Source organism: Xiphias gladius, chromosome 23 (assembly GCF_016859285.1).
Source record: "Xiphias gladius isolate SHS-SW01 ecotype Sanya breed wild chromosome 23, ASM1685928v1, whole genome shotgun sequence".
In the NCBI taxonomy this organism is placed as follows: Eukaryota; Metazoa; Chordata; class Actinopteri; order Istiophoriformes; family Xiphiidae; genus Xiphias; species Xiphias gladius.
This window is the reverse complement of record NC_053422.1, coordinates 30172572-30316750: the sequence shown is the minus strand read 5'-3', so window position 1 is coordinate 30316750 and position 144179 is coordinate 30172572. Positions and strand designations below refer to the sequence as shown.

General features: G+C 38.4%; 4 protein-coding genes, 1 non-coding gene and 1 pseudogene across 9 annotated transcripts; 2 read left to right on the top strand and 4 right to left on the bottom strand.

The window, feature by feature from the left end:
- Window positions 1–43013: 43013 nt before the first annotated feature.
- On the bottom strand, window positions 43014–68868 carry mmp17b (matrix metallopeptidase 17b). Its single transcript, XM_040120298.1, is given in 12 exon segments — window positions 43014–44901; window positions 46357–46620; window positions 46870–47019; window positions 47154–47227; window positions 49874–49969; window positions 58621–58798; window positions 60207–60231; window positions 61677–61826; window positions 62010–62118; window positions 62314–62464; window positions 62614–62746; window positions 68756–68868. Coding segments are annotated over 12 exon segments (1752 nt in total). The 5' UTR covers window positions 68777–68868; the 3' UTR covers window positions 43014–44500.
- Window positions 68869–80745: 11877 nt separating this feature from the next.
- Window positions 80746–80817, bottom strand: trnaa-ugc. Its single transcript has one exon. It is a non-coding gene; the product is annotated as a tRNA-Ala (tRNA).
- A 503-nt stretch (window positions 80818–81320) lies between these two features.
- Window positions 81321–97421, top strand: LOC120785079 (annotated as a pseudogene).
- Window positions 97422–101628: 4207 nt separating this feature from the next.
- Window positions 101629–108972, bottom strand: LOC120784943 (short coiled-coil protein B-like). Of its 3 annotated transcripts, XM_040119097.1 has the most exons (4): window positions 108842–108972; window positions 108177–108245; window positions 108016–108096; window positions 101629–104034 (listed from the first exon to the last, which is right to left on the bottom strand). In XM_040119097.1, exons 2-4 carry the CDS (start codon window positions 108190–108192, stop codon window positions 103892–103894), a joined length of 240 nt encoding a protein of 79 aa, XP_039975031.1. In that variant the 5' UTR covers window positions 108193–108245; window positions 108842–108972; the 3' UTR covers window positions 101629–103891. The 3 variants fall into 3 exon arrangements, 2 of the variants coding, with proteins under 2 accessions (XP_039975031.1, XP_039975030.1); XR_005706523.1 differs by lacking the exons at window positions 108177–108245; window positions 108842–108972 and having other exon boundaries at window positions 101629–102312; window positions 102950–104034; window positions 108016–108121; XM_040119096.1 differs by lacking the exons at window positions 108177–108245; window positions 108842–108972 and having other exon boundaries at window positions 108016–108121.
- Window positions 108037–134285, top strand: LOC120784942 (histone-lysine N-methyltransferase SETD7-like). Of its 2 annotated transcripts, none has more exons than XM_040119095.1 (15): window positions 108037–108140; window positions 113656–113733; window positions 114861–114990; window positions 116680–116881; window positions 117407–117596; window positions 120042–120123; window positions 120239–120356; window positions 120773–120930; window positions 127030–127183; window positions 129560–129661; window positions 130116–130175; window positions 130943–131074; window positions 131691–131837; window positions 133673–133730; window positions 133805–134285. In XM_040119095.1, the coding sequence occupies exons 2-15, from the start codon at window positions 113694–113696 to the stop codon at window positions 133912–133914; spliced, it is 1683 nt and encodes a 560-aa protein (XP_039975029.1). In that variant the 5' UTR covers window positions 108037–108140; window positions 113656–113693; the 3' UTR covers window positions 133915–134285. The 2 variants fall into 2 exon arrangements, with proteins under 2 accessions (XP_039975029.1, XP_039975028.1); XM_040119094.1 differs by lacking the exon at window positions 108037–108140 and adding an exon at window positions 113817–113900.
- A 2959-nt stretch (window positions 134286–137244) lies between these two features.
- Window positions 137245–142758, bottom strand: rab33ba (RAB33B, member RAS oncogene family a). 2 transcript variants are annotated; one of them, XM_040120426.1, is made up of 3 exons: window positions 142640–142758; window positions 142021–142363; window positions 137245–139636 (listed from the first exon to the last, which is right to left on the bottom strand). In XM_040120426.1, exons 2-3 carry the CDS (start codon window positions 142246–142248, stop codon window positions 139136–139138), a joined length of 729 nt encoding a protein of 242 aa, XP_039976360.1. In that variant the 5' UTR covers window positions 142249–142363; window positions 142640–142758; the 3' UTR covers window positions 137245–139135. The 2 variants fall into 2 exon arrangements, with proteins under 2 accessions (XP_039976360.1, XP_039976359.1); XM_040120425.1 differs by lacking the exon at window positions 142640–142758 and having other exon boundaries at window positions 142021–142542.
- Window positions 142759–144179: the final 1421 nt, after the last annotated feature.

The window sequence follows — 144179 nt, the reverse complement described above, 5'->3', positions numbered from 1 at the left end:
TTGAATTGAACATTACTTGTATTTATATATTGCTTATCCTAAATACTGCATCACTAAAATTGCATGTGGGGTGTTTTACCTCAGCAGCCTCAGACTTTGACACCTCTTTGATTGCAGGTAATGCACCCTCAGTGTAACTCTGAACAGGATAAATTAATTTAATTCTGAGTTGTATCATCTTGTACTCTGTTTACTGCGACTGCTTTATTCAGAATTCTTTAAACAAGAAAAAATGATATTTCAAGTTTTGTGAAAGTTGAGTGTGTGTGTGTGTGTGTGTGTGTGTGTGTGTGTGTGTGTGTGTGTGTGTGTGTGTGTGTGTGTGTGTGTGTGTTTGTGTGTGGTCGCATGCGTGCATTATATCATGTACTCACCGGTGAGCCTGGCTCCTGTTTGTTTTCCTAACCTGTTTGGCAGTGTATGGAATCCTTCCAAAGCCACTTCAAATACAAAAAGGCCACGTAAATTTCTTGAAAGAATTAGTGATTTATATGCGCTATTTGGATTGTGTAGTAATATGGATGCCAAACGTCCAAACCTAGAAGCATTAATTATTAATATCCACTTTTGGAATTAATATAGCAATTTCAAGGCAAAAATTGGAAGTATTTGATTCTCTTTTTGTAGTTAGATCTTTCCAGCTTTAGACAACTACCCTGTCCAGCTCGTTAAGGAAGATACACTTCCTGGAAGGCTTATTAAAACTCTAAACCAGATCATTTTCATTGGATCATGGACAATCAATTGGGAATGTGACTGGCATATGCTCTTTTTGGAATTAATGTAGTATGAAAGATCACTGTTTTGGAATACCAATTTTGTATATTCTCCTTTTGGAATTATGGTAGCACCAAAAATAATGTGTTTGGAATATCAAATTCTATTAGTTAAAGTTATTTGTTAATATAGTTAATTTGCATATTCCCCTTTAATGATGAGTTGGTCAACCCATAACCCACTAGTCAGTCGGGTGGGTCGGGTCAAAAAGTGACAAAGCAGTGTTAGGACTAAATTATAAATAACTTAGAGAAACATTGTGTGCAATAGCCCAGACTAGTCCACCTTCTCTTCCCCTCTCTCTGTCACTTTTTATCTCCCTCTCTCTCAAACACGCACGCACCGGAGGGTTTAGGTCCTTTATGCCCTGTCTGTCAATAATCTGCATTATCAAACTATAAAGTGTATCATACTGTGATGTTTGATTTTGATACCCGTGTGGAGGCTTGATGTGGTCATTATCTGATTATAATATATCAGATGTGCTGACATAGGCCTACATGCTTGCAGATATTAATGTTTCTTTGCAACAAGAGTCAGTCACAGTCAGTTCTCTCCCAGAGGTACACAGAAGTGACTTGGTTTTCCTTCTTGCCTTTGTAAAACAGAAAATAAAATAGTTAACAAATGTATGAACTATAGCACTCAGGAATACGAAGGTGTACTTATTCCACACAGGAGGGTGGATTAGGAAAATGGTCTCCTTCTCTCTCTCAGCTATAAAGTGTAATACTTTTATTATTGAAATAAACAGCGTCTCTCTCTCTTTCTCCTCGCCGCTCTCCACGCCTCCGTGGTGCTGACTTTCCATCTGTTTTCTTACATTCATATTCTTATTTATAGGAAAGATAATAAATAAAAGCTAAATCAAGAGCTTTATCAAGGTTTGATCTGCCGATTAAGACAACGAAAAAGTGAAAGAGAGTGAGATAGAGCTAAAACTTGGCGGTTTGCGGTCAGGTTAAAGCATTTTATTTGTGGCACTTATAATGGGTCGGATGGGTGCGGGTATTAAAAAACCCTGACCCGCGCATCACTATTCTCCTTTAGTAGTATATAGTTAGTGTGTACCAAAGTTCACTGTTATGGAATATCAAGGTTATACCTGCGGGCACCAAGGTCAATCCCCGGATCAGGTCATAAAAATGATCATTAGTATCTTCGAAATATACCAAGTTGGATATTCTAGACCATTCAACAGATTCCAAAAAAGTTAGCCCTTCCCTAGCCCTAACCTCTGCCCCTGTTCCCTTTCCCTAACCCTAACCCTCTTCTCCCCCCCTTAGCTTCTCACCGTAATCCTAACCCCTGACTCCTAACCCCTAACCCCTAAGCCCTAACACCAAACCCCTAACACCAAACCCTAGCCTTGGATATCCAACTCAAGCAACAACCTGACAGCGTACTCGGGACCAAACCTGACTTTAACCTCTGAGAGAGAACTTGAGGTCAGATATCTAAAATCGTTATCTGAAGAACAGTCGACAACTTAGTCTGGGTCAGGCCTGAAAGGGAGCATGAGGGTTGGAGGAATGCTTTGGTATATGGGTGGTATGGGAATGGAGAGCTACGGATGACATGCGTCGGCCATTGCGTTGCCTTTGGCTCCCAAGTTCAACCTAACCCTAACCTAACCCTAACCTAAACCCATAACCCTAACCTTAACCATCCAACTCCAAGCAACAAGCCAACCTGCAGTATGAGTTAAGGCAGAAGCATGGCTAAAGTTTTCCCAGAGCTGTCTCGCAGTGTGCCAGGGGCTGTAATAAGTATATTTAAACTCAATTACCCTTCCTAAGAATGTGGACAAATATATAACAACAAAGTGATTATCTAATGGATGTTTCTCACCTTATCCTGGATTGGATAAACACAAGAGCAAAGCATCATGGGAAAACAGAACTTTTTACAACCGTGAGTGAGAAGAGCAGGACAACAATAGACTAAAGGAGGGCCCATGCTCTACATGATGACAAGGTAATAGGATTTGATTGGTTCAATACAAGAGCAAAACATCATTTGAAACAAATAATTTTCACAACCACGAGTCAGAATAGTAGGAGCCAACATCCAATCCATCTATAATCCATTTTCAATTACTTAGCTATCACAAAATCTGCAGTCAAAACCAGGGTTTTGAGGAGGCTACACTGACTAAGGAAAAACAAACAAAATATTACTCCTCTTATCACAATATACTCCAAACACAGTCTGAGTTTGACTCAGATTTTGAGAAAAAGCTATGCTGAATTTTTGGCCAATACCACGACCCTCAAAAAAATAAAATTATTTTGGCAAACTGTAGAAATTGGAATTTGCAAGATCTGCAAGCAGAGTAAAACCAATTAGGAACATAATACGGGACCCATGTATGGAATATAAGCACATTTCTTTTGTGACCAATTTTTTCAGTCTAAATTGATAATTCAACTTTGGCTTCCCTTTGGTCCTACTACAACAAACTGCAATTACTTGATTCATTGTTCCAAGTGTCATATCAAATATGTTGGAGAAAACAAAAGTTCAACCAAAATGAGATTAATTCAACACAAATATAGTATCAGACACCAAAAACGACCAGATACATTGTTAGTGCAACATTTTATTGCACACAAGATTGAGTCACTTGGGGTCATTTAAGTTGGAGTCCTTTTTGCAATGGCAGATTTCAGCTCTCTCCAAAGGATTTCAATAGGATTTAAATCAGGACTTTATAAAACAGTCAGTCAGGCCAGTTTGAAACAGTCCATCTTATCCTTTCCAACGATTTTTTTGTGCTGCTGGATGTGTGCTTTGGGTCATTGTCCTGCTGAAAGACCCAAGACCTTTGCCTGAAACGTAGTTTTCTGACACAAAACATTTTGCTCTAAAATGCCTTGGTAATCTTCTGATTTCATCATTCCTTTGATACATTGAGCTTCTTCTTGGCACCACATCCTGAAAGCTTCTTAGCAGTTATATGATTGTGAAGCTTCTTGATAACACTATGAACTATTAAAACAGGGATTTCAAGATCTTTGGTGATTGCCTTGTAACCTTTGGAATTGTTGTTTTTTGATAAAAGCATTTCTGATGTCATATTTTTTTTAATTTGGTTTGAGGAACTAATTTAAATTCATCCAAAGGTTGCCATAAATGTGTGTGCATTTTATGTCTTTTTTTGTTATTTCACTATATTAAAGCATTTTTTTTTCAATAATTTTGGGCATTTTACTAAATATTATGATTATACAAAAATGTTTAATTTGCATTTTTTTCTGAAGACATTCTAAATTCTGTACTTAAAATTCGGGGGTGACAATAATTTCAAACAGGACTGTATAACAAGGAAGTAATCTTCTAATGGATGTTTGCCACCTATTTGTTGGATTGGATGAACACAAGAGCAAAGCATCATGGGAAAACAGTACTTTTTACAACTGTTAGTGAGAGGACTAGTACCCAAATGGACTACAGGAGGGCTGAAAATCCTACAATAAGAACAGTATTGGGATATAGGATACTGCTTCTTGACAATGGCATCTGGATCCTCAGTATAAGGAACTCAAGTGGTCCTGGAGCTTCAGCCCTGACTGGCCAGACTATGGGCACTCATCCAATCAGACTTATGCCATCTCCTGAGGTAGGGTACTTGCTCTGCCTTGAGGATCAGAAAACAATTTAAAAAATTACAAAACAAGAATTGCATCCCAGAATTAGACTTGCAGAACTCCATCTCTATCTTTTCTGTAGACTCAGACAGAGGGGAAATTTCGATTCCTCAGATCCATAAAATGCAGCTCCCATTTAGGCTCTTGGGCAGCAGCATCATGAAAGAAACAGCACTGTGAGCGAAGAAAAAACTAGTCCCTGTGGTCACTATCAGCTCCAAACAATATTTGCATCTACAAAATCAATTGAAGATAATTTTTTCAAAAGATAATGGTCAAGCATGATAGACTAACTGAATATAAATTTATCTCTCAATTAGAAAAAATAAAAAATTTAAAAGTTGCACTGGTCAGAGCTAAATTTTGTAGACAGAGAGGTACAGTACAGGGGGACATTCCCTGGGCTTTTAAACTCATGAAGTTCTTATTCAACCCACAAGGGGGAGTAGGTGCTCCAGCTGTGGGGAAGTTCACGCTTCAAAGCCAGAACCTAGTGTAAAGTATTGTATGTCAGTCCTGTGGGTTGTTGTATCCTGGAGAAACAGGGAAGACGTTGCTGTCGAGGCTCCAGCAGCACTACTACAATATTAGGGAGGGCAGACTAACCGCCCCACTGGTCCAGCATTTTCAGGTTCATCCTGTCCAGTATCTTGCCATCACTGGTTAGCAGATGTGTGCCACTTGGACAGGAGGCCAATGAAGGAGACAGGAAGGGATACGGATGGAAAATTGAAAACCAAAGCACCTCTACAGCTTAATTTAATGTAGGATTTTTATTAGGATTTTAACAAGATGATATTGGATGCCCATTGAGAGAAAACTAAAAGGTTTAACATGGCCATGGTGTGTGATTTGTAACCCTAACTTGTTAATACTTACCTCCTCCTGAAGAATGACTGGAGAGTAAAAGTCACTCCACCAAACCACAGTGTGAGACTTGACCTCTTGAACTTTGGACTTCAGGCCCACTGGGGCTAAGCTGAAACTTGCAAAATATGTGAGAATTAATGCCTGGAAATAAAACATCATCCTTGTACTTCTATTTGTTTGTGGTCCTTTATGAAATATTGACCAAACTGACAACACAGCTGACAGCCAACTGCATCTGGGAGCTACCTGTCTTCAGTAAGTGAAAAGAATGCTGAGTTGGGTTGAGGTCAGGTGACTGACTTGGCCCTTGAAGAATTTTCTATTTCTTTGCCTTGAGAAGATTTTGGGTTGCTTTTGCATTATGTTTTTGGTTATTATCCATCTGTACTGTGAAGCACCGTCCTATCATTTTTGCAGCATTTGGCTGAATCTGATCAGACAGAATAGCCCTGTAAACTTCATTCATCCTGCTAATTCAATCAGCAGTCACATCATCATTAAATACTAGTGACCCAGTTCCAGCAGCCATACATGCCATAACACTGGCTCCATAATGTTTGACAGATGATGCTGTATGCTTTGGATCAGGAGCCAATCCTTTCCTTCTCCATACTCTTCTCTTCCCATCATTCTGGTACAAGTTAATCTCTGGTTTAATCTGTCCAAAGAATCTTGTTCCAGAACTGGAACAGGTATTTTTAGATGTTTTCTGGCAATGTGGAGTCTGGCCTTTCTGACCTTGAGTGTTACCAGTGGTTTGCACTGTGTGGTAAAGCCTCTGTATTTATATTCATGAAGGCATCTCTTACGCCTAACTCCTCATGAGTGCTCCTGACCTGGCTAGATTTTGTGAAGGAGTTTTTCTTTTCTTTTTTTCTGTTCCACGCCTTTGGTGTTGCTGTGTTCCTTCTTTTTAAGAATGAACCAAATTGTTGATTTGGCCAGACCTGCTATTTGTAGTTTCTGCTATTTGTTTGAAAGCTTTGTTTTGTCTTTTCAGCCTAATGATAGCCTCATTCATTTGCATCAACACCTCTTTGGACCGCATATTGAGAGTTCATATGAACAGCAACGAAATGCAAATTCAAAACTTGGAACCCCCCCTCACTTTAATTAAAGCTGAAAGTCTACACTTCAATCACATCATAATGGCTTTGTTTCAAATCCATTGTGGTGGTATATATATATATAGTTTTATGGAACTTACCTGCGACTTGCTCACCGACTGCAGGAATCACAGTTGACTATTTTCTTGATTGTTGATAACAGCAGGGTGAATTTTGAGAAATTGACTACAGAACGGAATGTGGGAAGTGACACCAATATGCAGACCTCTTTGTAGCCAGTGTACTGGACCCACAACTGTGGCAATCCAGGAACCATCTCCCCTAACCTAACTCTGCCGGAAGTAGCAAGCTATTTACTGTGTCTGCATGACCAGCCATTGTGCTAAGAACTAGCTAGTATTTTTATGCATTTACAATTATGTGAATGTAAAAGTGGTCTAAAGCATAGCACCCAAAAGTCAAAAGCGAAAAACAATTATACCAATCTTTAAAGCAATTTACTGAACTGTAAATTACAGATTGAATGTCAGAATTTGCTCTCATATTTTGACTTTATATCACACAGTAACAACACAAGTGACAGATAGCAGTGCACACCAGCCGGCCCCACCCAGGTATGCCATCAGAGTAATAATTAATAATAATAATATTAATAATTAAATTGTGAAATTATGTCTGAATGTCAAAGCTTTTTAATTTATAGTCCAGCTAGCAGCAGGGCTCATTGAATAGCAATGTTGCTCTGTCTTTCAGTCCACCACGATGGTCTATACTGAACTATTGGATGGACTGCCTTGAAATTTGGTTAATTCTAAGAATGAATCCTACTTACTTTGTGTGATTCCCTGACATTCCCTATGGGGCCACAACGAGGCTGACATTTTTGTTTTAAGTGAAATGTCTGGACAACTATGGGATAGATTGCCATAAAACTTGACAGCAACATTCATGTCCCTGAGATGATTTTAAAAACTTTAATTCCCTGACCTTTCATCAAGTGCCATCATCAGTTTCAAATTTATTTGTCCAATGCTTTAGTTTTTGACCAAATACCTGCAAAACTGCTTTGTGTTTACCGGCAACTGAAAAATATTAGCATGCTAATACACTCACGTAAGCTGGTACAGTAAACATTTTACCTGCTAAACGTCAGCATGCTCACATTATCTTTGTAAGTACAGCCTCAAAGAGCTGCTAGCATGACTAGAGACTCAGTCTTGTTTTCTCACATGGCTTTAACAGTGTTCCCCATGCATCTAAACACACACATATAGACATGCATGTTCTTGCACACAGAGACTTTTACTCTGATTCTGTTTTTTATTAGTTTTGGAACTAGTAATTAGTTTGATTTGCTTGATTGGTTGTTGTTTGTTTGACATTGCTAATCTATATTTTTTGTTATGACCTGTTCTCCTTTTCATTTTGTGTTTATACTAAAGTTGTATTGCTTAAAAAGACTTTTTTTTGCCTTTTTCTTGAAGTAAATATATATGCGTCGAAATTGACCCGTAACACCATAGATGTTATTATAGTTAATAATATTAAAATGAAAAAAATAAATAAAACAAATTTATTTAAGAGATGTGTTCTAATACCCCTCAGTAATAGTCAGGTAACACCAGAACCTTTTATTTATTTGTATGATTCTCTTGAGGTTCATTTTACCATTTTTTAAATTGAAATCGAGGGGTATACTGACAAAAAAAGGCCCAGAGGCCCACACCAAAAATATTAAAACCAATATTGTCATGGATAAGGAAGCCTAAATAGGTAACCAAGAGATGAGAAACAAATTGGATGATAGCTAATTGTTTTTTTTGTTGTTGTTGTTGTTGTATTTTACAGCTGATTTAAGACACGGGTCAAAACCGACCCGTTAACATAAGAGATGGTAACAGAAAGCTAACACAAGAGGAAGGTTAAGATAAATTGCTGTGTATGTCAAGAAGTGATTATATCAACAAACCAACATACTTGACTACTGACAATATTAATTTTATTTTGTGATTCATTACAAACATTCAACATTGAAAAAAGAAATAAAGTTACAGAAGAGTCCGGAAGAATGAAAAGAGACATGATTATTTGGGTTGGATAATATCTGAACCCACAGTCTTGCAGAATATGATAAAACTCCAGGTGAATCTGTATGCATTAGAGCTCAGTCTTTTTGCAATATAATTATTATTGCTCAACGGGACATTGTACATTATATAGTTTCAAATGTATCAAGTGTTTTTCCACACCCATCCCCTATGGAGGCAAATAATAATGAATAGTTAAATCAGTTGACATGTATCCTTGACACAATTATAAATTAATAATAAATAAAATAAATAATATGTCAAAAACAATACATTTGCAAACATACATCATTTCTCATGTTCAGCAGGGAGGATGTCCCCAGCATTATTAGATTACTGCAGAAAGAGGTCCACAGTCCACTTTAATTGACTGAGATTGTTGAGTTAACTTGCTATTGCTGTTGATATACTCTTTCAAGTGTTCCAGTTTCTTATGGAGGCATTTTGGTGACATGACAGGCTCATACTTCACAGGCAGCAAACAGAAGTTGATATTTTTCTGCAGAGAGAAACACATAGACATGAATGTTGGTTATACAACTGCACTTATCGATATTTGTTCTATTGATAATGAATCCAATGTACAGTAGAGTGGTCCAAAAAAATTCAAGTGAATGGGAAAAGACTTTTGGACCCCACTGTATATTTGTAATGTGAAATGGATCACTCACAGTGATGAACCCACAAAAAATTGATTTGTTTTTAGTGGACATTTACAATATGGTAAAGTGTTTGCCAACACATTAGCCTAGCTATAACAACAGCTAGAGGTCACAGTATGTCAAGGCTATGAGTTTGTTTTGAGAGTCATGTAATACTGCTCTTTGCAGAGTTATATTCTAATGTGAGGGTTCTAAATACAAGTTGTATCTTGTTCAGTCGTTTGTAAATGGAAATCATAAAGTTGATCTTGTTTTTTAAGAGATAAAATAGAACTATTTGAAGGCACAAAAAAATGGACTTGAGAGATCAATTGGATGCCTCAGTTGAATTTTAAAAAACAGTCAACCCCCAAATATGTGAGGACCCTGACATCTACTGGTGTATGTACTGAGTACTGAACTGAACCATTTGCCACCAGAGTGAAAACGTTGCCACGGCATTGTCAAGCAATTGCTACAGTTTTGTTTATAATATTAACCTATAAATAAAATATATAGGTTAACATGTCTAAAACTGCCTCTTGCTAATAAATAACTAGTCTTTTCTTGGTTATACATACAAAATGAGCTGAAAGAAATTAATGGGAGCTGCAGTTCAACGCTAACAACAAAGTTGTTTCAATATCTGTGTATTATATTTTTCTCATACATAAATGATCAATCATGATCCCTTACCAGAATTGGCTGACCCATTTCCTCCAGTATATCGATCAGATGTTGGATGGTTTCCTGACTGGAAATATTGGGGTGCAGGGACTTCAGGCCTTTGATAAAATAACCAGGAAAACCACATTCCTTTCCAGAGGATGGAACACAGAAACATTAGTACACACTAAAGCCCTAAAATATATTCTTTGCAGGTGTGAGGCTGGGGCTTCTACTTAATGACCTTAGTATATCAAAAATTCCTTTTGCTGCCCTGTGTGTTCTTGGAAACAGAGAAATAGTGAGAAAACAATCTCATTACACGGTCCATTTTGTAGCTGTTCTGGGCTTTTGATCATACCACATGATCTTAATCAGCAGGAGCCAGTTGCATCATCTCTTTGTAAGTTAAAATTTAGCCAAGTTACTAAGTGATTGTAGGGGGTGTTTACTAAGTGGAGTTTTCCACAGATCTGTTTCGGATCTAGTCCAATTTCTGACCTCTAGTTGTCAGACAATAACGGAATGCGGACAGGTCTTTTGAAATGATGCATGCAGTTCAGGAAGTGGCTCTAATGTCTAACTGTACCCTAAAACCATAAGTTAAATAAAAAATAAAAAAAACATAAAATCATAACTTAAAGCATTAACAAAAATAAGACAGCTTTAGAGTTGTTGGAAAATGTAGACTTGCAGTTTCTATCTATCTATCTTTGTGCTAAACTAGGCTAAGCATGTCCAATGACCTTTCTCTGTACTCAATGCTCAGTATGAAGATGAAAATAATCAGTTCTCTCATCTGACTCTGGGTAAGTTTTTCCAAAATGTCAATACAGTTAACACATGGAGGAAAAAAATTTGTCAGAATAGCACCCATTTTAAATGTGGTGGAATATTTACATACCAAGTGTTGGGATAAATTTCTATCCCTGATATTCTTTATAGTACATAAATTATCTCCCATTACGTTATTAATGATAGTTTTTGCATTACTACTCACACACAAGAACACAAGCCACTTACCCGTTGTGACACACTGAAGTTAAAACACCGGCATCTTTCATCCTGAGGAGATAACATGAAAAGATTACATAAAAATGTTATCCAACATTAAGCTGAGTTCATTGAACCAGCCCCTACATCTGAGGAGTCTTGTTTGTTGTAAACAATATCACCCACAATTTAACTATTGTTACCTTCTTTTAAAACTTTTAAACTATGATTTTTTTTTATACACTGCAAATGAAAAGAATTAAATTAATGTTAAAGTAGATATATTTTATAAGGATGGTGGATCAAAACAGATGAAGGAGAATCATCATTTGCCTCTGTAAGGAATGAAGACAAAAAAATTATGCATCTACCAGTCAACCAAGCTATGCATGAATAACTGAAATTGGTTCAGATGAGATAACAGCAAAGCAAAGAGGAAGTGGTAAAGATGTGGTGCTGAAGCTGTGTGTGCACACTGCAGAAAAAAGCAACAAAGTCATGATACAGAGTGCAATTGTGAGCATTTCTGCATTTTTCAGTGTCACAGTGAAATTGTGAAAAGAAAATTTTATGCTTGTTAACTAATTCTTTATAACATTCTCCCTATTTAAAAACATTACACCTTTCTTGTGTTTTTACATATAAATTACATAAGATGTCTTGTATTTTGGTTTCTTCAAGATCTACTTGTAGGCATACACAAAATTTAAATCAATAAAACTATCTCTGCGTGCTTCCCTCTTCCTCCCCTCCCATTATGTAACATCTGCAATAACGGTTTCAACTGTTAGAATTAATTTGTTGTGAACAATTGGAATTTATGACGATTAAAGATACAAAAACTTAAGGAAACATTTTCTCAGATGATAAATTGATAAAATAATGAGAAATGCAGGCCAGGAAAATATCCTTTTTGATAATTACTGTATTTGTTACCTTTATGTGCTAACAGAAAAAATTAGACGGGTAAAAATTAGAAGTGCACAGGTTCTGCTCAAAGTCTGACAAGAGTCTTAGAGTTTTTCTGATTTTTGATTGACAATACTCACTCAAGTAATGATACAAGCCCTTGATTCCGATATCAGACTTCTGACTTAAGATTAGTTGGTAACCAGCAGTCATTTAAGTAAGTCATTTTAACTCATGAAACAATTTAGATAGTTGGAGTATTAAGTCAGAGGTGAAAAAGCAAAATCTAGTAAATGAGAAGGACATAAAGCAGAGGAGGTGCTGAGATAAAGTCACAGTTACAGCAACAGAAGCTGTCAAATGGAAAAATAAAGAATATCAATGTAGACTTACAATAATGTGAACTGAGCTGCAGTTCTCAGGACAGTTCTGTCAATCCAAACAAGAAACAATGTTTAATACATCACACCGGTACCATCAGCATCAGCAAGTCAAAAGACACACAAAATGCCAAATGAAGTCCCAGCACTGACAACCAGGCCGCTTGCGAATGTTTAATCACTTATCTCTTACGCACTTCACCCACACAGTATTGACAGTTTTCTTTGTTGCTTATATGATAATAAGAAGGGTTTATCTAAAATGTCTGGGAACAGTCCTCAGTGTTTGTCAGTGATATTAAAAAGAGCTCTTTTTCTATTGACACATTGCTTTTGATTGTTTTATTCTGGATTCACCAATAATGACCATGGACAAACACACACACACACACCAGACTAAGCTTTACCTTGGGAATACTTAAACACTGCCTATTATTATTATCAAATAAACAACAAGGAAGATGGGAAATATATAAATGATTACTTCTAAGCTACAACTGTAAATGGTAAAAGACACAAGATTACTGAAAACTACAGACTGCTAATTTTCTAATTCATCAATTATAAATAGCTGATAACTTTGTCAGCCTTTATAAAGGAGCTGAAGGTCACGATAACTGGAACCTGGCATAATCAAGAAAAGAGTCACTGAAACATTTGGCTTTGTCTCCTACTAAAAAGGAAATGTGAAAACATCCCCCTCCAAAAAGAAACTGTGGTAAAAACAGAAATGAGTAAATCCGGTGACTTTGTTTACAGTGTAAAAAGAAAGTACCCATACATTTAATGCCTCACTATACTATTTTCCAGCCTGCAACACACTGTCTGTGATGTAACATATGTAACATACAATATCTGATCAGAAGTATGCCACCTTACCATCACACTCTGTCCAAAGCCGTCCACATTGATGTTGAACTCATGCATATCTATGGGAATGACTGGCAATGACTGATGAAAAGTGATGAAAAGAGGCAGCAGCAGCAGAGGCAGCATCCATGTAGAGGGGGTGGTAGAGGACCCGGTCATGGCTAATAGATAGGTTAGGTTTGCTATAGAAGTCCTAATTCACAATTTCTTTTAAGATTCCAGAATTTGTGTGTGTGTGTGTGTGTGTGTGTGTGTGTGTGTGTGTGTGTGTGTGTGTGTGTGTGTGTGTGTGTGTGTGTGTGTGTGTGTGTGTGTGTGTTTGTGTGTGTGTGTGTGTGTGTGTGTGTGTGTGTGTGTGTCTATGTAAATCAGTTTCACAGTCTATTTTAATTTCAATTTTGTCTGGGCTCTTTTTCTGGGTCTAGCCAATTATTTATGCCTACACCTGTACTAGTGTCTAAATCTTGTACTGTCTTGTTGTCTGTTCTACACGCCTGAACCTTCATCTGACGCTTTGTCAATGAATAGGCGACAGGTTTGCAGCTTTTAACACACCAGGATGTGACATTTCCAAACTATTGGGGAATCCCTGCATTTTTTGTCCATGGTTTGATGGTTTTTTTCTGTCAAAATGCTCCCACACAGGACATCCTTACTCAACAGGACCCTGACATGGTGGCAAGAGTGATACAGCATGTCTATGCTGATGCTAGCCACATATCAGTGAGATCTGATTGCTTATGACTGTCACGGCATTTCCTCACCTCTGTGAAGACCTGGCCGTCACTGCACAAAGGAAAACAAGTCTGATACTTCTTCTGCAGTCTAAAGGCTGTGGATTGAACTGAAGTTGTGTTTTCAACCGACTAGTATATCCATGGCTGGGTATCAAAATTTACCTCAAGTGCACCTGAGTACTGCACGTGGGCTAAAAAAGAACAATTTGTGTGTGCCCAATAAGTGCTAGAACTGGGTGCACTATGTGAGACCCTTATGTTGGGCGGCACATGTCAAATCCTAATTCACTATTTTGGTCCTAGGTTTATTCTGGGGTCTTTCTTCTGGGCATCATGAAATAAGCCAAATTAGGCCCTTTTTACAGTCAATACTTTAAGATATGTATTCAACAGCCTGAAACTTAAAACATTTTATTTATGATGAGGAATTGACCACATATACAGTAGCCATGGATGGATTATGAGACAACAGGCCCCCTGGGCACAGACATGTAAAAGGCCCCCCACCCCTTTTACACAGGGACAAGAGCTCCAGACTGATGACACAAATCTTGTCTTTACATGTACAGCACTGTACATGAGACACACAGTTTTGTGTCTCTTTGTGTCTGTTTTGCATCTCTTTTTAGTCATTTTGTGTCTCCTTTTAGTTGTTTTGCATTTAATTGTAGCAATTTTCCATCTTTTTGGGGTCATTTTGCATCTCTATGATTGTTTGATTGGCTTTCATACAAGAAATGTTAACAGTCACTACAAACAGAGGCCCGCTCAGCAATCCATCCATGCTTAAAGGAAATAGTCATACAGTTAGATTTGCTCTTTGAAGGAGCTCTCAAAGAATTTGAGCAGCAGGAACTCAGTTGTGAGAACTGAGCCCTAAACAAACAAATATATGATCATAAATTTTATAAAAATATAGTGCACAAGGTGGAGGTTGGGGTGGAGGGGGATGTGGGATCAAAACACCAGTAGAGGTGTTCAGTACATGTACAAATCTTTAAAGTTATAATCCCTAAGATTATCATGACATCAAACCCCATTTTTAATACTGCTTACGATCTTCATTTTTTCTGCAATATCCATCTAATGTATTTATATTCAGTAATTACCCCTCCATTCGTGCGCTGGATTCAAACTGCCTTCACACACAAGCGGGGCAATGCATGCATCTAATCCAGCACATTTTTATCTCATTGATATCAGCCTCACTGTTTACTGTTGACTCTCTAACAACCATGTCAGAGCTGTATTAAATTACTGTTAATGGAAACCAACATTTCCCATTGCTGCTTCATATTAAAAGTCTGCAACTGGTGAAACAAATTCTGGCTTCTGTTGTGAAACAGCTAATGTTTCACAATGTGAGCTGTAAAATGAAGAGCAACAGGCTGCACACCTCCGACTTCTCAGCGAGGTAACCAGGTTTTTTTACTGTGTGCTTACTGTATGGGGAAAAGTGCTGGCACCGTGTGCAGCATGAAATCAGATGGAGGTTGTAATTATTATTGACTGACCTATTAACTGGCTGCAGTAATACACAGCAAAAATCAATAAAACAATCATGATTTATGTGATCAGCTGGCTGCGGCATTGCTAACCTTATCAAAAGTGCTTGTAAGCCTACTTTTGTACTGAATAGAACCAGCAACCATCATTTGGACCAGCAACAGATTAAAAGTATAACTGAACTGAAGACCATCAGGAACACCATCACTGCATTGTGAGTTGTGATGCAATGGCTTAGCCAAGGAAAAAAGTGAACAAACAACATACAGTAGTTAGTGACTAGAAATTGTTGAACTGAACAGTATGTAACAATTTGAATCAGAAAAGTGATTTGTTCTTTCCACCTCTAGCACACTGAATGAATAGAGCAAAACCCCAGTCACATGAGAAAGTGGCACAGCAAAGTTCATATGTGGGTCCTCACAAAATTGGCAATGCTAGAAGCTTCATGGTATAGGGAGTACTTGAAGGGCTACAGAATGAACTACTGTAGCAGGCAAGCTAATGGGTAACATTTATGCCAGCCAGGAACATGATAGCTAGATAGATAGAGGCCATGAGTGACAAAGGAGCACCAGCTCAGAAAACATTAATATTAACGTGTAGTTCTGAAAGGTCATAACAATCTATTTTGTCATTTCCTTTGAAGAAGTTTTTGTAATAGTATGAGTTCAAAATTAAATGACACCTTCTGGCCCTCAATCACACTAAAACTCAAACTGTGAAAGAAACACATGAGTTCATCAACTCCTTCTAGGCCTAATGTGTGTAGGACTTCTTCGTGCGCTGGCCTACTTCATGCGCTATTACAAGTTTGCACTTGTAATTGGACCAATGTGGGTTACATGTGGTTCTCAGGTGAGCAGTCAGTTTCATGTCTCACATTTGCCTATTTCCCTTTACACATGTGATGATACATATGCCAAGTCAGACTAAATGTGACATCCATGTGGTCAGAACTGGAGCACAAATGGGATATCTTGGTTATGGTTGCTTGGTAATAAGTCATGTTATTTAACACAAATGACACCACTCTGTTAGATTATTCCATTACATTCTCCAGGAATTACAAACTAATGCAAAATGTAACTGTAGGTAACCGTGTGGGTTAAAACCTCATATAGAATTCCACTGATAATTCAAATCAACAAAAAACTACTTTTCCACTGTAACCTTTGTTCATTCAGATAAAAAGAAAAATGGAAATACATAACCTAATTTTACCCTTAAGTTGTGCCAGTTGCCATGTGAAAGATATAACAAGACTAAAACTCAAAAGGTCACTTTATTACTCAAGCAGATTATATTATTGACAAAAATAGCAAATCATACTAGTTTCCATATCAAACACTATAAACAAAGTTTTTCCCACACACTGTTAATAGGTAACACCCAGTAGTGATCACTGCAGTCTGCGGGATGCTCAAAAAACGATGAGTAACTGTGGTGGTTTCATTAGAAAGTAAAACCACCCAGCCACATCTGAAACTCACTGCACTGTTAGTGGACACAGTGGGGCTACTGAAAGGCTAATTTCCAGCTCAGGAGCTTGGTATGGACAAAAGCACTGGTGAGGGGATATCTTTAGATACGCTGTAACTTACACCTCAAAATGTACACTTTTCTCATAAGATTGTGTCTGAAGTTAAAAAGTGCATGTCTCTAACAGTGTGGATGTTCACAGTTTGTATTAAATCCCCCGTACACAAAGAGAGTATGGCCTCCATAGAAAAAATGTGATCTCAGTATGATTGATGTAGACGGACTGGTTTGAGTATTTCTGAAACTGCTGATCTCCTGGGACTTTTACACACAGTCTCTAGAGCTTACTCAGAATGGTACAAAAAACAAAAACATCCAATGAGCAGCAGTTATGTGGACAGAAACGCTGTGTTGTTGAAAGAGGTCAGAAGAGAATGGCCAGACTGGTTGGAGCTGACAGAAAGGCTACGGTAACTCAGATAACCTCGCTTTACAACTGTGGTGAGCAGAAAAGCATCAACACATCCAACTTTGAGACGAATGGGCTACAACAGCAGAAGGCCATGTCAGGTTCCACTTCTGTCAGCTAAGATCAGAAATCTGAGGCTGCAGTGGGCACAGGCTCACCAAATCTGGACGAGTGTACCTGATCTGATAAATCTGGATTTTTGTTGAGGCACAAAGATGGTAGGGTCAGAATTTGGCATCAACAGTATGATTCCATGGACCCAACTTGCCTTCTGTTAACAGTCCAGGGGAATGCTTTCTTGGGAAACTTTGGGCCCCTTAATGCCATTCAGTCACTGTTTCAATGTCACAGCCTATCTGAGTATTGTTGCTGACCATTTGCATCCCTTTTTTGCCACAATTTACCATCTTCTAATGGCTACTTCCAGCATGATAATGCACCATATCACAAAGCAAAAGTCATCCCAAACTGGTTTCATCAGTGACCTCCCCAGTAACCAGATCTGAATCCAATAAAACACCTTTGGGATGTGGTAAAACAGGAGATTGGCAGAATGAATGTGCAGTTGACAAATCTGCAGAAATTATGTGATGTAATCATGTCAACATGGACCAGAATCTCAAAGAAATGTTTCCAACATCTTTTGGAATCAATGCCACAAAGAACTGAGGCTGTTTTGAGAGCAAAGGGAGGCCCTACCTAGTATTAGTATGGTTTTCCTAATAAAATACTTGGGGTTTGTTTGTATACAGGTGTTAGAGTAAGTGTAAGAGAAAGCACTCATAATTTTAGCAGTTGTGGATAATAGGAAGAATCATCCAGTGGTCACTGCCTTAATCACCTTAAAATGTATATTCTGGTGTGCATTTCAATCTGCACTTGATAAAACATGTAAATTGAGAGATGCAAATCACAACATACATGAAGGTAGGGCCGGGTGTTAATAACATAATTTATCAACTTCTACTGGGTTTTGTTATCAAAATTCTGTTGACCAAGTATTTCCATGCATTGATTGATGCCCTGATTTTTTTGTTGAAACAAATTTGTCTGATGTACGTTACACTGGAACACAAAACATCAATTTGATTATGTATTTATTATTTGTTATGAGATTTTGCATATATATTTTTAATATCAGAAAAATATTCATAACGTGATATTAAATTCAACCAAAGTATCACTTGTCTCCATAAGAGAGAGGCTTATGATTCTGGACAGGCATGCTTCTCTGTGGTAGAGGTGGGTGGATTGATACCTAAAGTGACAATACTACTGATACTAAGTTTTGATTTGAGTATTGATGCTAAATTCCACAGGAAGATACCAAAAAACTGGATCCATTTGATATTAAATCACATTCTAGAAATAAGAATGCTCTCCTTGGTGCATCAACTGTATGCCCCTCTGCTGCTGTTTTGTGCATATGTGCAGCATTTACCTCATAAGTTCAGAGAATTCATGTAATAAACATTTGTTATTTACTAAAAACTGTCTTGTGTTTTAACATGCATGTGATTCTATTTATGATACATTTACCTCATAAATCATGACACATGGCTTTCTGCATAATAGTAAATTAGCCCCTTTTAGTAACAAAACAACTTAGTATGGAAATTGGTATTTCTGCCCTAGGTATTAGTCAGAATCACAATGAAAACAAAATTTGTTGAATCACCCACACCTGCCTCACAGTCAAAAAAAATTCTCTTTGCACTTGTGTTTTTGATTTTGTACTGTTCCTTCATTCCAATAGGAACAATACTCTGTTCCTCCATACTAAGTTGTTCATGCCAGTGAAGGAAAGATAAAGTGATGATTTTAGTTTTCTCAGATCCTTACATAACAAAAGCTGGCCTAAAAATGTAATGTTTTGTCATGAAAGGGGATGGAGGCAAAGCCATGGAGTCTTAAATATCAAAACGTTTTCTCCTGAATATGCTCAGTCAACATTGTGGCAGTATGACAGTCAGAGTTAAATTTCTTGTATGCAGGTGGAAATTTTGGCCATGTGTTGGTGGGTCACTAAAAACATCAGGATTATGCTGTCAGGATTATGAAGTTTCATAGAAAATTTTATGGAAATTTGTTTTTTAAGCCACCTTGTCAGGTTGATCAATATTATTCTTCAATGTGAAGAAATTTATCAATTTTCTTAATGAGGCCTATCAATAACTGACACTTAACATTTATCAGTTCACTGAAGTTAACCTCTGCTTCCAGCAAGCATAAAAATGTTATTACTAAATAAATACAAGGGAATGTGAAATGAGTAATAAGGTAAAAAATATTTCTCTGCTCTGACATTTGGGGACACACATTTTTCTTACTTCTCGCCCAGAATCAGAAGATAAGATCATAGTCAGTCTCATCTCTGTGTGTCCAGGGAGACACAAGAGGCAGAAACACTGATGTTTAACAAAGTTAAACATGCCATTACATTTTTTAAAATTGTGTGGCTGCAGAAATGTAAGGTAATAAGCCTGTGGCTCAGCTCACCCCTAATTGTGATTACTGTTAATAAAATGTATGTGTTTATCTAAGTATGCATTTTACATTTTAGTATTATCATACAAATTAACAGCGAGATGTGTCATTTTTAAGCTTACTTAAACCATCATCTATAGTTGTACCTGTGGCACTACTTTAAAGTTACATTGAGCAAGAGCAATAACTGAAATGTAATGTGAGAGCCAAAATGGATCAAGTATAAAGATAATATACAGTATACAGTCTTCAATTTAATATCTGATTTATGATGAAGTTAAAATAATGTAGAATGGGCTAATGATCATCACAGACTTTAAGGGAAAGAGCAGCGTGGGGGAAGTGCCTGCTTCTCTTCCAGAGGCCATGAACTCCTTCTACGTTTGCTTTGAGAACCATACCAGGCGGGAATTTCTGCTAGAGCAGGACAACTGCCCACTTTAAATATCTCAGACAGACGTGTGTAAATCCTTTAAAAAGATAAGCACACACAAAGCTCCTGGACCAGTCAATATCCCAGGCCATGCTCTCAAAGCATGTGCCTACAAACCAGCAGATGCCTCCACAGACATATTCAACTTTGTCAGGGGCAGATCAAGAGTAATATTCATGCGGTGGCAAGAGGATGGCATGGAGACTTTAAGAGGTGGTAGAAATATACATATGCTGATTTAATCATAAACAATAATATATATCAATATTTGCTTGCAAAATTACCCAAATGAAGATATTTTAACTTAAAAACATCACATTATGGGGGGATATGAGTAAAGCATTGAACAAAATTATGTTTTATTTCCAAATCTTCAGACATTTTTCCAAATATTTGTGTTTTTTTTATTGAAGATACATCTATCACTTAGTCTAAAATGTGTCAGTAACAGATCATTAAATGTGTTAATTTACCGTTTTTAATGCCTTATTTTTAACAATTAATCTAAATTAATGCCTTAAATATATATATATATATATATATATATATATATATATATATACAGTGGGGTCCAAAAGTCTGAGACCACTTTCCCAGTCACTTGAGCTCTCTTGCTGAGAGTTTCTCCTTGTAGATTTTTTTAGGGGTGGCAGCTGCCACCCCATGCCACCCTGGTAGATCCACCCATGAACCTTGCCCTGCTTCAGTCTGTGGTCCCCGTATGTAAGACCACCATCATCCCAGTCCTGTAGAAACCAATTATGAGTTGCCTAAATGACTACCACCCAATAGCACTCACCCCCTTGTCACAAAATGGTTTGAATGGATAGTCACAGCTCACATTATATTCTCCCTGCCCACCACACTAGACCCACTCCAGTTTGCCTAGAGGCCAAACAGATCCACAGACGATGCGATAGCATTCACACTGCATTCTGCCCTCTCCCACCTTGGACCAGAAAAACTCTTACGTTAGAATGTTGTTCATAGACTGTTTCTCAACTTTTACCAACGTATTGCCATCCAGACTCATCATGAAGCTCTGAGACCTGCACATCAGTTCCTCCCTGTGCAACTGGATCCTAGACTTCCTGACAGACAGACCAAGGGTGGTGCAGTTTGGCAATGCCACATACTCAGCACCAGTGACCCCCAAAGATGCATGCCCAGCACCCTGCTGTTCTACTGGCTCACCCACGACTGCACAGCCACACACGGCTCCAACGTTGTCAACAATTCAATTCAATTCAATTCAATTTTATTGATTTAGCGCCAAATCATAACAGAGATTATCTCAGGGCACTTTTCATATAGAGCAGGTTTAGACCATATAGAGTCTAGATAGTTTTATTTACAAAGGCCCAACATTCCCACATGAGCAAGCACTTGGCGACAAAGAAAAACTCCCTTTTAACTGGAAGAAACCTTGAACAGATCCCAGCAGATCTCCAACAGATTCCTCCCTCTGGGATCTGGGAGAGAACATAGCACAGTACAGGTACAACATAAAGATGTACAACAATAATGAGACTAATAATAAAACTAATATTTTACTAATAGGGTGAATAATAATACTAATAAAACTAAATATAATAATAGTAATGATAATCATAATAATTGAAGCAGTTGGTGTGGAGCAGGATCATGGGGGCAGTAGGTGGTCTGCAGTCACAGATCCAGACTCTGCAGCACCAGGGGCAGAAATACCTGCAGAATGTGACAGGAGGAGAGAGGAGAGAGATGAGTCTATAGTTGACTAAAACATTTGGATCAAGAGTATGGTTTTTAAGAAGAGGTTTAATTACAGCTGGTTTAAAGGACTGTGGTACATAGCCCGTTAATAAAGACATATTGATTATATCTAGTAAAGAGGTTCTAACTAAGGGTAAAACGTCCTTAAGCAGCCTAGTTGGGATGGGGTCTAAGAGACAAGTTGACAATTTAGATGAGGACATTATTGAAGTTAGTTGGGTGAAGGTCGATAGGAGAAAAAGTGTGTAAGTATATATCAGGTTTTATAGCTGTATTTAAGTTTGCTGACGACATCGCCATCATCAACCACATCACAGATGGGGACGAGACTGCCTACAGAGCAGAATGGAGAGCACTGCCATCAATCAGTCAGGAGAACAAACTCCTGCTCAACGTCAGCAAGACCAAGGAGCTGATCGTGGACTGCACTCAGCTGCAGGGAATGGAGCTTGCCCACATCCACATTGAGGGGACAGCAGTGCAGAGGGTCAGCTGCTTAAGATTCATGGGGATTAACAGAGAAGACATGAGCTGGTCACACCATACAGGTGTGGTCATGAACGCGGGGAGCAGCTCTTCTTCCTCCAATGGCTGAGGAGGCTCAGCTTGGACATGGCAGCTGCTCTGCCCTTGCCCCTCTAACAAAGAAGATAACAAAACAAAGGAGGTTAGTTCCATGGTTTAACTCCCAAACCCGTATCTTAAAGCAAACTACACAAAAACTTGAAAGGATCTGGTGTTCTACCAAAATGGAAGAATGCCGCTTAGCCTGGTATGACAGATAGGAAGGCCATCTGTAATGCCATAGCAGCCTATTAATGATATCTAATAGAGGCTGACAGAAAGTCATAGCTCTATTGATCAATGTATTCCTATAGCTCTCAGTAGTGACGACTTCATGAGCTTCTTTAATGATAAAATTCCTACTACTAGAGACAAAAAATCACCACCTCCTGCCCTCAACCGGCACCAACTTTTCTTCAAACACAGGCACCTTAGAAACAGCTGTGCCTTTTTACTAGATATAATCAATATGTCTATTAACAGGCTATGTACCGCAATCCTTTAACATAGCTGTAATTAAACCTCTTCTTAAAAACCATGCTCTTGATCCATATGTTTGAGCCAACTATAGACCCATATCTAACCTTCCCTTTCTGTCTAAGATCCTTGAAAAAGCTGTCGCCAACCAGTTGTTTTGACTTTTTACATGACAATAATTTATTTGAGGATTTTCAGTCAGGATTTAGAGTGCATCATAGCACAGAGACACCACTGGTGAAAGTTACAAATTACCTTCTTACTGCGTCAGACAAAGGACTTGTCTCTGAACTTGTCTTGTTAGACCTTAGGGCAGAGAATGGAACCTTTAATTGGCTTTAATGGAACAAGTCTAAACTGGTTTAGATCCTATTTATTAGATCTAATTCAGTTTGTGCACGTTAACGATAAATCCTCCATATTCTCAAAAGTTAGTCACGGAGTTCCACAAGTTCCTGTGATTGGACCAGCTCTAGTCACCTTATAGATGCTTCACTTAGGCAGTATTATTAGAAAACACTCCATAAACTTCAATTGCTATGCTTATGATACCCAATTATATTTGTCAATGAAGCCTGGTGAGACCAATCAGTTAGCTAAACTTCGAGTTTGCCTTAAGGACATAAAGACCTGTATGACCAGCAACTTTCTGCTGTTAAGTGCAGAAAAAACTGAAGTTATTCTGCTTGGCCCCCAACACATCAGAAACACCTTAACTAATGATAAAGTTACTCTGGATGGCATTGCCCTGGCCTCCAGCACCACTGTTGGGAATCTCTGAGTTCGCTTTGATCAGGATATGTCCTTTAACTCTCACATAACAGACTTTAAGGACTGCCTTTAGTCACCTGAGTAACATTGCAAAAATCAGGCACATCCTTGCTCAAAAAGACACTAGTCCAAAAACTAGTCCATGCTGTTGTTACCTCTAGGCTGGATTATTGTAATTCCTTATTATCAGGCTGTCCCAACAAATCTTTAAATAATCTCCAGCTCATCCAGAATGCTGCAGCGCGAGTACTGACAGGTACTAGGAAAAGAGATCACATTTCTCCTGTGACAGCTTCTCTGCATTAAAATTGAGAATAGAATTTAAAATCCTCCTCCTCACCTACAAAACACTTAACGGTCAGGCACCATCATGCTTTAAAGAGCTCATAGTACCCTATTACACCAGTAGAACACTGTACTCCCAGAATGCAGGCTTACTTGTGGTTCCTAGAGATTCCAAAAGTACAACAGGAGGCAGAGCCTTCAGTTATTAGGCTCCTCTACTGTGGAACCCTCTTCCAGTTTTGGTCCGGGAGGCAGACAACCTCTCCACATTTAAGAGTAGGCTTAAGACCTTCCTTTTTGATAAAGCTTACAGCTAGGGCTGGCTTAGGCTTGTCTTGAACCATCCCCTAGTTATGCTGCTATAGGCCTAGACTGCTGGATGACTTCCCATGATGCACCGAGCTCCTCTCTTCTCCTCTTCCTCTCCATCTGTACGCATTCATATGTCATCAGTGCTCGCTACTAACTTGACTTCTTCTCTCTCCCGTAGTTTTGTGCTTTATCGTCTCTCTCCTCTCTCTTGCTGTCGCTTTCTGCAGGTATTTCTGCCCCTGGTGATAGAGAGTCTGGATCTGTGACTGCAAACCACCTACTGCCCCCATGATCCTGCTCAACACCCACTGCTTCAAATACTATGATTATCACCTATTATTATATTTATTAGTATTATTTGTGCTATTATTCACCCTATTATTATAATTACTAGTTTTATTATTAGTCTCATTATTGTTACACATCTTTATGTTATACGTCTACTGTGCTATGCCCCCCCCCCCTTTTTTCCCTCTCTCTCTCTCTATCTCTCACTCTCAACCCAGCCGGTTGGGGCAGATGGCCGCCCACCATGAGCTGGGTTCTGTTCAAGGTTTCCACCTGTTAAAAGGGAGTTTTTCCTTGCCGCTGTCACCAAGTGCTTGTTCATGTGGGAATGTTGGGTCTCTGTAAATATAACTATAAAGAGTACTGTCTAGACCTGCTCTACAAGAAAAGTGCCCTGAGATAACCTCTGTTATGATTTGGTGCTATATAAATAAAATTGAATTGAATTGAACTGAATTGACCGCAAAGCTCTACAGACGATGGTCAAATAAGCCCAGTTATCAATGACCTCTACAGCCAGCACTGCAGGAGGAAGCCACAGCAGATCCTCTCTGACCCCAGCCATCCCATCCACAGACTCTTCATGCTCCTGCCATCTGGCAGCCAATACAGGAGCATCTGGACCCGAACCAGCAGGATCAGAGACAGCTTTTACCCACAAGACATGTACTGAACCGCTGACATTTACACTTGCACACATGCCATACACACTTATTACAATGACACAGTGGCAGAAACATACCACAATGATCATACCCTTAAGAAAAACTGTTACATTGTTTACACTAGCCACTCTAATTTTCTATCACTATTATTATTCTTATGCCCTTATTTTATTTAACATGCAAAGCTGAGTTGGCTCTGAGACCAAGAATGATAATGATGTAATGATGTTTGCACTGTTATCAAGTAAATGAAAATAAATTTGAAACTTGAAACTAATGATTCAATAAAAGTGCAGTTTATTTCAAACTACCACTAAGTTAAGGTGTAAGTCAAATGTCAAAGCCTCCTAATATACCAGCAATTGAGAAAAGATGGTTGCAGTATAGATGGCAAGCTTCAACCCATATGTTCTTCTCTAGGATGATTAGAGAAACCATCCATACAGTTAGACTAGGGGAAGATGATCATATTTTACTCCCTAGTCCTTCTCTAAATAGATGAGGTGGTGAACAAACAAGTCTGCTATAAATACTGTTTCACAGTCACATCTCCTTATCAGATGTGGGTGCAGTCTCTGTAGACTGAATGTGTCAAATTTCGGGGACATCCAATAGATGTCCACGCGGACCTTTACAGACATGCACAGATGACAAAATATACATCGTTTTGACCCTCACGGCATTTAAGCTTATTGCAGTACTGGATAATGCTCAACTATTTCCACTTTGGGGGCTGGTCTTATTCGCTGTCTTACCGGAAATGGATGCAGTTTAGTTTTTGTGCTTTCAACAGACTAGTATGTGTTAGCCTTTCTTGATTGTTATGGATTGGATGAGGAAGAAGCCAGTAGGGTGGGACTCAAGATGAACACAGAAAAGACGAAAGTGGAGGATTAATACAAGAAACCAGTAAAGGATTATGATCAATGGACAAAACATTGAAAACCTAGACGATTTCACTTACTTGAGAGCCACAGTTTGTAAGGAGGGAGGTGCTATGAAGGACCTGAAGAACAAACTCGAATGAACAAGGTAGACAAAAAAACAGTTGATGTGTTCCATAACAGGTGTCTATAAAGAATTCTCTGAATTCAATGGCAAGGCCATGTCACTACTGAAGAGTTGCTGGAAAGAGCTGACATGAAGTTGCTGAGTGATGAAATGAAGTGGAGTAGATGGAAGATGATCGGATGTATACTAAGGCATTACCAAAACAAGGACTGCAATATAGCAATGACATAAAGAACTAAAAAGAAGAAGAGGACGACCAAAGACTACCTGGAGGTGCATAGTTGAGAAAGAAAGAGGAAAGGTGGGCTGGAACAAGGTGCTGACTATAGCAGCTGGTGCAAAAACGCTCTGTGTTTCCAAAGGTGTTACCTGTTACCACATGGAAATCTGGTAACAAATAACAGCTTGGTGTTGGAGCAAGAGGTTGGGGGATGCGGCTGGCCTCTGCCAAATGAAGAGGAATATGACTTTTGTTAAATCATGTTTTTTTATTTACAGGCATTGTCTTCTAAGCTGGCTAGTTAACCACTGGTACACCCACAATCAGGAATCACCTAGGTTTGGCAGTCATCAGGACTAAATTAGCTGTTGTTCTGTAAATTGGTAGGCTTGCTGCTTATTTAACCATAATATCTTATCTTCTACTTGTACACATTAAATACAGAACATGCAATGTGTCAATCCTGTTATGGTTATTACATATTTTATTTTTATACTACTAATTTGAAACAGCAAATACAAAAAAAGATATGCAACACTGCCCAGGCGACCACCTTTTTTTCACCACTACTGTTTCAATAGGGCAATGTAACACCTTGTGGACTGGAAATATTGTTGTCAGTGAACACAATTTATGTTTCCTCTGAAACATATTAGCCAAAACCTTTAGGAAAAAGAGCTGGACATGTGGGTGTGGTGGCTTTGGAGTTGCTAGAATCAACTCCAGTTATGTAAGTTATGTAATTTATGTAACCAGTAATATAACTAGTAACTTCTGCTGTTGAGTCAGCCTCAACTAAATTGCCAAACACGAATCTCAATTCTACACCTTATAAATGCAGATAAGAGATAAAAGATAAGAGATTACTGACGTATAAAGCCACCCCTAAAAGTACAACTTCTACTACAATGCCCTTTCTAAGTGTGTTTTGGTGTTTTGTTTTAAGGTGTATTGTCTACTTCATTATTGATAGAGCTAGGCCAGTAGTTTTACCATGTTTTCAGTCTTTTGCTAGGCTAGGCTAAACATGTCCAAGACCTGGGACATGCTGGTACATTTACAGTTACATGTGCTATGTACATGTGATTGAAAAACATTTATCTAGTGTATTTTTAGCCTGTTTTATAGAGAAGTAAATGTAGTTCAGTAGAATATAATACATTATGAATCATAATATGAAGCACAAAATAAGTAAGCCACCTAAGAATCCATGCACAAAATAAAATTTATTTCATATCATTCAGCATTTAGAAGATCAACATAAAAACACATCTGTTTTTGTCATCTTTCATAATTTCCATCCTTTACTTTTTCATATCATTCCTTTTTCTTCTCTCACCTCCCATCTTTTTCCTCTCTAGTCCAGAAACTCACTCCTCAGACTCCCCTCACTGTCTGAGAAGTTTAGCAGCTCCTTAACCTCATCACCTTCCTCATCCTCATCTTCCTCCTGCGCTTCCCCCTCTCCTCCTCCCTTTCCCCCCAGCTCCAGATAGCCCTTCGCAGTTTGGTTGACTGCCCCACCACTCTTTGTTCCTCCACCTCCTACTCCACCTTCAGCTTTATTTTTGAATGGCTGGACCATCAGGATGCCCTGATCCAAAATGGGAGTTGCTTCAGGGCTGACTTCCATCCCTGCTGCCCGGCTGGCTTGGTCTGCACTCAGGGTATGAGCGCTGGGATCCAGGATGACAGAGGACTTGCTTGTGCAAAGACCCATGATTATTGCCTTCTACCGTGTCTAAAATTGATTGAATGTCTAATTCTGAAATAAGGTCCTACTAACAATTCTTTCAGGTAGCTGTGGTTTTTCAGGTCAGTTGTTGTGTAGTCTATAAGAATAAAATGAGGTTATCCATAAGCCAGAATGGAAAATAGATTCCTTGCTTGATATGCAGTTCGAGGCAGAGTCTCCTTTCAATTAACTTTTTTAGGGTTGGTCGAACCAAAAGATTCACAAACTTTGAAAATCCAAGCCTTTCTTTTCCTGGTGAATATCCCGCATAAACCTTCTACCTTGATGATTGTCAAAGGTAAGTCAGATGAAAAAGAAAAGGAATATCCATTTCCAAGAACCCTCTTGAAGATTGGATCGCAGTTATCAAAGACTTTGTGAATAAAAGTGAATTTCTTGGTAATGTCAAGAGATTATAAATCATTTTGTAAATCACTTCAGAGTCCTGAGGCCTGTGGACAGAGGAGATGCTACATCCACACGGTCTGGTTGAATTTGCTCATCTGGTTTGAAATGACCTAACTCAGCTGTCAGAGACAGACTTCTCTCTGCCTGCCTTCATTCCACAGAATGGATTGGATAGAATGGCTTTCCTCTTCTGCTGTATAGAGATATAAATAGACCCAAAGCCATCATCCTTGGATCACCTGGAAAATGTGGGTGGGGAAAGTGAAGGAGCACAATCTACTCTAGTTCTAGTATCTGCCAACTAGTACTGAATTATATGGAATTTGTTCAATAGACTCCATGTGAAGCAGGGCAGATAGGAGAAAATCAGATGAAATTTACAATAAATAAAATTTACCAAAGTCTATCTGTAGTCAACAGGGCTGAGACCTATTTAGGATAAGGGTTAGGATGATTACATGTCCCTTTTCCATACTCTGTCTATATATTGTTCAGGGAACTTTTCCACATAAGGTTTTAGCAGCCTGCATTGTTCCCTCTGTTTCAGCTGGTCTTCTGATGGTCCTTGACTTTAACCCATAGAGCTCCTGAAAGGCACACAGAGAATGTCAGAGAGGAACAGTCTGTTTGTGACAGGTCAGCAGAATTTAATAGGAACAGTCACAGTAAATCACACAATTAGAGAACAGATCCAATAGGGTTTGATGAGGATGTAATTTGTTTCAACAAAATGCTGCAATTATACTGCATTGTCATTTGCTGTTTTGGTTTGCAAAGACAGCACTGTAATCCAAATCCAAAATTACCTGAACAACTGAGAACTTTCAAGTCACTTTTATTAGTCGGCAAATGTATGAACCCTTTACCCACCTTAACCACCATAATAGTAAAACACTATTAAGATATTGAGTATGGAGAGACAAAGTCATCAATCATGGGCCGTAATCACAAACCATCCTAAGCTTAAAAGTTACTCCTAACTGGCTGAGTGAGGAGAAACTCCTAAAAATAAGAGGAGTGTCAATCCTATCTCATCACTCATCAGTTTTTGGTCTAAGAATAATCCACAAAGTATTTTTGTTCTAAAAGCAGCCTCTCAGGCTGAGAGAAGTTATTGGTTCAGAGGACTCCTGAGTCACTCAGACCTGTTCACAGTCTTTCAGCTGCTGCGGAGAATGTGTCTCATTGTGTTGAACACAATGTTGAACAACTCTATACTACTTGGACATAATACAGTTGTGATAATACAGGTTGCAGCATTGATGATCTCAGTCACAGCCCATTTATCAAATTTATTAATCTAAACTCTTAACACAATTTTTTTGACATCTCATTAGGTACAAATTAAATAATCACCAACTGCAATAAATGCATAAATAAAGGTGATTATTCAATAAAATTGGTGCTATATGGAGTTAAACCATATCAACCAAAAATAATATATTTCATACTTTTTCATCTATGAAATCTGTGACACAGTTTATAAAATATCTAAAATATTTTGTGACCTCTGTATAGTATATCTACAGTGCATTCAGAAAGTATTCAGACCCTTTTTTCACATTTTGTTATACTGCAGCTTAATGCTAAAATCGTTTAAATTCATTTTTTCCCCTCATCAATCTACACTCAATACCCCATACTGACAAAGTGAAAATAGAATTTTAGCATTTTTTGGAAAATTTAAGAAAAACAAACTGAAATATCACATTGACGTAAGAATTTAGACACTTGAAATTTACCTCAAGTGCCTCCCATTTCTCTTTATCATCTTTGAGATGTTTCTACACCTTGGTTGAGTGTAAGGTATCACAGCTGACAGTGCATATCAGAGCAAATACCAAGCCATGAGTTCAAAGGAACTGCCTGCAGAGCTCAGAGACAGGATTGTGTCGAGGCACAGATCTGGGGAAGGCTACTAAAAAAATCCTGCTGCATTCAAGGTTCTTGAGGGCACAGTGGCCTCAATAATTCCTAAATGGAAGAAGTTTGGAACAACCAGGACTCTTCCTAAAGCTGGCCACCTAGGCACACTGAGCAATCGGGAGAGAAGGGCCTTGGTAAGAGAGGTGACCTGATGGTCAAGCTGAGCTCCAGAGATCCTTTGTGGAGATGGGAGAAACTTCCAGAAGGAGAACCATCACTGCAGCACTCCACCAATCTGGGCTTTGTGGCAGAGTACGGAAGCCTCTCCTCAGTGAAAGACACACGAAAACCCACTTGGAGTTTGCAAACAAGTCTAGGTCAAACAGTATATGGCTGGACACATGGTAACTGCACAATTGAGGATGTACTTGAAAACTTTTGTGGATCCACTGTAAACAACAACTGTCAATGGAAAATAGTTAAAGCCTGCTCGAAAAGTCGCGAGATGATGTAATACACTAATTTTCATATTCATGACATCATCGCATGGTATCTGCATTCTGCAAAGTGTCAGCTGGATTCACCCATTTATCTGTTTGCTTCTCTCCTTGAGGTGTGCATGCAGAGGGAAAGCCCGACCTCGTGCTCGTGGGGCAATACCGGTGACTCTGTTCAACGGAAAGTAGCTAAGGTTTGTCGAAAAAGTTGCTAGATTTGTCACTAGGTGCATTTTTGGAAAAAAGATCGCTGAAAAAAGTCAGTAATTGTAGCGGCAAAGGCACTATTCATTTTGAACAAACAGAGTAACAACCAATGGGGAAACTCCAACACTCAGCCAGCAAACCAATGGTGTAACTCCATCACGCAGTCACACGGCATTTGGCTGACCAATGCTGTAACTTCATCAATCAGTCAGTCAGTAACAGACATTACCGTTTACAGGACTTGCGCCGCTGTTGCAGTCCAGCCAAAGAGCACCTAAAGGACGCTCAGATTGTGAGAAACAAGATTCTCTGTTCTTATGAGACCAAAATTGAACTGTTTGGCCTCAATTTTAAGCATCTTGTCTGGAGGAAACCGGGCACTGCTCATTACCTGCCTGATACCATCCCAATGATGAAGCATAGTGGTGGCAGCATCATGTTGTTTTTCTGCAGGACAGGGAGACTGGTCAGGGTTGAGGGAAAGCTGAACAGAGCAAAGTGATATCCTTAATGAAATCCTGGTCCAGAGCACTCAGGACCTCAGACTGGGCCAAAGGTTCACCTTCCAACAGGACAATGACCCTAAACCCACAGCAAAGACAACGCAGGAGTGGCTTAGGGACAACTCTGTGAAAATCCCCTGACTTGAACCCAATCAAACATCTCTAGAGAGATCTGAAAATGGCTGTCAACTGACCGTCCCCATCCAACTTGACAGAGCTTGAGAGGATCTGCAGAGATAAATGGCAGAAAATTCACAAATCCAGGTGTGCAAAGCTTGTTGCGTCATACACAAGAAGACTCGAGGCTGTAATTTATACTGAAGATGCTTCAACTATGTACTGAGTAAAGGGTCTGAATACTTATATCAATGTGCTATTTCAGTTTTTCTTTTTTAATAAATTTGCAAAAATGTCTAAAACTCTGTTTTGAATTTCTCATTATGGAATATTGAGTATCTACTGTATCTATCTATCTGTCTATCTATCTATCTATCTATCTATCTATCTATCTATCTATCTATCTATCTATCTATCTACCTCAATCTAAATGAATTTGTTCTTTATGTTCCTGTGTATTGATGAATACTTTTATTTCAAATTCACTGATACTGGTTGTACAGATCACTGGTAAGGTAAGCTCAGTTCTTTCATTTCTTTAGTAGAAGTGTCTCTCAGCAGCTCTGTGAACAGCTCTTCAGAGGAAACTTCTAGTAGGAACTTCTTTTTGTGGATGGAGAAAGACTGAGAAGGCCAGAGATCATCTTTAAACAGAGTCAGTGGTTAAGGCATTGGTATGCTTCATCTAAAGTATTTGTCAGATTGTCAAACAAAATCTGAAACCATCTCCCTCCACACATTTCTGACCTCAGAATTGGGGGGACTGCTTCCAACATATTTTTCAAAACTTTCTGAAGCCGACAATCATGCTCACTTCATTCAGCAACTTGTCAGGCATCCAGATGTAAGAGAGTGGGCAGGGTTTGAACTTCTCTTTCGGGCTTTTTTAAAATTCTTCACTCAATTAATTCTAATAGTGTGCACCATTATCCCAGTTGTTGTAGCGTCTTTCCTCTGTCTATGACGGCAAACTTTTCTCCCCACTCTAAATTGGGAACGTTCAGAAGTTATTAACACCTTTGCCTGCATTTGTAAGAACTTATTTTTCAAGCATACTTTGGTCTTTACAATATCTCACCCACATATGACCAACTGTTGTCACATTCAAGTTCAGTACTCAGGGCATGCGATGACTCCTGATGAAGTTTCATTCCCTTAAGAAGGCCAGAAAAAATAAGTACACCTTCAGTTTAGAATATTTTACCACCAATAAAATAACAGCAATAAGGTCTAAATGTAGTCTGAAAAAAAGACTGTTGGTATAAAATATGTAAGTAGGAGTTGTCTTAGCTGAAAAAAGAATACAGTTTGGACATTGGGGAGACAATTTTCCCATAACCTATTTAAAACTTAGCTTCAAAAACTGTCAGTCAATCTGAAAATTGAAAAAGGGTCTTTATTTCTCAACTCTGAAAGGCTGACTAATTCAAAGGTGCAAAGGGATTTATGTGGTCTGCAACAATATGATGGCTGAGATAGGAAAAGAGAAGCAGCTGGCTTGTCTTATCTCTCTGCCGTGACAAATAGGTCTGAACACAGCAGCACATGGTTTTCCACCTGAATGACTGTTTATGAAAGAGAAAATTCAGTGTTCCTCTGAACTTCCACAGTTCAGTCAATTCTGAGTGACTGCACTATTAGATCTTAGCTGTTTTTATTGTTTTGTCTACTTTCTGTGAATAGTTTTATGCGCATAAAGAAATAAAGTGAAATCTAAGGGTGTATTGTATAATTATTTCAAAGAAAGAGCTTTGATTTTAGTGGCATAACTGTGAGGTACAATATGTTCCATGTTTAGATCGATTCACGTTTTTCCTTAATGTTATCTGAAAGTACTGAAGTTGAGATGAGTGTGAAGGAATGCAGCTTATCTTACTACTGGTTGTTCTATGAGTGTAATGGGGCAACCACAGTGACCTCTCTGCTGTGCTTGCAGTAAATCACGTAGATGATGTGGGATCTGAGGATTCCCCTTTTCAATACTTAAGTAATCCAGCTGGGGGAGTTCCAGTGAGGGTTATCACAGCATTGAGACAAATCATTGACCAAAAATAATGCAACCTCTTTTATTATAGGGAATATTGTTTGAATATATTTCAGTTTTTACAATTCAATATATGATTTATTGGCTTCCCCCTTTCTGTACTTCAGTCTCAGGCTTTGATACCTATAAGTACATGATCCCATAAAAACTCAGAAGACTGATTTCAAGCCCACACAGAATGCGTCCTACAGAAAGAAAAAGTAGTCAACACACAGAATCTGATAAGTGCCGATTTGGACTTGGATCTAGGAAGTAGATTGCTGATTTTTTTGTAGTGTTGATTTGCACAGACACTGGAAGATAGCACAATGGTGAATCCTGATCAGTTAATGGTGTCTTCATTTAGCATTGCCCATGATATGTGCACAATTGCAAACAAAATGATTATTCACATTAACAGTTCTTGTTCAACCTCTATTGAAAAAGCCTGCAGTTGACCTCACTTGGCTTAATAATTTAAGGCCAGTTTCCAAGCTACTGTTTATAGCTAAGGTTTTAGAAGAGATAGTGGCAAAATAACTGTTGGATGAAAACAATATCTTTGAAAATTTTTCAATTTTAGTTTGAGGAAAATCATAGCACAGAAACTGTTCTTCTTAAGGTAATGAATGATTTACTGTCATCAGCTAATGCTGTACTACATATATATATATATATATTGTTTGTATATATACCACAATACTAAGGCCCAGGTAAACACCTTTAAGAGAATGCTAAGCTGAATAAAAAAAGTCTAAAGACTTAAAAGGGATTTTAAAAGGACCTAGTGTCAGATCAGGTCTAAAATCAACCGGCAATACTGTTGCTGATTCTGGAAATCTGCTTTGTACACTGAGAGCACATCTGAAATGTGCTGTGGCTTTGTTTACCAGAATAATTTCAAACTGTGTTTTTAAAGTTAACTGTAGCAAATGGAGGTTTCAGAGGACCAGATTAATGTGGTCTGATATTTTTGTACTAGTTAAAACATTTGCAGCTGTGTTCTAAATAAGTTGCACTCTATTAATTGTTTTCAGTTTAAAAGTCTAGGAACAGGGAGTTGCAATTGTCTAGTCTGGTCATGACAAATGCAAGTATAGGGTTTCTGAATCTTACTACATAGGAAAGTTTCTGATTTTGCTGATATTTCTTAGTTGGTAAGAGGTGACCTTACTGAAGCCGTTGACGTGATCCCAAAAAATTAGTTCAACATCCGTAGGTGCACCTAGCTTTTTAGTCCGTTCACTCGTTTGTCATGGCCTTGACTCCAAATACTCACAGCTACCTCTGATCCTTAGCACCCACAAACCCAAATTTCACTTTTCTCCCTATTCAGCTGTACGATGCTTACAGCCGTCCAATTATTGATTCATTCCAAACAGTTGATTAGGGAGTTTATGTGGTGCAATTCAGAAAATGGAATCTTCCCAAATCTGCTTTAATTAAACATAGAACATAGAGAAATTAAACATAGATCCAGACAGCACAGATATCTTGTTCTGAAATTCTCCCATTCTGTGAACCCCGCACTTGGTGTCATCAGCTGAGACAAACACATCAAATCTATAGTTTATTTTCTGTACCATTTCAAAGATCACACCATCTCTGTCCAAACTCCCAAAACCAGGTTGAGGTTACCTCACACCTCAACTCATGTCTTCATCATCTGTTGACTGGAGTATTGTTATTTCCTGCTCAGCTGCCAGGATTTTAACTGGATCTAAGAAACAAGACCAGATTTTACTGATCCTGCCATCCCTTCTCTGGCTAAATTTTTAACAAAACTTTACTGATTATCTTTAAGTCCTGAGGGGCCTCAACCCAAGTTAAATGTCTAGCTTTTTAATGCCTCATGTCCCCCCTCATACCCTGTATCCTCAGATGCTTCCATTCTTGTTCCAACATCTACACCCAAACACAGAGCTGACAGAGACTTGACAGTTAGGGCTCCTACACTTTGGAATGACTTACCTAAGTGAGATCAGGGCAGCAAACTTTGTATCTTCTTTTAAATCACTTTTAAAACCCCAACTTTTCAAAATTTTATTTTTTAAAATTAATTAATAAATTAATTATTCTAATTTATCTTTATCTGTTGTGTTTTTATTTTTTTTGTATTTATCTGTTTGTAAAGCACTTTGTGTTTTTAAAAGGTGCTATAAATAAAGTTTATTCTTATAAAGTTTATTATTTAGGGCAATTCCTCACATATTTATTTCCAGATCCATCTTCTATTTTTTTCAGATGTTTGCTCTGAAATGTATGTAATAATGTTTGATGAAGTGTAACAACAGTTATGGAACCCTGGCATGGTCCACAGTGTGAGGTTCACCTCAAAATGAGGATCTTGGGGTCATTTAACGCAAAATCCTCTGGATTTAAAAAAATTTTGGATTTCAAGTGTATCTGTGGCATACTCAAAAACAGAAGAACAGGAAAAGTACATTTCTGTAGTGAAATTGAAGATGTGACATAACAGGCTCATCATGGTCCCCAGTGGATACCTTTTGATCCACAATATTGTTCAATTCAATTCAATAATAATAGAAATGATCTCAGGGCACTGTCCATGTAGAGCAGGTCTAGACCGTACTATTTATGGTTATTTCTACAGAGACACGACATTCCCGTATAAAAGCACAAAGTCATTTAGTGGCTCAGTGAAAAAGTACTTCATCCTCCTAGCAGCAATTCTTTTGATCTGTTGAACACAGTAGCTGGTGAGGCTGTCAAGGGATCATGACCTTGTCATAGCACTATACACTGCTACTGGTTGGTTTTGCTTTATTTTTTCCTTCTACACCCTCCTCAGACAGATTTCTATTTCGGAGAAAAATTTTCTTTAAAAAGCGCACTTTGTTTTTTTAATATTGCCTAATGATTTTGGTCACTTGGAGAACATAGTTTTATTTTTTAAGGTACAAATATATAGCTTAGCTGAAGAACTCCTAAGGAAAAGTTTTCTTCTCTACTTGTTTCAGACAGTAAGCACATTTCCATCCGACTGTTTTCATGTGCATTTTCAATTTGAACATAAAAGAGCCTTGGTGGAAACACTGGAAGTGAAAAAACCCTAAAAATATTGTAGAAAAGTTTTTACACTTGGCTGAGCGGGAAAAGTTGGTCTGTGGATAAAAACAATACGTGACAAAGTGCACAGAAGAGAGACTTATGAATCATGATGTACATGAAGCATGTGACTTAAACATCTCAACTCAGGCTTCCACTCCATTGAAGAGATGTAAACATCAGATCTCTGTTGAGCGATAAGGAGACTGATACATGAAATGAACAGAAATGTCAGATTTCCATCACTTTTTCCACATGGTTTGAGGTTTGGATGGCGGTCTCTAATGATATCATTTCATTATGTCCTCTTCTTCTGCAGTGGTTTAAGGGCACCGACTGGAGGATTAGCTCCACCAGCTCTCATGCTACGTTCAACTCCTAATATTGCCACAACAGTAGTAGCTTGCATTTTCTTTAGCTGATTTTCTGTAAATTCAGTTAAAATTCGATTTACATTTGCTTAGAAACCTTGCAAGTGTGAGCTCACTTGGTGCATTTCAGCAACATCCTAGTCTCACAGATACACATAAATACACCTGGGTGTCCACTACTACCACAGTCTTATCTTTGATCACTGAACAGCCCCACTAGACCTTTTTGGTAGTAACATGCCTTGCTTCTGCAATGTGTAACAGTGGTAATGAGGAAAGAACAAGCCCCTCTTCTTTGCAACAAATGTGAATGCCACATGTTGAAGCTGAACAGTGAGACTGGCTGACTTTTTGACACATTACAAGAGAGGGATTATTTACTAGCATATCTATCCATCAACTAACAGAGGTGGGTGCTCTAAAACAGAATGTGGCCTCCATGCAGTACAAATGGTTAAAGGAGGGTGACAAGGACAAAACTTTGTCCCAATAATCCCCCTCTGTAACCTGTCCAAGTCTTCAGTGTTAAAATCATTTTAATGATTTCCTTGGGCACAACGACTGACTGGTAAAGATCATCAGAAGCTGATTGTGGAGGGACATCTTTTTATATTTTTACTAAAGAAAAACAGAACATGTTAGGCTGGTAAATTAGTGAGAGGGACAAAAAACACAATAACAGTAACACTGACAATTAAGTTACAGTTAACCAAGCAAGGAACACTTGTAAACCTGAAGAGTTTACAAGTCCTTTGTAAACAGATTTGTCTCAAAGTGAGAATGTGACCCTGTCATTTTAAATTTGTATTCTTACATATCTTCAGTGGGGAGTGGAGGAGTGGAATTTTTTTATTCTTCACAATGCTGTGAGTTTCTCAAAGGAAATTCTAAAAGTAAATGTATGAAAATAGTATTTACGGATATTCAGAAGAAGAAGAGCAAAAGGTGTATATGTTACCAAATAGTTAGAGCTTATATCTGACTAATCCTTTTGTGTGTTCATTTTGTGTAATAGTTATTTAATACTTTCCTTAACCATATCTTTGTTATTAAGAGTCATAGGAACAGTTAGATATTACCAACTAGTTCCAAATTCATTGACAAAATAATTTGTAACTGCCCTGCAGAGCCACACCCTTTCATGATGTGCCTCCATCACAGACAGTCACTACAAACAGAGAGCAAACAGAGCCAAAAGAAAAGAAGTCTTAACAGACAGAGCTTTCAAGTCTAAGATTTAAATAAAAGCAAGAGTAGAAGGAAATGCATAATAGAAGAAACCAGTGGTAACCAGCTTGTATTGGTCTGTTGTGTTTTTCTCCCTTTTTTAATGCTGCCTGTCTGCACTTTCGCCTCTGCTGGGGGTAGCCTGTGTAGTCACTTTTAGCAGCTTACATGGCCAAACTTGCTCACGGGTTGGACCATGTTTCAAAAGGGAGTATGATTGATTTCATAGCTCAAAATTGGGATTCAATTGGGATTAGTGCAATGACAGAAAACTTTTGCAGTTGCCTGGTGTGTGCTCAGGATAATGTAGGTAAGTCCCATAACACCACGAATCTGCATTTCCTATCCCTGACTGTCCACTTCAACATCCTATTATGGATTTTATAGAACTAACTCCAGCTAGAGGATATAAATATTATCTAGTTGTTGAGGATACAGTATGTTCTCCAGGTGGGTAGAAGCTTTTCCTTGTAAACACGTAGACACAAAAACAACAGCTACATATTTGCTCCAAGATATTATTCCAAGATGGGGAATTCTAGAAGAATTGTCATCAGATAATGGGTCTCATTTTGTGAACAACATAATTTAATTCTTGCCAGGAAAAATGGGTATTAATATGAGACAGCATTTTGCTTATCATCCACAAAGTGGGGGTGTTGATGTACATGAGTAGCAGACATCACTCTACAAAAGGTCTGCCTCCACATGAAGTATTAACAGATAGAGTTATCCCACTAGGGCATCGGGGCTAATACAAATCAGATTTCTTGTAGATGAGGCCTTTGTGGCCCACTGTAGAAAACTAACCCAGAGTGTAAATTTGCCCACAACTCTCAATTTAAACTTGCTCCATCGCCATAAAAGATCAAGGAACATAGTGCTAGTAATAATCCTAGTAACTTTTTTGGTTCCGTATTGTTTTTGATGAAGATGTTCTTGACAACTCAGGAGACCGATGTTCACATGAAATCTGTCATGCATGCAATATAATGGAAATGTCGCTTCAGGAACATCTCATCAAAGTGACCAGGAAGGAATAATTGAGGTGCTAGTAACCGCTGGTCTACTCATCTACAAGGGAGCAGCACCTTTTAAAAATGCATGTGTAAGAATTGGCCAACTGTCAAATTCATACTCCAAACAAATTAAATTCCATTCAATTTTATTTATATACCGCCAAATCATAACAGAGGTTATCTCAGGCTACTTATCATATAGAGCAGGTCTAGACCGTCCTCTTTATAGTTATATTTACAGACACCCAACATTCCCACATGAGCAGCAAGGAAAAACTCCCTTTTAACAGGTGGAAACCTTGAACAGAACCCAGCTCATGGTGGGCGGCCATCTGCCCCAACCGGCTGGGTCGAGAGTGAGAGATAGAGAGAGATAGAGGGAAAAAGGGGGGGGGGGGGGGCATAGCACAGTAGACGTATAACATAAAGATGTGTAACAATAATGAGACTAATAATAAAACTAGTAATTATAATAATAGGGTGAATAATAGCACAAATAATACTAATAAATATAATAATAGATGATAATCATAATATTTGAAGCAGCAAAAAAAGAGAGAGGGGGGGGGGATAGAACTTAGCACAGTACAGATACAACATAAAGATGTATAACAATAATGAGACTAATAAAAAAACAAACATTTTAATAATGGGTGAATAACAATACTAATAAAACGGAATATAATAATAGTAATGATAATCATAATAAATGAAGCAGTGGGTGTTGAGCAGGATCATGGGAGCAGTAGGTGGTTTGCAGTCACAAATCCAGACTCTGCAGCTCCAGGGGCAGAATTAACTGCAGAATGCGACAGGAGGAGAGAGGAGAGAGAGGAGAAACCAAAAAACTATGGGAGAGAGAAGAAAGCAAGTTAGTAGTGAGCACTGATGCTATATGGAAGAGGAAGAGGAGGAGAGAAGAGCTTGATGCATCATGGGAAGTCCCTCGGCAATCCTAGGCCTATAGTAGCATAACTAGGCGGTGGTTCAAGCCAAGCCCGAGCCAGCCCAAACTATAAGTTTTATCAAAAAGGAAGGTTTTAAGCCTACCCTTAAATGTAGGGACCAAAACTGGAAGATGGTTTCATAGTAGAGGAGCCTGATAACTGAAGGCTCTGCCTCCCATCTACTATTGGAGACTCTGGGAACCACAATCAAGCCTGCGTTCTGGGAGCGCAGTGTTCTAGTGGGGTATTAGGGTGCTATGAACTCTTTAAGATATGATGGTGCCTGACCATTAAGGGCTTTGTAGGTGAGGAGGAGGATTTTAAATTCTATTCTGGATTTTACAGGGAGCCAATGCAGAGAAGCTAACACAGGAGAAATATGATCTCTTTTCCTAGTTCCTGTCACTACTCGTGCTGCAACATTCTGGATCAGCTGGAGAGTACTTAAAGATTTTTTGGGACAGCCTGATGATAAGGAGTTGCAATGATCCAGCCTAGAAGTAACAAAAGCATGGACTTGTTTTGCTGCATCTTTTTGAGACAGGGTGTGCCTGATTTTTGCAATGTACACTGGGTATCATTTGCATAAAAATGGAAGTTCATGGAGTGTTTCCTAATAATATTGCCTAAAGGAAACATATGTAAGGTGAATAGAACTGGTCCAAGGACAGAACCTTGTGGAACTCCATGACTAACTTTTGAGTATATGGAGGATATATTCTTAACGTGGTCTAAATGAAATCGATTGGATAAATAGGACTTAAACCAGCTTAGATTGGTTCCTTTAATGCCAATTAAATGTTCCAGTCTCATAGGATATGATGGTCAGTGGTATCAAATACAGCACGAAGATCTAACATGACAAGTCCTTTGTCATATGCAATTAGAAGGTCATTTGTAACTTTCACCAGTGCTGTCTCTGTGCTATGATGCACTCTAAATCCTGACTGAAAATAATCAAATAAACTATTATCATGTAAAAAGTCAAACAACTGGTTGCCGACAGCTTTTTCAAGGATCTTAGAGAGAAAGGGAGGTTGGATATGGGTCTATAGTTGGCTAAAACATCTGGCTCAAGAGTAGGCTTTTTAAGAAGAAGTTTAATTACGGGTATGTTAAAGGACTGTGGTAAATAGCCTGTTAATAAAAACATGTTGATTATATCGAGTAAAGACGCGCTAACTAAGACTAAAACTTCCTTAAGCAGCCTAGTTGGGATGGGCTCTAAGAGACAAGTTGATGGTTTAGATGAAGACATTGTTAAAGTTAGTTGGGCGAAGGTCAATGGGAGAAAAACTAAGTATATATCGGGTTTTACAGCTGTTTCTAAGGTGCCTGTGTTTGAAGATAAATTGTTGCCTATTGAGGGCAGGAAGTGGTGAATTTTGTCTCTAATAGTAGGAATTTTATCATTAAAGAAGCTCATGAAGTCGTCACTACTGAGAGCTATAAGAATACATCGATCAATAGAGCTATGACTCTCTGTCAGCATGGCTACAGTGCTGAAAAGAGACAAAGGATTGTTCTTATTTTCCTCTATTAAAGATGAGTAATAGGCTGCTCTAGCATTACAGAGCCAAAAAGTCTGCTACTACTTCTTCACCCTCTCCTGTTGGACTGTGGGCAGACTGGACACTACAGTGACTCAATGTCGCCTCTTGAGGTACAAAGTGGTATTACAAGACAGTACAGGCTGGCTGGTTAGCATCTACTTTAGTAGATATATCTCCAACTCAGTACACAGACTGCGTATTGTTTTGTGTCAAAACTGTTATTACTTCACATTCTGTTGATAATCTAGTTAATTTTTAAATGTTTTAAACTAAAATATTTATATATTGCACCTTTAACCAAGTCATAATTATGGTTGCTAAAGTAGAAGAGGACATGAGAAGAAACAATTAATCATATATTGTTCATAATATTTTTTTGTTTTCTTTTTACCTTTTGATGAGCTAAGAGTTATATTTTGATTTATAATAAATGTTACTGTGCTAAGCAGTGCTAATGGGATTGTAGGTAAAAAATTATAAAAAGGAGGGAACGTAAAAGTAAGTTGAGTAAGACTATGAAAACATCCTAATGTAGTGCTTATATAACATCCTTAAATAATATCTTTACAATTGCTCTTTACATGTGATATTTGAGCATTACGTAGCAATATGATATGGGTGTACCATGTAAGTATTATGTAACATTATGCAACCATGAGTTATCATTTTTTTATCTATGCTAGGAACTCATTCTATAGAATATGGAGGAATATGATTTTCCTATTATAAGCTTATAACCTTTATAATGTTTTTGTATTGATTTCATAGTATTTCTAGTTATTATAATTAGAGAGGCTTGATCCAGAGAGCAGGTTTACTAAACTTTGAATCTGACCCTGAACTCTTTGCTGACTAACCCTGACATGGAAACTCGGAATTTTCGGTCCCAGATCAGCTGAAAAGAGTCAGTTCAATCAGCTCTGAGTAAAGTGTGTGAGTGGTGAGTGAAAAAAAAGCCATCATCAATTGAGCTCCAATACTAGGATTCACAAGGGCAATGGGGAAATAAAGAAAAGAACCTCCATTTGTAAGTTACAGCAATACATTTTATTCAGCATAGGTCACTCGCATTCATTATTCAGCAGACTTGGATTTCCTTGATAAAGTGCTAGAATCTTACTGTTTGTTGGTTTAGAATTTAATTGTTATTAAATGTTTAAATGTATTTATTCAGCTGTAACCTGATGGGGACAAAGTACAGAATAGATAAGACATATATTTATTCATAAACCTATGATTTGAACCTATAGTCTGACCCAGTAATAGTCTAACGATTTTGGTGATTTGCATTTGAAAAAGCGTTGAGGTTAGGCTGTATGTTACCTGATTCCCTTGCACTTTGTCTTTTCAATAGACCTAGCACTTAGCACTTACTTCAAGGTCTCTTACTGTACTGAAAGCCTGCCTCTCAAAACACTCCATAGAGCTGAGGAGAACTGCATAATTGGTGATAAGTCTCTGTGGGTTACAAAAAACCCATTTCATATTGTACGTTTCAGTGATTTTTTTTTTTTTGTATACAAATTCAGATCTTTAAAATCAAAGGCCATACATTGTCCTCAATTTGTGCTTTTGTGCACTCTCTCATAGCTGTCAGATAAGAATTACAAAAATACAGGGAACATCCCAAAATAGAAATAATTTGTTTTTAGTTAAGTCTGACTTCACCTGAAACTCAGAGATCATCACACATGCTCTCCTGACTCTCTAGTGAGCATGGTTTTCTAACATTATATTAATATTATTACTAAAATAAAATGTTTGAAGACCTGATTTACTACTTTTTTTATGGACTGACATTTAATGATGAGATATCTGCAAAAAACAAAAGGTCATTTATTTAAAACAACCAAACACATTTTACAAAGATTATGAAGCAAATATTTTTATAATTCTTGTGACTCTGCTGCAGAGCAACTTCCTCCCCATCTGCCCTGCATTCCTTACAGTTGAGAGCTGGAGGTAGGATCTAGTAATTTATAACCTGAAAACAAGGGCAAACAGCTAAACTGGCTTAGTCCAAAGTTAAAAAATATACTCATAAACACCTCTTTAGGTAGCTCATCAATTAACACATTGTGTCTGATTTTTTTATTCTGTACTCAAAAAGAAATATTAAAAACAACTATTGGTCGTTGCAGGGAGAATTACTGTATGTGTCGGATCTACTTCTTGGTAAACAACAGCTGGACTCTTACCACAATGAGGTTGCCAGGTTTTGTACCATTGTACAGTGACTAAACTACAGTACAACCTGCTGATTGATAACTGTTTTCCATGTAACTCCCATTAAAATTATAAATTACCAGTCTAGCTTTTTTGCCTGCTTCCAGTAATTATTTTAAGATAGGCTAACTATGCCCTGACTCCGACTCTGAACCTTAACACACAGGCATGAGAATTAGTATTACTATTCTCATCTAGTTCTTAGAAAGACAACAAATAAGTGTATTTCCCAAAAAGCTAAACTATGTCTTTAAAGGGCCAGTATAATGAATGCACATGGTGAATGTATGTGGATGGGATGCCCTTCTCTATTCTAACCCCTCTTGCTGAGAAGGCAGTTGACTTATATTGTGTGGTGAAACTTTAAACTGCCAAAGGTACCCATGTGCCCAGCAGCAAGGCAGCAATGAAAGATAGTGTACTCTTAACCAGTGCTCCATTTTGGCAGATGCACTGAGTCCAGATGTGTGAACCTTTGTCTTGTCTGTCTTTTTGTGTATTTCCATGTCTGTCCCTCCCATGCTCCCTCCTCCTTCCTCCTGCTTCCTCCTGCTCTCTAACCTTCCTCCATCACTCCCTGAACTCCTGTTTTCCTGCAGGTGGAGACAGAGTCAAGGAGAGGTCGTCCACATTGGCTGAGGATGAGGTGGAGTCAGGGCAGTCCAGCCAGTCTGCAGCCAAGGATCGTGGGTATCCGCCCTGCGGTGAGGAGCCTGGAAACATAAACTTCCAGTAGGAGTCCCCCTTGAAGAGATAGACGGAGCCTGGAGAGGCAAGAGGGAACAAAATCTTGCATGTTTTTGAATGTTTTGCATTTGATTAAGTTTCACGGTGACAACAGATTAAACATGTTTTTTTTATTTTACAATAATCTCCTGCTTAATCTGCTTTGCTTGGCCTGAACTACATCTGAAATTTTCCCATGTGATCTGTCATATGTGCATTTCCAAAAAACACATACATTTTAATCATACACCACATTTTTAATTGCTGTCATCTACGTACCAGCCAGTGATTGCTGTTGAATTTATCAATTCTTCAACTAAATAATAATAATAATAAAGATAATACTGATGATGCTAATGCACACAACTTTGTTCATATTCCATAGATTACCACCACTACTCTCTTCTAAAATCTCTGTTCATGCATAACCTTAGGTCATTTACAGTTTTTAGAAGCTAAATCTAATCAGCACTTCATTAAAATCTGCAATAGCCACTTGGAGGCAGCGGAAACAAGTTGTGAACAACATTGACATAATATCACCTTTTTTGTTGATATGTTGAACTTGTTTCCACATCCAGCAGATGCAGAGCAACATGACTATTCATCTGGAGTGGTGTTTATATCCACCTGATGAATTTAAGTCCAATATTCCCTCTCTTTTAGCTCTGTTTTTGGTTTCTATTAGCTCCTGAGGTACATCTGGCTCTTTAGCTGCTGAATGCTCCACTATGTTCACTGGCCCTTTGCAATTTTTTCTCTGGGGTCCAGACACCTAAACAATGAGTTGACACTCGCTATAAAGCTCCATAAAGCTGCATATTCAGCTAATATTTCTCTGTAGGTTCATCAATACGAGAGACACCTTTCGGACTGCAACATTGTCATTTGATAACTTATTATAAAAAATGCTGCTTTAAACTCAACTTAACCTAAGCTAAAGTAACCTAAATAAAAAGATACAGAACATATGAAAGCCCTCTTGGCTTTTACAGTGTCTACATAGAAAGTGTTTCAGCTGCTTTTTTGAGTCGTCCATTTTACACACATCTGACAGAACAGATCCACTTATATTTTAATTAATCCACCTGTCTACACAGGTCGTTTAAAGACTTGTATTTTACTCACGCTATATGCTAATAAATGTGACTTGACGCATATTTTTACATTTCAAGTCTGTTTTATTCCATTTTATACACGTAAATACAATGACTGCGCATTGGGTTCTGAGCACTGTCTAATACTGTTGACCTACACTCAGTACTGTACCTGAAAGCAGCCTGTGTGACAATGACCGAGCACTGAAGCTGCTGCTCTGCTAATGTGCTGCTCACGCTATGACTATTAGACCTTTAACTAAAACTTTAATCCTTGACTAATTTACCCCTACAAAATCCTAAAACTAACCCTAATATACACTTTTCTTTATCTCTCTATCAGGATATTTTTTCTTTTTAAAGCATAGATACATCACACACAATTTCTGTCCTCACCATTGCTGTTTGTGGTGATGCCACTGACTCCCTCTCGAAGCAGCTGAGTCCAGGTGTCTTCTTGTTTCTCTTCCGTAGCATTTCCCATGTTTCCCCACACAGGACCCTCCTCTGGGTCCCAGACTAGGCCCCACCTCCCTGCTGCTGCCTCCTCATCATCATCATCATCTGCTCCAGCCAAGCTCTCCCCCATCCTGAGGGCAGAGAGGGGCTGAGGGTAGCCTTCCTGCAGGGACAGGTCCCTGAACAGCCAGAATTTGGAACCTACAGCAAGACACAAGCTGGAAAGGTTAGTTTCACTCCACATTAATCAATAATCAAGCTGTGGGCTGGTGAATGGCCAGAGATATTGCTTTGAATCCATAAACTGTAAATTATTCTCTTCTGAATCAACTCAATCATTGATTCATTTATTCATTCATGCTTTTAATATGGAAAGGGAAACATCCAAATGCCTGTATGGGATATAATGTCAAAATGAAGTAACATTCATTCTGCATTACTGGAATATACCACTGATAAAGATGATGGCATGATCTGACTGTCTCTCCAGCACAGCATGAAGACAAGGCAAGTCAGGAGGTAGACCCCTCCACAGACTCCTGACTGAAGCCCCGTGACTCGATACCAAACCTGCACCACTGACTCGCCACATTACCAGACCTGGAGTGATGAGAAAGAATGGAGGAAAAGCAAAGGGATGGTTTAATGAGGATATGAATGAGCGAGACAGCTTTCATCTATACAAACTAATTATAAATTTCACAGTTTTTTCACAGTTTTACTTGTATTTAGACCTTTGAAGAAGAAAGTCTCTCCTCGGATCCTTGCCACAACATCAAAACTGGTGCTACAGCGATCTATGAAGGTGCTGAATGGAGAAAACACACAGTCACACTTACAGAAAGAGCTTCATGCCTTCATGTGGTAGGATGAGATCAAAGATTAACGTCAACACCTAAAGACAATACTTAAATAATTTTCAAGTCTTTCTTCAAGCAAAAGTCCGGTTACCCATATAAACACTAAAACTAGTTTAGCTTGCTAGGATCATTCCTTCTAATAATACTGCACATTACGAGATCCCTTTATTAAGATGCTTTTATTGTAAGTGCGTTGGACAAAAACCACAGTCTTTATTTAAAACTTGATTCAAACATTTACCTGAAGTTAATATGAGCCTTTACAGCCTGAGTTAGTCAAAACAAGTGGGTAACTTCCAAAGTTAAAGTTTTTTAGCGCAAAATTCCCTATCTGTCTTTCCCTGAATAGTGTTCCAGGTCTCCCCTGTTGGAGAGAGTAAAAAACGAGTGGAAAAAGTACTGGAAAATACTCAAGTAGAAATAAAATTAGTTGTCTAAAAATGTACTTAGATAAAAGTACAAAGTAAGTCAGTTGCATTTTGGCATTGTGCATTGTGAAAGTATGCATTTTCACTTTTTGGTCCATTATCAATTCAATATTTATGAAAAAATAACACAAAATATAATTTACAGTACAGACAGACATTTGCGAGAAGAAAAGCAAAACAGATATGCTCACTGATGAAGTGAGTCCTGAAGTAATCTTCCCATTTGTGTGAGTGATCACACTGCACAGCATACAAAATAATATTGGTTAAACAAGTCTTATATCCTCCCATAGCCATCTGACAATATAACAGTGTTTGGCTGATTACCAAAATTTTTGTTCTGTTAAACTTCTGTTGACTCACTCGCTGTCTCACTTTCCCAGTGCCCACGAGTTAGCTGACTGAGTTACTATAGCGAGTTGATTCCTCTCTCACTCTCATTCCTTTCGCATAATTATTTTCTCTGACAGTTAACATTTTTCAGATTGTCTCTGTGAGCTCATCATCTCTAGCAGATATAATTCTTCACTGTTTTCGCCTTTGTTAATTTCTGCAATGAAGATGTTGCAGTGAATTTATTTTCTCTGTGGCTTCATAACATGTTACACCAGCCTTCAGAAACTCTTGCAGGCTACACTTGGCTAACAAAACACTTTTAGGCTGATTAATTTTGAAAGACTCACAATAGACAGACCCAAAGACTCACTAACCTAGTAACATAATATGGCTACATATAACCCATAATGCAATACTCTGTAAAAGACCATAGTTACACTGGTACTCTGGTTACTCATCATTATTATTTGATGGTATAAATGTGAATAAGTATAGTGACACCTAGTGGTAGGAATGGTAATATTACAAGCAAACAGATTTGGAAATTATATGATGACATGATGATAATATTGATATTGAAATTGAATGGGATAAGCAGTGCATTATCATGATTAAATTAACTGCAAGCATTATGGTGAGCCATAGCTCAGCCTAATATTGGGTTGGGAACAGCAACAGCCAGAAAATCTCTGTGCCCAAGATTTCCTTTTAACACCGCTATTAGACAAAAATGGAACAACCCATTGGCTGAGACAGGTATTTGTGTAAACATGATAAAATGCAACGTCTTAAGGTGTAGAAAATCTATCTGTTAACACGTATTTTAATGTCATCTGAAGATGAAATCTCTAAGACGTTATTTGCGCAAAAAGTGCTCCATAGAGACCTGCTCCTCTCTGAACAAGGAGCTTTGCCCTTCAGCGTCCACAGACCATAATGCTGCACTTACCAGCAGCTTCTTCTCTGCTGCAGCTGTGGATTTGGCTCTTTTCATTTGTTGCTTTCTCACACAGTTAATCATAACTACATCATATGACTTTAGTTTTTACTCTGTAACTATTTTGACTTTAAATGTAGCCAAGTAAAATACCTGAGTTAAAAAAATTCTCAAGAGTGAAATTACTGGTTTTTAAAAATACTCCAAAAAGTACACAAAAAACTACTTTGTTACAGTAACGAGAGTATATGTAACTACTCCCTGATAATAAAAAGGCTGTAACTTTGGAACATATCACACATGATCACGTGACTTGCCCTGCACCTTAGCTTGTTGAACTAGTCACCAAACAAACTTTAATTAATTATGTGCTGAGCTATAGCACATTAGACAGCATGTAGGCGTAGCTGCAAATCAGTCAGGGTTCAGTATCTTGCCTGAAGAGAGGACTCCTGCAAACTTAAATGAGAGCTGAAATCTGCTATTGCAAAAAGGACTCCTGCAAACTTGAATGAGTTAGAACGCATAGCAGTGGAAGAGAGGCAGAAACCACCAGCAGACAGGAGCAAGAAGATTCTAGATATTAGTGAAGGAGCCCAAAAATTGTGTCTGGGGTACATTTTGTGTTTGTATTATTTCACTTATCATACCATTTTTTATTTTTTTATTTTTTTTTATTTTGTTCTATAGCCTTGGACATTTTTTTTTTTAAATATCTTGATTATACAAAATTGGTTAATTTGCATTTATTTCTGAAGATATTCTAAGTTCTGTACATAAAATTCAGGGTTGCCAATAATTTCAACCAGGACTGTTTTTGCTGGTGAAACAAATTCCCACATTATGACTCCAAGCTGGAAATATCAAAGTTTTTATTATCTTGTAAATCATACCCATATCTGTGATGATGGTTGTGGTGGGCTGTGTGGCGCAACTGAGTCTCTAGGGCGAGTTGAGCAGCACTGATAGCCAGCAGCTGGTTCCTTTTTACCTAAATCAAAACAGAAAAATTTAAATTTAAACCTAATAACAATAAAGAAGCTAGATACTCTTGACAGTAGTTGTTTCCTCATGATAAAACAATATTTATGCTGACAGAAAAGCTAAAGCAGTAATAGTTTGTAGTTAGGACTCAGACTCATAAAAATATACAATTAAGAATAATCAAGCATGTACAATGGGCAGCTCACGAGTATGCCGACACCACCATAAACACTTGTGGTTTATATTTACTATTTTCTCCAAATTTCCTAAACTGTTTCTCAGTGATCAATGGATTAAAAGGTGTCAGATTATGATGTCGTACTCATCTACAGTATTATTAGACTTATATTAGATTCATAATTAGACTGCCAAAGTTACTCAACAACAAAAAAAACATGCATGTGAATTAGTGAATTAAAAAATACAGACATAAAATATATGCTTGACAAATTTATCCGCACCCTTTTGATGAATTTGAAATAGTTCCTCAAACAAAATAATAAACAAATACAACTCACCTGTGCTTAATTTTCAGTGTTCACATGACCTGAATTAACCAATGAATGATGGTTTTAATGCATAAAAAGGAGCTGATTGTTTCCAGTTTCTTTTTCACAATGGCGATGACCAGTGAGCTTTCTGAGAGCATCAAAAATGCTATTATCAAAAATTAAAACAATTCCAAAGGCTGTCAAAGATCTTGAAATCCCTGTTTCAACAGTTCATAATATCAAGAATTTCACAGTCATAAAACTGTTAAGATCAAGGACATGGCGCTAAGAAGAAACTTAATGAGAGAAGTCTGCGAAGGTCTTTTGCGGATTGTGGAAAAAACCACCAATCAAGATATCTAAATCTGGAGTGGTGGTTTCAGCCTGTACCGTACGCTGCACACTAAACCAAGTAGGGCTCCATGAGTGGCAGAAAATACCAGCAGACAGATGCAAGAAGATTCTAGATGGTTACAAGAAATGTTTAGAGGCTGTCATTGTTGCCAAAGGTTCTGCAAACAAATATTAGTGAAGGGTGCCAATAATTGTGTCTGGGGTACATTTTGTGTTTGTATTATTTCATTATTATGGAAGTTTTGGTTTTTTATTTTCTTTGGACATTTTCTTAAAATATTTTGATTATACAAAATTGGTTAATTTGCATCTATTTCTGAAGATATTCTAAATTCTGTACTTAAAATTCAGGGTTGCCAACAATTTCAACCAGGACTGTAAATACTAAAGTCATCAAGCTTACATGCTCACTCTGACAATGCGAACATGTTGATCTTTAAGAGTAATATGTACCATGGTCACCATCCTAGTTTAGCTTTTTGGCATGCTAAAATTATAAATTTACACTGGGGATTCAGAGCCGGAGCCAACTGCAGTGTTTGTGAACAACTGATGGTCTTGTCTCTGTAGCCCAGACCTTTTACTGTTATGAATGTGCATCCATATTATCTGCCGAGGGAGTTCATATGGGCAATTTATGTTGATGTTAAGTGTATGAGGAAAAGCGCTGTATGAATGTGTGTATGAATGGGTGAATGTGGCATGTAGTGTGTTCAATAAGACTAGAAGTGCAGTGCATTTACTATTTACTGTACACAAACATGAAACACTGCACACACTTCCACTAGCAGTGGGCTGAGATAGCGATAATCCTATATAACGTCAGTTATAAACACATGATAGGAGTGGGATGAGTTATGATAGACTGGAGATAATGCACATGATATCTACAAAGTAACAGGTTCTAAAGAACAAACATTTTGTTTTGTGCTGGGAGCCAGCTGTTTGTTGATATTAGTGGACATTTCTAAGCTATCATTAACTATCGTTTCACACTGTTGGCGCTGTAGGGGAGAAGAAGAGAGGGATTGAGGCAAGGAACTCAAGAGAGAGCATAAATGTCACATCCTTTGGATTTTCCCAGAAAATTTGTTATACAGAAATCAGTCCAAACTGTTACAGACAACCGAGAAAGTTAAGGAAGGTCTAATTTTTTAAGTTATATTACGATCCGTTCACACATTGGCAAAAAAAAGTGATCAATACACATAAATTGCTTCACAATGTTACATATAGTATCTTTAAACCTGGAGGAAAAACTGTGTTGGTGTTAGACGTGACTGAAGAATATTTTGCCTTTCAAGTATACACACCTGTTGCCAAAAAGACATGATATTCTTCAGCATAAAATTACCTTAATCAGCCTCGACAATATAACTAAGGATAGATATAGCAATTTACATGCAGGAATTGAACCCAAAGTAAAGCCATCTAATTCTAGTCATGTTGATTCAGGATGTTCTATAAACCACTCTAACATGAATCTTAACTGAGCACATAATTGATAGCATTTAATGAACAAGGCCAAAATCCTTCCAGTTGGGTTGGAAGATAAAGATAGCTACAGTATATATAAACCTGGCCCTTTTCTTTTCCAGATAAGTGTTATAATGGCACTTCTCACCTGGATGTGGTCTTTTCTAGTCTGTGGAATTGGTATTATTTGGAAAAAATATAACAAATATGGAAGAATATTCATTTTAATAAGATGAATACACCCTAACCATGAAATGAGAAGACTACATCATCTATTCGAATTATTTTTTATTTCAGATTGAGTTTGCACATTTCTTCCAATTCAGGAGAAATTTTAATAATTTTAAGTAACCGCAAGTGAGTTTATTAAAGATCCTGAAGCACAAATCTTTGACTGCTGAATAATATAAAGAAGTCTCCTCTTATTATTATTTTTTTTGCAAACAATTTTTTCATTGGTGAAAGCAGGAAAGGTACAGCATAATCAGTTACATATCACCATAGTTTTCTTTATAACATTACAATTCAAGAAGTTGTAAAAGAAAAAAAAAGAAAGTTGAAAAACAAATAAACAAACAAAACCAACCAACATAAAAAAAGAAAAAAAAGAAAAAAGACACGGTGGGGAGATTTGATAGAGTAGAGTTAGAGAGTAAATGCGATAAAGTGACAAGTTACAGCGGTACAAGCATATTTAATAGATCAAGTTAGGAAGGAAATATTATACTTATAGTAAAGAGACCAGAGATTTCTGGAGTCTGAAGTCTGGAGGAATGATTGACAGGTTATTGAAATATTCAATTAACAGCTTCCATAACTTAAAGAAATCATCCCTGGCTCCCTTAAGAGAGAAATTAATTTTTTTCCAAGCTTAGAAAAAACATCACATCCTTCAACCAAATTGAAAAGGAGGGTGGTTTTGGAGAATTCCAAAATAGTGATGGTCACAAGAAGAATTTTGAAGTGTGTTGTAAAGGCAATTATTAGTTTATGGGATGCAAGTCAGAAAACGGAATCTTCATGAAACTGCTTTAAGTGTGTGTTCCACTCCTCCAACTTAATAGTGATAAGACAGAGAAACTAAACATAGGTCCAAACAGCGCAGATATCTTGCTGAGGCAAACACATCAAATCTATAGTTTATTCCTGTTTTCTGTACCATTTCAAAGATCAGACCCTTCCTGTCCAAACTCCAAAAACCAGGAAGCTGTTGCCTCGCACCTCAACTCACGCTTTCATCACCTGTTGACTGGAGTATTGTAATTTCCTGCTCAGCTGCCAGGATTTTAACTGGACCTAAGAAACAAGACCAGATTTTACTGATGCTGCCATCCCTTCACTGGCTAAATTTTTAACAAAATTTTACTGATTACCTTTAAGTCCTGAGGCGCCTCAACCCAAGTTATATATCTAGCTTTTTAATCCCTTAAATCCCCCCTCACACCCTGTTTCCTCAGATGCTTCCATTCTTGTTCCAAGATCTAGACTCAAACACAGAGCTGACAGAGCCTCCGCAGTTAGGGCTCCTACACTTTGGAATGAATTACCTAAGTGAGGTCAGGGCAGCAGCGGCCATTTTTAAAACCCCACTTTTTCAAAAAAAAAAATGTAAATTAATTTATTCACTTATTATTCTAATTTATCTTTATCTGTTGTTTTTATTGTTTTAGTTTATATGTTGTTTGTATTTGTGTTTTTTTAAAGAACTTTGTAACAGTTTTTGAAAAGTGCTATAAATAAAGTTTATTCTTATAAAGTTTATTATTTAGGGCAATTCCTCACAGATTTATTTCCATCTTCTATAACCATCTTCTATTTTTTTCTAGATTTTTGCTCTGAAAATTTTTTATATTTGATGAAGTGTAACAGTTATGGAACCTCTTTGGACCGCATATTGAGAGTTGCCATGAACAGCTACCAAATGCAAATTCAGCACTTGGAATCAACTCCAGACCTTTAATCTGCTCAATTTGTTGTGAAATAACAAGGTAACAGCCCACACCTGGCCATTAAACTCATCGATTGTCAATTGTCCCCTTACTTTTGAGCCTCTGAAAATGAGGGACTATAAATGTATGTATATGTATAAAAATGGTTGTAATTCCTAAATGGTTAATGTGATATTTTTGTTAAACCCCCTTGAATTGAAGCTGAAAATCTACACTTCAATCAGATCTTGATGGCTTCATTTCAAATCCACTGTGTTAGTGTACAGAGGCAAAATTACAAAAATTGTGTCAGTGTCTAAATACTAATGTACCTAATTGTATGTGCAAGTTATTTTTATCCCACAATTAGCAAACCTACCAGGGTAAGAGACAAGTTTGCTACATCAATTGATAATATATTATTTAATACTTTTAACTGTGAAACAAAGTCAACGATTGTATTCACAGATATATCAGATCATTTCCTAATCATTAACATTGTCTTTCAAATCTTTCAAAAGTATAACTTTTTCACATTTTTTATGTTGCAACTTTACGATAAAATCGTTTAGATTGATTTTTTCCCCAATCAGTCTACACTTAATACCCCACAATTACAAATCGATAATTTATCTATTAAAAAAGAAAAACTGAAATATCACATTGACATATGCGTTCAGACCCTTTACTCAGTACTTACTTGAAGAACCTTAGGCAGCAATTACAGCCTCGAGTCGTCTTGGGTATGATGCAACAAGCTTTGCACATCGAGATTTGGGGATTTTATGCCATTCTTCTCTGCAGATCCTCTCAAGCTCTATCAGGGTGGATGGGGACTGTCGGTGGACAGCCATTTTCAGGTCTCTCCAGAGATGTTCAATTAGGTTCAAGTCAGGGCTCTGGCTGGGTCACTCAAGGACATTCACAGATTTGTCCCTAAGCCACTCCTGCGTTGTCATGGCTGTGTGTATAGGGTCATTGTTGGGTCCTGTTGGAAGGTGAACCTTTGGCCCAGTATGAGGTCCTAAGCGCTCTGGACCAGGCTTTCATTAAGGATGTCTCTTTGCTCCGTTCAGCTTTCCCTCAACCCTGACCAGTCTCCCTGTCCCTGCCACTGAAAAACATCCCTACAGCATGATGCTGCCACCACCATACTTCACCATTGGGGTGGTGTTGGGCAGGTGGTAAGCGGTGCCTGGTTTCTTCCAGACATGACACTTAGAATTGAGGCCAAACAGTTTAATCTTGGTTTCCTCTGTTTCTCACAGTCTGATAGTCCTTGAGGTGCTTTTTTGCAAACTCCAAGCGGCTTTCACGTGTCTGTCACTGAGGAGAGGCTTCTATCGGCCACTCTGCCATAAAGCCCAGATAGGTGGAGTGATGCAGTGATGGTTGTCCTTCTGGAAGTTTCTCCCATCTCCACACAGGATCTCTCAGCCAGAGCGACCATTGGGTTTTTGGTCACATCTCTTACCAAGGCCCTTCTCCCCAAATTGCTGAGCTGTGCCCAGACGGCCAGCTCTAGGAAGAGTCCTGGTTGTTCCAAACTTCTTCCACTGAAGAAATATGGACCAATGTGCTTTTGGGCACCTTCAACACATCATAATTTCTTTGTAGCCTTCCCTCGATCTATGCCTTGACACAATCTGAGTTCTGCAGGCAGTTCCTTCGACCTTAATGATTTTACTTTGCTCTGATATGCAGTGTTAGCTGTGAGACCTTATACAGACAGGTGTGTGCCTCCAGTCAAGGTGTAAAACATGGGAGGCACCTGAACATATTGTGCAGCTACGTTTGCTGCATGTCTCTCTCCTAATAGAATCTATTGCTTTTCACTGGCATCAGCTCTGTGAAGTTTGGGATTAACAGATCAAATTTCTTAAAGTATTCCATTCTGTTATTTTATTACTTAGAAACCTTCTGCAACTTCCAATAGACTGATGATCCTTACGTTACAACCTGATTCTCCAGATCTTCTAGTTATTCCAGGGCTGCTGTTGGCTCTCCTTTTAACTCAGTTAGCTCAGAGGTACTTCTGGTCCTCAATTGACCCTATACACAATTTCCTCCAATCTTGATTCCAAGCTTCACTATCATTTAATCAAATGTTTCAATAACGGCTTGAACTTAAGCAGATATTTGTCCCACCAGGGCATCAATATCTGTGGGTTTAACTGTCAGTTTTGCCTTAGCCATCCTGGCACATATTGGAGCTGGCATCTTCAGGATTCTCCTTGTTCTTAAGTCATAGCTTTTGTTACACCATGCTGTCGCCCATTGACTGATATCTTTAAATATGTGGTGTTAAGTAGGGCTGCAGTCAACCAAAGAAAATCTTGGTCACCTGAAATCGTACCTACTCTTAAACCAATTGATTGGTCGTGTGTAAAAAAAAATCTACACATTATCACTGGATTAACTAAATCAGCCACAGTGCACTGATTGCACCCTACCTGGTAGCTTCATTAGCCTAAATGATTTATAAATAATGTAAAAATCTAGTATTTGCAGCATATGAAATTTTTAACCAAATTATTTTATACAGAAATGATAACAGACTCAGAGCCTACCAGCGTGCACCTGCCCATATCCATATGATTTCCAAAAATAGATCTATATCAACTGGTGATCCCAGCACAAAAACTATTGAGGAATATTCACTCACAGTTTCAAGCATCAAATATGAAAGTTGGCCGAGCATCCTAACACAGACAAGTTAGCCTACCATTTTTAGAACATCTACCCTATTGGTTGTTGAGCTGTGATATGAAAACTGTTTGCAATGTTAAAACTCAACTTTATGGTCATCCGTTTATAAAAATGCAGCCACACCAACGACTTCTTTGACACATGTCGACTCTGAGTAAATGTTCATAAACATTAAATAAGGGTGGGTCCAAGGGTTCACAGGTAGGCTGTCCCTCCCACCACTGCAGTAAATAATAGATTAATCCTGGAAGGCAATTGATGTAGCGTTTTTCTCTTATTGAAAGTAACACAAGCAATTATCCAAAAAATGAGAATTTGGTCAGACAAGAGCATGTGAATCAACCAGTCGACTGGGAGACTACAGTCCTAACCTGGTGCTTCTCACTCCCACCTTCATGCCCATCATCCAATAGCGGCCTGTGACCAAGTGGTCACAGACCGCTCTGTGAGAATGACTCTGTAAGAATGTTTTGAGGCTACAGACTGGAATGTACTCTGGGAGCCCCACAGAGATGATATCAACTCCATGACAGACTGCATATCAGAGTACATCAACTCCTGTGTACACAACACCATGGCCAACATGACGGTGCGATGTTTCCCCAGCAACAAGGCCTGGATCACTAGCAACCCAAGGGAGCTGCTAAACAAGAAAAAGAGGGCCTTCAGGGACAGGGACAAAGACCTTTTGAAGAGCGTGCACAGGGAACCTAAAAGGAGAAAGCTGGAAAGCAAGCTCTAGCAAAACAACTTGAGAGATGTATGGTCTGGTATGAAACCGATAATGGGTTTTACAGCTAACACCTCCCCAGTGATTAATACCAGCAGCTTAAGCGGTGGTTTGATCCCTGCCTGCTCCAGTCCGCATGTCGAAGTGTCCGTGGGCAAGATACTGATACTAATTGCTCCCCAGTGTATCATTATTGTGTGAAAGTGTGTATGTGCTGTTTGTATAGAAAAAGCGCTGTATGAATGTCTGTGGGAATGTGGCAGTAGTGTAAAGCACTCTGAGTGGTCAATAAGACTAGAAAAGAGCTCTATAAATGCAGTCCATTTACCATTTAGCAAATAAAGTAAATTCCATATTCCATAATGCAACAAAGTGATAAGGTGAAAGATGTATTAAAAGTATAAAATGCAGCCGCTGATGCATATTCACAGAGGTCTGCATATTGTGCACAAATTTCTCAAAAGCTGCTGATGGTATGGGAGGATGCATGCATGGCTTCATGCAAAGGCAGAATGAATTAAGAACTCTTTTTGAACAACAGTGCAGTCACACATTTCATCACAGAAAATTTCTTGCTTTTGAATTTTTGAATCCTTATAATACAAGGCTTTCACATGAGCATCTGAACATAATGTGGATGATAAAACTGACAACATATGGTACTGTCTGTCTGTACTTCCTCAATAACATCCCAGAGGTCATGCCAGGCAACTGGTTCACAGCTGTCCTCATAATGGACAAAGTCATATTAATGTAGTCATTCTTCCTGTGATGATGCTGTAATGCAATGGTTTGGTTCTTGCAATGTATTCATTCTCACATGCCAGCAAGGCATGAATTAATCATCATGAAACTGGCTATAATATGTGACATAAAAAGAAGTTTACACCCTAAATTCTCATAGTGGATATTCTGAATTTTCAAACACAGGTGTGAGAGAGGTCTATTTTTGCTGGGGAGAAGTCTTACCGTAGAGCTGGGTGATGAGCTCCAGATCATGGAGTCTCAGGCGGTAGTCAAGGGGGTCTCCAGCAGGACCCTGGTAGTACGGCCTCATGACTGAGTTGCGGGATGAGGAGTGAGCTAGGCCCAGAGCATGGCCAAACTCATGGACCAGTACTGTGAACAGGTCAGTACCCTCAGAGGCTAGGAATGGGGGAGAGAGGAAGAGAGAAAATCTACATGAAAGGGGGAGAAGGGGTAGGGGGTGGTGGAACATTCAAATGTGTGGTTGTGATAATTATTCTTATCTCCTACTTTTGACAAGGGGTGAAAACCCTGCAAGCCACAACAGACGGTAATGTTCATTACATAACACAGGATGGAGCTGGTGGAAGGGAAAAAAAAACAAACTGACAGTGTTACTATTCTAAGGGGGCCTAAAGTAATGTTTGACCTCAAAGTACTATCACAGGAGAGGTAACTGTGGTTGCTTGAGGTTTTTGAAGACATTTCACCAGTTCAGAACTGAAGAAGCCTCTCAGATGAGAGGTGGAACGTCTTCAAAAACTTCAAGCAAGTCCAGTTGACTTTGTATAGCACTTAGAAATACCATGACCTGGATGACACATCTCTTCCGACACATCTCAGAAGAGGTTGGAGTCATCTTATTCAAGAATGTATTTCCACTGGGAGCATGTATGCACTCAGCAAATTTCATGGCACTTGGTATATTACATCATTAATCATGTTGTGTATACAGCAGATTTCATGACAATAATCAGATATCCTTTGTAGTAAGTCAATAATTTGGACTAAGGGTGGCACTAGGGGAAGTGCCATGTAATTACACTGTAAAAACATCAGCTGAAACTTTTTGGCTTAAATAACAGTTACAATGTCTTAGGCCTTAAAAACCTATATTATCAGCCTTTAAAGTAAAAATGTAAATGACACCTACAAAGCACAACAAGCTCGTCCCCTGTTTGAACAAAAGTGAGTCCTCTTTTTCCCCTTAGGAATTGGTAGAGACAAAAACAGAGCTAAAAGAGAGGGAATGTTGAACTCATCAGGTGGACACAAACATCACTCCAAATTAATGATAATGTTGATATGTAACCCCTTGATGTGGAAATAAGCAACTTTTTGTTAACAAGCTCAACATATCAACTTAAAAGGTGATTTGTTGTGTTCACACAAGTGGCCACAAAATCAATTGCAAGTTAACAAAAGTAAAGAGCCCACTCTGGTCACTCTGGTTTTAAAACTTATAACAAACAGAAATAAATAAATAATGACTATTGTAGTTGCATTTTAGTTGCGCAAATATTAATTCTGGTAGTGTTGATGCTTTTACATTATCATTCTATCACTGCAGCTCAGAATAACATGAGGAGACTTTGTGATGATAATTAGAAATAAAAGTCCACCTGTAGCAAATTTAACTGATTGGACATTTGTAGAAAGGCACACAGCCATGTATATAAGGTCCCACAATTCACACTGCAAGTCAGGACAAAAACCAATGAACTACAAGGAACTCTCTGTAGACCTCTGTAATAAAATTGTGGCAAGTTATAGATCAGGGCAAGGGTACAAAACCATTTTTGGAGACAAGTTTGGAACCACCAGTTCCCTTCCTAGAGTTAACTGTCCGACCAAAATGAGTAACCAGGCAAGAGGGGTCTTGGTAAGGGAGGTCACCAAGAACCCAACGGTCACTCTAACAGAGCTTCAGAAGTCCTCTGCAGAGATTTCAGCACCATCTCTGCCCCCCCCCCCCATCATCTCTGCGTTTTCTACTTGATTCATGGTTCTGATGGTGCTGCTTGTAATTAAGGGATCCTGTGGAGTTTTTTCGTAAACAAACAAAAGTTAGATTTACATTCAGTGTTACTCACTGAAACACTTTGTGTGAATCCCCGAGGTTTAATTAATGTGATGAATGTACTTCCTTGCTTCCTTCTGTTTGTTGGCACATTACCACCACCTTTAGATCAGCAGAATAGTGTAAAACTATTGGTAGCACTGTGTATTACATCACCTGCGTGAACACACACACAAGCATGTGTCTTCATGCATGTGCATGTGACAAACAACACAGGGACCCACATAGAAAAATTGCTCCGTAGCTAGTAGAAGTCAAAAACTCAGGGGAACCTTTAGCAACTCTGAAGCATTCAAATAACCATCTTACTGATGCTGGTAATCCAGGATGCCAGTATTAGGCTCAGTGAAGCCATATAGCCAAGTGAGCCAGGCTACACTCCCCAAGCTCTTTATTAGGAACAACATTCTGATACTGGGTAGGGCCTCCCTTTGCTCTCAAAACAGCCTAACTTTTCATGGCATTGATTTCACAAGATGTTGGAAACATTTCTTTGAGATTCTGGTCTATGTTGACATGACTGCATCACATCTGCAGATGCTTCAGCTGCACATTCATGCCGCCAAATTCCCGTTCTACCACATACCAAAGGTGTCCTATTGGATTCAGATTTGGTGACTGGGGAGGCCAGTGAAGTACACTGAACTCATTAGCATGTTCATGAAACCAGTTTGGGACGACTTTTGCTTTGTGACATGGTCCATTATCATGCTGGAAGTAGCCATTAGAAGATGGTAAATTGTGGCAATAAAGGGATGCACACGGTCAGCAACAATACTCAGATAGGCTGTGGCATTCAAACCATGATTGGTTGGTATTAAGGGGGCCCAAAGTGTTCCAAGAAAACATGCCCCACACCATTACACCACCAACACAAGCCCAGACTGTTGACACAAGGCAGGTTGGGTCCATGGATTCATGCTGTTGATGCCAAATTCTTACCCTACCATCTGCGTGCCTCAGCAGAAATCCAGATTCATCAGATCAGGCTACATTTTTCCAGTCGTCAACTGTCCAGTTTTGGTGAGACTCTACCCACTGGAGACTGTTGTCTGTGAAAATCCCAGGAGATCAGCAGTTCCAGAAATACTCCAACCAGCCTGTCTAGCACCAATATCATGTCACGTTCAAAGTCACTGAGATCACATTTTTTCCCCATTCTGATGTTTGGTGTGAACATTAACTGAAGCTCCTGACCTGTATCTGTATAATACCTCCTGCCCGAGCAGGGTCTGATGGGAAGAAAGCATGGCCGACTGCACCACCCACCCCATCAAAGGGATAGTCATCGCCGTGGTAACCATGGAGGAAGTCTACCTGCAGGTCAGCTGCCTCAAGTATACTCACCTACAGACAGAGGCCAACAGAACTTAGTGACTTCATGGGGATTTTTAAGGCTGATACGGGCAAATATACAGCAGAGGACAGTAAGTTTAAGCAAATAGGCATGCATTTCTAGACTTTGGCCCTGTAGGAAGCTCATCTACCTTCTATCCCGTACGACATTAATGTCAATCAAGATACACTAACCTCATGGAACTCCAGGGGTGTTGGTTCTGCCCACACTCTTAAAGCATAGAAGACCAGTGAGCGAATTGTTTCCCGGGACAGATGGGAAGAGGAGGGATATGAATGCAACCTGAGAATATGAGAGTGTGTCTTTGTTTGTGTGTGAAAGAGACAAAGGGAGAACCTTATCCAATTAGAGATGGCTTGAAGTTAAGATCCCTCTGTATTTAATATCCTACAATTATTGAAATTGGAAAATTCTTATGTTTGCACCAGTTCAACAGATTATGCTGGTATGGATAATGAGAAAGTAATCTTGTCCCACCTCCAATTAATATTCCTGCGGGTCCACATTGAGATAGCCCTTCTCCTCCTCCTTCTATTTTTCCCCTCTTGATTGGCCAGTGATTCAGATGGTTCCTCCTGGTCAGGTAGGGAGCAGCGTGGACTGTTAATCAACACCATTGTCTCCACATCTGAACACATTACAGCACAGAAGAATCAGAGGACACTCAATGAGTCACATATAGAACACCAGATTAAAGCACGAGTAGCCTAAAGATCAGTGCCTTGGGTGTTAAAGTGAAGCATGGAGCTTTTTAACACCACTGTCTGTAATCCTCACCTACAACTCCAGTGTCTTTGAGGCCTGCAAACCTTTGCATGGCCCTGACAGCATTAGTGACAGCTGTCCAGGCCTGTAGCTGTCCAGTGGAGGAGTCTGAGGGTGGAAGGTAGCCATACTTCATCAACCAATCCTGTGAGAAGGACAGATAATCACCTCAACAGGGTATTCTTAAGTCCTGCACTTGAGTTAATGTAGTCTCACCCAGGTAACAAGCCAATAAACTGTCTCAAGCAACTCAGTTAAAAGCTTGGAGGAATCAAGCATGTTTAAAATGGTCCAAAGGTTCTCACACTTAAATTCTAAAATGCATGAAACAAACAGACAATTCAAAAAAAATCATTGTCTTCACATGAAAGTAGAAAACAATTCTTGTGCAAATTGACAGATGATTCAAACTGGGTATTAACAATGAAATCAGTTTTGATTCTCTGTTTGTCACTTTTTATTGCATACTGTATGTAAGCTTGAAGCAGTGGCACCAGGTTGTGCCTTCAACCTGAAGTCTGTGGTCAAAATTCCCTTCAAGAGTTTGACTGAAGTGCTTTCAGATTCAAGATACAAGTAAACACTAATCAATAACAGCATCATGATGAGGTGTTGTAGAGGTTAGGGTTTGGGTGGAAGTCCATTGAAGCCCATTTCCACCAGTTAAAAAAAAAAAAAGAAAGATGAAAAGTTAGTCACGGTAACAAAAAAAGTCTAAAGGTTAGTCAAAAATTCGTACCACCACATCAAAATTATGAGATAAAAAAAACTTATCCTATAATTTTGACTTAGTCATCCTTTTAACTTTTTATTTCATCATTTAGACTTAGTAAGTCAAACTGTTGGCTTAACATGAGTTTTTTTCTCTTTTTTTTTCTTTTTTCTTTTTTTGACAAATTTTTCTTCTTCTTTCTTCTTTCTTCTTTTTGAACTGACTGGGACTTGGAAACAGCTTTGAGATCACATTTTCAGTCTAATGCATTACATTTACTGGGGGAAATGATAGTGGGAGGGACTTGATTTGAATATTTCAAAAATGACAGTTCAAAGGCACATTAAGTCCTCATTTGACATTTAAGACTAAAAGTTTAAGCCCTAGCTGAAGTTTTATGTGCTAGTGTATGTGTATATATGCTAGTTGAGAACATTCTCTGATTTCCTGTGAAAACCAGATTACAGGTGTTGCTTACCATATATAATAATGCTTTATCATACCCTGGAAACTACCATTCACTTTGTGAATTGCATTCTGACTCTGATCAACATCAAGAATCAGTTGTACATATTGGAAATCTCTGTAAAGCTTATAAAGGGCTCTATGTTACACGACATGGCCATATTGTTGATTTAATTGCTGCTGCTGTCAGAGAGGTTTTACCAACAGATGTAATCATATACAAACATTCACGTGTGATGCCAGGACGGTGTAATGTCTGTCATGACTTGTTCTGTAGCATCTCCAACACCCCTGATGTTGTTGTTCGGGATGAAGGCTGAAAAAGTTCTAAGCCTAGTGATGGGTTGTGTTTTTGACTTGTGCATGGATGATTTTTTTTTTCTGATAAACTGATACAGCAGAGTGCGTGCGTGTGTGTGTGTGTGTGTGTGTGTGTGTGTGTGTGTGTGTGTGTGTGTCTGTGTGTGTGTGTGTGTGTGTGTGTGTGTGTGTGTGTGTGTGTGTGTGTGTGTGTGTGTGTGTGTGTGTGTGTGTTTGAGGCAAACTGTAAACCACTTTGGCTAAAAGTGCTATATATAAGTGCAGTCTATTTACAATCAACAGTCACCTACAACTAATGTTTCCTTTGTTTTAGCCTGAAGTATGTTAAGGTATGTTTTCTCCAAATGAGTCTACTGGATATAAATGTCTTATTCACACATTCATACCTGAAGGTTCCCATCCAGACACTGGGAGAGAGAGTGATGCACAGATTACTGTTACTAATGCATTTCAAACTTTGCATGCCTTTGACTACATGACTACAAAAGTTATCTCAGGGCAATTTTCATATAGAGCAGGTCTAGACCGTACTATTTATAGTAGTATATTTACAGAGACCCAACATTCCCCCATAAGCAAACACTTAGCGACAAGGAAAAACTCCTTTTTAACATGTAGTAACCTTGAACAGAACCCGGCTCATACTACTAATAATAATAAGAAGTACCCGCAGAAAGCAACAGGAGGAGAAATGAGAGAGACGAGAAAGCACAAAACTACTGGGGAGAGAAGAAGCCAAGTTAGTAGCAAGCCTTGATTGGATATTAATTCGTACAGACTAACATTGCCCAAAGTCATGTCGCTAAAAATCCTTAAGATCAATAACATCAACTCAGTTCATTTTTATGATTTTTAAGTTGATATTTTTTCCTGAGGATGGCCCAAGAGGAAACTGTCCAATATAGAAATGGTTCACCCTCTGTGGATTCTGAATGTTTAGTAAATGTAATTGTATCGGCTCATTAGTTTTTAATCTTTCTTGTATACAAGTGGAAAATTTGGTCTAATGAGAAAAAAAATTAAAATTCATTTAACATGAGTATGTGTAAATACAATAAGTGTTGGAAAAATGGACATACCAACAAGTACACTGACTCAAGACACTCATTTTGATTTCCTTTCAGTTTACTTGAGTGCTTTCATTTTTTGCTACTTTATGCTTCTACTCCACTACATTTCACAGGGAAATATTGTTCTTTTCCTGATCTTTTCAGATTAACATTTTATATAAAAAACATATGAGGAGTTTATAAAATGTGATGCACTGCTTTATTATTAAACTAACCACAAGTGTATAGAGTATCTAAATTGGTTACATATTTACAAATTACAACATAAAGTGACAATAAATGATAACATAGTGTATTATTAATAATATAACACTCTGAAATTTGTGTTTCTGCATAATGAATCATTTTAATGTTGATACTTTCAGTAAATTTGCTGATAATACTTTTGTACTTTTAATTCAGGAAAAATTTTGAGTGAAAAACCTTTAATTGTAATGGAGTATTTTTAGACTATGATATTTCTAATTTTTATTTAAATAAAGGATCTGAAGGATCTACTACTTCCAATACTGCAAACCAATACACTGACCAGCCATTCTTGACAATGTTAGGAGCTGCTTCAGGATAGAATCACTTCTTAGCCATATCCTCTCCTTCTTTCTGGCCTTTTGTTATTTGCCATGATCACCTGCCCTTCATTCATACAAATACAGACAATGCTTTTTTCAGTTGGTTCTTATTCACAATGTCTTCAATAACATTAGAGAAGAAAGGATGCACTAATAAATCTAATAAATGCCTTTAAATCTGCTTTGGCTTTCTGTGCTTAAATTATTTCTGGTCAGATGTTTGAACAGCCCCTCATTTTCTCACTGCAGAATCAGAAAAAAACACCATGACATCCAATGTCACAATAGATTGAATGTGTTAAAGCAGTCAGTGAAAGCTGAAAGGAAACATCTATACTGTATCCCCACTGGGGAGACAATCTACTAGGTGCAGTCTGAAGATGGAAGGAAAGAACCATAAAATACAGAGGCGAGGGCAACACTGACTGCTGTACAGTGTAAGTGTGTGTGTCTGTGTCAGTAAGATACTTCGTTTAATTAACTTAGAGAGTATACCATTTCAATTAAACCATGGAGCCAGAGAATAAAGGATGAAAGGGAGGGAGGATGAATGGAGGATGAGGACAGTATTAAAGTAATGAGATTAAAGCAGCAAAGAGAGTTGAGGGCAAAAGCCAAAAGGGAGAGACTGATTAAAACCAACAAACATCCTCCCTCGTATCTGACATAATATTGACCTTTGTGAAATAAATTTTTTACAATATGCTAGACTTCCTTCATGGAAAAACTAGTATACAAGGTTATACTATTTTGTTTTGTTTTGTTTTGTTTTGTTTTCACAGTACATGTAAAGTGAACATCCATCTGTTTGTGACATGACCACAAACAAAGTGCCTGATCAGTATGGAGCCCCCGAAAGGTCTGAAATTCTTTCGCGTTTTCTCACAATAACTTTTTGCATTTCCCCTGATCCACAGGAACAGTGAGTGTGATGGGTCCAGTCTAATTGAAATACACTGTCAGTTTAGGGAAATATTCTGCAGATACTACACTACAGAATAGAGAGAGATGAGGTGACACTTCTACGTGATGCTTTTATTGCTCATTCCTCAATCAAAAGGCTGAGCTGCAAAAGTAAACAGCTGTGTGAGCCCAGCTGCAGCGGCTCTGCCTGGCTGTGTTGGCTGAAGCTGTGGCTGTGGATATGGTTACTGCTCAGACTTCGGCTGCTGTTGTGGTTGAATCTCTGATGCTATGGATATGGTTACAGAAGCTGTTCTATGACTACTCTTTACTGCTCCCGTTTACATGTGCCAAGAAACCATTGTTAAGCCAGACACTCAGGATCTGAACCCAGTGCTTCTATCAGACATGACAGATGTGTTACCAATACACCACAGTTTTATTCACTACACACACCATTGTGTTGGTGTTACTCTCATTACAAACAAGTGTGTCAGAGCAATAATCATAACAGTCGAAGCACAGCCACGGCCTCAGCCACAATAAGCGACAGCTACTGTATGTCATCCCATAGCTGCTTTCATATTTGACAACCACAGCCTGTCTCAATCAGCCCCAGCACCAGGCAACTGTAGCCTAATAACACAGTGCAGCGAGCTCGGTTAACCAGCACCATCAAAGCTCCACAAGTTATTTACCTAGTTGGAATGATACAGGCTTGAACCTGTGCAGCCACAGTTGAGGTTGCACCAACTCACACAACCAGCAGAGGTCTAATACATAATACTGTATCATGATACAGCTCAGCCCTTCTCCATGGATCAGACGGAAACTGATCCATGTCTGATCATGTTGAAAACTAACATTTTGATCGTATTTCACAAAAGAAGTAAATGTTAATGTGAAACTGCTTAAAGCTGCACTAATCGTTATATTATAGAAATTATGTATGTGTGTGTGTGTGTGTGTGTGTGTGTGTGTGTGTAAACCTTAAGTATTTGGACAGTTCCACCTCTTTTGTTCTTCAGACTCTGAGCTGAATTTTGAAATAAAATAATGGATACTACATTTAAGTGCCAAGTCTGAGCTTTAAAGGTTTACATCAATATAGAAAGGACTGTGTGGGAGATGTAGCCCTTTAAACACATAGTGCCCTGTTACTTTATTTCAAATTGAATATGCTGAAGCTCAGAGGTAAAGACCAAAACATATGGAACTGTCCAAATACTTAGGGTCTAGACTGTTTATACTTTATATCGGAGCAGAGCTCAGTAAGCACAATGCAGGCAGGTCATGAATAATTTTTTTTTTTTCTTTTGGCCAGTTGGGGCAGCAGAAAAGCTGTAAATACAACACTGACATATTATTATGATGAAAAGTTGATATGGCTAACATGTTAGCAAACAGTTGCATATCCACCAGACAGAGAGCAACATTTGCATTCATGCAGAGTAACGTTGCTGGCCACCTGATAAATGTAAGTCCAATATCAACTCTCCTTTTAACTGTTTCGATCTTTGACAACTCCTGAGGGAAATATTAAAAATAAGGACTCGGATTTTCTCCACAAATGCTTCAATCTTGTAAGTTTAGATGAAGCTGTAAAATACATGTAGTGAACTTCATGTAATGGAAAATAGAATTTAAACACAATGTAACTGAACAGTTGACAGAATAATTTTAATAAATGTTACAGGCTTTATTTTTGGTGTTTGTACTTTTTCTGGGGTTGGGGGTACGCAAACTCATGACGTCAGTATTCATAAAATCCTGGCTCTGGCCCTGCAAAGAATACTTTTACTTTCCCTTTCTCTTGTGAATAAATAGCTACGCAGAAGCCCAACCACTGCATCACTGCTTGCAGCTGTACAGTAATTCAGACTATATTGCCCCCTATACATGCAACATTGTCACCATCTGGCACTGGTCTTTCACATCTCACTCTTCTCACTACAACACAAAAATACATTAGTTGAACTTAGTGGGACATAAAATGCCAAAACACTAAATATTCAGCCCTTCAGACAAACTGCAATAAGCATTAAATTAGTAGTAGAAGTAATTTAGATATTAAATTCAAACAAAAGATTAAAATGAAATGTTTTCATGCTTACCTTCCTCCTCTTCCTTTGCATCCGTTCTCCCTCCCTTTTTCTTTTTATCTGGCACTATAAGTACAGATGGGTCCTTTCTCTTCTCTTGTTTCTTCCCTCAAAGCCCAGCTCCTAACACCCAGCCCCCGCCCTCTAACCCATCCACTGTCACAATGCCATGACGAATGTTTGCAGAAATAGCCTTTCTTTCTCTTTTATTTTGATCCCTCCCACAGATTGCTCATGTTGTGGCACCCTTTTTCCATGTTAGCTGCACATCCACAATGAATATTAAACTTATATGAAAATAAATGCTTTTATTTTATATGATTAGTTTTTTCTAAAATTAAAACAATTAGTCCCAGCACTGTAATTTCTGAGCCTGAAATCCTGCATTTGACCTAGGGAGGATTAGCGAGTAAGATAGGTTTAGATTCTGCATGTGCGTGCATCTTTGCATGTGTGCAACATCTGCATGTTCATGTGTATCTGCTCTCATGATGGCATTAACATTCTACTCACAATCCTCTTAACGCAAGGATTAAAAAAAACTAAAATGAAGACGAGCAGATTTGTCTCCCTCTCTCTGTCTGTTTCCTTTTTATGTTGTCTTCTTTCTTTTTTTTTTTAGGTCAAGTTAAAAAGCAGAGAACATAAAGTAGAATCATCTGTTGGAAAGATTGACAGAAGCATAATATAAGTGTATGTTTTACTACTTTACACCATTCAGCCACAACATTAAAACCAGTAAATAGTTTTAATGTTGTGGCTGAATGGTGTGTGGATAAATATACATATATATGGTTAAATGTTTTTGATTCATGTCAATATTAATGTTTATTAATTGTTCCTCTTAGCTGCTGCAGCTGGGATCCAATGATATCACTAAATTCTATCTAATCTGCTCTTTGTCTCCTGAGGGACAATGGCTAATAGTAAAAACACATTCAGGGCTGATTTGATGTTTTGCAGTAACGCTGAGTCCTTTGACCTGTTTCTGTAACAGGACAGGGAAGATCCAGTGACTGACTGCTGCTCTTCACCAAACCTTCTCTGAGCTCTCAGTTGCAGCTGCCAAATGCAGTAAGGACACCTGGCAAAAAATCGCCAACTGTATGAATGCATAAGTTAATAGATTTATAATACCACTGTCCCATCATTAGGACAGAATGAGATCAGACTTTAATTACATTTTTGAATTCCGTTAAATTAATGTGTTGCTTAGATGTATTCCCATGGCAAATATGACAATTTTAGCCTTATTCTTTCATGGAGCAAATAAAAAATAAATATAAAAAACATAATTTAAAGTGGTAAGTATGCTTACTTTCATATCTTACTAGTACAACAAGAACAAGGCTTTAGTGCTTCAATCTATCTATGTTGTAGGATGACATCAGTAGACAAAAGCACATTGAAAAGGCTTTGACATTGTTTGCAGCCAACAGGGAAAAAATGTAATGAAGAAGACATGAGGGGGCCTCTTACACAGGAGTACACTCCTGCTGATGAGCTGGCCCTCTGCAATAATGAGGGTTGCCCCTTAATGGAAGGTTTGAAGGGGGTGTCTCATTAGACCCTGGTTGAAGTGGCAACTCTCATCAGGTCACATTTGTACAGGGTATGTGTCAGTGAGCCAATGTTAAATTAATGTGTTTTTAATAAAAAACAATTATGTAATATATAAATTATTGTGGGAGTAAGTAACATGTATTTAGTTTCTCCGATGTGACACACTGGCAACATACGGCTCAAGAAGCTGACACAGATAAGTCATTCCCTCTGACAAAAAAATTTTCAGAGAAAGCCAAAGGGGTTTGCCAGTCTCTGAACACTCTTGCCCTCCTAGTAGACCCTCTCACTAACCGCACACCAAGCTCCACTGGATCTTCTACACCATTTTCCAAGACAATTGATTGGTCAGTAGGCCGAGCTTCTATACACGTTGATCTGTTATCGCAAACAGATGTGCAGGATATGTTACCATGGCAATGTACCCCTGTAAGAAGTGAACCATCGTAACCCTGAAAACCCTAGGTTTAACCTGAAGTTACCTCCCTGACCCTAAATCCTGCTTCGTGGACAGGCATGTCTTGCATGTGTGCTCCTGTCTCCAAATGTCACACACACAACAATAAAGACCCAATTTCTCGTCCAGCCTTCAGGGAAACTTGTCTTGTGGAAAAAATAAACTTTGCTGTAACGAAATGTTAAAGAGTCAAGTTCAACTGAAATGACTTATGATTTTTTTTTCTTATTCAACCTGACTTATATTTCAATAAAACAATACAAAATTATTGTAATGTGTTTTGAGAAATATTGTTTTTGTATTTTATTGTATTTCTATTAATGTATTTATTATCATTTATATTGATATTTATTACTATGTATAATTCTGTTTGTAACCAGAGTTACATCCTCCCATACCTGCTATGCATATCCCTGTGCATGGTATTAACAGACTATATTTTTACAGGTCTATGTGCCTCCAGGGGTTAGACTCAGTTAGAGCAAAACTATATAAATTTTAAATTTACAAAAAGTAATTATTTTCTCTTAAAAACAAAAGTTAGATTTCCAAGCAATAAAAATAATGCATTAAGCCCACCATTACCTTCATTTTGGCCGCTGACTCCTACTTTTCTAAAATGGTTGGGTATGACTACTTTCCAGAGAGAATCCATCATTGATCTGTCCCCAACCAACAAAATGTGAGCAAAGGTAAAAACAAAGACATCAATGACACACTCCATAGCAGTGGTTGGGCATAGTGAGTCACTTCATAGTTTGCCAGCCACCATGAAAAACAGAAAAAGAACACAAAGGAAGGACAACAAACATGTTGGGGGAAATGGAAGAGCCACCGCCAACCTGAGTGCTGAGCATTGCAATTAAGAAAGAGTAAGATGCCAAAATGTGTGCCAAAAATGCCACACCAGAAAGTAACAAACAGTGGGGCGAGAGAAAAATAACCCTGGGTCCAACAATAACAGGATGGAAAGAGGTGAAGCAACAGCTGGATTTCTGTGTTGGAAATCCATGAATACAATCTCTATGGGGCGTGTGGCTGTGATGTTCACAATTGGTGCGGTTTTCTCTGACAAAACTTTATGTCGTTTGCAGGTTTTGACTTTATCCTCCACCTCAGCAAAAATTTTGGGCCAGTAGAACCATGGACAAGGTCTAAGGCTCGATCCACATCCACTCGGCCTATGTCAGCTGGGAGTGTGTTTCTGTGTCCTCTTGTCACTTTCCATACAAAACACGAAACTAAAACTTAAGAAGTCGGTTCCACTCCCTTAACAGGGAGTTCATCTCCATCTGATTGAGAACTTCTCAAATAAAATAAATAAATAAAATAAAATGAGAAAAAAACAGAATAAAAATACTTACGCAGTGCAACTATAGACACAGATATGACAGTGCAAACAAAAACAACGTAGCTGTCAGTGACGGGTTGAAAGGTAAAATTTGTATTAATATTGAAAATTATGGCCACAATACTGATAGTAATAGCAGAAGCAAAACAGATGGAATGAAGATACTGCACCCTCTGCAGATATTGCACTCAGTGTAGATATTAAATCAACACAGAGTCATCAGTATGTGTGAATGCAATGTATGATAGTGTGTGTGAATGGGTGAATGTGGCATGTAGTTTAAAGTGCTTTGAGTGGTCAATAAGACTAGAAAAGCACTACTTTAAGTGCAGTCCATTTACTTTTATTGCACATATTTGGTTTAAGCTTGTAGAATGTTGCGTGATGAATTGTTACATGGTATTTTCCTTACTGAACGGCTTTTGTGTATGTATGTCTATGTATATTACACATAATATCACAGTTAAAAGTATTATCTATGATGCATGGACTTATGACATATACTGGGATTTATTGTGATGTTTATTGTGGGGTTGTTGGTGGGTCAGCAGTGTTTAATCGATGAGCCCTGAACCAAAACCACTCTTTGAATATACCACCATCACTTTCAAGACCATAGCCTTCACTATCGTCAAATGGTAATGTGTATCACGTGAAGCCATGTTACTGGTGATGCTTCTCCTCATCGATGCTTCTAATCTTTTGTACCAATGTACTGTATTCTCCATCCCTGGTTCTCTTCTTGTTAAGCGGTTGCACATTACGGTTGCACTGACGTGGACCTTCAATTGTAGTATGAATATAACAGCATGCTCAGTGAAGGAAGAGCAGAGTGAGGAAAAGCACTGTCACTGTGGAGGCTACGAAGAAGGTGAGCAGCTGGGCAGGGGTGTTAAACCTATTAAGCAGGCTCAGGTCATTGGCTCTATTCACTTCCCCCTCCTTCAGTGAGTCCCTCATTTTGTTTTTGGTGGCTGTCATCCCATCCCACAGCTCCCTGGTGTTATTCTCTTAATTCAATTTTATTTATATATTACCAAATCATAGCAGAGGTTATCTCAGGGCACTTTTCATGTAGAGCAGGTCTAGACCATGCTCTTTATAGTTATATTTACAGAGACCCAACATTCCCACATGAGCAAGCACTTGGCGACAGCAGCAAGGAGAAAGTCCCTTTTAACAGGTAAAAACCTTGAACAGAACCCAGCTCATGATGAGTGACCGTCTGCCCCGACCAGCTGGGTTGAGAGAGAGAGAGAGAGAGAGAGAGACAGAGAGATAGAGGGCGAAAGGGGGGGGCATAGCACAGTAGACATATAACATAAAGATGTGTAACAATCATGAAACTAATAATAAAACTTATAATTATAATAATAGGGTAAATAATAGTACTCATAAAACTAAATAATAATTATTGATATTATTATAATTATTAATAATAGATGATAATCATAATATTTGAAGCAGTGGGTGTTGAGCAGGATCATGGGGGCAGTAGGTGGTTTGCAGTCAAACATCCAGACTATCTCGCACCAGGGGCAGGAATACCTGCAGAAAGCGACAGGAAGAGAGAGGAGAGAGACGAGAAAGCACAAAACTACGGGAGAGAGAAGAAGTCTTAGCATTTAAGAAAAAGAAAAGTATTCCAAAATGTAGCAGCTCAAAGAGTCTCGTTGAATGTACTACCAGAAACCAATCAATTTCTAAACTGAAGGTCTGTACAACATGCAAAGAAGATAGTAAAAGTATGATAAAGATGCTAAAATGCAGAAATATTCAGATTCCAGAAAAAGTCTATTTGCGAATTGTTGTATCCTTTCCGATTCTTTCTCTGATGATGCATCATCAGGTAACCTATTCTGGGTTGTGCTTGCACTCAATTGCAGCTGTAAAATTTTGACAGAGCAGCTAACCATCAGTAGTTTGTAGCATTAAGCTTGGCAGAGGATTTGGATACCGCCAATGCTGAAAAGTAGGTAAGGTATACAAATACTTTACCATTTGGAGATTCAGTTGTCTTTAGTCTATGCAGAGTCTGACATCATTCCTTTTTCTGATGACTGCAACTGGTGAAGAGAAAGGTAATTCAGATTTAAGGATAACTTCTGCATTGCTAGAGGTGGTTGTTCCCAGCTTCTACAAATAGGGCCAAAATTATTGGCACCCTTAGTAAACAAAAAGCTAATATGTTGAAACTGACAAAAGTAATTACCAGCCACTATTCTCTAGTTCATATTTAATAGAACAGTCACACTGCTTTTTGATTGTCGATGTAACACTATTCTAAATAATCCAACAAATGAAAATGGCATGGACAAAATGTTTTGTAGCACACCCTTTTGCAGCAGTCACTGCAACCAAACACTTGTAGCTTTTTAATGTGACTTCTACACTTCTCAGCTGAATTAAAATCAGGACTTGTAGCAGACCGCTTCTGAACAGTCCAGTGTTTTATTCCCTTCTATTCTTGGGTGCTTTTCAATGTATATTTTTGCTTTATGTTTGTCTCCCAAAATTGGGTTCTTCCTGGCTTTTCATCCATGGACCCTGCTTTCATTCAGAAAATGACATGATGCCACCGGACACTGTTGTACCTTGATCTTGGACGTCAGTCTTATTTCCACCATTTGCTCCGTTCTGTTCAATCTGGGCTCAGTTGTTATCTTGCAGCCACATGCAGGGAGGTTGGCTACAGTGGACTTTAGGTTGACTACAGTGGACTTTAAACTTCTTAATATTAGCAGCTGTGGTCCGAGGAACATCAAGCTGCATGGACTCAATTAGAACTGCCTCTAGTATAAATAATCAGGTTGGAAAGCAGCATTTTCAGTATCTCATGCCAGCTGCTTTTCTTATAAATTCTTCTTTTTTGAGCTTGCTAGATTTGGTTTACCGTTGCACTGTGGTTTGATGTGTTCATCCTCTTCACACCTGAAGCAATACCAGGGTCTTGGTCTATTGCTTGAATTGTTGATTCAGTCTTGGCTATGAGATTGCAGCCTTTGTGGTGTGGCAGTGGTGGCTCAACACTTTGTTGTGGCTGACTTGAGAGCTACTGGTCCGATAACTGTACTCATTGTACTCTTTCTATTGTATTTCTGTGGGATTCATGTTAAACGTAGCCGGGACTGCAAGTCAGCTGTTTGTTTGTTTGTTTTTTTTAAGTCTTGGATTTCAGATCTGGATTCAGGTGTCAATGGTGGCAGGATGCATTCTTCTTCACACTGTACACGGGTCCCCTGATAATGGGAGGACATATAATCGGCTTTAAAACATTGAATTACTGTTTCATGCTGGATGCTTTGGAGGTTCGTTTATCTTCTGCGGTGTGGAGTAACAGGAGTTCTGCAAAGGTGAGTGGGTTCTGTTTCTTTGTTCTTGCTGCAGTTCAGATATCTTTAGAGGTCTCTGGTCCTTAACCCAATACTGATCTTTACAGCTCCTGGCTGGCTCAAGAACTACAAGCTACTGGGCCAGTTCTAGGTTTGTACAATAGGTGACCAGAGAGGATCACCTTTAAATTAATCAGCCGACAGTTTACCAACAAACCTTTAAACACACATACCTGTTAACTTGAATGGGAAAGTGGTCTCAGAGTTTCACTTAACCCCTTTTGTTCCTTATATTGTTGAGAATAAGTTCAAATACTCTTTGTCAATTTTGTCTTAACTGTTTTTTTTTCCCAAACAAAACTAACGTATGATACACTATTCAACTGATAATATATACAAAGTATAATACTGTTAATTTCCCAATATTTTGGTGTTGCACTCCAGCTGGATATTCTTTCGCTTCCATTTATCGCTTGCTAAATGCAGCTAAAGACTAAATATGTTTATGTCAGCAGTTATTGGAGACCAGACCAAAGAAGAGCTGAAGGGAGAGTGTTGGACAGAAACATGATTCTAAATGACTGACAATGGTGCTCTGTGTCTGCTGGATGTGTTAAGCACAGATGCAATTGATTGCTAATATTTTAACCAAAACAACTTTTGAGCCAATGTCAGATGTGTGTCTTTCAAAAAACAAATGCTACATGAACACTAAATCTAACAAGCTGCTCAACTTTATTAGTTCGTAATAGCATATCTGACACTCCAGGCATGTTAAGGCACTAAATATTTCTCCTCATATATGACATACATCCATTCACAAAAACAGTCAAGCGTTTTACTAAGTTTTTTACTCTTCTTTACCTCCTCTGACTCAAAAAAATACAGACATTAAATCTAAGGTTTTTTTTGTTGTTTTTTTAATCATTTTTTGTGGGGTAAATGGAGATTAAATGTTTCCTCTGTCACCATGACAACAGGCTACTTCCTCATGGCATCTGCTGGGACAGGTCAAAGATTATTTGGGAATAATGGGTGATGGATGCTGGGTCAGTGGCTGGGGTGGTAAATATGTGAATTGAGCTGTGTGTCTGGGACTTTGTGGGGCTTGTCTTGCTGTTGTCCACAGCAACAAAAAGGCTATTTTTGGACTTCATGGTGTCTCATTTTTATGAATGACCCTCTCTGAAGTCCTCATGTCAGTATTGTGTTCATTATTTGTTCCCACTGTTCCCAAATGCAACTCCCCAATAAAAAAATAAATTAAAATGAAACTGCAGGTTTAAAATTAATTAATCCTGTGGAAAAGCTTCCTGTGCATACAAATGTAGCTAGGAACATTTCCACCAGCAATGTTAGTCAGTGAACTTAGTAACTACACAGTAAATACACGGTAAATATCATTTGAATAGCATTAGCATGCTGACTAAAAGCTGATTTATCCCAAACAAGTTGTGTGAGCTGTTTCTGAATAGATTAATAGTAGCTGTTGTTTTTAATACTTGGTTATGTACATTTATATACATTTTTGTCTCCATTTCAGACTTGCCTACCCCACAGTAGCTGAATCAGTCAATAAACTTGTTTGATGCACAGGTCTGCACAATGCCCATTTCAGATTTAGGAGGTGTGCCCTTACTCTGTGACCTGCGTTCACTATGGAAGGATCATGAGACAAGTGGCCATTGGGCACTAAAATGTAAAAGGCACTCCACCATTCCTACATAGAAGCAAAACACCCAGACTGAAAGATATGCGACCACATTATGTGTAGTAGTTTTGTAGTCTTTTTGCATCGCTTTTTGGTCAATATGCTTCTCCTTGTTTTCATTTTGTGCCTCTCTGAGGTCATTTTGTCTCTTTTTAATCATTTAATTGACTTTCCAAGAATTTCCAAGAAATGTTGACAGTCACTTTAAACAAAGGGTCTGGCTCAGGGGCAACAGGACCCCTTGGGCCCTGGGGCCTGTGCCAAGTAGGTCAGTTCAGTAATCCTATAACACCCCCTCCTGTGTAGGTTTGCAGAAATGTTTACATGCATCTTCAGAGAAACATAATTCCAGCTTTATACAGTGACATCACTGCAATACAATGTTACTGTATATACTGTAGATGATTATCATTACCTGCATCACAAGCTGGGTCTCACTTTGTTAACCAAACAGTGTTCAGAGGTAGTTTTCAGTCTGAGGTAAGTGAGAGTGTTTCCAGAGCATAAGAGGCAATATGGACTCTTTTTTTCCATACAGTATCTCTTCTCCATGTTGCTATCATATACAGTCTGATACTACCTGAGGTATAGCATGTACCAAACCTTTTTGATGCTTGTTTGTAAGAAAATACGCGACAACTTACATGAGTAAGCACTTTATATTTTGGGTTTCTGCTTAAAGATAAACTATGTAACTTTTAAATGTACACACAGTAATATCTTTCTCATCAAAGATAAAAGTTAATTTCCAAGCAATAAAAACAAATGCACCAAACCCACCGTTACATTGATCATGGCCACGAAATCCTATTTACTAAATTTCTACTGGCCATTCAGCTGAGAGATACCGTCACATGTGTGTCCCCAAACAACAAGATGTGAACAAAGGTTCTGGTATAAAAGTAAAGACACATTCCATAGCTGTGGGTGGTGGTAGTGAGTCACTTTGCAGTTTGTGAGTCATCATAAAACACAACAGAACAAAAAGGAAGGTGACCACAACAAATGCATCCAAGGATGTGAAAGAGTCACCAAAATTAAAACCGGTAACTGATTTTAATGTTGTGGCTGATCGCGGAATGTTTCAGTAGTTGTATGGCACAGCCTTGCAAGCTTTTGGCTACCTTGGTTACTCTGACCCCTACAGATTTCCCATCACCTTGAGCACTCTCCTTGTTTTCATTTTGTGCCTCTCTGAGGTCATTTTGTCTCTTTTTAATCATTTAATTGACTTTCCAAGAATTTCCAAGAAATGTTGACAGTCACTTTAAACAAAGGGTCTGGCTCAGGGGCAACAGGACCCCTTGGGCCCTGGGGCCTGTGCCAAGTAGGTCAGTTCAGTAATCCTATAACACCCCCTCCTGTGTAGGTTTGCAGAAATGTTTACATGCATCTTCAGAGAAACATAATTCCAGCTTTATACAGTGACATCACTGCAATACAATGTTACTGTATATACTGTAGATGATTATCATTACCTGCATCACAAGCTGGGTCTCACTTTGTTAACCAAACAGTGTTCAGAGGTAGTTTTCAGTCTGAGGTAAGTGAGAGTGTTTCCAGAGCATAAGAGGCAATATGGACTCTTTTTTTCCATACAGTATCTCTTCTCCATGTTGCTATCATATACAGTCTGATACTACCTGAGGTATAGCATGTACCAAACCTTTTTGATGCTTGTTTGTAAGAAAATACGCGACAACTTACATGAGTAAGCACTTTATATTTTGGGTTTCTGCTTAAAGATAAACTATGTAACTTTTAAATGTACACACAGTAATATCTTTCTCATCAAAGATAAAAGTTAATTTCCAAGCAATAAAAACAAATGCACCAAACCCACCGTTACATTGATCATGGCCACGAAATCCTATTTACTAAATTTCTACTGGCCATTCAGCTGAGAGATACCGTCACATGTGTGTCCCCAAACAACAAGATGTGAACAAAGGTTCTGGTATAAAAGTAAAGACACATTCCATAGCTGTGGGTGGTGGTAGTGAGTCACTTTGCAGTTTGTGAGTCATCATAAAACACAACAGAACAAAAAGGAAGGTGACCACAACAAATGCATCCAAGGATGTGAAAGAGTCACCAAAATTAAAACCGGTAACTGATTTTAATGTTGTGGCTGATCGCGGAATGTTTCAGTAGTTGTATGGCACAGCCTTGCAAGCTTTTGGCTACCTTGGTTACTCTGACCCCTACAGATTTCCCATCACCTTGAGCACTCTCCTTGTTTCTAATACAGGTCATTATGGTGATGATTACCACAGGCAGATTTTGCCAACACATTTTGCAACATTTTACCTGTGACCCCCCCCAACTATATTTAATGGTATCCAGTGATGGAGGAAGATAAATGTCAGATAAATGTTTTTCTTCTGAAATGTAGTGGGGTTGAAGCAAAGTATCATAAATTGGAAATAAAAACTCTACCTCTAGAGAGAGTATGACATTTTAAGCAATAGGCAAAAAGACTCCTCTTTTGTATATGGCCTAAAATTATCTAAAAAATAAACCTCACATATTGTCATATTGTAGCAGGTATCACTTCCTGCACTAACTTCCCCTAGTCTAATATACTGTATATACATAGCATACTATTCATTTATGTTTGTGCTCTTTTCTGTTGTAATGTAGTATGTTTTTAGCCTTGTTTTTTACTTATTAAAATTATCTCTTTACTTTTAACTTGATATTATATGTAGATTTATCTGCTTTTTATTTTGAAGGTCAAACTGATGTGTTGATAGCATCAATACCTTGTGATGTTAATGCACTCCTCTAAGTAGCTAGAAGTTGGGTATGCAACTTGGGTATGCCCCGGGCCCCCAGGTTTACTTCAATTATTACTAATTTGAGTCTATGTAATTTGATTAATTTGTTAGAAATTTGCTCAACTGAAGTACAACATCAACTTTGAGAGGTCCTCTATGTCTTGTAAAGGGATTCTGTGTCAAAATCTAGTTTTAAGACCTTAATTGTTTTAGTTTAGTTTGCGTTTGTTTGCTGTAAAGTTGTGTTTTATCCAAACAATTTTTTTTCTTTCAGTTAATTAACACACATAAACCTACAGCAGGGTAGTATTAATCCATCATAGAAGTACAATAAGGCAATTATTTTCATTATCAATAAATCTGACAATTATTGTCTTGAATAATCAACTGATCAGTGGATTATATGTCAGAAAATAGAGAAAAATCCCCATTATTCCCAGAAATCCAAGTTAACATATTCAGATTGCTCGTTTTGTCTGGAGTACTGGTTGTACAATAAATTTTTGCCCTGAGGCCCACTAGCAGGTTAATCTGGCCATATGGGGATGTGACTATGACACTATGATTATTCTAAATTGTTTCGTTGTTTCTGTATCTAGAAAAAAAATCGCAAAAAAGCAGCCGTTTTCCTCTGTCTGCCAGTTAGGTTCACGGTTTAGATAAAGAACACTTGTCCTCTGTGGCTAATACAGCTAAACAAACGAATAAGGTAAAAACAGACAATTTACCGTAAAATTGGTTTGGTCGTTGGAAGATGTTGGATACCGAAAAAACAAATCAGGTGGGAACGCACAAAATAATACATACATGGAGATGCCGGGGATTGAACCCGGGACCTCATACATGCAAAGCATGCGCTCTACCACTGAGCTACATCCCCATACAAAAACCAGAATGGAAAAGAAAATACTATATAGTCGAAGCAACCAACAAACGTACTTAATCTCTTTTCAAGCTTCATTAAGTAACTACACTCCACCCAGGCTTTTTATAGTGTGTTAGAAATATAATGCTAAACCTAACATTATTTTTCATAAAACAACTACAAATCACCACAACACAGTGTTTTGTTGGTCATTTAAACTCACTGACAATGTGTAGCCATCACACCCAAACTGCAAATCTATGAAGCATTCTCCTGTAAAATCAATAATAATCATAAATAATAAATATAGTTTTGTTAAACTGTGCTGTTGCAACAACAATGCGGCGTGTCATTGTTAATCTCACTAGATAAAGAAAGTGCTACAATTATATTGATTATATTGTAAGATTTAATATCTTACAGATTGATTTTGCACCTTACCTTTACCTCAGATTCACCTGCTAAAAACGGCGGCAAGTCGGCGGATAAAAACGGACGGATTGTCAGTGGGAAATTAAATGAGGTTTTTCTCCCTGAGGTTTGGATGTCTGCTGGCTTTGGCGTGTTTTGTGTCGGTTGCTTGGATTAAATCGGCGGTTCCCCGTGATGGAGGTAAGTTGTCAGTGTACCTGCCGGCTCAAAGAGAAGCATAATTTCTTAGTATGGAAAAAAAATATAAATAAGCTTAACTTACCCTTTAGTTTGGTGAAAACAGTCAGAAACTTGTACATTTCTAAGGTTTGTACCAGTGGACGATGTAGCTGTTTGGACCACACGACTATACAGTCTGCAAAGGACTTATATAAAGTATAGAATATAGTGTACGTCAAAACATACTGTATATGCACCTGATGTGGCCAGCCCTACACCCGACGTTATTTACTAGTTGTGGGAAAAATTACTTCTAAAGAACATTTACGAAATTCCAGCTGTTACACACAATTCCCTTTTATTAAATGTAACCTCACACTGTCAACTTGTTGATTCCCGGGCCAGGCCAATATTGAACTCGCACGAGACATTATTAGCTCTGATGTATCTAAAATTTTCCTTCGGTCTGCCCACTTCAGGTTTGAGGCAGTATGTAAAGCCAGCTATTCTGGGCGGCAGAGTATCTCTACTTTTGGGCCTAACCAGTCGTCTCAATCCACGTTCTCAGCTCCTTTTCTGTGAATGATCGCACTAAGCGCCATACAAAATAACATTGGTAAAACAAGATTCATAGTAGATGGAACTTAATCTTCTCAACCTGCCATAGCCATCCGACAATGTAACAGTGTTTGGCTGCTTACCGAGCTTTTTTTGGTTTGGATGTCTGTAGACAGCTCACTTTCCCGGTGGCCACTAGTTAGCTAACTGAGTTACTATAGCGAGTAACAGTGACAGTTAACATTTTTCAGACTGTTTTTTTTTTTTTTTTTTTTTTGAGGCTCATCATCAACGACAGATGTAATTCTTTGCTGTTTGACAGATTTTCTCCCTGGTTAATTTCTGCAGCAAAGACATCGGGAGATGCTAAGAAGAACTCGTTTTCACCCCACAGGAATGTATTTCCTCGGGGGCAGCAGAACATGATACACCAGCCTTCAGACACTGTGTGTATATATATGTGTATTTGTTTGTATATATACGTGTGTGTGTGTGTGTGTGTGTGTGTGTGTGTGTTTATATATACATATGTATGTGTGTGAGTGTGTGTGTGTGTGTGTATATATATATATATATATATATATATATATATATATATATATATGTATATGTGTATATATATATGAATATATATATATGTGTGTGTGTATATGTATATATGTGTGTGTATATGTGTATATATATATCTGTGTATAAATATGTGTGTGTGTGTATATATATATATATATGTGTATTTGTTTGTATAGATATATGTTTGTGTGTGTGTGTATATATATATCTGTGTATAAATATGTGTGTGTGTTTAAATATACATATGTGTGTGTGTGAGTGTGTGTGTGTGTGTATATATATATATATATATATATATATATATAAATATATGTACTATTTGGACAGTGACTGTCCACCACCACGATGGATTTGAAACAAAACCATCGAGTTAATGAAGTTTCGACTTTCCGCTTTAATTGAAGGGGTTTAACAAAAATGTTCTTATTGACCAGTTAGGAAAAGGTCTTTCATGGCATCCAGAGTAGTAGCACATTGTTGCAAAAATTTAGTAGCCAGCTTTTATATATATATATGTGTGTGTGTGTGTGTGTGTGTGTGTGTGTGTGTGTGTGTGTGTGTGTGTGTGTGTATATATATATATATATATATATATAGTTTCTGGTTTCTTGTTGAATAAGAGTCTGTCTATAGACAGACTCTTATTCAACAAGAAACCAGCAGAGGCTGCACCATCTACCAACTTCTGTCTGCTTGCAAGAATCATCTTCAGCCTTAACTCCGCTCAAGAAACCCTGGAGTGACGTCACTAAATGAGCTGAAAAGCCTAAATAGTGCTTTGAATTATCAACTTTAAGTCCTATTGAAGTTAATTATCCTCCTAGCGTTCTTGCACTCTTTAGTAACTCTGATCCCTGTTTCATATCACTATTGCTAAACTAAGTGAAGAGTTCACTTTGTCTTTCAAAGATCAGTTTTATTTATGTGTCCTAAATAAATATCCTAATTTATTGCCAAGTCGTGGTCTTGTGTATTCCATTAAAGCTGCAACTGAGATTCATTAATTTAGAGCTAGCTGCTCTTGATTATTATTAGTTATTTGGTGTGTCTGTTTTCCTTCAATCGAATTTGGTGCCCTAATTTTCAACGAGTGCAAATTTAAATTTAAAGGGTTGTAGCTGCTACACAGTTGTATGCAAATGTTTGAGCACCCTACCAAGTCAGTACTTAGTAACCCCATCTCTGGCAGATATAACAGCTTGCAAACACTTTCTGTAGCAGATGAGTCTTTGTGTTCAGCTACTCTTCCTGCAGATCACTTCAGGTTCTGAGATATTTTAGTCTGTCCTGCACACACAGTATGTTAAAGATCTACCCACAAATTTTCAGTGATTTTCAGGTCAGGAGGCCATGGGTCTCTTGAAGTAGGTCTTGGTGGATTTTGAGGTCTGCTTTGGATCATGGTTCTGATTTAGAAGCCAGCCTCTTTTCACTTTCCCTTTTTGACTGACTGGAGGACTTTTACATCCAGAATTTGCTGATATATAGTGGAATCCATTCTTCCATCAACTGTGTAGTTTTTCCTGTGCCACTGGCTGCTACACACCCCAAAGCAGAAGATTCCACCCTCCTGCTGAACAGCTGGCAAGGTGTTCTTTTCATCAAATGCTGGTCCATTTTTTCTCCAGACACACCTTTTGTGATTGTTCCTAAAGAGCTCAGTTTTAACTTCATCTGTCCACAGCACTTGTTTCCAAAATAACTCAGGCTTATCTTATCCAGATTGTTGCTTTACAGACTTCAGACATTGATGTTTGTGATAAGGACACAGGTAAGGTTTCGTTTTGATGACACTTCAATGCAGCATTGATGCACAAATAGGGGCTACCCCTATTTGTACATCAACGCTGCACAGTGAACAGTGTACCACCATTCAGGTGTCAGCTGAACCTTCCTTCAGCTCCTCTGAATCCATATGGGGGTTTGGCTTTGCCTTTCTGCTCAGCAAACCTGCAGTTTTTCCTGAAAGTTTTCTTGCTCTTCACATCTTATCTTGACAACCACAGCTTACCTTACCTGCCATTTCTTAATAACATTGAAGACAGTGGAAATTTACATCTAGAAGTACTTTGATAGCTTTTTATAACTTCCCCTGCTTTATAGTATCAGTTAGCTTCATTTTCAGTTCCTCAGTCAGTTGTTTAGAGGAGCCCATGGTGGTTGAGTGTTACCACAAAGTTTGACTAATCAAGGAATTTATCATCAGCTGATAATTCCTGATGACAGTTCTTCACCTGCCTTACAAGTCCTAACGAGTCAATGAAGACCTAATGAGTTAATGAAGTTCTGAGTGTTTTACATGTGGTAGGCTACCGGAATTTTTGCACATGCCACAGCTACTGTTTAATTTGTTTCTATTTTTTTAAGGCCATGAAAAAAGAAAGTAACAGTACATTAACATTTGAAGAAGGGTCATTTTTAATGTATGTTTGTTGCAGGGCTTGTATTTACTTTTTTTTCACTTGAAAATCAACTAAGTACATAATTTGTCTAGGGTTGGCCAAAAATGTGTGTACAGTTGTATTGTTTACTGACAATATTGTATGTGTGCTTGTGTGTGTGTGTCAGGGAAGATGTTTAGGACTCGTGACCTCCCGATGATCGCTGAATTTATCCTGATGTTCCATAAAGACAAACCCATTGACTGGCTGTTAGATCACAATTTGAGGGTGAAAGTTTGCAACCCAGAGAAGGATACGGTAAGTAAGTGGTTCCAAGAGGTGAAACACACGCATGATAAGAAAGCACAAATGATCTATGTGTTTTGGAAGGGGAAATGACAAGCAAGGGATAGGTGTACACAATTTACACATGTTATGGGCCAAAGCAGTTATCTGACATTTGAGTTAAGATTCATGATAACCTTAACCAGATTTGAGACAAAAATCCAATCAGCAACACGAGAAAACCAAGAAAATGTTATGTTGAAAAAATATGCAACTAGAAAATGCGATCAGTAAAGCGCAGACCTCTTCCAAGACCAATGTCAAAGATCATACACCAGAGTTCAGAAAGAAAAATTCAAATTCATAGGTAATGATTTGGATCTGCCCCAAAATTTAATGGGTTCTTTCCTGACCCAAGCCCGATCCTTTCACCTAGTTTGGTGCAAATTGGTTCAATAGTTTTTGCATAATCCTGTGGACAAATAAACAAACCAACCAACAAAAGGACACAGGTGATCACATAACCTCCTTGGTGGAGGTAATATTTTGAAAATTAGAACCATTAAGGACTGGGACAAACTAGAAAAGAAGTGGTTCATATGGCATGTTGTTCAGCTTCGTCAGAAATCCAAAGTTTTTATACTTGATACAAACAGCCACATTTGGAAGGTGAGGTGAAAAGCCAGCCATCATAGAGTGGGAGGAGATGTGATATCGTTTAAAAACCAGGATAACAGCACATATTGTCAGACGGTCTCTTCAGGAAAGTATTCATAGTCTTGCACTGGGTTCAGATGAAAAGTGACAGAAATAGTTGTACAAATAGTGTAAAAAATCAAAAAAGAGCGAGGAAGAAGTTTATACCTTGCCTCCTTTCTCACCTCCACACAGCTGACCAGTCATGGCATGAAGATCGTTGGTTTTGGAAAGTTACAGAAAATGGTAGGAGACAGCCGCCCACACCCTCAATTTGATATTGGAAAGGTGTGTGTGTGTGTGTGGGGGGGGGGGGTGTTATCTGACAATCTGACATGCAGTGCATCTGACAGAGTATTGTGGTCCCTGATAAATCACAACAAGAACAATACACTTTCTTACATACTGAAGACTAAAGTGACTCTAAGGCTTAATGTGCATGATAAAAACCAACTGCAGATGGAACTAGACTGGCACTCAGTAGAGCGCGTACCTCCAGCAAGGTGAAAGGTCGAAAAAGGCCCTATCTCACTATGTTGAGGACAGTGTTAAAAAAATTCCTAGAGACCACACCAAAATTGGATGGGTTCTTCCCTGGCCTATGTCCCATCCCTCCACCAAGTTTGGTGTAAATCGGTTTAGTATTTTTTGTGTAATCCTGCTGACAAATAAACAAACAAACCAACAAACAGACAAGGGTGACAACAATATCCTTGGCCTTTACTATGTACAGTACTGTTGAAAGCTTTATAACATTGAACAAGACATGACAAATGTGCAAAAATAAGACTTGTTTTAGCCTTGTGAAAAAGTAACATGTAAGACCAATATAGAGAAATATATAAAGAAAATGATAAGGATGATTTCCATGTAATTTCAACATCACTCTTACATCACCATCATGAAATAGTACAATGAATGAAATTAACTAATATGATGAATATACCAAGAAACCAACTTGCAGATATGCATAACAAAAACAGATGCAAGATATGCAAAAGACTGACAACAGTATGACACAAAAACAAGACAAGGATTAGACATTATTGTGGACATTGTAGGATCAGTTAAATGAAATTTTATCATTGATCTATCTTGATCTTTGTTAAAGATTCCGCACTCAAACAATTTGTTTAGATTTCTCTCTAATATCCACATTCATAAGCAACCAGTTCCTCAATCACATTATGCTGCTTAAACATCACTATTATTTTCTGATACAGTTCCTCACAGAACTAGAACGGGTAAATACTTGAGAAGTGTACATAGCTGATTATAGAGTCAAGTTTATGTTGATACAATACCCTCATAAACTCTATAGTATTCAGTGTAGTGACATACATGCCTGTGTGTTGTCTGATGCAGAAAGACTGTAATGAACAGAAGGCATTGTTCAAGCAGAGGTGTAAACCCTCCCTCTTCCAGCATGTAGGTCTCCACTCCTCTCTACCTGGGAAACTACAACATCTGAGGGTAAGTGCACCTCTAGTCTGTGTGATAAATTTACTCAGCAGATAAGACAGATGAGAGTATTTGTTTTGTATGCAGCGATCAGCCACAAAATTAAAATCAGTTACCAGTTTAAAGTTGTGGCTGAATGGTGTATTAACTAACAGTAGATGTTTCTTGATGGGAAAGAGCTTGAGTGTGTTAAGATATGTTTTCTGAGCAAATTGTAGTCCAAATGTAAAAGATGGAGACCACCTCAAACAGGGTGAATCTTCTTTGTTGTAGCCACACGTTGATATTTAGATTGAATATAGTTTCAGTCATGAGAGAATTGATTTACAATAGATTTCAGAGATAAATTTGTAAAAACATAGATCAAATTTTTGACAGACTCCATCTGGGCCACTAGATTATTGCCAATTAAAGATAAGTTGTCATGACCTGAAAGACGGCAACATACAGCACGAGCTGATTGCCTCCCCTGTGGTTAAAAGACGTGTGGAAATGTTTAAGTTTACAGATGTTGTGAACCAAGAGGGTGTCACCCTCTTCAATTGTTAGCCAAATGGATATAGTCACTGTGTAAACATATGGTAATGCTACGCTTAACGCATGATGTAAACAACTTAATTACAAGATACACACATGAACACCTGGCAGTGTTGTTTGGTAGGTCAAAAAGTTAGAATTCTTTATTAAAGTAATGACAGACAAGGTGGAATTCTATGGAAGTCAGTGGAGACAGTGGCTAGTAACAAAAGGCTTACACCGATCAGCCACAACATTGAAATCAGTTAATGGTTTTAATGTTGTGGCTGAATGGTGTATGTATTAGGTTGAATGTTGTATGTAATTAAAGATAATTAGAACTATTTTGTTTTTAACAAAACCATCTGAACACCGAACACATATGAAAATGGGACCAAATTTTTTTATAGATTTCATAATGCTATAGTGTGTGTGTGTGTGTGTGTGTGTGTGTGTGTGTGTGTGTGTGTGTGTGTGTGTGTGTGTGTGTGTGTGTGTGTGTTGAGGGTGTGTGTCTGATTGTCGGTCCTACCCTCCAGGATAAGGACTTTGGGAAGCAGAGTCTGTACCAGGCCCATAATAAACCACCTGCAGAGTTGAGCAGCAGCCTGAAACATTACCAGCAGCACAGTCGGGACAGGGCTTACAAAGGAGAGGACTTCTTCTAGGCATTTACACCTCCTTAACTACATCCTCCTTAACTTCCTCCAGCCAATCCAAATATCTGGGTCAGTTTGAAAAAAAATTTTAAGTAGATAACACAAATCAATTTTTAAGACTGTCCACAAGATTTTAATTACAGCTAGTGAACTCAATTGGTATAATTTCGATTCTGTTATCCTAGAATACAGTAGAAAATGGCATGAGTCAACTCCACTTATTTCCAGTGAGGTTTCACAATTTTCAGTAAATTTTAGCTAGATAAAGTATGCTGATGCAGACAAAGTTATATAGAGAAACTGCCTCCACTTACTGCTGTATAAATGCTATGGTCAACACTTCATTCAGAAAAAAGTCAGTAAGAGAATGTAAAGATGGAAGTGAAAGATGGGCAGCACACCCTTTTACATTCACATTATTGTTTAAGTCCCTGCACAGCTTTTAATGTGTTTCATGCTTTTGTTTGTGTCAGTAACAAGATAAGTTTTTCTGAGGTATTTCTTGACTTTTTGTTTTGGATCTGTTTAAGTCTTTTTATTACAATGCAAGCCACATACACGGTAGACACAGTGCAAATACCATTAGACTAGCACAAAATTCTGTTGGTATTTGAATTGTGTATATGCAAATACCAGCACAGGTATTTAAAAAAAAAAAAAAAAAAAAAGGCAAGATTGACAACTCACAGTTACAGCCCTGACACACCAGGCAACCTCAAAGGTCAACAAAGGCCAACATATCAAACAGTTGGCATTGCCTCCTGTCACCTTGCATCTCCTACTAAAAGTTTCACCAAAAGGCCTACAGCTGACATAACTGCTGACATGAATGCATGTTCTACTCCTGTGTGAGATGAATATCACAACAAACTAGCCTATAATGTTTAGTTTTGCTTTACTTTTCTAATTTTCTCCTGGATTGTCAACCTGTGGTATTTTCAGTGTGGAAGGGGAAATGAAAAAATAAAAATAAGGAGAAACTGCATTTAGGGTGAATGATTTGGAGAAAATATCTAATTGCAATTTTCTAAACAATATAGCCATTGCAATTTAAATTGTGATTCTTTTCTTTTCTTTTTTTTAATTGCTTTTACTACTCAGATTTGTAATCTAGCCATTAGAGACACATACTGTATATGTGGTTAAGTGTAAATGAAAGAGTCTTAAATGTCATGTGGAATTTATCGGGATTCAAGACACTTAAAATGACAATTGGAAATGGGCCCTGAGAGTCTACAGCCATGCTAGCAGCTCTATGAGGCTTTACTATGGCACAGTGGTGCTTTGAGCTTAATGTGAACATGCTAATATACACACAATTACAATGGTAACATAATGATACAGGTGTAATGTTTACTCTGTTCACCATTTTAGCTTAGCATATTAACATTCGCTAATTAGCACACACAACTTGAAATGTTACTTTTGCAGGTGTTTGACAAGAAAACAAATTTCATGGAAATTCATCTGCTACTTGTTGAGATAGTTGGGTCTGAATTAAAGTGGTGGACCGACCAACCAACATAATCATCCATAGAGCCATGCTTTTAACATGTCAAAAAACTGCAGGTGATGATTGGCCACAGACACTCAAAAACAGCTCAGCAGCAGCCGATGACAGTACACCTGTGCTGTCTTCTATAATGTAGGTACCTGTAACGCAGTGGAAATTTCGAGACCAGTGGACCACAGTGGAAATGCTGCGCAGCAATGTGAGTACCTGCCTGTGTGTGTGTGTGTGTGTGTGTGTGTGTGTGTGTGTGTGTGTGTTTGGTTTACTTGTGTTTATATGTGTTTACGTGTGTTGTTCCTTGGTTCCATTACTGCTATCGAGCAGGTTTTGGTTTTAATCACAGGTGTTGATGCCTCGCGGAAGGAATGGCAGGGCAACATAAAACACCCACTATAACAAGTTATCTGCTATCACTCCTCTCTGGCTCTCTCTGTGTGTGTGTGTGTGTGTGTGTGTGTGTGTGTGTGTGTGTGTGTGTGTGTAGGTGTGTGTTCGTGTGTGTGTGTGTGTGTGTGTGTGTGTGTGTGCGTGTTTGTGTGTGTCAGTCGACACCTCTGTCAGACTGAAGGGGAAAAGTGGTCATTCTGTGGGTGACCTTTGAGTAAAGTTAGACAGACACAGAATCGCTGTGTAGAAGGTAAGACGGAAACCTTGTTACACAAGATGAGTCCAGGTCCAAAGGCTTCACACTTCAGGGGAAACACCAACAGATCAAAAAGTGAACCACTTCTGACCTGAAAAAGTGGATAAAGTACATAAAAATGTATTCATTTAAGTCAAGTTCAAAAATAAAAAACATAAAATTAAAATAAAATTAAAATAAGGTCATACATCTGTCATGATAAACTTGTGAGATATATGGAGAGAGAGAGGCGCCATTGTCATCTCTTGCTATTACCAAATATTAAAAAGAAATAGAAAATCATGTTTGTGGAAGGTTCTAGTTCATGTCTAGATCATTTATTCACAAAGCTGCGCACACACATATAAAACAACCAAACAAAGTGGACATTGGATTTCAGTTTTCAATATCTTTTATCATATAATATCATTCACCGTAGCATTAATTTACTGACAACATTCATGCTCCCCAGAGGATGAACTAGACCTACGTTTAGGTAAAGTCATGAACTATGTTCGCATGACACCTGACAAATAAATTTGGGGCTTTATTATTTTAGGCCTATAGTTTCATGAGCAGCAATGGCATGTCAAAAATTTTATTTCACTACTGACATCATCAGCCTCCAGACAAACTTATAATTTCCCCCAGCTAATGACAGATACCTGAGGAGAAACACTTGCGCCATCTTTTACTGTGCCATCTTAGTATCTCATTTCATTAAGTGGCTTGTACTGTATAATTATTTCTAATTAACAATAGTGTGCATAACAATAACAAGCCTAAGGTTCACTTACTTCATCATTTCAATCCCAGTATAATGTTTCTGTTCTACGTGACTTAGATCATATCTTATAGGGTTTAGTACTTTACAGTTAGCTTCACATACTTTTCGCCTATATTGACAATATTGTGGTGTGTGTCTTGCGCTGGGCTACCAGGACACCCCATAATTTACAATGTCGTATATCATTTCTAACGCCACTATAACATTCCTATGATATTTCTCTGTCATTTGTTTTGTATTTATACCATGTAACTTCATCTACATTTATCTCACTTTTTAAAATCCTATAGTAACATACTGTATGTTGTGTTGTAGCTACTCAACAGTGAGTTTATGATATTTTTCTATTACGTCAGCCAGAGTATGAGGATCAGGATTGGCACAGTTAGTGCAGGGGTGTGGACAACAGAAGGCACCGAAACAAGAGTCCTTCGTCTTAATGCACTCAGAATGCATTAGATGGCCAAGTACAGCATCAGCTGGAATGAGCACCAAAATTTCTCAATATATTTTAATAGCATGTTTAAGTTCATATGAAAAGGTGTTTATCATTGATTTTAGCAGATAAGTAAAACATATTCTTAGTCTTGGTGTTATAAAAGGCTTGGATGACTACAGATGTCATTTCAGCTTTGATTGTAGATTGATATTTACAAAGGTTTTTTTAATGGTGCTGCTGGCCAAGATCTATTAATCTAAATATCTCCAGGCTTATCAATTACAAAGCATTGTTTCTGAGTCATATAAAGTCTTCAGTCTGTCTGCTCAAAAGTTAAATAGTGACCTTGGAACATGGGCTTAATGATTGCATAAAACCACTGGACTTTAATGTGTGTGACCAGTGTAGAAAACGTTTCGGTGGGAATTAGCATTCTTATCTAAAGCCAGCCTCACAGGTTTGATAGCTTCACTGTCATCTGGGGACTATAAAATACAGACTGCTGATAAAAGTCCTGTATCTGTTCAGACTTGCAGGGCACAGCTGTTCAGAGGCTGACTTTGACACTGACTATAACAGATCATACTTTTAGAGGGGAGAAGTATTAGTGAGTTCTAAAATGAATGGTGATGTACATCAACAAATCTCTGTGATTGATGTCACTCACTAGTGAGGTACTGTATGATTTAAACTGTCCCAAGAAAGAGTTAACCACACCTCTGTGGTTAGCAAACAGCAAACATGCTTTTAATGCTGTGATCACATCATAAAAATGTGCTGTTCATATTTCTACATGAGGCTTTTTGTTTGCACACATTTCCGTGCTATGTTACATTTTGACTTATATCACTCATTATTAATGACTGGAAAATATGTAATTTTTTTTCAATATTAAGACTTTGATATCACTTCTGATTATTGTCTCAAGATTAAACTCCAGGCCTGTGTTGTGGTCTGCATAGCATTAAACAAGATATGTTTGTTTTGGGCATAGTAAGGCTGCAGCTAACAATTATTTTCATTATCGGTTAATAGGACAGTTATTTTCTTAATTAATAGTTTAGCCTATACAATGTTAAAAAATGAAAAATTGTCATTTACAATTTCTCCAAGCCCTCAGTCAGCTTCAGTTTGTTTTTTCTGTCTTTCTGTCTGACCAACAGTCCAGCACCTTAAGATATTCAATTTAGTGTGATTATATGACAAAAAAAGCAGCAAATCCTCAAGTTTGAGAATGCTGAAGCCAGCATTCTCAAACTTGAAACATCAATAATCAATTATTTTTCTGTCCATCAACTAATCGATTAATCAACTACTCCTTGTAGCTCTAGAGCATTGTCACAAACATAAAACCTAAAAGTTTTGTTATCAACAGCGCCAAGGAAACCAGTGACTGCTCTAGACTTTGGCTGCTTAACACAGCGAATAATGTTAGTGTTACAGACCACTTGAGTAAACTGCTTTACAGCTCCAAATACCTGAGGTCCTGAATCAGAACTCTATACTAACATTAGTCTAATTTCATTTATCAATATTACCTTTGCTAATAATGGATTAATGACTATGTAATGTGAAAGTTTCACCTGTAGTGATCATGCTTTGTGTCTAATGGATGATCTGCTAACACATTCTCCATAAAAAAGTTGTGCGATAAAAGTGATAATATTGTTGTTTTTATGGCTTATTTTCTACGGCCCCCAAGTGGCCAAATTTTTTTTTTAAATTCAGTGAATGCAGCTTAAAGTAGAAGATTCTAACTTTTGCTCTCTATCCACCAGCTGTCAATCATTTACACTAATGAGCCACTGTAACTCATTAGTGTAAATGATCTGCAGCTAGATTGTTTCTCTAGAGAAAGACTTAGCTCATTACCTCAAACAACAGTCAAGTTTCATTATTTAGTTAAGTCAACTCCAGGAATTAAAATTAGTTACTCCTGACTAAATTTTTCGATGACCAAATTTTTCTCTCACCTCTTACGCCTCTTGGTAAGACACTGAAAATGAGATGTGTTATACCACACCTCACTGCATCTGTTGCAATTAGAAAAAATGCACTCTTTCCAATTTCAATTTTAATTTAAAAACTATTACTGTGTTCCTTGGTAAGTTCTTTTGCCAGTGTTTCCAGCTACTTATTACTTGTCATTTGAATGTACCGTATATATCACTTATTTCATTTAAGTTGACATATCACAAGTGTCATTTAAGTTTGTACATCAATTTTATTATTGAGTTTGCACATTACTCATGTCATTTGCGTATGTCCATAGCTTCTGTCAAATGAGCAACAGAGGTCATTCCAAACATGCTAAAAAACAGGATCTTGCTGTAATAATCACCAGTCTGAGGTGTGGTTTTTGTAAATACTCACACTGTATTTGACTTGTAATGAGATGGATTCATATTAGTATGTGTTGGAAAGATATTACTAGTTGCTTCCTAGAGATAAACACTTAGCTCTCACTCAGAAAACCAAGGTTTTTTCAGGGAGGTTTGAAGTCACAGTGTTAGGATATGGTTATGATTTCAGGATTTATGTTGATATCAAAATTGTAGCCTGAGGTTATTCTTCTCTCTGATACCTTTTGTGTGTTAAGCTTGACTGAAAAATAAATGTTGTATTTTCTTCCTTCAGGCATCATCACGTGACAAATTAGTCACTGGCTTATCTTATCACCACAGATAGTCTGATAAGGACTTCATCATTATCGGTAAATATGTCAAATAATAAAATAACACAAAAAAATATGTCACCCCTGTGAGTAAGACATGCACTTATGTCACCAAAATAAATTCAACACACACACACACACACACACTGAAACACCAGTTCAGGAAAAAAGATGAAATTTTAATTATTGAATGATCTAATTTAAGAAAATGGGGAATATTAGAGTACTGAAAATATTCTGGTTAGTGGGTAGATGTGGGCAATGTTTGTCTGATCACATTCAACACAGGTACAGAGAAAAATGTTCATTGTTACATGACCACACACCCCCAGCTTTAATGTGCTGAACATTTGTATACATAGTCCCTCAATTTCAGATGCTCAAAAGTAATTGGACAGTTTACTGACAATCAGTTTCATGGTTATGTGTGGCCTGTTCCCTTGTTATTTCATGACATGACATTAGACTGAAAATAAACAAACCTATCGGAAAGATGGCAAAAACTTTAGGGATGGTCAAATGAACAATTTGGTATATTCTTAAAAAGAAAGAATTCACTTGCAAGCTCAGCAACACCAAAAGGCATGGAAAACCACGGAAGACAGCTCAAGTGGATGATCGCAGAATTCTGTACTTGGTGAAGAAAAACCCCTTCACAGAAACTTGTCAGTTAAAGAACACTCTCGAGGAGGTTGGCGTATCATTATCAAAGTCTACAAATAAGAGAAGCCTTCATGAATGTAAATACAGAGGGCTTACCACAAGGTGCAAACTACTGTTAACGCTCAAGAACAGAAAGGCCAGATTAGATTGTAGACCCACAAACAAGCAGCAACGGAAGGTGGCTGCAGTAAAGACCTGGCAAAGATGGTGATGTCCATGGGTTCCAGACTTCAGGTAGTCTTTGACTGCAAAAAGTTTTCATCCAAGTATTATAAATAATCCTTATATCTATGATAACGTCAGTTTGTCCAATTAATTTTGAGCCCCTGAAATGAGGTACTGTGTAAAAATGGCTGTAATTCCTTAACGGTTAATAGGATATTTTTGTTATGTTGTGTATACTGTATGTACTGTATACAGTACATACTCTCTTTTTTTTTTAATCTGTGCTTTTTTTTGTCTGTCGCCTATACAAATGCACATAAAAATCTACTGTTGTGTGCGTTCTGTCTGTTTCAGGTATTTTTGAGAACAGACTAGCTGAGGGTGACAATGAGGAAGCGCTGCAGCCGATCTCAGCACTATGCCTAGTGGTTCACTCCGACTCTGACGTCTGGGCTCTACTGAGTGAGGTCTGACCTGAGAGCTTGTGTGTATTAATGTGCATTCACCTGTGTTTATGTGTATGTACTTTAACACACGGCACGCTGTGAAAGATGATTAGCATTCAAAATCCTAATCCAGAAGTCTAAAAACATAATAAAAAAGTTAATATGCAGTTACTGCTCTAATACTGGCATGGACTGGGAAACCTGCTTTACGTAGAGTGTAAATGGAATACCAGGCAGCACACATGACACTGATTCTTTATCAGATGATGATCAGAAACAGCAGGTAGCATAGTTGAGACTTTGTCAACACTTCTTCTTGAGCATAAGAAAAGTCAACTAGAAAAAGGTAAAGAATGCAGCATGCTGAACTGCTGTTTACCTCCAATCAAGAGTTTGTGAATAATGCTTACTTACCTTCTTCCCAAGTGTGAGGTGAATGCACAGCAGTTTAACATACTGCATTCTTTACGTGTCTCTAGTTCACTTTAAAACAACTCATGTGGTTATAGCCTAGCCTAAGTCTAGCCTAATCTAGGCTAACCACATCTTAACTCCAGTTTAGTGTTGAACACACAGACATCAGGTTGACATCAGTCTTCACTAATAAAGGGTAATACCTACACAAACTCCAAACCACAAATTTAAATGGACATAGTTTTGATCCTAATTGGATTTTCATTTTTTAAAAATGTGAAAAAATGTTGAACTACTCCTTTAATTTAGTCTTTGCACTGCTTGTAGTTTTTGTCAAAGACACCATGATAGTCTTCAGTCATGCCAAGGCATGTGAACGATGGATGTGTATTCATCTCCATTGTTTCCATGTGGTTGGTACACATGGGTTTTTTTTCTTGCTAAAGAGCATCATCACAACTCACGTGCTGTTGTGTATACCAGTTTTTAATGAAGCACAATGAAGTTTTATAAACTCTTGTAATTCCCAGAAGATATCCACCCAACTTCCACCTGAGTGTACCATGTGGGGCTTTAAATATGACAAATAACAAATTGTCTTATTCTTATCTTTGAGATAAAGTAAGTCAGTTTGGTTTGTTCCTTTAACAGCATTCTTCTTGCATCAATCCCCACTGTACTAATGCTTGCAGTGGAATTGTGATTTTTTTTTGAGTATTGAGGGCAGTTAAAGTGTGATCAACTTTGTGATGATAACAGTAGTAGTAACCAGAAGTAAAAAGAGTGAGAAGTGTGGTTGAAAGCTGAACTAGACACCATGAACTGACTGGTCACGGTTCTTGTCTGCAATGTTATCTACTGACACATCAGGACTTTTATATCTGTGTTCCTCCAGCAGCTAATGTTTGCTTAACACTCACTCTTGTTCCTGTCTTTCAGATACTCATTAAAGTTTGACGACCACAGAAAAGAGGAAACCGCACACACGCCGCCATCTAGCACAGTGCTTCACCTGAACAAAATTTCCCCCTGCTGGACAAAGACTTTACATATAGGGACTGTTTTTACAAGGAAGACCTGAAGTACCTATACCGACTGTGACTGTGGTCTGTGGGGAAGGAGGACCCATGTTTAGTGATTGTTCTGAGCCAGACTGAGATCACTTACTCTCACTTCAGTTTTCACTTCAAACAGCAATGTTAGACATTTTGATTTATGAAATTTTGAAGGGAATCCACTTCCTTTGTGAACTGACCAAATTGGCCAAATTGCTGCCTCAAAATAGCTGTTTAAAGACACTTCTTTAAACAGCTATTTTATCTAAAGACACTCATCGAAGAGTTCATAGTTAAAACAGCAGAGCTACTCAGTGAATAATTTATTACACTGATGTTGTATTTTGTTAAAAGAAACAAAGAAAATATATTCAGTACCACCTCGTCTTTGGAGTATTTAATTTCAGCTTCTAGGGTTTTTTTTATTTACCTGCATTTATATGAAATACAAAACTGCAAAACAGGTTCCCCAAAGCACAAATGAATGTCTTCTCATATCAACTGTAAAGGTTTTTTTTCCCTGTGGTGACAATGAATAGCGGAAGTAACGGCACTTCAAATTACGACCAAACAGACCAGTTTTAAGGTCAACCTTCATTAGTTTGAGACCCAAAAACTTGGCAAAGGTGATAAGTTTTATCTACAAATATGTAGCTGATACAGGTTGTTATCAAAGCATAAAGCTGGTGATATTCTGTATTTTAATTATAATTAACAAATCCCATGAAAAGATCCAAACCAGCAATGAATAAAAGTATTGTGTGTATCCAAAGCCTGATGTACGGTGGCATGAAAAAGTTTGGGCATCCCAGGTCAAAATATCTGTTGCTGTGAATAGTTTAGTGAGTAAAAGATGAACTAGTCTCCAAAAGGCATAAAGTTAACATTCTTTTCATTCTAACATTCTTTTCAAAATTTTAAGCAAGATTAGTGTATTATTTTTGTTTTGTACAACTTTAGTGTGAAAAAAGGAAAGGAGCACTATACAAAAGTTTGGGCACCCCAAGAGATTTTAACTTTTACTTCTTAAGGCTATGGCTAGTTCACCGTCATCATTAGGAATGGCCAGGTGATTCAAATTTCAAAGCTTTATAAATACTCTGACTCCTCAAATCTTGTCCCAACATTCAGCAGCCATGGGGCTCTTTTAACTAGTTGCTTAGCACTCTGAAAATTAAAAATAATTGATACCCTAAACGTAAGAGAGGATAGCAAATTGTTTTCAGGTTGTTGTCTCCTCATTTTGTAACTGAACATCTTAACAAGCCTGATGCTTTTTGGAAACAAGTCCTGGTGACTGATGAAGTTGAAATTCACTTCAATCCAATTCAATTTTATTTATTTAGAACCAAGTAATAACAGAGGTTATCTCAAGGCACTCTTCAAATAGAGCAGGTCTAGACCTTACTCTTTATAGTTATATTTATAGAGACCCAATATTCCCCCATGAGCAAGCACTTGGCGACAGCACCAAAGAAAAACTCCCTTTTAACAGGTAGAAAGCTTGAACAGAACCCAGCTCATGGTGGGTGGCTGCCTTGACTGGATTGGTTGAGAGAGAAAGAGAGAGAAGGGGGGGTGTCATTATTGTTAACAATAATATGACTAATAATAAAAGTAATAACTATAATGACAGGGTGAATAATAATACTAATAAAACTAAATATAATAATAGTAATGATAATCATAATAATTGAAGCAGTGGGTGTTGAGCAGGATCATGGGGGCAGTAGATGGTTTGCAGTCACAGATCCAGACTCTCTAGCAGCTGGGGCTGAAATACCTGTAGAAAGCGACGGGAAGAGAGGAGAGAGACGAGAAAGCAAAAAAATGGGAGAGAGAAGTCATGTTAGTAACGAGCATTGATGTCATATGAATGCGTACAGATGGAGAGGAAGAGGAAGAGAGAGGAGCTTGATGCATCATGGGAAGTCCCTCGGCAATCCTAGGCCTATGGCAGCATAACTAGGCGGTGGTTCAAGCCAAGCCCAGGCCAGCCCAAACTATAAGTTTTATCAAAAAGGAAGGTTTTAAGCCTACCCTTAAACGTAGGGACCAAAACTGGAAGATGGTTTCATAGTAGAGGAGCCTGATAACTGAAGGCTCTGTCTCTCATTCTAATTTGGAGACTCTAGGTACCATAAGCAAGCCTGCGTTCTGGGAGTGCAGTGTTATAGTGGGGTTATAGGATACTTCGAGCTCTTTCAGATATGATTTGCCTGACCGTTAAGGGCTTTGTAGGTGAGGAGAAGGATTTTAAATTCTATTCTGAATTTTACAGGGACCCAATGCAGAGAAGCTAAGGAGAAATGGGATCTCTTTTCCTAGTTCCTGTCAGTACTCGCGCTGCAGCATTCTGTATCAGCTGGAGAGTACTTAAAGATTTGTTGGTAAAGCCTGATAATAAGGAGTTGCAATAATCCAGAAATAGAACTTTGGGTAGCAATGAGCAAAGGTATGTTTGGAGAAAAAAAGGGTGCAGGATTTCTTAAAAAGAACACCTGTCCAACTGTTAAGCACGGGGGTGGATCAATTAGGGTTTTGGCTTGTGTGGTAGCCAGTGGCACAGGGAAAACCTCTCTGGTAGAGGGAAGAATTAAACAATTAAATACAGGCAAATTCTGGGAGAAACATCACACGGTCTGCAAACATCTGAATATCAAGAGAGGATGGCTTCTACAACAGGATAATGATCCTAAACACAATTCAAAATCCTCAAAGGACTACCTAAAGAGGTGCAAGCTGAAGGTTTTGCCATGGCCCCCAACCTAAAAATCATTGAAAATCTGTGGATAGACCGCAAAAGAACAGTACATGCAAAACGACCCAAGAAACTCTCAGAACTAGAAGTGTTTTGCAAAGAATGAAAGAAAATCCCCCAAACCAGAACTGAAACACTCAGCTGCTACAAAAAACATTTACAAGCTGTGATACTTGAGGGTGGGTGTCAGTAAATTCTGACCATGCAGGGTTCCCAAATTTGGGTTTCAGGCCCTTATCTTTTTTTTTTGGTTTGAAACTGTGAAAGATGGAAATAAAGTAATCTTGCTTAAAATATTGAAGAAATGTGTCAACTTCTTTAGCATTTTAACATATTGATATATGCCACTTGTGATGTTCTCACTCCGAGCCTAAAGCGTTAAATGCGAACATTGACAGAGCATCCTAACGTTATCTATCTGTTTCTAGATGATCTGCCATGTTGGTTGTTGAGCTGTAATATGCAAATGGCTGTTTGCACAGTTTACACTTGACGTTTTGGTCATCGGTTTTAACAAAATGCAGATACGCCAATGACTTCTTTGACATGGTGTCAATTAGTTTGGAGCCAACTCTGAGTAAATGTTCATTAATGTTAAATAAGTTAGACCTAGCAGACTCCATTACGTTGGGCAAGTTCAAAATTGTGAAAACGGTGTGTTTTCACAACACCCTCTTCTTCTTACAGGTAGTCTTTCCCTCAAGCCGCTGCAGTAAATAATAGATTCATGCTGGAAGGCTATTGATGTGGCGCTTTTCTCCTGATGAGTCCAACCAATGAGAATTTGCTCGAAAGCATATCAACCAACCAACCAACCAACCAGTCGACCAAGAGACTAGAGCCCAACAAAAAAGTTGTACAAGTTACTGTGCTAATGCTAAAACTGCTGGAATTCGGACTCTGGTTCTATAACAAAGGCTACCAGAAAGACGATTAACACACATCACTGCTGTGCCTACAGCTTATGGGTTACGCCCAGTTTCCCCAGACATCTCATCACTCCAATGGTCCATTAAACTTCATAGTGAAAAACATGTTTTTATTAAGGTGTTTCTGGGAGACCAGATCTTCAGGAGTTCAGTATAAAGGGACCAGCATTGTCACCGTAGATTCATTGAACCAATGACTACACTGTACATTTTACAGTTGACAAATATCTAAGTTTTTATCCACCATACAAACATACAAGTTGATGACAAATCAAAGAAAAAAAACAAAGTGTGTGAGTAAGGTGTTGTAGAGAAGCATCAGCGCTCCTTGTCTTAGATTCTCCGAATGTGTGGAACTCTACTGGAGGACCAGCAGCATGATTCCAAACATAGTCCCTCATTGGACTGGTGGAGAGCACTATAAGAAAGCCTCTGAATTCATTGGGTGTCTCCTGATTAATTTAGCTTTTTCCTTTAATTTGTAGCCCGTCTGTATGTGGAGTATACTGTATATGGACAGTGAAAATGTAGAATTCAAAGCGGCAGATCACTCGTCCTTGCGAGTATCCTGAGTGACCCTGTGAGCGTGTGAAATATGAAAGAGATGATTAAATTGGGAAACATCACTGACAGACATCTCATCAAAAAGGGATATCACTTTATTAAACCAAAATCATTTCAAATGAGCAACAAAACAATTGTACGTGAATGATGTACAAATGCAACAAGGTTTAAGGTATATCAAGACTTCATAGGTGATGTTTCTTCAACATTTATGCATAAAATACAGTACACATATTTGTCACTGATTTATTGAGCAAATACACAATACTCTTGATCTCAAAATGAAATCAACACATCATGTTCTTGGCAATGAACTGTAACAGTGATAGTCACTGTTTAAGTAGTGTCATTTACTCCCAACTTGCAAGAAGCAGCAACAAAATGGCAAAAAAAAGTGACATTGTGCTTAAATGACAAAGACTGAGCAGTTTCTAAATGGGCCTTAAGACCCTCGTAAACAGCAACAATAAAACCATTTATAACAAAAATACAAATTCTAAAATCTACTGTACCTACAGGAATGGCAGCAATACTAAAAAAGATTTTTTTGTTACACAGTGGATATATGCAGTGACAAAGACATGATCCCTCACCAGCTTCCCATCTGCATACATTGATAAGTTCAACCAAGGAAGGGGAAAGTTAAAGTAAACATTTCATCACTATAAAAATCTGAACAGGGTTGTAGGTTGGAGTGCTTTTGTTCAGAGGTTGGGCTGGAGAAGATGAAGGAACAGTAACATCACCAACTGCAAATAAATCTGTGGGCAAATAAACATCTGATGACATGGTTTTGAAGTTTTCTTGACACTGAATATCAGATCAGACAGATTTCTGAGTGATGTCATTGAGACGCTGGAGACAAAAAAAAACTAACCCAAATAACCAAGAGCTAATGATTGAGTTGATTTGTTGATGTTCAAGTTGATTTTTGGGCTGTGCAATATGATTATTGGTCCATAAGTATTTGGGCAGTGACACAATTTTCATAATTTTGCCTCTGTACACCACAACAATGGATTTAAAAGGATGCCATCAAGAGGTGATTGAAGTGTAGACTTTCAGCGTTAATTCAAGGGGTTTAACAAAAATACCACATTAACTGTTTAGGACTTACAGCCATTTTTATAGTCCTTCATTTTCAGAGGCTCAAAATTAACAGCAATATATATGCCAATACCAATATATCTGCCATAGGTCAAAATAAGAGCTGCCGAAAAAGTACAAGTCCATTTTTTAACCAACAACCATAGTTTACACAATGTGGTTCAAATACAAGAGCTTGTACTGAAGTGGGGAAGCTTTGTCACTACTACAGTCTGTTATTTACTTTTTCATGCTGTTCACTCACTACAGAACTGGATATTTGTAATTGGTGGAAGATTTGGGGAATCGCACCTGTTTGGAGTTGGGTCTACTGTTGCTCAGTAGTCAGCATCCTGGGACTTGAATGAAGTTTGATGTGGATCTGGCTTTAAGCTGACTGAGGGCTAAAACGTGCTTCTGAAAAGACACATCTTTGCATACATTTGCAAGGAGTTTTACAATTATCACAGCTCAAATGGAATATTCAGCTTCTACATTTCAATAACCTGTGATGCATATCTGCTAGCTGAGCTCCATAAAATCATGGGTCTTTATTTTAAGACTTCTTTACCTGAATTGTAAAATCCGGCTTCAGTTGGATATTTCTTTTGTTTCCTGTACGTTCTTATTTGATAAATGCAACATGCCACCTTGTGCACAATTTAAGGTAATGACAAATGCCTATACCTGCAGACTCAGAAACATGTTTTAGGCTTAAAAGGTGCTATTTGTAAGTTTTTTTTGCTGCTAAATGTGGTTTCTTGCCAAAAGCAGGTGGTGGTGATGGTTGCTTACTGAGAGCTTCAGCCATTGTGTTTACAAGACAAGGGGTATATAACACACCCTCTGATCAGAGCTGCTTCCTCAGGGCAGCCTGGATGCTACAGTGACTCACTATCAGAAAGTGACGAGACAGGCTGGCCGAGCTGGGGCTAGCTGGATAGCAAGCTAACTTCAGTAGAAGAAAAGAGGTGATAGAAATAGAAGCAAAACAAGAGTTAAGATTGGCATTGCTTTCCAACACTGGAGACAGCGCTTGGCGAGTAAAGAAATGAAGTTTGATGCCAAACTCGCTACATTTCCTCTAGACTGTTGAGTAAACAGCTGTTAATGCTATTTTATGCTATTTAGTGATAGCAAAACTTACAAATAGCAGCATTAAGCAGTATTTGAGATGATAACAGAGTCCAGTCATCAAGACTGGTTTGGGATCAGATGTTTGGTGTGGGGGGGGGTATGTCCCTCAATGTTCTCCTACTTTCGTTTGCTCTTGGTGTCAGTGGTCTGGAAGACACTGGAGGCAGACATGAGGTTCTCTATGTACTGACCCAGAACCTGGTTCTCCGACTTCAGCTTCAGGTTCTCCTCTTTGACAGCGTCCACCCGGGCAGACAGGTCTGAGCACACAAACACATACATCAACACACAACAACATTATATAGGTATACAGGAGCAAAATGGGTGTTTTGTTTGATCATGTGCACTAATATGCAAATATAAACTGTCCAAGATTTCTGACTCCCTTGTTTGATTTTCAGATTTCTCGAAGTTCTTCTCCAGTGTGGAGAAATCCATTTGTTGCAACTGCATATTTAATAAAAATATTGGCGCTTGGACTTGGTTGTTCAGTAATGCCTTATGAGAATAAATATTGCAATATATTCTTCATTTGATTTTCATCACACCAAATTATTAATAATTTTTGTTTGTTTTAGTGTTTCAGTGTTGATGCTAACCTTCCATAATGAGAAAAAGTGCAAGCATAATATAAATCAGATGTAGATGTGCTGTCAGTTATGACGGATCAAACAAACATATCATATGTCGCTTTGCTAAATGGAACTAGTCTAATTAGTAGGCAACAGTTCTATATCCAATGATTTTTTATTTATTTATTTATTTATTTTAATCACTGCAGGAGGATAATCAAAATATGCGGGTTTGACAAACTAAAGCCTACGAGCTCAGAAGGAGCTCATTCAGCTACAATGAATGGGAAAGTGTATCAAAACTTTGCATTAGGAGGAACTTTATATTGATGACAGCCTATTATTCGCTTCAGTTGTTATCATTGCTAGTTCCAATACTTCAGGCCCGCATACCTGACCTGGAAAACAGCTTTGTTCTGTTTTCTGTTGTGTACATTAGTGTGAATGTCTAAAACAAAGCAAGCAGAGGCTTTTTGTTCAGTTTTTCAAGACAGAAATGTTGGGTTGGACCAGTGCTGTCTTTGTTATATTCAAACCGCAGCAGGTCATGAAACACTGTCATTAACGTTTGCTTCCCAACTTTTTAGAAATTTGCTTATAACTGCCCAGAATTTATGGAAAACTTCAACTGAATACTGAATATTGTTTTAGGCCTTTTCCACGACCCTTAACTTAATGTGTCTTAATTAGGGGTGTTCTAATTTCCCTGACGATTAAACGGATTTAAATTTAGACTACTCTACTAGTTAGGGGTGGTCACCGGGTATGACACACAGTCCATTGTCAATGTGTTTGAGAGAGAGAGAGAGCACGGCAAGGAGTTTGAGCGAATCAATGCCCTGCACACAGCTCTACAATGAAGCAACGGTGCAGAACATTACCTTAGAGGTCATTTATGTTCTTGTGAGAAGTGTGAAAATATTTTCAGTTCATTATGAAACTGTGTAGCCTAGTGTGGCTAATGTTAGCAGTGCTAGCACCAGCAGCCTTCTTTTCTTGCAGTCCACATGCCTGTGCTGAATGTGGTTATGCATTGCTTCGGTCGAGTGGTTATATTCCAGTTTAGTCTGACACAAACTACATACCTTATTTTCAGTTTCTAGACCAAAAACTAAAAATAAAAAATAAAAGCGCTGGTTTATGAGATGTCATCTGTCCTACTTTCCACCTTGCCTGTTTACAACCTCCGGGCATTAGCATTGGGGGGGGGGCTGCCGTGGCAAGAGGCTGTGTAATATCTTAGAAACAGTTAACCAGCATTGTACATTAATAAATTATTAATGCTTAGTTTAACCAACAAGTAATTCTGTTGCCAACTAGCGTGGGTAGCAACATTTAATCATTTAGTCGACTAATCACGTACATCCCTAGTCTCCATTGTCATGGATTCAGCTTTTGTTCCACTGTTTCCCCCCTGCTTTGGAGGCCAGCTCCTGGAACTAAATTTCAGCTCTCCTCATGAGGTTACAGGTTGATACAGAGTATTAATATAGGAGGACATGTGTTTCAAAAAGAACTGCAACGAGAATGTGTTTCATGATATTCTGATTCGCAGTAGCTGACAAGCATATTTTGTTGCTTTGTTACGCATTTGATAGTTTAAACTGTAGATTGTTTGCACAGTGTTGGGCAGTTCACTAGTTACAAGTTTAACTACATTTCCCAGTGGCGTTCAGGTAGTGTAGTTATTTTTAAAATCATGAAACATTTCCAGTAGTGAGATGTTTTTCCACTAAGGGCCCATTTACACTGTGCAAAAGTTGACAACCACGAGCGAACCATGGTAAAATCTTTGGTCATCAATCCAAAACGATCATCCTAGATCTCACTATGAGACAAATCCATCAACGGATGATATGGAGCTTTGGAGACAAAAGACAACCTGTAGCAAAACTGAAATTAAAAGAGAATCCAGCAGCAGGCTGGTTTGATGGTACAGAGCAGAGAGCGAGCGGGAATCTGGAGAGCTGGTTTCTGATACTGGTTCATAAGTCATTAGGCCTCATTCAAGAACATTTTCATATTCCATTCCTAACTTTTTTCTGTAAGGTGTTCTGTGAGGTGTTTCAAGTCAGATTCACAAAACTGTCTTAACTGCACAAACTTGTCATAAATCCCTTGTTTCAGACTGATGAATACCACCTGTTCATGAAAAGGGGCGCGTTTGTGAGATTTGATCATTAACAAAATCAACGGCCCTAAAACTGACATATAACACTGCCTGTTCCATATCGTTTGTGCGACATTTTAATTCACAAAAATGTCATACAAGAGTAAAAAGACTTTCAAACTGCAGAGCTTCAAGTCTGCTGTCACTAATTACACTCACTTGTGAATTTAATTTGCACCTAAAAGAAAAGTACAAGAAAATTGGTGAATGCCACAAAATTTCTCATATGTGCCACTTAAAAATGAATCTGTTCGTACAACTAGTTCTTGCAGTACACATTATGTGTAAACGTGATTTTAAAAAAGAAAACAAAAAAAAAAAAGAAGAAAAAAAACACAAATCAATATTACTGCCACTTACTCCATTGCTGTCTGTCTCACAATTCTAGCTAACCAAACACTTTATTAAAATGACAACATTTGTCCCCAGTGTCGCCCCCTCAACCAAGTAATTTTCAAAATGTTCTGGGGCTTCATTTATAACTGTCTTGTGTGCTCAAAACACAGCTTCAAAGATACAGACAGAACCTCCCATGAAGAAGTTGTGATGTATAAAAACAAAATTGACACGAGAATATGCGTACCTGTACAGAAATTCTGAACTAGACGTACAAACATTTTGGAGACTGGGGAAATTGGCGACAGAGGTGGGGACGTAGGGAATTGAAGCCAGATTTTTTTCACAGATTCAATTGCAATTCATATCAAACGAAGCGGGGCTATATTATGTTTGAGAATATTTCACCAACTATGACTTAAATTAGATTCCATATAAGTTTTTGTATGAAATCTCTTCAGTGAACTCATGACTGTGCTGTCAGGGGCATCAGATGCGCAGAATGCACCGGAGACACCGCAAGAGCTGCCACTCACAGTCTGCCTTTTCACCTACACCTATCCACCACCTGACCTAATCATCAGTTGTGAAAATGTGAGAAACACCTAAATGCTGGATTTTGGAGTTTAATGGGTATTTATTATGTTTTTAAAGATATTTAGTGTGTGATTTAATCAGCTATGTAGGCCTCTTTATAGATGCTTGTCCTGCTTGGTGCATTAACAGCTGCTGCAGCCATCACCCCTCAGGCTTTGTTTTGTTTATAACACTGACTCCATTCTCCATGGGAACAAAATGTATATCAATATTCTTGAGTCAATGAGTCATTAAGTTCCTGTTGTGGAAAGTGCTTATTATTGTGAAATCTTCTAGAAACACTGATCTCAAGACCTCTGACAGGATCCACATGTAAAGATATGGGGTAATTAGATGCAAGCAATTTTAAACACTGTGATTCCAAACTGTTCATGCTAGAAATCTGATTTGGGCTGCCAGTCTGAACAAAGCCTTAATGACTTGAGTTAATGCCTCTCACCGGGATATTAAGATTAAACAATTGGTCACCTCAATGCTTGTATTTGGTAGATGGACAGTCTGACTGCCTGGTTATGTAGTTTAAAAACTATGTTGTGTGTGTGTGTGCGCGCGCGCGCCTGTCGTACCCTCTAAAGTATGCTGAAGCTCCAGCACCTGGTTGATGAGCCTCGTCTTCTCTTCCAGCTCAGCCTGGTTCTCCAAGTCACCTGCAGCCATGAAACAGTCAAACATCACGAACTAACCGGAGCAGGTAAACTGAACATTGACTGTGTGTGTACTGTCTCACCATCGTCTGAGCTCATGGTAAAATACTCGTCTTCCTTTTTGGAATGCAGGGCTGCTACTCTCAGGGACACTAAGATTTAAAAAATATGTATAATTTAATCTTTTAAGTGTTCTAGGTTGTATATACAAGATACACCTGGTTGAACATGACTTTACAACTTTCCTGGTGGCTCGGGATCCACTATGTTGACTACATAACACAAAATGCTAGTACTTTCAAGTGTCTCCGCTAAAACTCCTGTAAACCTTCTCCATCTCCATGTATTCCATGATGGGTGATGGCGTGTAATGACAGGTTCCCTCATTTGAATCTGACATTACTACAGTAGAATTTAATAAGCATAATTAAACTGCTTCTTAGCGCTCCACCGACTTTTGTCTTAAGAACATCATGGTTTACAAAAAACATCGTAACTCCCTGTATATGGTACGTATGTATGCCAAAGTTAAAAGAATAAATAAATAAATGAAGCTTATTTGCTCGCCGTATTAAAACGGATGAAGGACGAGGCCAGCTGGCGGAAAACACAAACCCCGAGCCAGGCCTGCTGTTAACTACCGAGCTGTTAGCATGCTAACACACACTAGCCGTATGCTGTTTAGATTCAAATGCCGCACCTAGCTGAAACAAGTGAATAAACAATACTGTGACGTAAGGACACATACCTTACGGAGTGAAAAACAACAACTGCTACGCTGAAATGTAGAATGTGGGCAGAAAATGTAAAGAGTTTGGTAAATTTCCACAGCTGTTGCAGCTATACCCAGGTCGCTACCATCAGGTCAACACACCATACAGCCGCCAGGGGACAATGTAAGACTCAGTAGAAACATAAATTAAAGCTGCAAGTTGTGATATATTTAAATTTTATTTAATGCTGTTTTTTCAAATCGGTTTTATCAGCACTAAATGTATCGTTGGTAGGCAGCTGATTAAATATAGCCTTCATCAAAGAAGGGACAGACAACGGTCCCAACAGAAACAAATAACATTTTTAGTTGTTTTTTGTTTTTAAATTAGAAATGAATTACTAAGTTTTATTTTCTTTCAATAATAATTAAAACCATTCACCATTAGCATTTATTTTGTCACTGCCTGTGTAAAAATGCCTTAAATTGTACATAAATGCTTAGACAGATTATGAGACAACAGCCCAGGGCCATAGACAAGGAAAGCCCCCCCTACATAGGACCAAGACCAATAGACCTAAACAGAGTTATTTTTTTGGTACATTTGGTCATTTTCTGCCCCTTCGTAGTGATTTTCAGTCTCTTTGTAGTAGTTTTGTGTCTCTTAGTGGCCATAGTGTCACTCTTTGTAGGATTTGAAAAATGGTGGGTTTAAGGTAAGATGCACAGGCCATATATGTGTGTGTGTGTGTGTGTGTGTGTGTGTGTGTATAAAAGTTAAGAAGACAGCCTTTGGTCACCTCCAGGTTTATCTGTGATTTCTCTGTCACCTAATAGAAAGCAGAGCTAGCTTTTGACAAAAACTTGCATTTTTTCTGATTTTGTCAGATGACATTGTGATTAAACAGTAATGATTTTTTTCAGCAGTGTAGCAGTTTGGAATTGACTATCACAATTCCTGCATCAGCCTTATTTAACTTGTCTGTTACCTGCCTGGTCTATGTCTGCGCTTAGGTCCTCTTTCCTGTTGGCTTATACAGTATTGTGACATTACAAACTGGCCCGAATGGACCCAGCAAACAATCCCCAGTACAGTCTACCATTTTCCTTTTGAGGGCTTTGGTATCACAGAGGAGATATTTCTAAAGGAAGAGCCAGGCTTCCTGGAAATGGTTCGCTACCTTTAGGAAACAGGACCCTGAGTTTGCTAGGGAGATAGCCTTGGGCCTGTTCAAGCTTGCATCTCAGTCAGTTTGCTTGCCTGACCTTGCCCCTGAGATGGCTATCGTCCTGCAGGAAAACCCCCAGCAGTCGCCTTTCCTTGGAACTTGCCTCACTATTTTCAGAGGGTATACTTGTGTATGCCCCAGAAGAAAGCGTTTTTTCTCAAAGACGTCGGTCTTCTCGGTTCTCCAGCTTTTCAGCTTCTGAGCTGCCCAGCCTCTTGGTCTCTCAGCCACAGAGCCTCCACTGCCCAGTGTCATGACTGACCTCCAACCGATGAGTCAGCTGTCTCTTCAAACTCTCAGCCTGTTCCTGAGCTGGCCATCCCTGCCAATGCCCAGCTGGCTCCTGCATCGGTCAGCCCAGCTGACGCCTAGCCTGCTCCTGAGTCTGCAACCCCACCTACACCCAGCCTGCTCCTGAGTTGGCTGCCCTGGCTGATGTCATGCTGGACACCTCTGTTGTCAAGTCATCTGTCTGCCCTACACCACAATTGCATGAACCCCCTGAAGACGCTTTAGGTCTACAGCCAGTCACCCTTAAAAATGCCCCAGCTTACCAGTCATCAGTCCTGCTCCCCAACTGCCAGCCATCCTCTCTGGTTCCTCTGCCCCTCAGCCACTGGTCGCCTGCGCAGCCAACGATGGTCTCCAGATGCTGCTCACCTGTCTAGCACTCCAGCTGATGGTTGCTCACCCTTGTCTCCAGTCGTCTGCCTAAGACCTCAGCCATCCACCTGTCTGGCCTCTCAGCCATCCACCTGTATGGCCTCTCAGCCATCCACCTGTCTGGCCTCCACTGAAGGCACTACTGGGTAACTATTGGTACCTGCCTGCTTTGCACTTAGGCCACTGGGTGCCTGCTTTGGTCTCCAGTTTTCTGCCTGTCCTGCATCTTGACCCAGACCTCAGTCACCTGGTTGCATTCCAGAGGAGTCCTGCCTAAGATGTTGCCGCCACGGCCCACCAGAATGGCTCTGCCTTTGCTGCTGCCATCCTCCAGAGAGCTCTCCCCTTGTCTTTCCGCTGCTGTCTTTCCGTGCAGCTCTGCCTTTCTGCCATGCCACCTGACTACACTCCAATGTGAATCTGCCTACGCTGCTGGCCTCCCGAGCTGTTCTGTTCAACTGTTCTGCCTTCTGATCTTCCCTCCGAGCATCTACGCCCATCTATAAATAAACCCTTTTTATATTTTGGTGAACTGTGACTGTCATTCATGCTGTAATATTATCCAAGGCCATCATCTTACAACAGTACTCCAAATACCTTCATACTTTGTTATTTCATTGATGTTATAAATCTGGTTGTAATATAATTATAACTAAATTTAAACAATCATTTCACTAGGTTTTCGATTTATTTTGATCATTGTAATTATTAATTAAAATTGCAAAATTTGTGGTTAATCATTTATTAGATTATTATTATCATTAATATTATTATTTATGAATGATTTTATGAGACTGATCTGAATTCTCTGATTGCATCTGAATTAATACACAGATCAAATCACTGGTTCATGGCGTGGGAAAAGGATAAAGCACAGTGGACAGTAGGACTGTTTAAATTAAATACAAGGCAGCTAGACTCAACTGTTGTACTACTATACTGTGCACTGAGTGAATAATGTGGTTCTGGTATCATTCTGATACCCCACTCAGACCAACACAGCAACTCAAAACTCCATCTGCCAGGCATCATTTGCTTTCGAGAGAAAAGCTTAGGGAAGATGTTGTGCAACACATTTAATCTGAAGTGAAGAAGTTTATAAGGCATACACTCACTGAGTGCTTTATTAGGAACACCTGTACACCTTCTTATTCTGACAATTATCCAATCAGTTAGCCAATCATGTGGCAGCAGTGCAATGCAGAAAACCATGCAGATACAGGTCAGGAGCTTCAGTTAATGTTCAAACATCAGATTCTCAGATTGTTCTAATGTTCAAACATCAGAATGGAGAAAAAAATGTGATCTTAGTGACTTTTACCATGGCATGATTGTTGGTGCCACATTGGCTGGTTTGAGTATTTCTGAAAGTGCTAATCTCCTGGGACGTTCATACACAACACTCTCTAGAGTTCACTCAGAATGCTGCCAAAAACAAAAAACATCCAGTGACCAGCAACACCTTGTTGATAAGAGAGGTCAGAGGAGAATGGCCAGACTGGTTGGAGCTGACAGAAAGGCTACGGTAACTTAGATAACCAATCTTTACAGCTGTGGTGAGCAGAAAAGCATCTCAGAAAGCACAACACATCCAACCTTGAGGTAGATGGACAGATGTGCTCTTCTACAACAGTAGAAGAGCACATCTGTCAACCAAGAACAGAAATCTGAGGCTGCAGTGGGCACAAGCTCACCAAAACTGGACAAATGTACCTGATCTGATGAATTTGGATTTCTGCTGAGGCACACATGATGGTAGGATCAGAATTTTGCATCAGCAAAATGAATCCAGGGAGCCAACCTACCTTGTGTCAACAGTCCAAGCTGGTGGTTTAATGGTGTGGGGAATGTTTTCTTGGCACATTTTGGATCCATTAATACCAATTAATCATGGTTTGAATGCCACAGCCTTTTGGATGTTGTAGAACAGGAGATTGGCAGCATGAATGTGCAGAAATTATGTGATGTTATCACGTCAACATTGGACCAGAATCTCATAAGAATGTTTCCAACATCTTTAAGAAACCATGCTACAAAGAACTGAGGTTGTTTGAGAGCAAAGTGAGGCCCTACCCAGTATTAGTATGGTGTTCCTAATAAAGTGCTTGGGGAATGTACATTATTACTATTATTATTATTTTACATATTCTAATATATATTAGATATATTGTATATATTATATATTAGAAATGTATTTTTTCTGACAGAGTGAGAAGAGGATGGGGAGTGATGGGGAAAAAAAAGGTTTACTGTAGGACCGGTTTTCTTGTTTTCAATACTTGGTTATGTTTGTATCTAGATATGTAGGTGTGTAAGTGCACTATATGTGCATTATCATTCATACAGTGTTTATATCCAGTTGTGTGTGTACAATGCTTATGCTTGGATACCTGTAAATGTAAATGGCTATATAAGTTTAAACAGTATATGTGGGACTAGGTACATATATATACACACACGTGAACGTATCATTTTATCCTGATTAAAAATTCTCAGGAAAAAAAGAGAGAAGGTCTTATATTCCCAAAACAAATATCTTTCCAAAGTGGGAAGGTCCAATTGTCATTCTCTGATCACTAAATGAGCCCATTCCAGCAGGGGGGACTTTGATGCCCGAGGATAGGGAGGGGAAATATGTCACCTTGTTTGTTTTCATATAAGGGAGAACTGACTGATGAAATCAGAAAATCTGTTTAAAGAAGTGAAAACTGGGTTTCAGTAATCTACAATATGACCTAGCGTAATTTATCACAAGAGAAAAAAATACTGCATAACTGGATGATGAAGTCGATAGCCTCACTTTAGCTGATTTCAAATAAGCAAAGGAAAAAATGTGCCTGTTTGACTCCGACTTGAACATTTAAATTAACAGTGAAAACTTGTAAAGTCAGGTTCGGCTAGAAAGGATTGTCGGTTGTCATAGATTGCTATGCTCAAATGACGCCCTATTGGTGACAGGAAAAACAGTCAGACCTGTGGTGAGGTGATCCAGCAGCATGGACAGCGATGATGAAAATATAGAAGAAGTTGTGGAAGGTAAGCAACAGCTTACATTTTCTTTCACTTTTGTGTAAACGACGAATTGGAGGCTATGTGCGACATTTCTTTGCTTTCTTCAGATTCTGATATCAGTCCTCCATAAATCTCCATGAGTCCGTCTTACAGTGGGCCCGGTAACTTGAAGCGCCAGGGACTTTATTTCGGTAGGAGACCTGCTTGACAGGCGCCTGAGTGCGGTCCGCGTAATTTCTGTGTCCCGCTGCCTGCGTGGCTACTGGAAATGTTTGACTGGTCAGGAATTTCAAAATAACACGAAAGGTTTAATTTTTGTTTTTAACTGTCTGCTACACGTGCAATTTATGATAATTAGCAACACTGTAATACATGGATAGGTGTGGTGTGTTATGATACTTTGTATCTCGTGTACCGAATTAGACTGCGAATGAGCATAATACTATTGTTAATGTTAGAAGAACTGAATTAATGAAAACTGTGGAATATGACACACATTCCTGTTTTTTCTGTGTTAAAGTCCTGTCATTCCTGCCTCTGTTGGGAAGGACACAAGACCAATAATTGCCCAAAGGGCATTCAAAACATAGTAAGCTCAGAAAGAATGAGGGTCAATGGGCAGATTTCAAAACATCTTAAACCACTGTTGGTTTGAGAGAGAGATAGAGATATAGATATATAATAGATATAGCTATATGATATATATTAGATATATATATTAGATATAGAGAGATAGATAGATATATATAGATAGATAGATATATAAAGTTACTAAGAGAAGTTTTTTGTTTCTGGTTGACAGGGCTAATAGGGTATTTGGACATTATGCTTCTATTTCATCGGAAAACTGAAAACACTAAAGCTGCACTAATCCATAATTTTTATATTAACAATGAATCAAATGACCATGTGTAATGTAAGGGGTCAGGCATTAAGCATCTTTTGATTTATTGTTTTGGTTGTATGACCCTCAGTTTACTGTTTGGTTAAGTCAGATGTTTTCTCAGGACTTGGTGGAGACCAAACCAGAGTTAAAGGAGAGTGGATATTGCTTTGAGTCTGTTGAGTCAACTGTGAGGAGCCATGAATGCATTCAGTTGAGTCAAATCACCAGACTTAAATCTACTATGTGTGTGAGTGTGTGTCTTTAGGTCCGCTGGATGAAGATGGTCAGCCCCATGGTTTCTGCACAGTGACCTACTCATCCAGTGATCGTTTTGAAGGACACTTCACCCATGGAGAGAAGAATGGCAATGGCAAGTTTTTCTTCTTTGATGGAAGGTACTGTAAAGATTAAACAGAAAAAATGTAAAAGGTTCTTGACTGTTATGACTGTTTATCAGAGTAAAGCATTTTAAACAAAGTAAAGTAGACTAAGAGTAGCATTTACATTCATAAAGTATGCAAGCATGTTTTGCAAAATTATGACCAAGTGTTAGGCATACTAATCAAATCACTGGTCAAATCACCAGTCAAATCACTGGTTCATGGCATAGGAAAAGGATAAAGCACAGTGGATATTATGACTGTTCAAATTATTTACAAGGCAGCCAGACTCAACTGTTGTACTACTATACTGTGCACTGATTGAATAGTGCTGTTCTGGCATCATTCTGATACCCCCCTCAAACCAACACAGTGACTCAAAGATCCATTTGTCGGGCATCATTTTTTATGCTTTCCATAAAAAAAACTTAGGAAAGATGCTGTGCAACACATTTAACCTGAAGTGGAGAAGTGCATAAAACATACACTCACTGAGCATTTTACTGGGAACACCTGTGCGCCTACTTATTCATGCAATTATCCAATCAGTCAATCATCTGGCAGAACTGCAGTGCATAAAATCCTGCAGATACAGGTCAGGAGCTTCAGTTAATGTTCACATCAAACATCAGAATGGGGAAAATGTGATCTCAGTGACTTTGACCATGGAATGATTTTTGGTGCCAGATGAGCTGGTTTGAGCATTTCTGACAATGCTAATCTCCTGGGATTTACACACACAACAGTTTCTTGAGTTTACTCAGAATGGTGCCAAAAACAAAAAACACCCAGTGAGCTGCTGTTCTGCTGCGGGATATGAGTTATTGATGAGAGAGGTCAGATGAGAACTCGGATAACCACTGTTTAGAACTGTGGTGAGCAGAAAAGCATCCCGGATTTCACAATAAGGAGTGGATGCACTTTAACAGCAGAAGACCATGTATAGCTCTTTTGTCTTGTAAAACATACTTCTGAAAACAATTCCCCTAAACCTTATATTTGATTGCCTTGCCCCCTTTTCCATTCAAGTACAATCCACAGCTGCTTACCTAAGCTTTTGTATGGATGCAGTGGATCAGGCAATTCCAAACGAGCTAATAGGCAACTGTGGTAATCATATCACCAAGCAAGGGTGGAAGCGGAGATGAAATAGCCTGCAGACCTGAACCACATATATGGATTGTCGGGAAATGCTAAAAAAAATGCCCTTGTAACCAAGTGTACTCAATCTAATTATAACATATGAGATTTGCTCTTGAAGCAACTTCCTCAATTCTGTTCTGAAAATTTCACAATTTTATCCTTTCACCCCCTAAATATTATGATGTTTTTTTTTTTTCAAAATATTGCCACTTTAATCTCAAAATATTACAACTTTCATTTTGAAATACTACATTTTTTTTCTTGAAATATTACTGGTTAAGAAAACTTTTTTCTCATAATGAATTTACTTTTTTCTAGGTATTCAAACTTGTTCCTCCAATATTGTACCTCTTTATCTCAAAATATCAGAAAATTTCATCAGTATTTTGACTTATCTGGTAATGTTGTTAATTTTGTGTAGAAATAATACTTTTTTCTCATAGCATTACAACTTTTGCTAGATTTGATTCCCAAACTCTCCGACTTCTAAGCTTGCCTTGAGGTGATGGAATTTAAACTTAATTTCACTGCAGCTGCCTTTTGTCTTTCCACTCCCCACAGTACCCTGGAGGGTTTCTATGTAGATGATGCTCTGCAGGGCCAGGGGGTCTACACATATGAAGATGGCGGAGTCCTCCATGGGACATATGTGGATGGCGAGCTCAATGGGCTTGCTCAGGAGTTTGATGGAGAGGGCCGCATGGTGTTCAAGGGCCAGTACAAAGACAACAACCGCTGTGGGGAGTGCTGGGTGTACTACCCTGTGAGTCAGCTCACTGCTCACTACAGGACTATGGTTACACTATGGTCACTATAGTGTATAACAGAATTCAATTGCAGAATTCACTCAGTAACATGAGTTCAAGCTCTTCTGTGGCCATATTTAGGAAGTATTTATCTTATCATTAGGAGTTCTGTATGGCACTAAATGTTCTTGAAAGCCTTATTTAAGACAAGAATCAACCAGCGCATGAATTCCACACATACAGAACATTGTATTGGGGCAGCTGTGGCTCAGGAGGTAGAGCGGGTTGTCCACTAACCACAAGGCCGGTGGTTCGATCCCCAGCTTTTCCAGTCCGAATGTCTGCATGTCCTTGGGCAAGATACTGAACCCCAAATTGCCTCCAATGTATCATCATATAGGAAAAAAGCGCTGTTTGTATAGAAAAAGCGTTGTATGAATGTCTGTGTGAATGTGGCAAAAGTGTAAAGTGCTTTGAGTGATCAATAAGACTAGAAAAGTGCTATATAAGTGCAGTCCATTTACCATTTATTGTGCATCTAGGATGGCGGCTGTGTGTTTGGGGAGGTGAATGAGGACGGGGAGATGACCGGTGAATCTGTAGCGTACATCTACCCAGACGGACACACAGCTCTCTTTGGAAGCTTTGTGGATGGGGAGCTAATTCAGGCTTGCCTCACCACCCTGATCTCGAACGAGAGTGGGAGGCCACACTTTGAAGTCACACCAAACAGTAAGTACAGATGTCATCATCTGTCAGTGCTAGTTTTAGGTGAATTTTTAGGTGACTTTTGCACATACGCTTCAGAAATTATTGGATCTATTCAGCATTGTCCCCTTGACATCTTTCTGTAGTGTGAGTTCTTCTTCCACCCACATTTAAAAAGAGACCTGCTACATGTTTTGTCCAGATGCTGCAGGCTATAGCCACATACTTAAGCCATTTGAATCCATGTAATATTTAGATGCTTAGATTTTATGATGAAGTGTTAAAATACCCTCTTCTCTTGAATTATTAATCAGCAACAAAGCCAATCAGTTGTTATCACTTTTTTCAAATCACATGCTGTCTTTGTACTTAAGCACCACTGAATAGTTAAGGTCTTACAGGAAATTGACAATCATACATGCATCAGGTGTGTAGTCCAAATTGTCAGAGCATTTAACTTGAGCAGCTTAATGTTCAATATAAAAACATAAGTAGAAATACAATATATAGAATATGTTGCAGCCTTATGCTAAAATCATTTTAAATTCACTCTTACCCCTTATCAGTCCACACTCAGTAACCCCAAAATGAGAAAGAGAAAACTGAATTTTAGACATTTTTGCAAATTTGTTAAAAAAGAAAAACTTGAATATCACAGTGACATAAGTATTTTGGACCCTTTGCTATGACACTTGATATTTAGCCCAGGTGCCTCCCATTTCTCTTGATCATCTTTGAGATGTTTCTACACCTTGATTGGAGTCCACCTGTGTTAAATTCAATTGATTGGAAATGATTTGGAAAGGCACACATCTGTCTGTATAAGGTCTCACAGCTGACAATGCATATCAGAACAAAAACCAAGAGCAGATTGATGAGGGAAAATTACTTTAAATGATTTTAGCATAAGGCTGCAACATAACAAAATATGAAAGAAGTGAAGTGGTCTGAATACTTTCTGAATATAACGTACACTTCTGTATACCTTATTGACATCACATGCTGGTGGCTCTTTAAGCCACACACTCTTCATCATACAATGAAAGACATGAGCTGTGTCTGAATTAAACCCCATATGTTACATATTGCACCATGACAACTTCCAATACTTGTAGTATGAAGTCTGCTTTTTACTAACAATACTACAATGCAATTCTTCACCTGTACTATATGTGTAACTTACTGACACTATACCTGTGAAGACATGGAATGATGTTGATTCATAAGTGTCTCAAATCTCAAATCTCTATTCTTTAGGGATTAGTAAATGAGTGAATGAGGGAGTGATTTTGAACAAAACTGTGGAATTATGCCCTCTAAATCTCACACTTTTGACATTGATCACATGACCGATCAGCTACGTGAAAATGCTTACAGTGAATATGCAAAATGTAGCACATGGTGTCACAAGAAATATATAATATCCAAAGACAGTCATAAAGTCTAGGTTTTGTCTGACTTCAGGTACTCCTATACATATAGATAGGTGCATAAGTATTTGGGTAGTGGCACAATTTTCGTAATTTTGCCTCTGTACACCACCGCAATGGATTTGAAAGGAAGCCATCAAGATGTGATTGATTTAAGAATTACAACCATTTTTATACATAATCCCTAATTTTCAGAGGCTTAAAAGTAGTTGGACAAATGACAATTCATCAGTTTCATGGCCAGGTTTGGCCTGTTCCCGGTTTATTTCATGATATATTAAGCAGATAAAGGTCTGGAGTTGATTCCAAGTATTGAATTTGCATTAGGTAGCTGTTTATGAGAACTCTAAATATGAGGAAGGCCATCATTAGAGGGAAAAATCAAAAAACATATTAGCGAGATATCAGAAACTTTAGGAGTGGCCAATCCAACAATTTGGTACATTGTTAAAAATCACAACATCTAACCAGATCAAGAACATTCTCAAGGAGGTAGGCGTATCATTGTCAAAGTTTACAATCAAGAGACGCCTTCAGGATTGCCAATTAATGTCTCACATTTAGCACGGTAGGGTTGCAATTAATGATTATGTTATGTTATGTTATCGATTAATCTGCTGATTATTTTCTCAATCAATTAATTTTTGGTATATAAAACAGCAGAATCACATTTTCCTGGAGCCCAAGGTTATGGTTTGAAATGTCTTGTTTTGTCTGAAAAACAGTCTAAAACCCAAGATATTCAGTTTACTGTAAGACAAGGAATTCCATCAGATGCACATACTTCAGAGGCTGAAACCATAAAATTCCAAGTGTTTTTTCTTGAAAAATCAAAAATAAATCAAAGTAATTGTCAGTTGATGTTCTTTTTATTGACTAATCGATTAGTAATCAAATGTGATGTGCTGGAAACTGATGAGTCACACTGTAATTCCAGTCAGGTTGTCCTCTGCAGTTCTGGCTTATATGTATTTTATTTAATGGAGGGAGGCAGTTATGGAAACAACTGGACTATAACATGACATACTCTGTTTTTAAGGTCCTGTGTACTCATATGACAAGTCCACATCCACCTGTATCGCCACCCATGCTCTTTTTCCTGACCCATATGAGAGCCAAAGGTGGGTCAGCTTTATACATGCCCCTATCCTGATAATTAGTGAGGAGATTAGAATAACACTGGAGCCACTTCATGACTGTTAATCATATTGTCAATATATTGTTTCTGTCTCTCAGGGTGTTTGTGGCAGACTCTCTGATTAAAGGAGCAGGACAGGGCTTGTTCGCCAAGACAGATGTTGAAACGGACACTGTGATGGCTTTTTATAATGGAGTACGCATCACACACACTGAGGTATTACACACAGGCCAAGTAAAGAAAGAGATAATTTTATCATTTAGTAATTCACAAATAGGTTTACTTGTACCCCAGGGGGTATTTCTGCAGTTGCTAGGATATACGTGGAAAGATTCTGGAGTCGCTAAACTAATTTGAATAACTGAATAATAAAAATATCCTTTTAAGTCAGCTGGAACACCTGAACCACCAGTGTTGAAAATGGGAATAAACTTGTTAGCAGGCAAGCAGTTGAAATAGTTAGCTAAAAGTAATGGATGAATAATTGATATATTTTTAAAAGTAACGGATAAATGAGAAAATGTTACATTTTTGCCACCCTTTACACGTCCTCAGTTTTCTTAGGTTAATTTTGAAGTATTTGTACTAACTGAACCATTTGTCTGTCTTTCATGACTACATGGACTCTTCAGGTAGACAGCAGAGACTGGGCACTGAATGGAAACACAATCTCACTGGATGAGGACACTGTGATCGATGTCCCTCAGCCATTTGACCAGACAGAGAGATACTGTGCTTCTCTGGCTCACAAGGCAAACCACTCCTTCACTCCCAACTGCAAATATGACCCGTGAGTACAAACGGAAGAGAGTCATACATTTTTAAATAAGATTCAAAAGTTTGGGGTTGGAACTTAATTCTTGAACCTTAAAACAGTAGTTTACAAAACAATCTCTTCACAGTCTATGTTGGCTTAAAGGATAGTTATGGTTCATTACAGCCTGGCATATTTCCCATACACGTGTCCACTGTGGCTCTATGGCTCATGCTAACTTTGCCCTCTCCACAACCGTTGTAGAGATTTGGGGGAACTAGGACCCCCACAAATCATATATATTAGGGCAACCTGTGTGGGCCTCCAACAGATTTCCAGATAAACTTTACGTGAATCATTTCACACACTTATCTATCAGTCTAACCAAAAGTAAACACATAAAGTATTTGCCTGTAATGGTCATTAAAGCCAACTGCAGAGGGATCTACATCGGTGGCAGTTGAGCTGGCTGACCTAAACACCCTGCATACAACTATTCTGAGATGTCACGCTCTTTATTTTTGGACATTTTTACCTGGGGCAAATTATTGAATACAACTAACGTTTTCTCTCAGATACCGTTGTAATTTTTGCTCATACAGGTCCGGGAATATTACAAGATGCTAGCGTTTATTGCTGGTGGGAAACACACATCTTACAGTGCATTTAGAAAGGATTCAGACCCCTTCACTTTTTTCACATTTCTTTAATTTTTGGCCTTATGCTAAAATCATTTAAATTCCATTACATTGACATAAGTATAAAGACCCTTTACTCAGTGCTTAGTTGAACATGTAGGATACCTTTGAGAAGAACTCAAGAGACAGATTTTTTGCATTCCAGGCTACCCCCCAAAAGATGCACACCCCCTTTTTTTTCCCCACAGTTGTAAATTAGTTGAGAGTCCTTTAGGCTGCTCTAGGTATTTACATTCAAAGATTATCAAAAACCTCTTGGAGGAAGCAGAAGCCCAGATTAACAAATAACTGCTAACGGCCATTGAGAGCTGTGGTTGAAGTCACACAGGATCTGCTAGTAACGGGGCTGCACCCGGCTATGCCCCTTGTTTGACCACAACCTTCCTTAAGCCTCCATATAGAAGAATGGATTATCCTTCAGGATGAAATTTAAAAGAAAAGGGAGCTCAACTTCACTTTTGGACAAACAGACCCAAGGATGGAACTATCAAATTAAAGTGTGGGTCTGAACACATAACTCAACAGACCCAGACATTTCAAAGTCCCCCTCCTTCTGATTGTCTCTCTCCTCTGATCCTAAAATGCTATAATGTCACTACCTTATTACTTTTCTTATTCTTATTATTATGTGTATATTTGTATTCTTACTAATATTAGAGATTTACTACAATTTATAGCTAAGTTCTGGAAGTTGTATGTCTAACAAACTTATGTATAATATGTCAATAACCCTTAGAGGTAAAAATGTGATGTTTGGTCATCAGGGCATCAGGACGCCAGATTGTTATTCACTGTTATTATTTAATAACAAAATACTGTTATCTAGGAAATTCTTGAATAAAGCATGTGACATCTGGCCTCTACTGGGTAGCCAGCCCAGAAGGGTGTAAGCGTGACACTGCCCCCGGGAGGGTGAGTCAAGCACAGGTTGGGCAGGCTTCTCTCTCAACCTCAAGCCCAAAACTACCCCTATAAAAGACCTTTATTAGAATACAAATTCAGATTTGCTTTGTTAGCAGTGCTATAGGTATCCCATTCTTTCTCTGCGTGGCTCAGCTAATCTCAACTTCAACAGAATCTTCACCTACAGTCCTCTGCTCCTCCACCATCACCTTCTCTCCCACCACCAAGCTGAATCAGCTGTTCCACAGATGCGCAAGTAGTATACCTTCTTTTCTGCTAACCAGGTGAATTCAGAAATTACAATTGGCTTCTTAATCCAAACGTGATTCTAAATTTACCACTGTTTTATCAGCTGCTTCGCTCCCCTGTTACAGACTTTCCCTGCCAAACTGTAGTTCTACAGTCATATAGTCATTGGTTGCATTATTGTGTGTGTAGTTAGGGTGTTGTTTTATTATTGTGTCGTTCTGTGTTAGTGTGTGTGTGTGTGTGTGTGTGTGTGTGTGTGTGTGTGTGTGTAATAAAAGATTTACGTATAAATTCATTGCCTTGGTTTTCTGTAACTTACTTTCAGTCCCTTTACACATCCGCTTCTTTTTTGCTTGTTTTACCTAAGTTCAGGTTAATTTTTTCCCAAAGTTAAATTGTGCATTACAGACACTCTTGACTGATCACCAAGAGAAACAGTTTAATGAGCGTTATGATGATAATTCTGATTAACGCCATATTTCCCAAATTAGGGTAATTTTTGCTTATAAGCACCTTTGGCAGTAATTACAGCCTTGAGTCTTCTTTGGTTGGACGCAACAAGTCTTGCACACATGGATTTGGTGATTTTCTGCCATTCTTCTCTTCAGATCCTGTCTAGCTCTATCAGGTTGAATTGGGATTGTTTGTGGAAAGCCATTTTCAGGTCTCTCCAGAGATGTTACATTAGGTTTAAGTCAGGGGTCTGGCTGGGCCACTCAAGGACATTCACAGAGTGGTCCCTAAGCCACTCCTATGTTGTCATAGCATTGTGTATAGGATCATTTTCCTGTTGGAAGGTGAACTTTCGGCCAAGTCTGAGATCCTGAGCGCTCTGGACCAGACCTTCATGAAGGATATCTCTGTACTTTACTCCATTCAGCTTTCCCTCAACCCTGACCAGTCTCCCTGTCCCTGCTGATGAAAAACAATGCCACAGCATGATGCTGCCACTACTGTCCTTCATTGTTGGGATGTTACTGGGCAGGTGATGAATGGTGTCTGGTTTCCCTCCAGACATGACACTTAGAATTGATGCCAAACAGCTCAATCTTGGTTTCATCAGAACAGAGCATCTTGTTTCTCATAGTTTGAGAGTCCTTTAGTTGCTTATTGCTAACTCCAAGCGGCTTTCATATGTCTTTTAGTGAGTGAAAGCGTTTAAACATTTCTTGCAGTTATACTGCTGGAATTAGTATCATATGTGGACACATCTATTTTTCCAAGTCTGGAATCAACAGGTCCCACTCTCTACAGCAAACGTTTTTCCACCTCAGGCACTACCAGTTTCCTGAGGTACTTTGTCTTTCAGGATGGAAGTTAGCATAATGGCTTTCCAGGCGGATACTTGCTGTGTTTACCTTGGGTCCGAATCTCTGCAGCAGAGGTGGCGAGTGCAAATGCCATAGAGTCAAAATGGCATTTATGGGAAATACTTTAGGTTGAAATAACCGAAACTATCCTTTAACCTAAACTAACTAAAATACACTATATTCCAATTATATTTACATTTAACTAAAATTAAGTAAACTTAAGAGTGGAACTGTGAACCTTGCTAAGAGGTACACCAACATGAATGCAAAGGTTACATTTTTTTACTGGTTCAGTTGACTTTTTGTGGAGGTGTATACGGGAAAAACAACAACTTTATTCCCTAATCCAAAACAGATTTTAAAATCATACCGACAAACCAATATTAAGTCATGTTAGATATAACATTTTGCTGATATTTCTTACTGAAAGAGTCAGGTCTAGTCTGACTTGTTCAGGCACATCAGTGGATGGCAGAGATCAGCAATGAGAAAGAGAAATTACATTATACAAGTCATTCAACTCTATGAGTGATAGAAAACACTGCTTACCTTCTTAAAGCGATCTCCACTGGCTACATTTTGTTAACCAGGTACTGCGAACCCTTTGATTTTAAAAATATAAAACTGACTTGAATTGATTTGACTACATGTGTTTCCTAAAGATGCATTTAATAGGGATTCTTATAATAGGGGTTCAAAAAGGTTCACTTCAACTAAAAAAAAATGTTGTACTTGTGGAACTTTATAATTGGCCTTAAAGTAATTGCAAACATGATGTTGCTAGCAAACAATTTAATTTGTAATTAAATTTGGTTTATCTCCTTACTGTAGCTGCAAGATAAAGAAGGACATTAAGTAAATAGTCCCTTTATTTCCATACTGTTTTCTGTTTCGGTGTTAATTTGACTTTTATCTCAACTCAGTCCCCCACAATTTTTTCATCCAGTAAATTTAAGTAAACTATGACCACCCCACTGATATGTGATGAAATGGTTGAAATTGGTATCCCGATATTTATAGGATATTTTTCTTTATGTATATATGTATATATGTATATGTATATATGTATATGTATATATGTATATGTATATATGTATATATATATATGTATGTATATATGTATGTATATATGTATGTGTATATATGTATGTATATATATGTATGTATATATATATATGTATGTATATATATATATGTATGTATATATATATATATATATATATATGTATATATATGTATGTATATATATATATGTATGTATATATATATATGTATATATATATATATATATATGTATATATATATATATGTATGTATATATATATATGTATGTATATATATATATGTGTGTATATATGTATATATATATGTATATATATATATATATATATTTAAATAATTCATTTGGATAACAAAATTTCAAAGTAAATATATACCATGGTGTTGTTGTAGTAGTAGTGGGGGTTTTTTATTATTGTTTTCTCTCTTAAAATAAAGGAAACATGGTTCACTGAAATACATACAGTAGATACATAATCACACCACTGATGCATCCTCCCCACTTCCAGTGTTGTTCACAGCGTTTACAGGGAGTACCAAGAACACTGATCAATACAGAGACAGGGTACATACACTGTATAATACATACCAAATATAAGTATGAAAACACAACCTAAGCATGTAGGGCAGTTTGTACTTTTATATGGAAAAAAGGAAGAGTTAGGAACATTAAAATGATCTTTAAGGTCCTGTAATGTAAGCAGACCTTTTTGTTAAACTGTATCTTTTAAAGAAAGGATACCCATTTTAGTCTACTCCACCATTACCATATGTAATCAGATGAATACCTATAACACCTCTAAGAAGGTCATGTTTATAAAATATTGGAGTAGCTACATGCACTCTACTGTCAATTTTTATTTCCTGGCATGCTAAGTGCCATACTATAAGGCTATTGCTAATAATTGTCCCAAACTTAGTTTTGGCAGCTTTCAAGGGGATACTGGTATACATTAGATCTGGCAACCTATAGGGGTGAATGATTATCTTTCTTAAACGCTGTGCAGAACAGGTCCTGGTGATGTGTTAAACCATTCACTTGGAGAATGGAGAATAAAAGGCCAGTAATATATTTCCAAATATTGTACACCCTGGCCTTCCTTTAATCTTTGTAAAATTGAAGTTTAATTCATGGCCACTTTTCCTTCCAGGTAAATTTATTTGTAATTTCATGCAAGTTTTTCCAAAAATCATCTAGAGGAGCAAGAAGTAAAAATGTTAATTTAATCAAAGAAGTACACTCTACTACACTGATATCTGGCCTCTTAATGAATTTGGAATTGTAATCCTTCTCACAATTCAATGTAATGTGATAGATGCCTTTATAGTTTTTAACGGGCTGTTATGTGTAGAGAAAATCAATAGTGGTTCTACTTTCAGGTGTAGAAGCTTAACAGTTGGGAGATCCTCATTAGTGAATGGCATCAGTATAGATTTTAACCAGTTAATTTTAAATTCTGACAAGAGATGGAATTCATCAAATAGTGTTAATATATGACATACTGAATCAGCAACTTTTTAAGAGAGATAAAAACATCGTCTGCAAAAAGAGATATGTAATGTTTCCAGATATAATGGTTACTGGCCCATTTTCTGTCTTTGGCCTTTTGCAAGATTAAACCTAGGAGAACCAATGCCGGTGAAACGGATTAAAAACTGAAGCAGTGGGATTGATACAGATAAATCCTTTCCCAAAGCTCATGCAATCCATAAAAAGAGCAACTTGAACTGGTCAAATGCTCTTTCTGCATCCAAGGAGAGAATAGAAGTTCAAACAGTTGTTATTTTGAATCTGTTATATGCAATAATCTACATATATTATCTGACTCCAAGTGTGGTTTTATGAATTTAATCTGATCTGCATTATGATTTGTTTCTTGGCTGAACTTAAAAGTTTGTTTGTTTTTTCTGTGCAGGTTTGTCCATCCTCGTTTTGGGCCAATCAAGTGCATCCGAACATTGAGGGCTGTGCAGAAAGACGAGGAGCTAACAGTTGCCTATGGCTATGATCATGGGCCAACGGGGAAGAGTGGCCCAGAGGCTCCGGATTGGTACAAGCAGGAACTAGAGGTATTCCAGCTGAGACAGGCGGCTTCCACTGGCCAATGAGAATGCAGATGAATACCTCTGGAAAATAAAATAACCCTCTACCTTTGCCAACACCTTACAAGACTCCTGGAGTATTATGGCACTTGATATCCCCTGCAGCTGCAACCCACACTGTACATATTTGAGAAGTTACTATGCTTCATATGGTATTCAAGTAGAATACTGCTTGACCAATTCAGTATGATTGGAGGCCTTGGAGATGTAGCGCCAAAAGCAACACAAGAACTATGCAAGAAACCAAATTTTATTATAGGAGACATGTCAGTAGGTGGAGGTGCAGTTCTGTCCAGTGCTATCATTTTCATCCCTATTACTCATATAGGAATGATATTTACATGCTCATAATTGGTGCTTATAAATTTAAGGTTTGATGACAAATTACTTTAATTTCTTTCAAACTTTACTGTCAGTATCTTCATGTATTTGTCAGTAGTTTTACTCAGAAGCTGCAGTTTACAGGGCTACCCTTGAGGTGTTGAGTTTAACAGCACTATTTATATATATATATATATACGATATTTATCGTATTTATCGTTTAAACACACTTCATTTGAACTTATTCAGCGGGCCCTATCGATACAATAGTGTGCAAAAGTTTTAGGCAATTCAGATGTTTAGATTCTTCTCCATCACCAGTCCCATCAGGAAGGCATCTGATCAGTCCGAGTTCATTCTGCAGCAGGACAACGAGCCCAAACATACAACCAGTCTTAAAGAACTATCTTAATAGACAAGAAGAATAAGGAGTCCTGCAGCATATGGTCTGGCCCCCACAGAGCTCTGATTTCAACATTTGGTGCTGTTTTAAAGACGAAGGGTGTTCATACCAAATATTGATTTGATTCACTTTTTTTTCTGTTTACTGCACTTTGTATGAAGTTAACTGATAAATAAAAACTTTTCATAGCATTATTTTTGAAAGCATCCTGACTACAGCATATTTTTCACAAGTGCCTAAAACTTTTGCACAGCACTACACATTTAAAATGTAACTTTATAGTACTATACACTTTGGCTTACATACAGCTTATGATATATACAATTTATATCAAAGTGACTAGTTGTTTATAATATAAGTTGGTAAAGTACTGTATACCCTGAGATTTGTAGAGGTGATTTGTAACTAAAGGATTCTGGGAGAAAAGAATGGATGGTCTACCACTATAGTATAGTAGTAGTATAGTAAGTCCAAAATATATCCCGATGCCGCATTTATCATATAATGGACATAGTTTGTCAGTATTTATGCCATTGCTGCAATCTCAAACTTTAATTAATCTAGTGTAGTGTTTAATAGTGCTATCAGTATTTAAAAAAATTCCTGCACAATTGGAAACTACATTTTAGTATTTTAAAATGTAAAGTTTGAAAAATGTAGCTGCACTACTACAAGTACTGATGTTTTATGTGTAGTTTTTAATTTGCAAATATATTGATATTTTAGAATCAAAATTATGAGCTGACAATGTTTGAGCATAAAAAATGCTATGAAATGCTGTTAATGCAAATGAATTACTGCAATGCTAAAAGCTAAATACCTTAGGATAAATCCAAATTTAGTATAATTTCATTTAAATGTTTTCATACACCCAGTGATACAAAGGTGAACTAGCTTGAATTTGGCTAATATAGAGTACCATTTATTTTTTTGATTAAATGTGAGTGGTTTTTTTAACATAATATTTAGTCCTTTAACAATTGAGTGATAGGTTCACACGAAAACATTTGCTGGTAAGTATCTGGAATGAACGTCTATGTGATGGTACCCACGTCGGATGTACAATTGTTACATTTATCACAATAACCGTATTTAACTCTGACTTTCAAATCCATATATTTGGTTGAGACAAACGGTGTTTTTGGACCTTGTGTTAAGGTTTCTAAATTCCAACGTAGGAGAGGGGGCGGGGCCAGCAGCCTGAGCGTCCCAACTCTGGGCAACAATAACCAATGCACCTGCAGCTGGTCAGCCAGGTTAATGGATAAACTTCCAACCTGCAGAACCAGCGTTGAAACCGGCTTGCACCCCGGAACATAAACACCACGGGAAAGAAATACTGGAAGTGGGGCCTTCTGGAATGAAAACGAATACATTTTAGTTAGACATTAGTCATTTGCCGTAGCTGTGACCACCGGGACCGTTTCTGATACCGAAAGCCCACAAAACGAAGCCGAGCATCAAGCTAAGCTGAGGACCAACTCATAAACTAATGTTGAAGTGTGACCAGGGTGCGGACTGCTAATACGGGACTTTTTAGCTGGTAATACACGGAGATGGACAGATACAGGTACTTCATTTTTAACCATAAGAGCGTGCTCGTCCTTGGTATCCTCCAGGTGGCTTGTTCAGGTGTTTCTGTGGTCTGTGGGTTTATGGACGCTGTTTTCCGCAAGGATACCGCGCTGAGTACCACCAGGACACCGGTATGGGGAGGACTGGTGAGATATTGGCCCTGTATTTGAAATTCTTGTCAACAGGTTATCAGCATCCGTTCGTTAAATCGATAAAGACACTTGTGGACTAACTGTTATAACGAATGATACTGTCCGTGTTGTGTTGGCAGCAGGTTTCTTTCTTGTGTTGTCTTGACCCATGACGTAACAAATTTAATTTCCGTAATTAGCTTCATTTTGGCATATCGTCAATTATTACACATTGCAATCCTGGCGGTTTTACTGTTTAAAATGTATGCAAGAACAAGAACAAATCTTCGAAATTTCCAAAATACTGAATAGAGTCTGGTAAGAGCTAACGGGACATACTGGGGCTTAGCTGACATTGGGACATTTAGTTTTCCAGTATTAACGACCTGTTGAATATGTCTGCACTGGCCCTTGTTCCTGCCTGCTGCGTATCTGTCATTTCATTCTGGACATGTTTACTTTTTTTAAGATCATGGCATCTCCAGGTGTTTTGGCGCTGTTTGCCTCCCAAAGGAAAAACTCCGTTTTGGTAAGTCTTCAAAAGACAAGGTGCCCCCCCGCCGCCTCTTTTCCATTACTTTCAAGTTCTTTTTGGTTCTCCAGGAACAGTAGGGGTACTACCACAGACACTTGGTAAGTATGTGGTTTTCAGCACTGAATTTATAATTACATAGAGCACTTGATTTATTTGATTTAGCACTTTGATCTACCTGTAATATTCCTATGGGAAACTTATCGAAGTGCTCTACCTTATCTCAGCAGTGGTGTGCACATATCAGTCTTTGGCAAAGACACAGAGAGGCAGGGCTGTTGTGTCCGAGTTTGTTCCCCCATTAATTCCGCTTTCCTCTTCCCTTAACCTGAAACCCATTTCCCATCTCTATGATGGCTAACCATAACCCTACCTACAGTAAGGCCTAACCCCAGCTGCACAGGGCAACACTACAAGGAAAACTGTTTGAATGCAGGTCACTAAATTATCTGTGCACATTGAACACTGGCCTGTGTCACTGTTTCTCTTTTTATACATAAATTTATTTCTTAACAGCTTTCATTATTTTTTGCTCTCCATAATTATAGTTTACTACAACAGTAAGACTTGGTCTCATGATGGGAAGGGCATGGCTCATCACTATATAATATTAGTAAAATAAAGCTAAAAATCCTATTTTGAGCATGTTCTTTACACTGAATTGAATATTAAGGAATTACGAATAATGTATCAGTTAGAAAGGGAGAAACACACACACACACAGTATTGTTTCCTTGGCTGAACTTGGCCTCCTGTCCCTGCAGGTGAGTGTGATGGTGGTAGCAGCAGGGCTCTCCTGTGCGGCGGCGCTATTCATGTCAGGTTATGTTTGTCTGACACTTGCCTATGGGGAGGAGGATGAAGACGTCTTTCACCACCATAACAGTCCGCAAGTGGTAACCACCGCACACATGCATTTGTAGATGCGCTATGACAAAAGTATTCCCTTAGGTGATACCCAAAATTTTATTTATTAAAGCGTATAGACCTTCTTCATATCAGACTTCTCAAACCTAGGTGTAATTAATAACATTATTTGTGGCTGCATTCCATTCAGTAATAACAGTGTCAGCTTCCTTGTATTAAGCCTGGCTTGCTTATTGATAAACCTAAATTGAACAGAGGCATCATGAATGTTGTTAGTTCCAACATGCAACATAAGAAAGGTTCATGAGGTTTTTTTATACAAAGTTTTAATTTTTTGAAATTTAGGCTAGCAGAATGAAAGATGAATGATAAATTAGCTAACAATACTTTTTTTTTCATTTTTTACATAGGTGCACAAACTTTAATTTCACATCATTGTAATTATATAAGTCAACTGCAAACTGCTTTACAAGCTCAAATAAAACGCTTAGACACACTGTTGGACAAGTAATCTCTGGGTGTGCAGTGCAAAAACATCAAAGCTTTGACTTCTAAACACAGGCTTTATACATAAGTTTTATTTCAAACACGTGTATTTCATACTTAATGTGCTGTAGTGACATTTTTCTTTGTGTCTCTGCTCAGACATTTGTGCTTCATCGGATGGTGAAGGGGGCCAATGCTACAATCCTGCTGACCTGCACCATCAGCCTGGCTCTTTCCTCTGTCATTGGCTACGTGGGCTGCCGCAGTCTGCCCTGCTGTGGCTGCTATGATGCCAGAACTGGACTGGTAGGGAAGAACGCAGCTCCTACAACTGGCATTAAAAAGAGTGAAAACAATCCTAAATTTTACCCATGATGCATTGATCGTTCACTAAACCATGCCTTTCATAGTTACCGTTGCTACATCTGTCAAGCTTTCTGTTGTCACACTACACGTGCAATTTACAGTGATAGTGGCAGATTTACAGGCCAGAGGCTTAGTAATTTTTGAAACAATGAGTACTTGATTTCAGACAGGTAGACAAAAAAAAGCTTCTCATTTCTATCCAGCAACCAACAGTTTTGTAGGCTCAAATGTATTATGTTGCTGGCAACTTGTGTAGCTGTACCTAGCTAGCTAGTTAAGCTAATGTTTGTTCATGAGGTGACTGTTGCTGAATTATTTTAAAACAAGAACACTTAATTGGTTTTAAATATGCACTTGATAGCCTCATACGGTGACAAAGTTTAAGGCACAAAAACTGAAGTGATGATGCTTTCAAATTAATGCCTTGAATAGTTTTTAGTTATTAGTGAACTTCATACAAAGTGCAGTAAAGAGTAAAAACCTAAATCATAGTATCTGCCGTGACCCCCCCCCCCCTTAGCCTTTAAACCAGCACCACTTCTCCTTGGGACAACTGCACACAGTTTTTCAGGTTCTTGGCAGGTAGGTTGTTCCAAGCATCTTGGAGAACTTGCCACAGTTCTTCCATGGATTTAGGCTGTCTCAGTGTCTTCTGTCTCTTCAGGTAATCCCAGACTGACTCCATGATGTTGAGATCAGGGCTCTGTGGGGGCCAGACATTCTGCTACAGGACTCCTTGTTCCTTTTGTCTCTGAAGATAGTTCTTTATGACCCTGGATGTATGTTTGGGCTTGTTGTCCTGCTGCAGAATGAATCTGGGACTGATCAGACGCCTCCCTGATGGGAATTACGATGGAGAAGAATCTAAACATTTAAAGTTCCTTAAACTTATGCACAGTGCTGTAATGTACTGTATATATCATGCTAACACACCAAGGCTAAAGCTGTATGTCCCAGATAAAAAGTCAGCATCCTCACAAGCTGATCCATGTATAAGACATGGAAATAAGACTAGCAATAATGTATTGCAGGGTAAAGGAAGTCAGCCCTGGTATTATAAGGAGAAGCATAAAATCAGACTGTTACGCTGTTCTAACATAATCCTGTTCATCTGAAAAGAAATACTATACTTTTTCTAGTTAAAAACACATACTTGGAAAAGCAAGTCTGAGGTGAGAATAATGTATTATTGTTTAAAACTTTCACCCGTGTGTTTCAGTTTTACAAGAGAAGAAACTTTGGTAATGAGGACTAACCAATGTGTTTTGCAAAAAAAATGCTATCTCATGTAAAGAGTTTGGTTCTGGAGTATAAACATTCACATATCCACCAAAAAGCAGGACGGAGCCACTAACATTACCCGAAACTCTAATACAGTATCATCCAGGTCCAGTTTCAGTCCTGCACAGGGCCTATGAGGTCCTAACATAATCAGCAACCCTACGAAATCATGTATTTAGCTATTGATATGCTCCTTTTCCTTGGAAGTAATGCTACATTTAGCTGTACCGACTAACGTTTAGGATTGGAAGGTCGCAGTTTGAAGAAGGGGTTTTGCAAAGAGAGAACAGCAGTCAGACTGCCTACTCCAAATACCAGGATCCCGCAAATCCCTCTGTTCACGCAACGCTGTTGTCAGATAAGAACTTTTGCTCTGAGAACAAGGCTTTTTGTAGATACCAGTGATTATTATCTCCAAGGATGTGACTTTTTTTTTTTGTTCAATCTTATGACCTTTCTGTCTCATTTACTTTGTGTGTTCCTGCATGTTGTAGGAGACACTGGTTCCTCAGTGCGACCCTGGAGACACAGAGATGGTGTGTACCTGGCAAGGTAATTTGATCTAAAATTTACCTTCGGTGCAGCTGTTGCAGTCAGTCTGTGATGTAATTCTGCTCTATGTTCAGCAGGAGGTGATGGCGGGCTTTTCCACTCTCCAGCTCAGTCCACTGACCAGGGCATAACTGAGGAAGAGGAGGGACCCTCCAGACTGCCTCCATACAGCAGACTGACCTAACACACAGCCACATCAGAGACTGGTCCTTAACAGTCTTGTTTGTTCTCTTCATTCCAGTGAGGGGGAGCATGATTAATGATGGGGTTACACATTTTTTACTTTTTGTGGATGGACTGAAGCACTCAGCAGTCTTGAAAAATGGGAACATTATATAAAGATATCTTTTATAGAGATATACAAGTAGTGTGCTACTGATTAGGCATAGCACTTTGGACTGCGGCAGCATCTTTATTTGCTCTTTGACGGCAGATTTCATTTAAACTGTACCAAATCTGAACACCTGTATATGTGACATGTAAGGACTGAAATTTTGTTTGTTCTAAATTTATACATAAATCCTTAGACATTTTATGTGTATTTAATAAATAAAAGCTGACCGAACTGTTTGAGCTCTTTCATCAAGTGATTTTCTAAAAAGACTCCACAGTATGACTCCAGAAAATGACTCCACAGTATGAAATGTTCAGGGTAGTTTATTGCAAGGTTACACATGACAAAACCATTGCAAGCGTCCACCTGCCCCCAATAGTTTGATTCATCAGTCACTTTGTGAAGTAATACCATTCCGTAATTGAGATTTTTCTTTTTGGGTATTTGCAATGAGAGGTACAGCAGCAGTGTCTGTTATTCATGGCTTTAGTGAATAAAAGTAAGGCAAAGGAAATTAAAGGACTCAGCATGAAAATTGATGGGAGCATTTATCAAAAACAAAGTATACTTAAAAGAAAGCAGAAAACAAATCAATAAACAATAAAACACCCACATGACGTCTTTCACTGTTGTCACACTGTTGACTAGCCACAGAGATGCAGCTAGCCAATCTGTGTACATAGCCCCTGAACAGTGAGTCCTGAGAGAAGGCCATTTGGTTTGATTGATACAGCATAACCTGGGGGTGATCAGCAGAGGAGCCGCAGGACCAGCTGTGGCCAAAATAAACATCCAAACCCACAAAGACACAAAGCTGCAAACTAGCATGATATGGACACCAGACTGTGGTGTGTCATGGCTTATAAAGAATAATTAAGAACATCTTTTGTCATACAAGAGACATGCTGAATATTTTATCACAAGCTTACATATGGGATAAGTAGTGGGTATAGGCATCCATGTACTTGTAGAGGTCCCCACCACAAAGCCTTACACAAAATGACAGGTTGACAACAGGCTTACAGGGTAGGCCTGTTTGGCAGAGGTGGTTTGAAGGAGTACACATAATTCTGCGGAGACTAGTACTCAACTGTTACACACGCTGCCAGTATGTTAGAGCATTACCTCTGATGCTGGATGCTAACAAACTGAGCAACACAAATGAACTGTCACTCAAAACTAGGTGTCTTAATTTAAACCTCCATTTGGAGGCAGTGAAAATAAAACCGACATATCATTACCTTTTATATGTTGAATTTTTTATCAAACAGTCGCTTATTTCCACATCCAACAGCTACAGAGCAACATGATCATTCATCTGGAGTGGATTTTGTGTCCACCTGATGAATCTAAGTCCAGTATTCCCTCTCTTAGCTCTGCTTTTGGTCTCTACCAGCTCCTGAGGGACAAATCTGGCTCTTTAGCTGCTAAATGCGCCACTACGTTCACCAAGTGGTCTCAAACTGTCTCTCTCTGCTGTTTGAAGCTGAGCAGGTAGCGTTACAGTCCTGGTTGTAATTATTGGCAACTCTGAATTTTAAGTACAGAATTTAAAATGCCTTCACAAATAAATGCAAAATTACCAATTTTGTATAATCAATAAGTTGTCAAAGGTTACTGAACAAAATTTGTAAAAAAAAAAAAAAAAAAAAAAATTGCATTATAGTGAAATAATACAAACACAAAATGTACCCTAGACACAAATATCGGCACCCTTCACTAATATTTGGTTGCAGAACCTCTGACAACGACAACAGCCTCTAAACGTTTCTTGTAGCCATCTAGAAGCTTCTTGCATCTGTCTGCAGGTAGTTTCTGCCACTCTTCCACTGCTATGCGTTCAAGCTCTTTTAAGTTGGACTCCTTTTTGCAATGGCAGATTTCAGCTCTCTCTAAAGGTTTTCAATGGGATTTCAGCCAGGACTCATTGCTGGCGAGTTTAAATCAGTTCATCTTTTCAACCATTCTTTTTTGCTGCTGGATGTCTGCTTTGGGTCATTGTCCTGCTGAGAGACCCAAGACCTTGGCCTCAAACCTAGTTTTCTGACACTGGGTAACACATTTCACTCTAAAATGCCTTTGTAATATTCTGATTTAATCATTTCTTTGATACATTCAGTGGCTCCAGTACTAGAGGCAGCAAAGCAGCCCCGCAACATGACAGAACCTCCATCATGTTTTACTGTAGGGGGGATGTTCTTTTCCTTATGGGCTTCATTTCATTGCCTATTTCATATGTCCATAGAACATTATCCCAGAAAGACTGGGGCTTATCTAAGAAAGGTTTTCTTACTTTTTCATGCCTTTCTTTCAATAGTGATGTCCTCCGTGACCTTCGCCCATGGAATGTCTACTTGGTTTAGTGTGCAGTGTATGGTACAGGTTGAAACCACCACTCTAGATTGGTCCAGGTCAGCCTTAAGCTCTTAAGATGTCTTGTGTGGTGTTTTTTCGACAATCTTCGCAGACTTCTCTCATTGAGTTTCTTCTCAACCATGTCCTGGAAGTATCTTAATAGTTTTATGACTGTGAATTTCTCATGTTCTCAGACAGCTCTCTTGTATTCGCCATTGTGAAAAAGAAACTTGAAACTATCAGCCCCGTTTTAAGCAGTAAAACCATCATTCATTGGTACATTGAGGCCATGTGAACACTGAAAATCCAAAGGGTGCCAAGAAACATGTCAAACATACATTTTATGTCTTTGTTATTTCACTATATTAAAGCATTTTTTGTTGTTGTTCAATAAATTTGACATTTTATTAAATATGCTGATTTAAAAAAAAATGGTTAATTTGCATTTATTTCTGAAGATATTCTAAATTCTGTACTTAAAATTCAGGGGTGCCAATAATTTCAACCAGGACTGTAGTGGCTTTCTACAGCTTCTTCTCTGAAAAACAGCTGCCTGCTGTGTCCGAGAAAACCACTATGAGAGTGGTAAGAGTGAACCAGAACAGTAAAGTTGTGGTGCAAACATATAAACAATAAGCTGAAACTCACTGTGAAGATCTGTTGGTTGAAGTGCTGAATATATTTCGACACAGTCAAAAAACAGTTTGGCTCTGCTCTACCTCAAACTACTAACTACCTTAAAGTATCTGTGAAGTGTCCTATGATTTTAAAGGGACATAAACTAGTCTTGAGAAATGGCTGCATTCGCCAGAGACGGGCCGGTGCGACTGTAAAAAGTGAATTTTTATTTCTCAGATTTCGACCTACCCTGGTCCACTTCACAATAATTACATGGCTTGACATGACTGGACCAACCAAATCAAATGAAACATGTCTCCAGCAGAATCACTCTGACTCAAGCCTGGATTTACCAACCATGGCAAAAACAAGCAATTGAGCCAGGGGCCCCAAATGCCCCCGGTTCACTGTTAGGGAATTGGTTTGTGGTAATTTGATTAATATGAAATATTAAGTACTAGAAGAATATGTCCACTAACATGATAAGGGCTTTAAGGTAGGTGCTGTTTCAAAATCTCGTTTTATGACCTTAAGCAATAGGGTCATGTAATACACCTACAAAATAATAAGGGGCGTTAAAGAGGGCTCAGCAGCCCCCGATGAGACCATTCTCTGTCTATCCATAACTCACTCAGCCCACCATGTCTGACATTTCCAGATCAACCCTTCTACTTGCCCAACGTTGCATGGACAAGCCCAGACTTGTCCAAAACCTCAACTTGTGACAAGCAATAAGAAGTTTATAACTGCACTTACAATTAGAGTATATATCAAAAAAAGGAAAAATTGAGGATTCTCTTTAAGTGATTTTGAAAAATGTCGATGTGATCACTTCAGTGAATTTCCCAGTTTCAATGAACTGCAAGATTTCACTGAGCTTTGTTTACATCTGTTACAAACAGACCAAGCAAGGTTTACAATCTTTGGATTTAAAGCAGCCACACTTAAAGGCACCCTGTGGAGTTTTGGACCAATAGTGGTGGCCACTATGGAGCAATGTTTCTATGAGCAGGTCCCCGTTGGGTTTACATCTTCAAACTGGTAACACAATACAGGTTCTTTTAAGTAATTTCAACACTCTTACAGTTATTGACCGTTGATGGTGTTATTGCTAAGAAATTTAGCAGTGTGTTAGCAAAGACAGGGAAGGCTACTAGCCATCAAACAAGTATTACAATGCAGGTTTCAAAATATTTACAATATTGCATGATGCAAACGTTTTTGGAGAAGGAACTGCAGTCAGTATGTTTGTTAGAATTCACTAACAGACTTAATTTTTTTTGGTGAGAATCACTGAATGTAAACATACAGTAGTGTTTGTTTAAAAGAAAACTCAACAGGGCACCTTTATTGAAATGGCTGAATTAAAACCAAATTGACTCCAACCACCTATAGAGTATGATGTGACAATTCAACAAGACAAAACAAGACAAAAAAGTAGGGCTGGGCAAAATAACACAAACACCTTTCCATGTAATGCAGTCAGTACTACGTTGACACAGATTATGACCTAAAAAAGATGTCACGGATTGTATTTTGTTATAATGTGTTGTTATTTTTGTCTGCATGAATCAGGTCATACAGCAGTAAAGCTGTTTGTATCCTGACCAGTAATGCTGATTAGCTGCTCTTCATAGTTGCTGCATTACATGAGATGAATGACAAATGCCAGAGTGTTACCATGTTTTCTGCTGCCACAGAACACCTGGAGATAATTGATTTGAAACTTCAGTGGCACAGGATCGGGACTTATTATCTGAGGAGAACTGACTCAGGATCAGATCAGATTTTGGCTACTTGTTCAAGATCATTTCCATGAACCTTCAGTAGATTTTTGCATTTCAAAACAACAATCACATTGTGAATACTGCCCAAAACCATTTAAAGTCATCTGTAAAATCAAGCACAAGCACTGGAAAAATGTAACAACTTCAAATGAAGACATTCATTTATGTGTTGTTCTGATTGTGAAGACATCTTGATCAATCCAATCTATTTTCTAGACCTCCACTCTTTCCTCGGCTCCCTCCATCCTCAATCTCATTGGCTTTGTACAGCCTGGAGCTAAAGTTGCCTCTCTCTCCTTCATTTTCCTCCTTCAGCAGCTGCTGCAGCCCCAGCTCCTAGCCCTATCACCCCCATCATTCATCCCCCTGCTCAGGTTGATGGTACCCACCGATCCCCCGGGCGGCTGGCTCAACACTAGAGGCTTCTGAGACTTCAGCTTGTGGGCAACCGTCATAAAAATAGCCTCAACATGGTCATTGTTTCCACCACCAAAGGTTTCATCTCCTTGGTTGTTTGGGCTTTTTGCAGACGTCTCAAACAGAGGCATGGAGTGGGCGTCTGCAAACTGTTGCGCAACATCCGTGCCCACTTGGATGGAGTCTTGGAGGTCACACTTGTTTCCAACTAGGATCCTGGGTACCTCTGTGCCCAGAGCGTGCTGCTTGCACTCCTCAATCCAGGCGGGGAGGCTGTGGAAGCTGGCGGCATTGGTAACATCATAGACAAAGACAACAGCGTGCACATTGCGGTAGTAGTGCTGTACCATGGACTTCCTGAAGCGCTCCTGGCCTGCAGTGTCCCACAGTTGGATCTGTGGAGGACAATGTGGAAATGGATCAAATCCCATTATAAGACCCAAACCAACAATGAATTAATTCTACTAACAAGTATTGTGCGTGTATCAAACCCTGATCTATCTTATTCATCTTGTCACAACCGGCTCTTCGGGTCATTGCAAATAAAATGAACCCACAAAGAAGGAATGAGATATGGAAATCTGTGGCATCAGTAGTGTACGGGAGTGGATGTGTGAGAAGTGTAGTTTGTGCGTTCTGGAAGAAAAATACTAAAGCAACAAGATATAACACATGGGGAGAGAGCTTCCAAGAGGCTGGTGGTGTCAGCCTTTATAGTGGCTGGGAGCATCGGGCACAGGTGCTCACATGCACAGAGAAGAAGATAAAAGAAGACAAACACAGAGAAGAAGACAAAAACACACAGCCAAGCAGGCAAGAGGATTGTACTATGAAGCAAGTTCAACATGCTCAGGATATCTTTTCATTATCCGGCTTCACTGAGCCTAACATTGGCCGTCCTGGATAACCTGCATCAGGAAGCTGGTTATCAACTGGCTCAGTTAACTCTGAGTCCTCCTGTCTGGCTATGAGTGTGTTCATGTGAAAGAGACAGTGTTGTTAATAACAAGCAGCATTTTCAGAACCATGAACAAAGTACTTATGAATGTAGTTACAATTGTGTACTATCAGATATGAGATGAAACAGTGACACCTGCAGATAAATTTGGTTATAGCAACAGCCAAAAGTAATATTCAACACGGTGAAGTGTAAAGAATATTATCACATAACAACAACAGAAGAGAAACCCCTAGAAGTAATTTACAGTTTTTAAAGTCAGGCTAAGGATATACTGTATATAAGAAGTAATATTAAGTTTCTTACTGAGTGAGTATTTTTGCTCTTTTGTCTGATGATAAACAAACTATTGTGACTATTTTTGTTTAATTAAAATGAAGCTATAATAGTTATTGTGTAGTTATTTATTGTGACACACTCTCCCTTCGTTTGTTAGAAGCTCTGTTTTAAAACCAGAGTGAAAGATGGAAAGCCTCAAACAGCAAAATGATTCGACTGATCTATCAAAATATCTATTGATCTTTATTATTTTGTCTCTTTATTGTAAACTATTTTGTCCCTGTCGAATTCTTAAGGAATGATGACTCTGGTTTTCCAGTGATCTGATTGGTCAGTATTTGGGCTGTTAAGAGGTTTTGATCTGATCCTCTGAAGTTAACCTGCTCTGGAGCAGGTTAGGTGTCCAGTATATGTTACCATGGCGATATACCTTAGTAAGAAGCGAACCACCGTCATAACCCTGAAAACCCAGGGAGAAAAATCTTAAGTTACCTCACTAACCACGAATCCTGCTTTGTAGTACAGGCGTCAGGTTGCCACCACACCCTGTGCCATAGAGCTCCACTGTTGGCCAAAAACTATTAAACATACAATAACCACATAACACACTAGTGTGGTTTCTTAAGTTATTCTATATTTTTCTTAATGTCAACAAATCTGAGGGGAAAAAAAACAAAAACAAAAACCATCCGACTCCATTCAAAAATATAGAAATTTAAATAAAGTTTTGCACTTTTATCAATTTTATGGTCTGTGACACATTCCTGAAGTTAGTGTAGAAAGCACATTCACTTTTTTAGTGAACTCACTTTCCTTAAAATTAAGCCTGCATTACAAACTGGGGGCATTTACCAGTTAGGGGAAGTCTAATTTAAAATGCTAATGAGCTGCAATCTGGGAACTGTATGATCCTGCATTTTGGAGCTTGACACATACTAGGGATTCAAAGTCTGAATATCTCAATTTTAGCTGTTTTGATTTTAATTTTTTTTTTTTTTTTTTTTTTTTTTTTTTTTAAACGTCTTTTGCAAACCTCCCAACTTTGTGGAAGGGCAATAGTAAATTTCAGTAGTAACCCTTTAAATGAGGGCTTAGAAGGGTTAGATTATTTTCCCACTGCTATTTACAATGAAAAGTGGTCATCTTAATGGCCTTAATGGTTTCCGCATAGACGCCAATGGTCTCTGTGGCCAGGAAAGTGAATGAGCAGCACCTGTCACTCTCTAATTAACTTTGACATACCCTTGAGCAAGGCACCGAACTGCTGCAGTGGAGCTGCTCAGTAGCCCACAAATGAGACTGCTGATAGACAGACCCTACCACTGATTGTGAACCCATACGTAAGTTTTATTATGCTTCTCTTACAGTGAAACCTTCCATCTTTCCCTACTCTCCCCCACTTCTTCTATATATACACACCATCTACAGTGTATTAACTTTTGCGTGACATGTTCTCCGTACCAGAGCAGGCAAGAAACCCACATGCACAATATCTGCATATTGTCTGTTGTGTTTTTACACATCTGTGTCTACATTGCACACCTTGATTTTCTCGCCATCAATCTCGACCAGCCTCTCCCTGAAGTCCACCCCGATCGTGGCCTCGGTCTTCTCGGGGAATTTCCCGGCACAAAAGCGATAGGTGAGGCACGTCTTACCGACCCCCGAGTCCCCGATGACTATGATTTTGAAGATGCGAGTTCTCGGTGGAGGAAGAGTTGAGCTCGTCAGAGAGCCGGGGAATTCCACCGGCGACCCGCTGTCCGCCATATCAGACGGACAGGCAGCACGATCAGCAGGGGGAGCTTTCTTGAGCAGCGGCCCCTACTGCTGCTGCACGGCGGGGAAACGTCGGTAGCAAGCCCTAGCCGGTACAGTTAACGTTCTGTGCCAGAATTCAAAGACATGTTAGGGATTCAGAACATTTATTAGACGTTCAGATGCTCTCGTTACATACACACTGTCTCTATTTGCGAACAAGTGTATCCCAGTAAACACTCTCAGTCCACAGCTGTCAGGCCACGTACTGGGTTGTACAGGAAAGTCTTTTCTCGCGAGATACATTCTAGGCAGCGTTCAATGTCCCGTGGGAAAGAATGCAAACTCGAGCTTCATACAAGAATCTATTTAACCCGACTCTCAGATGGTAAATACTGCTCACCTCAGCTCTCAGTGGGTAAACACCACTAATACAGAACAAGAAAACCTCAGTTCACATTTCTTCCACTTCTACTTCAAACATTGTGCGCCTCTGTTTGCAGGTTGTTACCCTTCAGTCTTTAACTCAGAATTTAGATAATCCTCGAAAGTACCACCTTCACTGACATGCTGCGCTCTGCTTGTTGAACAGCGACATCTGATGGTTAAATAGCAGAACTATTTCAATCTCTATGACAAGGGAACCATGAAAACAGACACACAGCAATACACTGGAGTTTAAATACATCGTTCAAACAGGTTTTCAGTTTCATTAAAAATAATTCCACATTCATAAACTAACCGGAACTCGTCACTAAGTACTTTTATACTCAGCTCATGTTTCAGTATAAATTTGATGTGCGAGATATATATTTTTCAAAGAATGGTAAAATGGAAGCAGCACAGGCTGAGATATCCTATAGTCCCTGGTGTGGGTCAGGCTCGAAAGAGATCCTACACTTACCTAGCCTAATAAAGAGACTGAATTGCCATTTTGTTTCACTTCATTAACTGAAAAGATATGGACTATCATTTGCAACCAATAGCATAGGCCCTGATGACTTCATGAGGGGTTTTTTTTGCCTAAACTTGGCAAACCTCCTAGAACTATGGAACATATGACAGTATTCAACTATTTCCATAAAGTAAACTGACCTTTGTGTGGCAAGTTTTGGCAGTGTTAAGTACAGTTTCTCCTTTGATTCCATCTTCTTGTTTTCTCCTTCAGACTGATTGGCAGATTACCTATTGGTGTCAGTTTAAATGCTTCATATGCCGACCGCTCATGATTATTAGTAATGCCACACATTGTATTAGACCACGAATTCTGTGTATTCATAATCACACATGCATCCATAGCTTTCTGTACATTTGAGGTGTATGTTTACATATGAAGAGCTGCATTTACATAGAGGCCCTAGGTCAAAGGTCCTCAGAGGGTGCCTCACAGTTTGGAAAAGGAAGTTAATGCTTTGTGACTGAAACCATATGTTAGTGACAATTTTTAAGAAAACAATTGCCTTATTTAAGAGTCGGTGATCAAGGCTTATTTTCAGAGTGGTTCATTGGCATTACACCCTCTCACAAGCAGATCTATAGATGCTTGATTTGACACTGTACTTCTTTGTAATAAACCTTTATATGCAATCAAGGCGGTGTCAGCAGAGTCTCCTTCATCCTCTTCACATCATCAACACCATCTAATAAACTACACATTTTAATGACATAAATCTAAAATACATTTGGTATTGTTCTGGTTCTTTGGTTTTATGGAACAACTCTGCATGAGAAAAAATATGCGATGATGGTTTAACAGGCTAGCTGCAGGTCTTGAAAAATGTTTAAAACCACTGAATCTAGTTCCCTCACAAATGCTTTAGAAGAATTTAAAAAGTCTTGAATTTCATGTACAAAGGAGTCGAATATTTTTTTCTGGTCTAACTGCAGACAGTAACATTAGTTATAACTTTTGGCTGTCAGGAGACAGCTGTTAGGAAGCTCAA

Bases quoted from the DNA above. Each gene is read 5' to 3' on its own strand.
- LOC120784943 (XM_040119096.1), bottom strand. From the start codon at position 108,121: ATGTTTGACTGTTTCATGGCTGCAGGTGACTTGGAGAACCAGGCTGAG. The intron at 104,035-108,015 runs GTACGACAGGCG...TTGTGTGCTCAG, and splicing joins GCTTCAGCATACTTTAGAGG to ACCTGTCTGCCCGGGTGGAC.
- LOC120784942 (XM_040119094.1), top strand. From the start codon at position 113,846: ATGAGTCCGTCTTACAGTGGGCCCGGTAACTTGAAGCGCCAGGGACTT. The intron at 120,124-120,238 runs GTGGGTCAGCTT...TCTGTCTCTCAG, and splicing joins GACCCATATGAGAGCCAAAG to GGTGTTTGTGGCAGACTCTC. The intron at 120,357-120,772 runs GTATTACACACA...TGGACTCTTCAG, and splicing joins TACGCATCACACACACTGAG to GTAGACAGCAGAGACTGGGC.
- rab33ba (XM_040120426.1), bottom strand. From the start codon at position 142,248: ATGGCGGACAGCGGGTCGCCGGTGGAATTCCCCGGCTCTCTGACGAGC. The intron at 139,637-142,020 runs GTGTGCAATGTA...TGTCCTCCACAG, and splicing joins TTGATGGCGAGAAAATCAAG to ATCCAACTGTGGGACACTGC.